Here is a 105,697-nt window from a genome sequence, read left to right as displayed (position 1 = left end):
AATGCCACGCTAAACATTTGTTTGTCTTGTGGGCACACGTCTAAGAGTTTCTCTATGGATAGACTCAGTAGTAATATTATCGCCTCATCATTTAAATATATTTTTAGCATCACCTGATAAAGCAATTTTTACACATTGTTTTGTAGACTGTACAATTTACACCCCTATCAGCGGTATATAGAAGTCCCTTTGGCGCCACATACTTCTTGATACTTAGAGTTTTTAAGACTTCCAAATTTTTACCTAACTAGTGAGTTGAAATGGTATCCTATTGTTTTTGATTTGCATTTCCCTTAAATTGGTCATCTTTCCATTGTTTATAGGTCCTTCCTGATTCCTCTTCAGTGAAATGCCTGTTCACCCCACCCAGGATCATCTCGGCAATCGCAATAGAAAAGTAAATCACCTTTGAGGTATTGAAAGTAGTTAGTTGCCCACTGATGGGTAGAAATAGGATTCCTGGAGCCACTGAAAGTTGTCACCCTTATGGGAGTGGATAGGTAGCTCCAATTTCTGGGAAAGGGGTTGTAGTCAAACCTTTTGCGCTTGTGGGTCTGAAAAAAGAAACCACTCAACTGCTAAGACAGGAAGAGATTCAGCACTCAGGATGGAAATAAAAACTCAACCCAAATAGGTTTAAATAATAAAGGGATTTATTAAAAGCTGATGTCACTGCCAAGTCCAGAGGTAAGCTACCTGTCAAGCTCAGTTTGATCTCGAGGTTTGAGAAGCCACCAGGGCTCTGAATCCATTTTCTTGCCCTCCTTGGAAGTAAGGTTTTCTCCTCGGCTAGTTTCTATCATCATCATCATCATCATCACTTGGATTTATTGAGCATTTACTATGATCAGGCATTGCTCTAAGTGCTTAGTGTCTATTAAACCATTTAATCTTCCCAATAACCCTGTGTGGTTGGCACTATAATCCCACTTTACACATGAAGAAACTAAGGAGCAGTCCTACAGGAAGTAAGTGAAGGTGCCTGCATTAGATCTTAGGATTCTGGCTCAGAGCTGGCACCTGACAACTGTTCCAAGTCACACATCTAAATTCCACCATTCAGAGAAAGAGAGTAGCTATGTCCCAACACTCCCAGGAGAAGACCTAAGATTTACTCTAACTGGACCAGCTTTGGTGACATACCTACCTGTATTAGTTAGGGTTCTCCAGAGAAACAGAACCAACAGGAGATACATATATATCACATATATAAAATAAATCTCTTCCTAATGTATACATATAAATATTATACAGGAGAGGGGCTTATTTTATATATAAATATACATAGATGTAGGATATATGGATATAGCCTACATAACTTAGGGATCTGCCACGTACACATTTACAAAAGGTTAACTCACAGTGGCAGAAAGAGTACAGCACAGCACAAGCATCATCATAAAACAGAAACTGTTGGCCATGGCTTCCCCCCAAAGTAATCACCATGCTAAACTCAACAACTTTGTGTTGTTACATCGAGAAGGGTTGTGAAGATTAGGGAGAGTGTTCAGGATGGGGTGAAGCGCATAGATGTTGGAAGGGGGTTGAAAACACAGGAGTGGAGGCAGTGGGGTCCTGCGCCCTGGAGGTACCTGGAACGAGGTGAGCAACCACAGAAGAAGCTCGGAGATACAGGAGAGCAGGTGACTGCAGGAGGCTGGAGGACATCTAGGTAGCGGGTCCTTAAGTTATGTAATAACTTAATGCTTAACTTCCATGTTTGGCAAATGGAAAAACCTCGACTGCTTTTATAGTACAAATACAGATAATAAAGAACTACAAACCATCTTAGATCCTTGGATAAACTGACTGGTTGGGCGTGGATACTTCTCTGTGAAAATATATCTTCCCTGTGGAGTGGGTTGATGTATAATTAGTTCTGTATTTCAGAATGAGAAGTTTGATGTTTAAGTGAGAATATAAACAAAAATATTATTACTCATATTTATCTTACAGTATTTTCATGAAGATAAGAGGTGAAGAATGTGGAGGCTCCTAGATTTATATGAGGGCTTATCATTTCTTATAGTGTATCTTTGCTGTTTTTCTAATGAACTTTTCCGTTGAATTTTCTGCTCAGTATGTGTCCACTAGAGGGCACATAAAGAAAGGGGCTGGCGATTTGAAAAGGTAATTGGAGACCTGAGCTACTACTCATTTGCAGACGTTGTAAATATTGGTTCAAAGTCAGTTCAAGATTAGTAAGACTAGAGACCTTAACTGACCTTGCTCAACTCATTTGTCCCCTTCTTGTGCATTATTCTCTTCCCTACTTTATCAAATCCATTCCTGTAAGTTTCCCTTAAGGCAAAGAGTATGGTTTTCTATTGTGGAAAAGAAAATAATTTATTTCTCAGATTCTCTAACCTTCTTTTTTAACTTCCTATAGCACTTACGAATTATTGGGTACATGGGAATAACCCACTACACTTGGCAGTTCTCGTCAGGAAGAAACTAAAGTTCTTATCTGTTTTAAACAGACCAACAGCTCCACATCTGTAATTATGACGCAGCAAAACAAACCTGGAAAAGTCCCAGGCGGCAAGGGTGGGGCAAGGAAGGAGGAGACCTTCACTTGGATGTTCTCTTTACGAAAAGAGGAAATAAAATTCAGAAAGGAAGTACTCATCAGTGTCTGTTGAAATTGGAGGGCAGAAAGCTTTTTCCATTGTAGCAAATGGCAGTGACATGATATCCCTTCGTGTGTCACCTGCTTTCCAACATTTCCCTGGCTCTACGCGACTACCAAACTTATTTGCTCTGTAACTAATGTTCTACTTTTTCCAGACCTAACTGGCACTGCTCCGCCCCAAGCTGAGATCACAGGGCTAAATGGGTCTGACCACCGCATCAGTGCTTGCGGCATCACGTGTCTCAGATTCCATTCCCTGCTCCCTGCAGGGTTAGGAGAGGCTGGTGCAGGAATCCTGGCAGGATCATTCTAGCAAAAGCCAGCATGGCTCTAGCCAAAGAAGAACTGACTTCCAACCTGCATAGGAAGTAATTTTATAACTCAAACTTGTAAAGGGGCCAAATGAGCAGAGACTATAAAAGGAAAGGATACCCCCAAAGAACAGTATTTCTTTAAGGAAGGAGGAAAAAAAAGTCCTGGAATAAAATCTCTAAAGTAGAGATTTGTCTCCATGATTCTCGCTCAAGCTGTGGTTGAAAAGACAATTCTGAAAAAAGTTTTCATCCTTTGAATCACCTTACTCACTCTGACAGTACTTTTGGGTGGTCTGAGAACACAGTTGTGAGGCTGACCTTGTTCAGAGTCCTGGGCAACTAGTGACCCTTTCGGCTAAGCTGAGGATTGAGTAGTGTGAGAGCCAAGGTACCATGAGCTAATGACCCTTCAGACAAGCTCAAGTCAAACAGACTTCCCCCCAGGGGAAGACACAAAAACCTTCCTAGAACCTTCTCTGGGAGGAAGGAGCTCCCCTCATTCTGTGGCTGCTGCCCTATACCTCATAGGCCCGCTCACCCACCTTTGACCTTGTAACATAGCAAAGAAAGATCATTACCACCCTACCCCTCTACCTCACTGCCAGGCCATAAACATGCTCAACACTTTGTTTCCTGGGCTTGGGCTTGGAGAATCAGAGAAGGCTTCCTAGAGGAAGTGACATCTATGATCTAACTGAAATAAAGAAGTAGGAGCCAGCCAGGCCAGGGTAAGAGAATGCTCCTGGAGAGAGCATGTGCAAAGGCCCAGTGGTAAGCAAGAGCATGAAGCATTCTGGGAGCTAGAATAAGTTCAGTGTGGCTGGAACAGAGTTGGGAGGTGGCCCAGGATGAGGCTGGGGAGACAAGCATGGATCTTCCAGCTCCTTGCAACATTGGCATTACCTGGGAGTTTATTCGAAATGCAGATTTCAGGCCTGATTCCAGAATTATTGAATCAGAACCCAAATTTTAAGATCCCCAGGAGATGCGATGCACAATAGAGTTTGAGAAGCCCTCCTCTTAATTACATTAAGCAGTTCAGACTTGGCGGCAACGGGAAACCTCTGAATAATTAAGTAGGGGAATCATGTGATAAGACTAGTGACTTAGAAAAAACAATTCTTGCAGCAGAGTTGAGGAAAAGTGAGTGAGTTCCTAGAGACCAATATAGGAGACAAGGAGGTCAATTAAGAGGCTGGTGCACCTGTCCCAGCAAGAGCTAGCCAGTGCCCTGAAAGGGCAGTAGGAATAAGCGACGGAGGGCAGTGGACAGATTTGATAGATGACAGGAGAAAGCACTGGCCAGATGTGGCAGCTGAGGCTGCCTGGGGCAGCCCTGGGATTTCTCCCAAATGTAGGGCCCGCTGACGACTCAGCTGGGCGGGGCTGACACACTGGCAGGAGTGCAGCAGGGTGGAGGAAAGCAGTATCAGGGGTGTGGGAAAGCAAGAGACTCAAAAACAAATGTCCCTCTGAGTCGACACACGTTGCCTGATGCAGAATGTGAGCAAACTGGTTTCACACACACTTCATGTGTGTCCCACGTAGTGTGTGGTGTTTAAATACCCCTGTGGCTGGGCACCGCTGGCACTCCCATGACTCACCCTCCGATGTGAACAAGCCACCTGCAAAGCAGAAGCTTGTCTGGAGTTCTTGGGAAAGGGGGAGTGGGGGTGGGGGGGCGGGGGGGGAGATGCCGTAGCCTTAGTATTGGACGATTTTTGTTTGAGAAATTGGACAGCCAACCCCCGACCCCATTAAAAATCTCAGCAAAAGAGAGCGGCTAAGAATTTACATGCAAAATATTTGGGGGGTGGGGGGGAACAAAACTTCTGTTTCCCGCCAAGAACAGAATCCCTCCGTACCTGAAGTACAGTGATGAGAAGCAGAATTCATCCAGCAAGACTTCTACCATTTTCAGCAAGTCAGCGGTGGGAAGGAGTTAAAAGTCAAAGGGAAAATCTGGATTTCTTCTTCTGACAAATAATGGATAATAAATAAGGTGGATCAATTTCCACATCACCCACGTTGAGTGAAGTGAGTTCAGTACGAACACAGATTTGGGCATCTGCTCTAGGATACCGGGTGAGAGGACAGCTGGGGTGGCAGCATAGGGTTGCCCTCATGATCTCATACCTGCAGCTGAGGCAGCTCTGCTGAGAGAAGACGTGGAGGAGCTGTCTCTGGGCTGGGACGCTCACGAGGGTCCCCTTTCAGTCAGACTCAGGACCCACTCTACTTTCCATCATAAATACAGAAGGGGCTGGAGGCTGAGGAATGGGAGGGGCGCTCCAGGCCTGCTCAGCCTAACAGACCCCGGGCCCCCACCTCTCAAGGTGTTGCCAGAGCCTTCTGCCTCTGTCCACCTGCAGCCCAGCCACTGGGGACAGACTGGCAGGCTTTTTCCTGCGTGTGCTGCCGTGAAAAGAAACAAGCACTGGAAATCTGGAGAAAACACAAAAAGGAAATTCCAGGGCCCTGAGGCATTTACCACCTGGGACATGACGAATTGCAAACAGGTTTACGTATTTGCCATGGAAAGTATGGTTGCACCTGAGGACTGGCTAATTCAGAAAATGCATCCAATACAGTGATGGGGCACTCAGAGTACTCAGGGCACTGGGCACCACACCTTGGAGAGGAAGGGACAGCAAGACAGGCGCTCCAGGCACGGAGAGGCCCTGGAGTCAGAATACCCAGGTCAGTCCCTTTCTAGGACAGGTGAGCTGATCTTGGCAGGGCTGTTTTGTCGTCCATAACCAGGAGGAGTAGTTCAATGGAGAACAAAATAGAAGTATCCAGATAGAAACTCCCTAAGTTTTCTACCTCGGTCACCACGGATCTGCCGACATCTATCCCACATTCTCTATATCCCCTAGTGCTGTGATGGAGAAAGTACCCTCTCATCCTCTCAGGACAGCAGTCTTTCTCTCTCTCTCTCTCTCTCTCTCTCTCTCTCTCTCTCTCTCTCTCTCTCTCTCTCTCTCTCCCCCTCCCCTTCCCCCCACACCATTCTCATTGGCATAATATGCTCTAGTATCTCCCATTTTAAAAACCTCCACCACCAGCAAACAAAAACAAATCTCTCAACCTCCCATCTTTCTCCAGTTACCATCCATTTGTCTAGTCTCCTTCATGATAAAACTTCAAAAAAGAGCTGTCCACCCTTCTTCCTGACTTCCCAGTTCATGCCTCCACTTGCTTCAAACAGGCTTCTGGTCTCCTTACTCTGCTGGGCCACTATTGCCAAGGTTGCCCCCACTGCTGAATCCAGCAGCCGTCTCTCCATCTCCACCTTTTTCCACCTTTCAACAGCGTATGATGTAACTGACCCCTTCCTTTCCTTCCTGAAGCACTTTCCTCTCTTGGCGTCAGGGAGATCACATTCTTGGTTTCCCACCTTCCTGCACGGCAGGTAATTCTCAATTCCTGTTGCCAGCTCCTTCTTTTAACTCCTGTTCAAATATCAAGGACCCCCAGGCCTCTGTTAGGGCCCTCGCCTACTTCCTATCCAGGTTTCCTGGTTCCCCAGGTTACCTGATCGAGTCCCTTGGTCGATCAGGGGTTTTGTGAGAGTGAAATGAGAGCATAAGCACACAGCACAGCATACTGCCCACAGCAAATCCGCAATCCCTGTAGCTATTACCACCTCCATAATCGATGACTCCTAGAACTTTGAAGGGATCTCACGAACCTACCTTATGTCTATGACCCAGCTTTATACATATTTTCCTCCTAAAATAGAGTGGCTGGTTCTACCAAACTTTTGGTCCTTAATGGAGTTGGGATTACCAACATCACAGAGAGCTACTATATTTCATTTTTGATAAGCCAGACAGCCAGAATAAAATGCTGGGAAGTGGTATTTGCCCTGCTATAATAAAGAACAATTCTTAGATAGGAGTCTAAACCCTTTGTACTGAAGCTCAGAGGCAGAACTGCTGGCACAAAGAAACAATGCAATGCAATGACACATTTTGTCAGGAAGTTCACTGCTGAAGGTACAAAAGAAGAAACCTCCACAGCATGAGGTTGAGAACATAGTGTCGAGCTAGACTGCTTGGCTCCAGTTGTGTCTGGATACATGACATTGATTAAATTATTTGTGTGCTTCCATTTCCTCGTCTGGAACATGGGGACAACAGCAGCATTTGGCTCAAAGGGTTGTAAACATAAAATGGGTCATCTGTGTAAAATGCTAAGAATAGTGTCTGGCAGGCGACAATACTCAAAACATTTCCGTTATCAGTATTATTGTAAGTAATCTAAAAGTTGGGAATGGGGCAAAAACATGTACCTACCAAATGCCAAATATACTTAAAAACAAACTGCATTTCCGAGTTTGGATACAGAGTGAGGGTGTGTGATAGCGGGGCCAGCAGGGAGCAGCGAGGTGAGCTCGGAGGGCATCAGGGCTACTACTGCTGGATTGGCACTTCCTGCCCGGGCCTCCAGGCTCAGGCTCTGCCGGGTGAGGCTTCAGGGCAGTTACTGAAAGGAACTTAGCACACAGAGGCCTGGATAGAAGAAAGGACTGCCTCATTTCTAGTCAACCAGATTTCTTCTCTTCTGTTCTGGCTGGAGAGCTGGGTTTGAGACAGAGACCACTGGGCTTTTGAGGTGAAGTTTGGATCTGTGGGATTGAGGACCATTGTGCATCTACTATTGCTGAACAGGCATTGACCGCAAACAGTGCACCAGGAAAGTTAAAACTCCAAAAGTGTGTAGGGATTAATATTCATAATACATAAAGAACTCTGATAGCTCAATAACAAACAACAACCCAATTTTTCAAAATAGGCAAAGGACTCAAATAGACCTTTCTCCAAAGAAGATACACAGTTATTAAGGAAATGCAAATCAAAACCACAATAACATACTACTGCACACCCATTAGGACGGCTATTATAAAAAACAAAACAAAACAACAACAGAAACCAAGACCAGTGAGGATGTGGAGAAATTAGAACCCTTGTGCATTGCTGATGTAAAATGGTGCAGCGATGTAGAAAACAACATGGCAGTTCCTCAAAAAATTAAACACAGAATTACTCTATGCAATTCTACTTCTGGATATATACACAAAAGAAATGAAAGCAGGGACTAAAACACGTATTTGTCCACCCATGTTCAAAGCAGCATTATTCACACTAGTTAAAAGATGGGAACAACCCAAATGTCTATCAACAGATGAGTGGATAAACAAAATGTGGCACATACATATACTGGAGTATTATTCAGCCTTCAAAAAGGAAATTCTGACATATGCTACAACATGGAAGAACCTTGAGGGCATTCTGCTAAGCGAAATAAACCAGACACTAAAGGACAAATACTGCATGATTACACTTATGTGAAATACCTAGAGGAGTCAAATTCATAGAGACAGAAAGTAGAATTTCATTATCAGGGGCTGGGGAAGAACGAATGGGAGTTAGTGTTTAACGGGTAGAGTTTTAGTTTTGTAAGATGAAAGAAGCTCTGTGGATGGGTGGTGGTGATGGGTGCATGACGGGAACGCACTTCACGCCACTGAAATGCACGCTGACAAATGATTAAGATGGTAAACTGTACGTGTATTTTGTTGTTAAGTTTTTTTAAAAAAGAAAAACCTGTGTTTATGTCAACCTCATTACAAAGAGCAGCTTTGTTCAAAATTCCAAGTATTTGTCCAAACAAGATTTATTTAATGAATAGCTACTAGTTTCTATGTGCTGTGTTCAGTGCTAAGAAAGGGAAAAAGAAAAGTGATACCTACTCTCAAGAAGCTCACACTTCAAAGGGAAGAGAGGAAGGAAAAGGTAAGCTAAAACGAGATAAAAATCTTAAGAACTAAAATTAAAGGGCAGAGGTGCTGGCCCGGTGGCTCAGGCAGCTGGAGCTCCGTGCTCCTAACTCCGAAGGCTGCCGGTTCGATTCCCTCATGGGCCAGTGGGCTCTCAACCACCAGGTTGCCAGTTTGATTCCTTGATTCCCACAAGGGATGGTGGTCAGCACCCCCTGCAACTAAGATTGAACACGGCACCTTGAGCTGAGCTGCCTCCCGGATGGCTCAGCTGGTTGGAGTGCGTCCTCTCAACCACAAGGTTGCTGGTTCGACTCCTGCAAGGGATGGTGGGCTGCGCCCCCTGCAACTAGCAACGGCAACTGGACCTGGAGCTGAGCTGTGCCCTCCACAACTAAGATTGAAAGGACAACAACTTGACTTGGAAAAAAAACGTCCCGGAAATACATACTGTTCCCCGATAAAGTCCTGTTCCCCCTCCCTAATAAAATCTTTTTTTAAAAAAAAGCTCCCCATGAATACAGCTCTTTAAAAAAAAATTTTTTTTAAATAAAAGGGCAGAATGCATTGGTAGCCTTACCAGAGATGCGTGCACAGGGCTTGAGCTTTAGAGAAAGAAACCAAACATCACACCAAACGCAAGATTTAAGGGAAGGAGGGAGGAAGAGTGATTTAAACACAACAGGCTGTATAAGGAATTGGGGGTTAATGAACACCTTTGGAAAAGAAAATCTTTAAAATGACAGTGTAGAATAGGGATAGAGGAAAAAGAAAAAGGTGGCTGCTCTTAGACCGCTTCCAAACAAGTTAGTTCCATATAAGACAATAACTAACATACACAGAATTAAATTCACCACAGAACCACCAACTACAGCCAATGTCTCCAGAAACGTCATTTTCCAGCAAAGAATGTGCATTTTCAAGAGTACCCATATTATTCACACCATAATTTTCTTCTCCACAGGACAGTGGGACTGTTGCCACACAGCCTGTCAGCTCGGCAGCATTAGAGGAAGAAGACCTGGGAAGGAGCCAACGGGGCGGCGCCGAGGGCCACGCCAGCTCTTTGCTTGTGTCATCAAAGGCTGACCTGCATAGTACAGCTGACGTGAACAGAGAGGCTTCACTCACTTGAAATGCAGAAATATTTATTTTGGTTTCCTTCATTGTTTTTGGAAATTCTGTTTTGGTTTATAAAACATAGAAATAGCCAACACTTAAAGCAAACATTCAAAACCCCAATGTGACAAATTATTGACTTTTGTGCAATTAAGGATACACACATGAAGTTAGGCTACCAGATAGTGTTACTACAATGACAATTCTTTAGTGCAAACCTGTTGTGCTTGTGTAATACATGTACTTTCACACACCCACAAACAATTGCTTTAAATGTATAAATGACAACTTAATTCAGTCACATGTGGCAAAGGCTTGCAATAAAGTGAAATGCTGCTAATTTCCCAAATTAACGTTTTAAAAAACCCCTTGAGAAGTTCATCCCAGGAAATGAGTTTTCCAGATTTCTACATCCGAGTATTTTGGCTTGTCAAACACATTTCATTAGAAATCAGGTAGCATGATGATAGAAGAGTGTTTGTTTATTACTGTCCATTGCAATAAGTACCCAAGTCTATCTACTCCCTTAATCTTTTTAAAGACATGCCTTGCCTGAGAGTTTATTATGGGGGAAAAAAGCCAGTTAATCACAAGATGAACCTTTGATATGAAAACCACATTAAAAATCCGTTGGCCATCACACACACAGAGTGACTGGTTCAGTGAAGATAAAGTGGACAGTTATTTAGGCGTCACAGTTGAGCATGGTCTTTCTAGGTAATTATTTCCTTCTTAAAATGCTTGTCTTCACTGTAGAGTAGTCTAAGGCAGATTTTTTCATAGCCCCTGGGAAGGGATGGAGGGAGGAATCAGGTCTGCAGAGAAGGGTCCGAGAGCATTCTGTTATGGGGGGGCCAGAATCCATTCGCTCTGGCAAGCGGCCATTCATCTGAGACTCAATATATCTACGCTGTTCTGGGTTGGTCTGTCCTTTGCTTCACTGGGAACCTTCTTCTGCAACAGGAACAATAGGGGACTGTGGAGAAGAGCAGGGCTTTCAGAACTCTTTAACAGAAATGGGGAAGAGAAGGTGGCAGGGATTCAAAAAAAAAAAAAAACACCTCTGGTCCACTTGTGACATTCTCCAGCCGGGATAGTTCTTAAGGGACAGTTTCCCTCCAGTGCACTGTACTCTTCAGAGCAGCAGACAACTGCAGAATTTGCAGTGAGCAGCAGACATCTCAGAAATAGCAAAGTTCTAATCTCTTGGTTAGAAAAACAGGGAGACAGAAGGTTTCACACCTGTCTTTTTAACTGAGGAAGTCACAAATAACTTAGCACATTTATAGTTTCCCCTTTACAATTTTTAAGGCTCATTTTGGAAATTGTATATCACCAGATACATGGTCTGCAACACAAGGTGACTGTAAGGCAGTGTTCCATTTCCTCTAATATTCCTATGACAAGAACCCCAAACGCACAAGTCAAACATGGACGGTCCCTTCCCTATGCTTGCTGTCGTCAAAATTACCAACGTGAAGACCATCAGAAGATTGAGGAGGTGTGTGGTTTCTTCTGAACTTTCTTCCTCCCATTAAACTTTGATAGTGGAATAAAGTTCATCTATCTGTGACCTGAAATAATTCCGAAGTTCTGGCCTTTTAGCTTTCATTGTTGGGGTCAGAAGGCCGTTGCTGACGGAGAATAATTCAGTGTGGAGAACAATGCCTTTGACCTGAAAATAAACAAGGTTATTAAAGGAAGAAAGAGGATAGATGCAACTGAAGTCTAAAAAGCACTTAAGCTGCCCAAAGGGATAAAGACCCTTATGCAAAACCATCCTCTCACCTCAGGCCCAGCTGCATTCTCTCAACAAAGGCAGTGGCTTATTAGGATAGGATTCAGGACTGTATCCTGACCTCCAGGAAAAGAGAATCCACACCCTTGGTGAAAGAAATCCCTTCCCTTGCCAAACCATTCCATTATTTATTCCTCATGGATTTCTTTAGGTCATCTCATCCTCTTCTATAATCTACTCATAAAAAAATCGAGTCAAAAACTTGTTTTGCAGGAATTCATGCACTTTCACAAAAGTCTTACCTGTTCAAATGGTTTGAGGCCAGACTCCTTCCCAAGTCTCAACATGTCTTCTAGGATACATTTTTTGACATCCTAATAAGGTAAGAGAAATAAGATGTTTCCTGAGTTGGAGGCCCCTGCACTTTGCACTTAATGCAAAGTGCAGATACAGAAGGAGACTGCACACGAGAACCTGACCTTGTTTCTGCACAGCTCTTCAAAGGAGCCTTCAAATCCTCTCTTTCGGGCCCAGTGACACAATGTCTCCACATCTGGTACCACAATTGCTATGAGAAATGCCTTTAACACAGACAAATGAGTTATTACATGGTTTGTTCCAGATGTTCTAGAACCTTTATTATTATACATCACAGACCCCCTGGGAGAAACTGATGAAAGTTATAGATTCTGTCTTCAGGACATATTACCAGGCCCAGGAGTCCACTGAGCCCAGGTTAAGAACACCGGGCTCTAAACTATAGACAGCAACAGGAATTTTGCAATAAATGTCTTACAAGAACCACTGAGAATCAAAATCTAACACAATCCTAATTTTTATTTATACTTATGTATACTTTTCCAAAAGTAAAACAGAGTCAAATAAGCAAATACGGTGACAGATATTGAATAAATAAACAAATACACAAGTAATACATTTAAAAAATTCAAAGGCATGGTAAGAGCCTAGGTCAAGAAAAACAGGCCCACTTTCTTATAAGAAAATATTCTTCTAACGTTATTTATAAATCTCAAGATTTATAAAAAGATTAACCTTCAGGAAAACCGACCCCATTCTCTCCCTTGTCACCATCTGTCCAACATTTTGGCAAATAGATATTTCACTACAATATTGTCCTGTTTCAACTTTAAGTATATGTTGGCTCGCAACCACCGTTTTCTCAAAAATGACTGAGGAGGCATATCATAAATAAGTTGGGTTTAATATGGTTGAAAATTCTAAACTTTCTTATAGTCCGTATATCAATATTATCCCCACATAATTAAATTAGAAGCATATTTTACCCATTCCCTGGTATCTTTAGCTACCCTCCCTTGGTATACCAGACGACTGTGGGTAAAATTAAAAAAATACGGAAATTAAAGAGAAAACACTTTTCTGGATAAGAAATGCCACGCAGCAAGTAACATTCCAGCATGTCAAAAATGAAAGTCAATTCACACCCATCGAAAACTTTCTATTGCATTTAAAGTCCCCGGAGAACCCCACTCCCCACGCCTGCGCATCAGATCTCACAGCTCAGAAAGCACCTACCTGCAAGCTCTCTCCGTGGACAAACACCTGAGCAACAGGTTCACTTCGCTGGTAGACATTTTCAATCTTTTCAGGTGCTATGTATTCTCCTTGTGCCAGTTTAAATATATGCTTTTTCCTGTCGATAATCTTCAAGGTACCATTCTGTTTATAAGAGGGGAGGGGACTGTGAGTGGGGCCATGGCTGCTGTCCGCCCAGGATCGATCACATACAGCACAGGGATTTTTTATGCACTATCATTTAATCCTAATAACGATGCCTGGCAGGGCCAGTTGTGATCCCATTTGACAGAGAGGGAAACCAAGGCTTAGAGAGATTAGGTAACTTGACCAAGGCCATTGAGCCAAGTAGGGAGACCGAAGGGAATCCGGAGACCAAAGGGAATCCAGAGCCCATGTCCATCCTGCTTCACCTCTTTGCTTGCTACCTTCAGTTTAGCAAGCTTCATGTAGTCTCGTATCTGAATCAGGGAAACACATACATGCCTCTCCTGCTGAGCCAAGTTCCTTGAGAGCAGAGATACAGACCTACCCTCCCACAGTGCTCTGCACAGGGTAAAGACTCGGTAAATGTTTACTACACAAAGGCAGGATTTCAGTTTCTTTATCACTGTTTCAGGGTGGGGGAGGGACAGGGCACTAGTGGCCCTTTGGGAAAGTTCTGTCAGCCACCCACACAACTGTGGGGATGCTAGAATCTCTGGACCAGACCAGCCAAATGCTACTCGTGACCACGTCTGGTAACCAAACCCCAACCCAGCTTTCAACCAATCACCACCCACGGACATACTCATGCTTCTAAAAGTCTTCTGTTGGAAAGTTTGTAGGTTCTCTCATTCTACACCAGTTCTCCTTCATTTTCAAGAGTTTCAGACTGAGATCCAGAGAGATTATGAGATGTGCTCATTAGAACCAGAGTCAGAATGAGAACTGATACTTCATCCCTCCTGAACATGGAAAAAGGAACTTAATTTATTTCTAAATAGCTTGGGTATTCTGAAATCTGAATTACTTGGGGGAGGGAGGACATTTTTCCAATCAATATAAACTTCAGAGTATTAAGCACCTTACATCAATAAGAATCGAACTACACAATAGAAATTACATTAGTGATTTTAGTGCTTGCATTTAAACATAGTAACAACTTTAAAAAGCAGTGGTTGTTACCACATCAAGCAAAATTGGCCAAACCTCTGGGTGTGGCTTCTTGCCCGAGCCTCTCGCTCCTAGGATGGCCTCTGGAATTTCTATATAGTAAATTCAAATGAGGTGGTCTAATCCATGAAGTATTTATCCTATTTTAAACCAGATGACAAACCTAGGAAACACATGTATTTACAAATTCCTGCCCATTTTACACTCCTGGCACTTTACCTTGTTTAACTAAGGTAGCAATATCAAGGCACAGCACTGATATATAAAAATCCAGTCTCTATTACCCATTCTCCTCAAACTATTGCAAAAAATCCAGAAGGAGGGAAGGCTCCCAAACCCTTTTTATGAGGCCACTATCACCCTGATCCCAAAATCAGACAAAGACATTACAAAAAAAGAAAACTACAGGTCTGTATCCCTAATGAACATAGATAAAAAATCCTCAACAAAATATTAGAAAACAGAATTCAGCAATACGTTAAAAAGATCATACACCACGATCAAGTGGGATGCCTTCCTTTTATGCAAGGTTGGTTCAATATTCACAAATCAATTAATGTGATACACTACATTAACAAAATGAAAAATAAAAATCATATGGTCATATCAATATATGCAGAAAAAGCATTTGACAAAATCCAGCCGCCATTTATGATAAAAACTCTTAAGAAAGCGGGAATAGAGGAATCATATCTCAACATAATAAAGGCCATATATGATAAACCCACAGCTAACATCATACTCAGTGGGGAAAAGCTAAAACCATTCCCCTTACGATCAGGAACAAGATGAGGTTGCCTACTTTCTCCACTTTTATTCAACATAGTTCTGGACGTTCTAGTCACAGCAATCAGAGAAGAAAAAGAAATAAAAGGCATCCAAATTGGTAAGGAGGAAGTAAAATTGTCATTATATGCAAATGACATGATACTATATATAGAGAACCTCAAAGACTCCACCAAAAAAATATTAGAAGTGAAAAATGAATTTAGTAAAGTAGCAGGACACAAAATTAATATTCAGAAATCAGTTGCATTTGTATACACCAATAATAAACTATCAGAAGGAGAAATTAAGAAAACAGTTCCATTTACAATTGCTTCAAAAACTATAAAATACTTAGGAATAAATTTAGCCAAAGAGTAAAAGACCTGTACTCAGAAAATTATAAGACACTGAAGAGAGAAATTAAAGAAGATACAAATAAATGGAAACACATACCATGCTCATGGATAGGAAGAATTAATATAGTTAAAATAGTCCACCCATAATATAGTCCATCCATACTGCCTAAGGCAATATACAGATTCAACGAAATTCCTATCAAACTACCAAGGACATTTTTCACATAAATAAAACACATAATCCTAAAATTTTTATGGAACCATAAAAGACCCTGAATAGCCATGGAAACTTGAGAAATAAGAACAAAGTGGGAGGTGTCACGATACCTGACATCAAACCATACTACAAGGCTGTAGTAATCGAAACAGCATGGTACTGGCATAAAAACAGACACATAGATCAATGGAACAGAATAGCGAGCCCAGAAATAAATCCATGCCTATATGGTCATTTAATCCGTGACAATGGAAGCAAGAATTTACATTGGGGTAAAGATAATCTATTCAATAAATGGTGCTGGGAAACCTGGACAGACACATGCAAAAAAATGAAGCTGGACCACCTCCTTACGCCATATACAAGAATAAATTCAAAATGGATTAAAGACTTAAATGTAAGATCTGAAACCATAAAACTCCTAGAAGAAAATATAGGAAGAAAATTTGCAGACGTTACCTTTAATAATATTTTTACTGATATATCCCCTTGGGCGAGGGAAGTAAGAGAAAAAATAAACATATGGGACTACATCAAACTAAAAAGTTTTTTCACAGCAAAGGAAACCATCAATAAAACAAAAAAGGCATTCCACTGAATGGGAGAAGATATTTGTCAATGATACATCTGATAAGGGGTTAACATCCAAAATTTATGAAAAATTCATTCAACTCAACACCAAAAAAACCCAAACAACCCAACTGAAAAATGGGCAGAAGACATGAAGAGACATTTTTCTAAAGAGGATATACAGATAGCAAACAGACATATGAAAAAATGCTCAACCTCACTCATCATTAGAGAAATGCAAATAAAAACCACAATGAGGTATCACCTCACCCCACTCAGAATCATCAATTAATCAGGCTATCATCAATAAATCGACAAACAAGTGCTGGTGAAGATGTGGAGAAAAGGGTTCCCTCATGCACTGCTGGTGGGATTGCAAATTGGTGCAGCCACTATGGAAAACAGTATGGAGGTATCTCAAAAAACTAGAAATGGAACTACCTTATGACCCAGCAGTTCCACTCTTTGGTATCTATCCAGAGAAATCCAAAACACTAATTTGAAAATATTTATGTACCCCTGTGTTTATTGCAGCGCTATTCACAATAGCCAAGACATGGAAACAACCGAAATGCCCATCAGTAGACGACTGAATTAAGAAACTGTGGTACATTTATACAATGGAGTATTACTCAGCCATAAAGAAGAATGAAATCTTACCATTTGCAACGATATGGATGGACCTAGAAAACATTATGCTAAGTGAAATAAGTCAGATTCAGAAAGATAAATCCCATATGATCTCACGTACATGTGGAATATAAAGAATAGAATGAACAAACTAATCAGAAACAGTCTCAGAGATATAGACAAAAAACTGAGGGTTGCTAGATGGGAGGAGGGTGGGGAATGAGGGAGAAGGTGAGGGGATTAGACAGCACAATTGGTAACCACAAAACTGCCACGGGGATACGAAAGTCAATTTGAGGAATATAATCAACAATGTTGTAAAGATTTTGTAAGGTATTTGATGCATACTTGTCTTATTAGGGAGACCACTTCATGGATGGTGTAGGTGCCTGACCCACTGCACTGTACACCTGAAGCTGAATAACAATGAATGTCAACTATAATTTTATATATATAGATAGATAGATATAGATATATACTTATATCTATATCTATATATATGATCACAGGATGTGGAGCACAGCATAAGGAACAGAGTCAGTGGAATTGTAACAGCTATATACGATGTCAGATGGGTAGTTGATTAGGGGAGGGGGTTATCACTTTGTGAGGGGTGTAGATGTCTAACTACTACATTTTCTTTTTTGTACACCTGAAACTAGTAAGAAAAAAAAAAATGCAGTCTCTCTGGATTTCAAATGGGAAGCAGCAACCAGAATTGATGTCAAACATCAAAATAAAACATACTTTTTACAGTTAAGGTGGAAATCCTACACAAATATGCTAAGAGTATAAACCTGTTCCCTACAGGAAATGGAAACGTCTCCACCACAGCACTCAACAAAGAGAAGGGGAAGAGAAAGGTCAGGGTGCCACTGCCATGTGGCAAATGTACAGCAAATGGGATATTTTCTTCCCTACAGTGGAATAAAAGTATTTGTGAACAGGGGAGGCAACCACTTACTGGTAACCATTTTCCAATGTCCCCTGTGTGTAACCAGCCATCTTTATCCAGAGCTTCTGCTGTTTTTGCTGGATCCTTCAAGTAGCCTTGAAATACATTTGGCCCTTTCACACACACCTGAAGGGAAAGAGATCAGGGCTTGAGTTAGGGTGGGAATTGGAGGAGGGGGGTCAAAAGGTACAAACTTCCACTTATAAGACAGATAAGTACCCGGGATGTAATGACTAGAGTTAACACTGCTGTATCAGACATTTGAAAGTTGTGAGAGATCCTAAGAGCTCTCATCACAACGAAAAAAACATTTTTTCTTTTTTTTTTGGTATCTTTATGAGGTGATGGTAATCATTTTGCAATTATGTGTAAGTCAACTCATTATGCTGTGTACACCTTAAACTTATACCGGGTTGTGTGTCAATTACATCTCAATGTAATTAGGAGGGGAAATCATCTGTTAACAGAGAAAACTGGTGTGTGCATGTGTGTGTCCCATCCTTTAGCAAGAAGCCCTGAATTCCATGATCCAGAGGGAGCTCCCAGAGTCCCAATGGAATCTTGGTGGCACCTCCCATGCCTGCCCCTGTTTCCCGTTCTCTTTCTTTTAAATTCACCAACCCATTTTATTTTTATTTTTTAAAATTTTGTTGGATAACAGTGTGTTTTTTCCCCAGAACCCATCAGCTCCAAGTCAAGTCGTTGTCCTTCAATCTAGTTGTGGAGGGCGCAGCTCACTGACCCATGTGGGAATTGAACTGGCAACCTTGTTGTTAAGAGCACACACACTAACCAACTGAGCTAACCAGCCACCCTCCTGCTTCCCTTTCTTAATGACCTTATCTGCAGTCAACTTGTGGGGCTAATGCTTGCTCTAGGTTCTCGAAAACTGCTGGGAAGCCCCCAAGGGGATGAAATCCCTTTGAAGTAATTAGGCTTTCCTTACACTAGGTAGCTCACTAATAGGTGTCCAGGGCAATTAGCAGACAGGAGCTCTGCCCAGGCCTCAGGCCACTGGGGCCTTTGCATGCTCTTGGGCCCAAGTCCCTGTTGCGTGTGACAGAAGTGGCCTTCCTCCTACACACTCCCTGAGAGCTAAATATAAATGTACCTTCAAAAAGAAGTGTGTTTGACTCCAGGGTCACCAATAAAATCAAGCTCGATGGCTCAAAGGCTTTATGGGACACTATGCTGGGAAATGCACTGCACTTTTCATGGCCAGATTTAGAGGCAACGGCAATGACAATGACTGACTGACGGGACCTCACTCACCTCGCCCTCGCCCTTGGCAGCCATGTAGTTCATTTCTTCCACATCAACAAGTTTTATGAAATTACAAGGCATCGGGGCACCAACATGGCCTGTATGTGAAATAAAAGAATGGTCACTCCTAATGGGACTGTAATATCCTTTGGTCAAATTATTTTTTTTTTATAACAAATAAGCCTGCTCAGAATAAGAGCAGCTGGTATAAACTTCTGGTTTCTGCAATTAGAGCCAGTCTACCCCCTGGCAAATTAATTTAGAGAGTTTATTCCTAGAATAGAGACAAAAATATGCAAAGGTCTCCTAGGGACCTAGAGATCCATATTCCAAATTCTCTCGCTGGAAAGGAATCAGAGGTTAAACATTAAACCCCATGGAAAAGGTTCCTAGACTGTTAGTATCAATCCCAGAAGAATTCCGCTATGGATCGTGCTAGGTACTTGAGTCTGTGTTACTAGATGATGCTCTTATTTATAATACACCAAATAAATCAAGGAACTGACATATCACAGAGAAGACTACACCACCAGTGTGGTACAGGGAATGCACAGAAGTTTTACAGTCAGACCTGGGTGACAACCCTGGCTCCAAAGCATAATGCTGTGTCAATTCTTATATATTATTTACATGCTTCTCCACCAACAATCAATCATTTCCTCTCAGAGGTAATAGGACTTATCTCAGGGATGTTGATGAGATGAAACGTATGTAATGTACATCTCAAGCCCCTCATGCAGAGCGTCATCCATGACAGATGCTCCACCAATTATTTTTGTGTTTGTCTCTGCTTTTGGGGAAAATGACCTGTGTTTATAGCTCTCTCTAGTTTCAACACCCAGCACAGCACACAGTACAAATTTAGTTAAAATTTACCAGCAAAGCATTAGTCCCCAGTCAATTACTGGAAAGCTCTGCTGAGCCAAACATTCCGAACCTGGTGTAAAGGGCATCGTTTCTCAGCTGTCACCTTCACAATATGGGCACATCTCTATTGCCACCTAGCTTTACAGTCAGAGCCTCAAAATCACATCCCACTCTGCCACAGGAGACATTTTCTGTGTGACTCCCTGATTTACAAGACTGTGTGCCCAAGGCCTAATCATTTGAGACATAGCACTTAAGTTGGTGAATGAACCAATTAATGATTAACTCAATTCCAATTCGAATAACAGGATCCCACAAGGATTGTCCCACCCAATGTACCTGCTGTCCAGTCTCCAGGCAAAGTCAGGGAGCAGCCGGCTGTACACTCGGTCTGTCCGTAGCCTTCATAAAACTGGGTCACCAAGAGACAAAACGTTACTAAAGAAGGGACAGTCATACCTGTGCTGGAGGTGCACAAGTGATTAAGTTCCTCTAACTCCTGAGTAATGGCTGACTGTGGTAAAAACCTCTTTTCAGATTTTCTGTTTGGTAAACTCATTCAGTACTACAGCACCCAAACACATTCACCCTCACAACAAACATCAGCCACCATCCATGTCGGTTTTCTACTTAACTTCCTGCGCACGAGCAAGGGAGAACAGCGAAATTGCACAATGGCCCCACTGCACATGACCCCACTGGGGAATGTACTTGCTGTGCCAGCTCCTGGCTCTACCCACAACATGTCCTGTGTCATTGAGGCTATCTCCCTTGCCCCATTTAAGACAGGTTCACTGCAAGGTTTGTCAGTCAGCCTATCACGTACAGCCCCTCCCATACCCTCATGCCTGACTCTAAAGGCATATTCTGTGCCTTTCCCTAGAGAAAATGACACATTTGTGGTGGACACAAATGCATCTTCCTTTACATAGGGTTAAAGATATATATATATATATATTCTTCTCCAAGCAACCTAAGAATAACATCATCTTCCAAATAAAAAAGTAAGACATACACAAGGAGAATAATAATTTTTGGAAAGAAGGCCCCGGGCAAGACAAAGCCTCTCGAGACAATCAAGTGCAGTGAAGCCAGCTCACCTGACAGCCCAGCGCCGCTCGCAGAAACGTCAGCACGGTGGCAGACACCGGCGCAGCTCCTGTGATCATCAACCTGACCTTCCCTCCCAGGCTCGACTTACAAGGCAGGAGAGGAGAGAGAATGAGGGTTAAATGGCTGGAAGTCGGTGGGCTCCTCAAAGATTCTTTCTCGGTCCCCGGGCCCTAACCCCCAGTGCCCTCAGCTCCTCTGCAGGCCACCCAGAACTCACCAGCACCTGAGAACTCACAGGCATGCCAGAGAAGGACACCTGACTAGACTTCCATCTGAAACTATACCATTTGCTCTCAACCAGCGTGGAAAGAAGCCCACGCCTCTACCTGCAGGTATCTTAAGGAATTAGAACAAGAGTGTGATGAATTTGTGGCAACAGCCACACTTTTAGCATTTTTTTTGGACATAATATTATTCTTTATTACACATGCCTAAAAACATCACCTCAACAGGGACCCACTTGTTCCAGAAACATAAGAACAAATGGGGAATGAGAAAGTCTACAATACCCTGATTCCTTCTCCGCCTTAGACAGCTACAGTATTCTTCAGCTCCTACATGTTGTTGCATACTGAGGTTTACCTAATGGCTTTAGCCTTAACTTTTAGAAATGTACCAGAATTAACAAAAATGTATCTCTCTCTTTCTCACCTTCGTACCTCTCTAAAACAGAGCCCTCATTGATATTTTGAAACCCAAGTTAGGACATGACAAATAATAGTGTGCATCTATTTGTTACCTGTATTTTGTGGAAGATTAGTTTATCCCACAGGCTGTTGTTTCTAATGATGCCGCTGCGGAGCTCAGCTTCTTTCCTGTTGGAAGCAAAGTCCAATAGCCAGCGCTTCAGTGTGGTGTTTGCTTGTGCAAAAATCTAATGAGTCGAGACAAAAGAGGGTGTCACAATCACTAGAATGACTGGAATCAGAAAGCCAATAATAACAAGTGTTGGTGAAGATGTGGAGAGACTGGAAATGCTGGTGGAAATGTAACATGGTTAGAAAACAGACTGCAGTTCCTCAAAGCGTTAAACAGTTATACGGCCCAGCAAATCAGCTCCTAGCTACCCACCCAAGAGAAATGAAAACACATGTCCACACAGAAACTTGTACATGAATGTTCACAGCAGCATTATTTGTAATAGCCAAATGCCCATCAATGAATGAATGGATAAATAAAATGTGGTCTGTCCATATAGCGGTATACTTGGCCATTAAAAGGAATGAAGTATCGGTATGTGCTACAATATGGAAGAATCTTGAAAACATGTTAACTGAAAGAAGCCAGTCACGAAAAAACACATTGAATCATTCATTCATATCAAAGTCCAGAATACGCAAATCTATAGGTTCAGAAAGTAGATTACTTTTTGCTTAGGGATAGAGGTGGGTAGCAGCATGGAGGATGACAGTTAATGGGAAGGTAAAGGGTTTATCTTTGAGGTGATAAAAATGTTCTAAAATGGACTGTAGTGATGGTTGCAGAACTCTGTGAATGTACTAAAAACCTCTGCACTGTACACTTTATTTATTTTCACAATGACATAATTTATTTATCCAATCTCCCATTGGTGAACATTTACATTTTTCTAATTTTTCACTGTGTGGACATTGAATAAACTCATAAATTCAGTGGGAAGCAAAGAGCAATCATGATGTCATGATTCTTCCACATTTAAACATCAAGTAATTTTAGCATTAGCATCTATGTGTATGATTTTATCAACTTCTAGCAAAGGAGAATTCTACAACTTTTGCCAAAATATGTAATTTTATTTCTAGCATGATTTCAAGAAGGACCTATTTATTGTCTTTGGCAATTTTAATTAGCACCAAAGCCAGAAAAACCAGCATCTAAAATCTGTGGCATGCCACTCTTAGCATGGGTCAGTGGAAGGTCAAGTTTAATGGTATTGCCTCTTGACTAAATGTGCAAATGACACGGCAATGAACACCCTTGTCTATCTGTATTTACGGCCCACAATAAAAGTTTTGTTAGGGTTTTTACCTAGAAGGAGACTAGGCAATTCTTCTCTAATATGGATTTGTCAAAATGGATGAGTTCCCATTTCCCACATCCTCACCAGCATTTGGTATTATCCAACTCCTAAATTTTTGTCACTCTGATGGGTGTAAAATGGTATCTGAATGTAGTTGTTGGGTTTTTAATTTGGAAATATTTTCAAACTTACAGAAAAGTTGGAAAAAAGAGTACAAACAACTCTCATATACCCTTTAGCCAGATTCATCAATTGTTAACATTTAGCCTCATTAGATTTATCATTCTCTACCTATACGCATATGTGTATTTTTCTGAATCACTTCAGATTAAGCTGTGTGTATTATGCCCCCTCACACCTAAACATTTCAATGTGTATTTCCTAAGAATAAGAACACCTTTTATAATGATCAACTTCAGGAAAATTAACATACAATACTTTTATCTAATCTGCCAACCATAATTTTGTCCACTAATAATGTCCTTTATAGCATTTTTCTCCCCCGTCCATGATCATGTACGGCATTTGACTGTCATGAGTCTTTAGTCTCCTTTAATCTGGATTAGTTCTGCAGGCTTTCTTTGTTTTGAAGAATATAGTCCTCATGTTTTAATAAAATGTTCTTTCTTCATTATGAGTTTTAATGTAATTTAATCTATGTTTTCTGTTAAAATCTTTTCATATGTGTATTGGTTATTTAAATTTCCTCTTCTGTGAATTAATTATGCATATTCTTTGCCCCTTTTTCGACTGAGTTGTGCTTATTGAGTTTTCTTTTTAAGATTTTTATTAAAGATATAGCTAACATACAATATTACATTAGTTTCAGGTGTACACCACAGTTATTCAACATTTATATACCTAAAGAAGTGATCGCCATGATAAGTCCAGCAACCATCTGACACTGTACCATGCTACCACAATATTATTGACTATATTCCCCATGTTGTACATTACATCCCCATGACTTATTTGTTTTACACCTGGAAATTTGGACCACTTATTCCCTTTCACTTCCCCCCACCCTTTTTTAAGTTTTCAATTACAGTTAACATTGCATATTATTTTATATTAATTTTGGGTGTACAGCACAGTAGTCATTTATATAATTTAAGAAGTGATCCCCCTGATTAGTCTGGTACCCACTTAGCACTATACATACTGGTAGTTATTATCATATCATTGACTATATTCCCTATGCTTTACTTTACGTCCCCAAGACTATTGTGTAACTACCAATTTGTACTTAATCCCTTCACCTTCATCCTGCCGCCAAACCCCCTCCCATCTATCACCCCAATAAATCTAGTACTCATCTGACACCATACGTAGTTATTACAATATTATTGACCATATTCCTTGTGCTATACCCTGCATCCCCATGATTACCATGTAACAACCAATTTGTACTTCTTAATCCTTTCCTTTTTCACTCACCCTCTCAACCTCCTTTCTATCTGGCAACCACAAAATGTTCTCTGCATCTATGAGTTTGTTTCTATTTTGTTTGTTTGTTTATTTTGTTCTAGAGTCTACATGAGTATAAGTGAAATCACATTGGATCTGTCTTTTGTTGTCTGACATACTCCACTCAGCACAACACCCTATAGTTCCATCCATGATGCCACAGATGGCAAGAACTCATTCCCTTCTATGACTGAGCAATATTCCATTGTATATATGTACCACCTCCTTTTTATCCATTCTTCCATTGACGGACACCCAGGCTGCCTCCACATCTTGGCCATTGTAAACAATGCTGAAGTGAACATATGGATGTATGCATCCCCTTGGGTTTTGGGTTTCTTTGGATAAATACCCAGAAGTGGGATTACAGGTGGGGTCCTTCTTTATCTCTTGTTACAGCCTTTGTTTTAAAGTCTATTTTGTCTGGTATAAGTACTGCTACTCCAGATTTCTTTTTTTCCATTTCCATTTTCATGAAATAACTTTTTCCATCCCTTTACTTTCAGTCTGTGTGTCTTTCAATCTGAAGTGAATCTTTTGAAGGCAGCATACATAAGGATATTGTTTTCTTATCCATTCAGCCACCCTATGTTTTTTATCAGAGCATTTAATCCATGTATATTGAAAGTAATTGCGTATAAATATATAGTTATTGCTATTTTATTATTCATATTTTTTGTCCTTTTTTTCATCTTAAAGTAGTTCCTCTAACATTCCTTGTAATACTGGCTTGGTGGTGATGAACTTCTTTAGCTTTTTCTTGTCTGGGAAGTTCTTTAAATGATAGACTTGCTGGGTAGAGTAGTCTTGGTTGTAGGTTCTTGCTTTTCATCACATTGAATATTTCCTGCCTATTCCTTCTGGCCTGCAAAGTTTCTCTTGAGAAATCAGATGACAATCTTTTGGGAGCTCCCTTATAAGTTACTAGTTGCCTTTCTCTTGCTGCTTTTAGGATTCTTTGTATTTAATCTTTACCATTCTAATTAACGAGTCTTAGTGTGGGCCTGTTTGGGTTCATTGTGTTTGGGACTCGCTGTGCTTCCCAGGCTTGTAGGTATGTCTATTTCCTTAGCCAAATTAGGAAAGTTTTCAGTCATTATTTCTTCAAATAGGTCTCAATCCCTTGCTTTCTCTCTTCTCCTTCTAGTACTCCTATGATGCGAATGTTTTTATACTTGATGTTGTCCTAGACGTCTCTTAAACTATCCTTTTTTTTTTAAAAAATTCTTTTTTCCTTTTGCTGTTCTGATTGGGTGTTTTCTGCTACCATGTCTTCCAAATCACTGATTTGATCCTCTGCTTTGTCTAGTCTGCTGGTGATTCCTTCTAGTGCATTTTTCATTTCAGTTACTGTATTCTCTACTTCTGACTGGTTCCTTTTTATGGTTTTTAATGTCCTTTTTTATGCTTGTTATCTCTCTGTTGAAGTTCTCACTAAGTTCCTTGAGCATCCTTATAACCATTGTTTTGAACTCTGTATCTGGTTGATTGCTTGCCTCCATTTTGTTTTGTTCTTTTCCTGGAGTTTTCTCCTGTTCTTTCATTTGGGATGCATTTCTTTGTTTCCTCACTTTGGTTGCTTCTCTGTTTCTATGTATTAGGCATTTCGGCTATGTAACTTAGTCTTGGCCTGATGGCCTTATGTAGTAGGTGCCCTGTGGGGCCCTGGCACAGTCTCCCTGGTCATCTGTTCTGGGTACTACAGGAGTGTCCCTTGTGTGGGTTGTGTGTTCCCTCTTGTTATAGTTGAGCTTTGATTGCTATTGGTACATTAGTGGGTGGGATTGACTCTCAAGCTGACTAGCTGTGGGTTTGGTGACATCCACAAACAGCTTTTGGACTATTTGCGTTGTACACTTAAAATGGGTGAATTGCATGGAATATGAATTATATCTTAATAGAGCTGTTTAACAAGAACCATAAAAAAATGAGTAGGTTCTTATAGATGACAGAAGCTATGCCTCAAAATAAAGAGTATGAAAATCTCCCAGTCCAAATTCATTTTGGAGACTGTTCATGCCACATGCTGATCTTGCCCTAGCTGTGTCTTCCATGCTACAGTGGCTCACACAGAAGGGCTGGCCTCTCTCGGTCCCTGGTTTGGCTTAGTCTCTTCTCTCAAAGTGGCTAAGCATGTAATATTTTACATGTGCATGGAGCTTTACAATTTATAAAACCATTTCATAGTTATTATTTTCATGTGATACAATTAGCAACTTTATGAGATAGACAGCAGGGAGAGGAGGTAACAGTCCATTGTATAGATGAGAAAACAGAGGGTCAAAGAGTTTATTGTATAAATAAAATGACCTCCCATCTTATACCTGCATTGTGCTTTCCAGTTTACAAGTGTGTTCACCTGTGTTTTCTTTTATAATTCTTAAAAACATCTCTGTGAGCTCAACGTATTCTAGTTTTACAGATGAGTAAACTGCAGTTCTGTGAGACTAAGAGGATTGTCCATGGTCACACAGAAGGTACCTGGCTGAACCTAATTCAAACCTGAGTCTTGGACTCAAGGCCAAGTGCTCTGTCTCCCAACTCTGCACTTGAAACTTACTCGGTCAAACATCCGGTTCAGCAGTCTCGGCACCACAGGAAAGATAGTGGGCTGAAGTACCTTGAGGTCATCCATAAGCAGCCTGATATCTCCTTGGAAAAATCCTATTTTAGCTCCGTGACACAGCATCACACACTAGAGGTAAACAGAAATAACCAATATTTTATCACTGCCACAGGAATTACACAACACACACACAGACACATAACGCTTCAGTTTTAGCATTTAGGAAATCTTAAAGTTCCTATTTCCAGAAATGTTAGAGTTCCTAAATGTAGGGAGCTTTTAAAAAAAATGTTCTGTATTCTTCAGTCGCTGTAAAACATAGACATGTGGTATTTCTCCTGATCATCCTGAAGATGAAAGATCTAGCAAGAAACCAGGGTATATTGGTTTTAATGATGATAATAGAGGTTCTGCTATTTTAGCTTCATGATAAATAATCTGTTGACTGAATGACATGGTATTATATAATCAAAACATTTTTAGTCTTCCACAAACTAGGTTTAATTTATTCTCAAAATAAAAACTTAGCTACTTGCTTACAGTCCAGGCTTATTAAAGTCTCATTTCATTTGAATCTAAAAATTTCTAAAAAGCCACTGCATATGTTGCTGTTGAGACACTAGGACATCTAATGGCCAGCATGGCCTGTCATTTAGCTATAGTCTATTGCATCACATTTTTCCTGTTGGATGTAAACTGTACTGGCAAGCCACATCCGCTTGGCAAATAGTTTGCCCCTTTTCAATTTTAAAAGGGAAGAGAGATTCAAAAGATGATGCAACAGAAATACAAATGTCTTCAGGTGTCAAAGCAGAAACCATGAGAAAGGCACACCATGGCTCACTGTTTAAAAGTTCAGGAGACTTTGTTCAGTGTGCCCTGCCTCGTAGGCACACTCAAAACTACAGTCAGGTCCACATGGCCCATTATCAACTCATTTGAGATCACTCGATAAAATCACAGGATCTCCTGAAGTGTTCAAGAAGCAGAAGTAACAGATGGAAGATGGAATCTAATGATCCTTGATCCTTTAGGGGTAAGTAAATCTTATAGGGCAGCAAGCAGCCACCCAAAGGGTGGACCTACTATTAGTCACCTTTCTGTCACCAACACCTAGCACATGGCCTGGCACATGGCTGATACTCAATAAATATTTGCTAAATGAATGAATGGTGTCCACTGTTTTTCTTATAAGTATATAATCCAAAATTGTCCAAGAAGAAAAAACAGGTGGTTCTTGGCCAGTTTTTAAACTAGTCACACAGCAGTGTACAGGGAGCCCAGGTGAAGGTCAGCTAAATAAAGATCATCCTGCTTTTCAAAGGTCACTTAAAATTTTGGTGAAAAAAATTAGTCTTAAGCCAACTTGTGCATTATGAACAAGCACAACCAAAAATAGAGACTCTTCATGGAGCAGAAGCCTCATTAGGCTTTACAGAATGGTATTCACAAACATTCTGCTTTCACAGTTCATCTTTCTGGAGTCATATCCACTTTCATATCCTTCAAAATTTTGAGCTTCTAAATTAAAAATGAATGATTAAAGTTCAAGTATCCAGACTCAGGAAAAAAATTATGCTCTTTGAAATAATTAGCACCATTTCTAAAATGGGGCTCAGCAAAGAATTAAATAAGGGATGACAGTGTACACATCAAACTTACCATCATGATTTGCTCATACATGTGTGCAAGTGGTAAAAACGAAATGTGTGTGTCACTGGCATTCAGGGCAAGTGCTTTCTGTAAAACACAACAACTTAGCAGAACACAAACAAACAAGCAAGGAAGAAAAACAAAAATCAATGCCTTACCTCAACAACTCTCTCAAACATATGGGCAAGAGGCAAGAAAGAGATCAAAGTATCATCTGGGCAAGGATTGACAGTATTCTGTAAGCAAAGACACCAGCAAAGCAGAAAAGCGTTTAGATTTCCAGTAATTTCCCACTTTATTTCAGAGCACATAATACCTTAACACTAAGGAGAAACAGCTTTTGCTTACGATCTGTACTTTTTCCTCACCAAAGAAGGAAATGAAAAGCAGCACTTTAATTATTCAAATAGAGTGGAGGTCATTTCTAACAACAAAGTCAATCCACTCAGGACTTTGGTCAAAATAAGGAAAATTTTGCCCAAATGGGGATATTAAGGGATCATGTGCTCTAGCCATTTAGCATTTCAGAATTATAGTACCCCACTGCCAAGCAACCTCATTTTGACCCAAAGTAAGAAATATAAGATCCAGTCCAACATAAGGTAGCATATTATGTTGTATAGGGAAAGGGGGAGAAAAGATAAGAGAAATTGGATTTCCAAGCTCTGTCTATTTATGGAGTAAGTGGATCTTGAATATTTCAGTTTGATCAACATCTTTACCGTAAGTCCCTACTTTACCCATGAAAAAAACAATTTGTTTAATGCAAGCTCTGATCTGGCACCAGCCGATTTGTTCTCCTATAAAATACTGATCATGACAGGTCTGCATCTAGATTAAATACAAATATCTGGTTTCCATTTTATGGCTCTGAACAGGCTTTACTTATGGTCAGGAACATGAGGGCTTGCAGGGACTGTTCATGTTATTAACATAAAGAATTCTGGCCGAAACAGAAGCTGTCAACAGCAGCTGCTGCCGCACCAACTAAGAAACGAAGACACTGCCAGGTTGCCTAGGCAGTGATACATTCTCTCCTTTGCCGTGCCCGCCCTCTCCCCACAGCTGGGCCATACTTCATAATAATGTGATCACAGGTGAAAGCACCAGTCCTGAGCAAACACAGCAGCCCCAGAAGCATGTGATGTAGCCTGAACCTGCCATAATCTTAGATTAATTTTATTCAAGTGTGATCTGCATGCCAACGAGTACTTCTTTGTAGGAAATTGTTACATAATGAGAATCAGACTCAGTTGTATCTATACTTTTCAACTTTCTGATTTGGTGCACTAGCATGATTAGAAGTTTAACCAATTTGAGAATGCCCGAGAATTAATTTTAAACAAACCTTTGTAATCATTTGTCTCAATGAGCCATTAATGCATTTGAAATTTTATTTGAAGGCCAATTAGAAAATTAAAATTTCACTTTGGTAAAGTACTAAATGCTGAATTCTGTTTAGACAGTATATACCAAAAAAAGTATTTGGGATTAAGAGAGTGTAAATATAAGTGTGAGATCGGCCTTCAAAGATGCCCATTCTCCAAAATCAGCACAGAATCCCGCCACAAACAGAACCCTCCCAGAGATTGCAAAAGCAAATTATGTAAAAACTCAAAGGGCCTGAGGGAAAGGTGTTACATTGTTCAATAGTAACTTTCTAAAAGGCAAATTTGAAATATACCCTTAGTGTGATAGACTGCATTGTGTTCCCCACCCCCACTCATATGCTGAAGCCCTAACCCAACGTGAATGTATTTGGAGATAGGGCCTTTGGGGAGGTAATTAAGGTTAAATGAGGTCATAAGGGTTGGGCTCTGACCCAGTTGGGCGGGTATCCTTGTAACAAGAGGAAGATATACCAAGGACATCGCTTGTTCTCATTGTGCACACAGAGCAAAGGCCATGTGAGGCACAGTGAGAAGGTGGCTGCCCACAAGCCAGGAAGAGAGCCCTCACTAGAAACCAAATTTGTCGGCACCTTGATCATGGAATTCTAGCCCCCAGAACTCTGAAAAAAATAAATGTTTAGTGTTTAAGCCACTCAGTCTGTGCTATTTTGTTATGGCAGCCCAAGCAGACTAAGACACTTGGATAGCAAACTTTAAGATTATAGGAAATCAACTCAAATTCAAGGCTTTAATCCTTCTCATAAAATGGAAGTCAAATTGACCACAGTAAATAATAATCCAAAAATTTTCAGCATCAATTAAAATTTCATTGTCAACTTAAAGAAATTATTTTTACTACACTGGAATAGTAGATAAAAAGCACAAAAGAGTCATTTCTCCCTTGGCCTTTCCTGGAAACATTTATAGGGCAGCCACCAAATAAAGTTTTACTATGTAAAAGTTGTAATAAATGCTGTCAATTCACTTAATGGTCACAAACAGAAGTTGGAGATTAGGTCCACAATGAAAACTATTTGAACAAACCACATTCAAGTTTCAGAGAGTTTTCCAAATACAGTATGGACTTGACATGGTGGGGGTGCCTTTACCACGTTCATTCTTGAGGCCTAACACCAACCAATGAATATGAAGAAAGACGACAATATGCCAAAAGCTTACCTCTGTCATTTTCACAAAAGCTGAACAATCACTCACTACATTTCGATGAGTGATCAATGCTCCTTTGGGGTTGCCTGAGGAACACATATGAGCACAATAATGTTACAGGACAGAAACTCCATCCAAGAATGACAGAAATTAAGGACACCCAGGGACCCTACATAATTAGGGCGTCAAATGCCTCTAGTATTAGGTACACCCAGGAAAGCCAAATGTTGAATAACATTAATTTCCTGAGCAATCTACAATTCTTTAAATGAAACATCATCTTAAACAATTTTTAATAATATGGACAAGTTTTAGAGGGTGTGTAGAAATAAGAGAAGAAAAACCAGGAATTTTTATATTTCTGTAAATCACTGATACAGTCTGTCTCAGGAAGATGGATGAAATATCACCTTCAATAAATGTTTGAGGAAAATACATGTCACTCTCAGATTCTAAGAATGTCTTATACAGTAACAAGAAGATAGTGCTTAATCAATTCCATCTCTTCTATGTTCTGTCCATTTATAAGTCATCCTAAAAAGGGGACAGGGAGTATATACTTCCAGATACCACTTAGAAGCAATTCCATTGCAAAGCTTACCTGTAGTTCCACTTGTGAAACAAATTACTGCAAGATCTTCAGGTGCTGGAGGCTATAGCACATTTAAAAAGGAGGCATAAATTAGAATAGAAAAGTGTAAGCTATAAGCTAACACTCAAAATTTCTACTAGTCTCCGAGATGACTAGCTATTGGAAACTACGTAGAGGGCTGCGGCAGGATGCTTACCTTGGGTTTTCGTCTGTTGGCTCTTCCCAGGTCCTTATAGGAGGGGGAAAAAAAAAACAAAAAAACTTAAATGGAGATATTTTCTAAATGTAAATAATAAGGTCACATCAAGTCACTTTAAGCTGACTTTACTGAGGGATTCACTAAAAGCTGGCTCAAACACAGCATATATTTCCAATTAAATGAACTATGGCAACTTAACCCAAACCAAAAAATTCATCCTTGGCTCTAAGAAGCTGTTTTCTAGTTGTCTTCTCTTGAATACAAAACTATATAAATGGTATTGGGACTGGCCTTTGCAACAGGATTTATTTAAAAGACAGGAATCAAAGTCTTTTACGATGTATGTCTTGTCCCTACTCCCACTTCCTGTTATGGCCTTTAACAAAGCCCAGCTCTTAACCATCATCAGACACCTGCAGATGCTCAGATCCCTCCCCAAATGAGAACCCAACATATGTGATCACCTCATTCTGCATAACTAACATCTTCAGTCTGGAAAGAAGGATCAGTCGGCCAGATTTAAATGCTAGCAGTTTTAGAGGCTCAAATATCTGTACTCCCCACATGGAGCAGCAAATTATAAAACAGGCCACAATAGAAGATCTAAGGCCACTTTTGAACGGATGTGAAAGTTAAGAATGACAGATTCATTTCTGAGGTGCATGCAGCCTTTCCCAGCAGCTGGCTCCCACATACTACCAAGGATTCATTCCGATCTTGTTCAGTTTTACTACATGAAGGTAGTCTCCATGACTGCTTTGATACCTATTAATTTTTAAATGACCTATTGACAATTCTTTTCCTATTAAAATTGAACAGTTTGAGTGAGCAATGGACTGAGCAAGCCTAGAATTAAATGGAAGTTAGATGGATGTGCTCAGGGCTCAGTGAACTTCTGCCCAGCATATAATTTTAAACAGTTTTTAATCTTAATCACATTTTAAATTATATCTATAAAAAGACCACTGGTTAAAAAAAGGAACACTGATGCCCACATTGAAGTCGACTAAGAGCTAGAGCAATGAGAGCTCCACCAATTTTTTTTTCAAAATCTTTATCAGATCTAAATTCCCACTCATCTATTCGAAATTCTTACATCTATCTCAAAATTCTTGAGATCTTGAATTCTTCCAAAATTGAAATAAAATAAAGCAATAGTGATAAGCAATTTAGCTTTCAATTTATTGGGAACAACATTATCCAAACTACTGCACTATTTGCCAAGAAAGTTTCTCTGCCTGAAATCTGTCTTAAGTCATCATTCAGGAAAAGCCCAGGAATCATAAAAAATAAATAAGTCACCATCTATAGGTTCCAAGTGCCAAAAAAAAAAAAAAAAGAACCATAAACAGAAGAAAACCTGAATTCTAGTTAATGATTAGCATGCTGCAATATTTGAGGGTGATAAAATATGCACCCTACTGAAAATGCATTAAATAAAAAGATAGACCGATGAATGAATAGAGGGATAGAATGATGGATCGATATGTGATAAATCAAATATATTAAAATGTTAGTTGTAGCCTCTTGGTGGCTATATGGCAGTGTACTATACAACTCTTTCAACTTGTTTGCATGTTTGAAAATTTTCATAATAAAATATTGAAAAAAAAGTAAAAATTCCAAATACCAGTTTCTATTTTTGATCTTGTATAAACTATACAGTAATATAAACTTGATCACATGATCAACCATAAAGGTAATTTTAAATAAGTTTGTATAGTGACAGATGATTACCATAATTAGTGGTATACCTCACATTGTAAGGTATAAAAATGTTGAACCACTTTATTGTATACCTGAAACTAATAGAATACTGCACACTAACTATACCTAAAAAAGAGTTCAGATAACAACAGTGAAATCAACAGAGATGTGAGGGGTCAACTGGAAATATATTTAACAATTTTTACAAGAAACATAGGTTGTTTTTTTTCTTTACAAGGCCAAACAATTTGTTTCTTAAAACTTAATATTTTGCTTACAAAAATTTAAAAACAAAATATGAACCATATTACATAGGTAAGTATAAAATAATGTCTTATAAATAAAGATTTTAATATAAACTTTATATTATAATCTTCAGTCACTCATCTAAACTTTTTAATCTTAAAATTACTTCTTTATCACATAGCAGTCAAAAACGACAAAAAAATTCCTGTGTGTGTGTTTGTGTTGGGGGGTTGGTAATCAGGGAGAAGAGGAAAGATAAGGGAAAAAGAACTTAAATTATGGTGAAAGAGGATTACAAGTAAAAAATAAAATTGAGGAAATACTAGGTAAAAAAGATAGTTAAAAACCCAGTTTAACAATACAGCACAGCCATTAGCTCTTATGGATCCATGTTCTGTGCTACCGCGCGTGCATGAGGAAGAAGGCTCTGTCAGAACATACGACAATATCCCTCTGACTACTCTAAGTTCCCAGGAAAGGTTATATGGATCCTTCTTTGTAGCCTCAAATTCTTTATAGAAGGAGAACTATAAATACATTTAAAAACCCTATTTATAACAGTTCCAGGAGAAAATTTATAAACATTTTCATAAAGAGAATGACTTGCTCTATCGAGCCTATTACTTCCTGTGGTGTGTACATAACAAGACCCTCCTCCTGCCAACTCCTTTGAATTCTAACCTAAGGCCAACAGGGAAAGTCAGCTTTTTCCACGAGCTGATGTCAAACAACCAATTTAAATATGGGCCACACTCATTTTCCTAGTATGATTAATTTTAAAGTTGTGATGAATGTGAATCTGAAGAAATTTAATATGAAAATAAACCAAGTCAAACATCTGTGCTGGAAATTCACCAGGACTACAAAAGCAACCTGGGAAAACGACTAAGAGGGCAGGTGTCCATACCCATACCTGGCTCTGTTTAGAGACAAATCAGTAAGTAAAAGGTATTAAATCCTAAAAAAGGACGCACAAACTTAAATCTCGTCTGCATCTGAAATTCACATTTCTGACATTTATTGGCGTGGCTTTTCAGGGCTCTAGAATAAATATGTGTGCAGCTCAATAGCTTTATGAGAAGGAGCCTGTAAGATGTGAGGCATTAACTCTGGGCATGCAAGTAGGATTCTTTCCATCAGTGAGGCAGCAGTTTCTGCTTTCTCTCTCTCATGGGCTGCGAGACAACAGGCCAGAGGTGGGACTGAATACCAGTGTGACAGAAGGTCACAGTGACTACCACGTTTGAGCTAAAGTGACCTCGGGGAAACCCTCCAGAAGTGGGCGGGGCAGAGGGACTCACCTCCATCGCCTTCATGCTGAGGATTTCCACCCCACACTTCTTGCCTCGTTCCAACAGGTCACTGCCATAGGAGTCCATGACAACGATGATTTTAAGGCCTGGTGTTAACTTATTTTCTACACCGTCTAATAACATATTGGCTTTCTCGATCTTGTCAACAAAAACCAGAGAGAGTTCAGCTGGAAATGAAGAGATACAAGTAAGGAATAAGCTCTGGGATATTAAGAGCTTGACTGTATAATATCTGACACCAGGTTATTTTAAACATTACATTAAAAACAAAGGGAGATGCACATTTAAATATAAAATCCCTATCAAATCAAATATAAGCAAATGTAAAGTCACCATATCTAATGGATAAAGAGGCCATTTCCACCCAAAGCACACAACATACCTTTGTTGACTATGTAGGTGATTGCTTCAGCTCCAAGGGTGTCATAAAGGGGAACGACCACCATTGAATAAGCAAAGCATCCCTGTTCAATGATCACCCACTAAACAAACAGGAAAGGTTGGGGAGAAAAAGGGATGTCATCATGGAATCAGTACAAGGAGACCAACACTCTAGATCTAAAGTGGAAACAGTAGGTGTAGCAAAATAAACATTTGCACATCTAGGGCTATATGCCAGGCACTGTGAGGGATTCATGAGGAGAACAAAACACTTGTCCTCTTCTTAAAAGGGAAGTGCAATTGCCCTGAACAACTGAGGCGAATATGAAAAGATAATTAACAATACAAGAGAGTGACTGACTCAAGCCCCATGGCCACCTTTGTAGGGGAGGGAACTGACTCAAAGCCAGATGGCCAACCTCTGTGGGGGAGGGAACTGAGCTTGCCCTTTACAAGAGCAGCACAATTTGAAGAGACAGAGAGAAAGGCAAGGACCCCAACAGCAGGGCTGCAGGAGCAGAAACAGGGAGGCCGTCAGTGAGCCCTGGACTGGCATGGATGTCCTGGCAGGGAGTGGAGAGCAGCAAGGCTAGGAACAAGCCTCCGGCTCTGAAGGAGTCTCTGGTCCCCAGGCAGTGCAAAGCCCCTGAGGGCGTCTAAGCCAAACGGGACCTTGGGGTCTGAGGAAGGTCATGCTGGCAGCCGTGGACAGTAGCCTAGGAACAGGGGAAGGAGGGACACACGTGTCTAACAGGAAGCGCATTCTGGCAGAATCTCCCCAGAAAAGGGGTAAAGGAAAAGCAGTGTTGCAGTCACTGGCCTCCAAACTCAGCAGCCACATAACAGCTGATCTACCTACAAGGCAAATGTGGCAAGATCCTCAGAGGGACCCATTATCTCCAGCTGCAGTTCTGAATCTGCCAACGTCTGACACAGCACAGATAAAGGCATAGCTGCCGTGGGAAGGGAGTACAACCCAGTCAACAGTTTTTTTCTCCCTCCCCCTTCTCCCTCAAAACCAATTTCAAGCCACCAGCCAGGAGGTAAGGCCCAAGCTCCTTAGGAGGATACATGTGGCACACAGGGTCCTCTCTTCCCCACCCCTGATGCTGCCACTCCAAGCTGTCCCAGGTTAAAATGCTTCATTCCCCAACACGGGCATGCTGCTTGCTGAGAGTGGAATATTCCCTTGGCTTCTCCTCTCACGTCCATCAAGATTCCACTCAGCTGCCACCTCCAGGAAGTCCTCTTTGCCTGAGCTCCCATAATTCTCTTGCCCTCTGGTCCACACTTAGCATGTTACGGGGAAAGCATCAGCTTACGAGGCTGTCTTTCTTTATGCAGTACCTCATGAAGAGGATGCAAGTCACTGTTGTACTTTGGTGCCTTGCACAGTGCCTGGCATATAGTAGGTGCTCAATAAACATGTGTTGAACTAACTGATAAATATAGGAAGGAAACTCCTCCTTGAAGGAAGGAATGTGTGTTCTAATTATAGATTCATTATAAAATTCTACCAACACAAAAATTCTGTGTGTGTTCCTTTGAATGGGTTTCACTTCAACTGAAAGAAACTAAATTCTATGAGCCTAGTCATGGTCCAGCTGTGGAAAATGCTGCTTTTCCCATACCAGGACATGAAACTCTAAGGAACTATTCTAATTTATAAAACAGTCAGTAGCACAGGGATTGAGCCAACGTGTCTTTTGGACATAAGTAGGATTAAAAATTTCTTCAAGCCCGGGGCTTGAACTTTTCCAAGCCAGCTATGCCATGAATTTATTCACTAGTACTATAATCGATACCTCCAAAAGAGTGTCTCGTTTAAATTTACTTTAATACCATGGGTTACAGCAGTACCATGCCTGGGCCTAGAGAGCTAAAGTACAGCCTGCACGTCTAAATTTAGTCCCGTTCAAGGTGACGCACTCTGCCCACTGTCTGGGGTATTTTAAACTTTGTAACCTGATCAGAGGGAAAACTCATACCTTTCAGAAAGGAAAGATGTGAGTTTGCTATTGACAAAACTGTATCCTAGTTTCTCTGTAATTAATTAATGCTATTTTTCTACTCACAAAGGTAAAGGTCACCCTTAAATAGAAGACTTTTTTTGTTAGCTATCTGTTGTAAGGATTTTGTTTGAGGACTTGGTTTAAAAAAACAAAACCAATAATTAAAAAGAAAAAAAATGTGATTTCTCTTTTTTCCCCCCCACCTAAGGCTAAGCAGGCCCTGGTTTGGGTTTTCATGAGCAACTTTCTAAAGAGTAACATAAAGCCATGTTGTCAGCAGAAAGCAGACCACAACATTTGGTCTCCAGCAGAGACAGGTATGAATCCTAACTGGCTCTTTCTGAGAACTCCCCAAGCCATGGGCAGCCGGTGCCTCATGGTTCATACCTCAGGTCTGTTCTGAGCAAAGATGCCAATGAACTGATCTGGGGCTGTCTTGAATCCCTTCTGGATCAGTGCTGAGCCCACACACTCCGCCATTTCCGCAACCTAAAGTGGGAGGAAAACCAGGAACAGCGTCAGGCCCGACTCAAGGACAAAGCGAACTGGGTGAGAGAGGAGTCTAAGGTCTCAGGCGCGAGGCAGCTCCACACAGAGAAAAAGCACAGAAGCCAACAGGTACTCCCTCACTTACACAGTTTTGTACAACACAAGGTGTGATTCACCAGAGTTCACCCTTAAGAGAACTGATCACACAATTCCTTCTGCAAAGCAACAACTGCAGGTTGCAATGACAGTTCTATTTTACACCTCAGTTTTACAGAATCTTACAAAATTATAAAAGTAATACAGGGACATAGAATTTTTATTTTTTTTTTTTTTTGTATTTATAAAGAGCAGCAAAACAGCCGAAACTGGTCAATTGGTATAAACACAGGAACAGCGAGTTTTGGGGAGACCTTTAAAGAAAATAGGAAACAAGCTCTTATCATTAGGCTCTCCAATTCCTTTCTTAAGAAGTTATTCTTCGGAAATAATTCAACCTTAGAGGGAGGTTTTAAAAACTTTTATGTACAAAGATAGCTATTTCAAAATTATCTAAAGCCACAAAACTCAATGAGACAAAAGCCCAATGGCTGGGTGGTTAAGTACATGATGGAAACCTCTGAGAAAATGCCACCTAGCTAATAAATACTGTCATTATGAAAACCATGTCAAACTTAGAATATTTGAAACAATTTTAAGTAAAATAAATACAAAAATGCATACTATTATTACAACGAAGTAAAACTAGGTAGATTTATAAAAATTAGGCAGAATTATATATTTGCCTCTATGCCCCTTCCCCATTCTTACCCCCAATTAACTGAAAAACGCTTCGTAAATCTTAAAATTTGGAATTCTTTTCTTTCTTCTCAGTTGATGGATTCTCAAGAGCACCTTTAATTCCCACCCACATGTGTAGGAGATAAAGCCACACCTATTCCTGCCCCAGAACCCTGTTGGTTCTGGCACATGGTGCCATCCTTCCCTCTGCCTATGGGAGCGACAGCTGCTGGAGAGGTGACAGCAAGAATAACATTAGGTGCTTATTACTTTCATACCCCATGGACTGTTTCACAACTCTTGCTCGCATTTAAGGGATGGGAACCTGTGAAATGCCTGCAGTGGTTTGCAGAACTTACTGGGATAATATGCATACATTTATATCTCTAGAAAGAGGGTCCATACTTTCTTCAAAACACCTCAAAGGGCATGCTAGCCCCCAAAAGGTCAGAATCATTGTGGTAGTGAAAAAAAAAAAAAGATTTAAATGTACAAATCTGAAGTTGGTTTCAGGTAAGTCCAGGTTTTGTCTTCACCAGCCTCTGACTAAAATGTAGAATTCACAGATTAACACCTTCAGAAACCCCACTGGTTTTTCAATCTGCTTTGCAAAACCCAATCTGCAATGGCCGTGTCCTCTTTTCCAGCCGACATACAACAGAAGTGATGTGGGAATATATTACTGTGGGTAACATGACAGAAGTAATCCAGAAAGCACTGAGGATTCTGTGAGGCCCTAAGATGCAATGTTATATGTCCAATACACAAACTGCTTTTGCACCACATGTGAAAATGAGGGATCTTGAAAACTACTGTTTGGACACAATTATTTGGCTCTGGTAAGGCAAAATAAATACAGTGAAATCCCTCTAGTCACCTGGGCTACAGCTCTTCACTCCTTCTACCAGCAAGGTAGGCCATGCTGTTTTGCCTCTTGCCAGAGAGAGAGGGAGGAAGGAAGGGAGGGAGGGAGGGTGGAGGTGGGGAAAGGCCCAAGAAAGCCTTTTGCATTTCGCTGATCCTGGGGGGAGGGGGGTGGGGGGGGAGGGAAGAAAATGCATGTTTCGTTCTAGGGAGGACATAAATAAAGCGGTACTCCAGAGCTGGCTGTAGGGCTCCCAATGACAACACCTTCACATACACACTCCAGAACACACCAATGACGGAAAACAGGCTCACACAAAGCCTGGAAGGAGGAAGCTCATTTCTATTCTCCAATGCCACAGGGTTACCTGCCCCTAGAGCAGGGAGCCACTTCCTGGACAGCTGTGCTGGAGACAAAAGGCAGCGAAACTGACACTCCAGCTGCTCCTGCTGGTCCTCAGGCTCTACTAGGACTCAGGAGAAGCACAGGAAGTCGATTTGTTGTGATCACGATACAAAACAAAAATACACAGCAAATGTACTGGTACCTGCCATTCACAAAGTACTATTTAACCAGCTACAGCGGTGGATAGTTGGGACTGCGGAACGACAAGAGTAAAACCACCCAGATTCCAGCTTCCTCTGAATTTACAGAGAACACAGGTGTCGTCTCTGAACATCTGTGCTGCTCTCTACGGCTGCTCTGGGGCTAAATGTCACACTGGTCCCAAGTTGGTCACGACGCACTGAAGAGCCCTGCACCAGATGGCATGGACCTCACTTCTGGTCCTGGTTCTGCCACTGACCAGCGGTGACCTTGGGCAAGTCCTGTCCCGATCTGGAGTGTGTTTTCCTCGTCTACAGAATGAGAGGATTGCTCTGTATTGGGGACTACTAAATTCTTCTAGAACCTCTCATGGCAGAGACGAGAGTTATCCTGTCCCGCCACACGGTCTGGGAGGAGAGTCACCTGCCTCAAGCTCATTTCTAGAATTTTTATCTTCAAAATTATACTCTACTTCACAGTGTATATATGTATCAGCTGCAAAATAAAACGCTTTGAACCACCAGCTAAATTACTTCACTAGTTTTCCCCAAATCTTTGTGTCAGCCTTCTCCATTCAGATGCTGCACGTTGGTCCTAAAGCTCTGAGCAAGTCCTCACGTATATGCTGTGGACACCTTCCCACCCTAACATTAATTATGGTACCAAGAACTGACAGATAAGCACTACGGCTTACATGAGGCGTCCACACAGCCAGAAAACTCACCTGGTTGTATGAAAGCCACTCGTAGGGCTGGTCTGGCTTTCGAGATCCCAAACAAGGGCCATTATCTAAAAAAAGGAAAGACAAAGAATGGTGTAACATACACAAATATCCCAATTTGTATTCTACCTCATTCTACAAAATATCTGGTCAACTCTAGCGGTTCTCAGATTAGAAATAATAAGTTCAGATTGGAAATGTTTTCTCCCTGGGTTTTGGTCTGATTTTTTACTCATTTATTTGCTCCTATTTTGTTTCTTAAAAGCAACAGGACAGAAGGAAAATGAGAGGAGAGAAAGCAAATACAAATTTTAAGGACACTAAATTTGTGAATTCTTCTTTAACCTCCTATCGGGTTAGGAAGGAGTCAGTAGCTGAGTAGTCGAGATCTTGATATGGGTTTTCAGAAGTGTCCCTAAAAATTTCTAGAGAAGCATAAAGCATTTTAACTCAGAATGCAAAAAAGGAAATATAATTTTTAAGTGCCCAAATCCTGATGGCTAAAGGTATCAGGAATCACCTGGAATTCTGATTACCTGGATGCAATCTTGATTGCAGAGAAACAAACATGATGAAAAGATGCAAAATGAGGGAAAATAAGGGGGCAGTTGTGAAAGCAAAAGTTAAGAAATATAAGAATGTGTCCTGATTCCAATTTAGGTACCACTAATGAGAAAGAAAGACAATCCATATTAATTATTTATACTAAGTGCCACCACAGTAATATATATATATATAAGCCCAAATCATTTATATTTGGAATCACGCAAGTTTCTTTCTACAGATTACTCCCATGCTAACTTCATGCTCAGTTTGTAGTTGTTGAAGGGAAAAGCTATGTCCACCTTTAAAAAAAAAGAGAAAAAAGCTGCCATGTTTAGACGATCAGAGTTGACCACACACAAGAATGTTTCCTAACCAGAAACGCGGGCTCTGTGTCATACTGAGCCTACCCAGCCCCTTCTATGGGACATCTGAAGTTGGATGTTTTGACGTCTCCCATCTGACGGGGCATCTACATTTCTGTTTTGAGACCATCACACATCTGGCTTCACCATTCTTGGTTTGAGTGTCAGCTGACGTGTTCAGATTTGGGTTGGGGACCTGGAGGATGCAGGAGGGAAAGCACAGCAGGTCCCTTCTGGGGCCCTGACAAGCTTGGGCCTATTACACAGAATTACACCCAGGAGGAGAGAAATGGGATGTGCTTGTGCATTCGAGAATGAGTCCCGAGGATGGGGAGGACCCAGGCTGTACAAACCCCCTCTTTCACACTGACTCCTTGACCCTCTCTAAGGCCGTCCTGACGAAAACAGAAAAGTGTGCCAAGAGGGCCTGATTCTCACACCCTCTTCAATTCACAGGGCCTATAATAAAGACCAGGCTGCCAGTTAAAAAATAAGTAAGTCGTGGTAGTCAATATAGTACAGCATGGTGACTATAGTTAACGATACTGTATTGTATATTCGAAAGTTGCTAAGAGGGTAGGTCTTAAAACTTCTCATCACAAGAAAACAAAATTTGTAACTATGTGAGGTGATGGATGTTAACTAGACTCATCGTGGTGATCATTTTACAATATATACAAATATGAAATCATTATGTTGTACACCTGAAACTAATATAATGTTATACATCACTTATAGCTTAAAAAAAAAAAAAAAAAAAAAACACAAAAAACCAGGCCAAACATGACAAGTTCTAGCAGATGTTGTTTTCAGATGGAAAACATATGTTTGCTATATGAAATAATACCATTTTATTCTTCGCCAAAAGGAATTGGCAATCTATAGGCAGAGGCCAGTCAGGCTTGCCGCCTGGTTTTGTAAATACAGTTTTCATTGGAAACAGCCCACTCATTCATTTACATATTACCCAAGGCTGCAGTTGGACAGTTGTAACAGAGACCACAGGGCCCAAAAAAGCCTAAAATATTTACAATCGGGCCCTTTACAGAAAAAGTTTGTAGATTCCAGCTCTAGAACAGTGTAGTAAACTCCCATGCTCACCTGGGGAACTTAAAAAACATACCCTATACCCAGGCCCTACTAGCAACACTTTTGATGTAATTGGACAGGGATGGGCCTGGGCCTTAGTATTTTTCAAAAGCTCCCCAGGTGACATTAAAGCGAAGCTGGGGATGAGAACCACTGACAAACAGGGAACTCAAACTTTATAAACGGCTTCCTGCGTATACTTTTAAAATACTAGGTTTAAAAACTCTAAACTGGCTTTTCCTGCCATTCAACAGACTCCTAACTGCCTAGGTGCTGGTTTTTGCTCTCCTGTGAAAGTTCAATCTTATGGTAGCCTAGGTAGATTAAAACTTAGAATAAAAGTCTCCTGTGCGGGGAGGTGGGAGGGAGGGGGCGGAGAAAGAAGAAAAAAAATAACCTGCAAAGCAGCTCCCTTCAATCCGTATAGGTTAAGAAGACTGAACTTATTTTTCTTCAACTTCTCTGAAACATTCATATAAGTCTTTCATTTTCAAAGTAGAGAAAGTGACCAAAAAAAAAAAAAGTTACAAGACCTGTCTTAACATCAGGGGAGAGTCAAGTATAATGCAAGTCACCTACTCCTAAACGAATCCTATCCACTGCTAACAATGTAGAAATGTATGTGCACTGCTACACACACATAGGATATACTTGTTCATGTGGCCATATGTTAGGATGATCTGTACCTTCTATTTACCCTCACAGACAAACACCGACCCTGACACCAACTCAGAAGACTCGGAAGTTCACAAATTACATTATATAGCAGAGTGAGTCTGCTCTCCCTTCAGAGTGAGGCTTCATGAATATGCTACAGAGATATCGGGGCAAACGCGCTGAACTGAGAATCCCATTTTATCAGAAGCAAGTGAAAAACAGTGGGCACCTCTTGAGTACATACCACATGCAACATATTGTGGGGCACAGAGCAACAGCACAGTCCTTCGCCTGGAAGGAGATTACAATCTCGCTAGCAGTGGCAAAATAAAAGCTAACCATCAGAAGATTTAAATAACGGACGCATGGCCCCCAAGGACCATGTTTAGAGGGGAAACTGAAACTAAAGCAAAACTAAAGAGGCTAAAACCAAAAGAGGAGTAGTGGGAAACAGAGGGCATTCTCTCCTTCATTGAGGGCACATTAACGGAGCATCTTCTGTGTGCCAGGCTCTATGTTGGTGCTGAGAGAAGAGATGGCCTCCCTGTTGAAAGAGCAGCTGCTGGAGGGACAGATGGCCAGGGAAACACCTGTCCCCTGAAAGGGGTATTACAGAAATAGGTACAGGATGCTGGGAAAGGGAAATGTCTCACTTGGAGGTAGGGGGGTGAAACGGGGCGACCAGGAAGCTTTCACAGAAAAGGTGAAAGGCGATCTGAGTGTTACAAGATTAGGAAGAATATATGCAGCGCCGTGGGCTGGGGGTAGGACAGAAGAGGCGTTACGACGGGGAGAGCACACAAAGTCATGAGAGAGAACAGGGCTTGTGGCTTGGCAAGCTCAGTGACTTGAGTGCACCTGAAGCCTGAAGGGAGGGGGCTGGGAAGGAAGACAGTGCCTGAATCACAGGGTCTCTGATGCCACCACTGCTGATTCAGGGCAGTCCCACGAGCCACCATTTCCAGTATCACTGATGGAACACTGCTTCCTGGGATGTCAGTGTCAGTTTCTCAAGATATGAGAGTCCTGGTCACTAAGTTTGAAAAATGTTGGCTTGGGCCCAATTAAACAAGTCTCTTGACTACAGGAAAAGTGAGAGCCCATAATGAGCTAATGTACGTGTGATTCTCCATGAAATAAATAACACGCTGAACACATATTTGACTATGGAACCCCCTTTGCCATGGGGAACATCTATCTAGAGGGGCCAGTGAGCTTTGGGACTCACCCTGGAGAACTTATGGCCCGAGACGGGGAGACATGATTGAGACTAAGGAGGCAAAAGTCGTGAGCAAATGTGCCTTTGTAAAGAAATACCACTCCTGAATGGAAACCATTAAGTGCCAGCCATACAAACTCAGTACGATGCTTACTTGACACGTGTCTGCCCCTTTGGAAACCTTCGTATAAGGTTTTGACGTCATCGTAGAAATATGCCAAGGGCTCATCACTGTCAAGCAGCGTGGATCTGCGAGCACCGTCGCTGCCCTGGGGAAAAAGACAGACAGACAGATGAGCATGTTAGAAGACAGCATCACAAATAAAATGCCTAATGTGCAGGCCTACGATCCCCCAGGAGCCCCTGCGGAATAGCTGCTCGGTGAGTATTGGTTGAATAAACTGAAGTGGAGGACGGGGCACAGAGGCCAGTTTTGTGTCAGCTCTGGTGGAAATGACACACCGTTCAGTTTCACTTCCATAGTGTTATCCATATCCATATTCTTTCTTTTCTTGTTAAAGTATAGCCAACTATATTATTTTTTAGATTAATTCCACTCACTTATCTCTTTGCCAACTGCACTGTTAGGAACGTCACACAGCATCTACCAGTTACAGGCATCAGCGACCCGACGCGTGGGGGGTAGACATGCCTGTCCGTGGGTGTTGTGTGGCACTTACACGTATGCAGATGTGACACCGCTGTGCGCCCTGCTCTACGCTGTCCTCCAACATAGTAAGCACACCTTGCCGTGACCAGAGCTCCTAACCAGTAGCGGGAGTCATCTTAAGGGGTGGTCGTTCTCCACCTGTGAGCTGCTGCACCCTCTGGGGCCACAGAGACACTGTAAGGGGTCCAGATAGCCTTAGGAATGCCAAGTACTCTTTAGAGACTGATGAATGAAAGCTCAACTACTATGATGCCAGAGCCTACAATTTTTATTTTTTTTTAAAGATCAGACAGGGTCCTTCACATTTGCAATGGTCAGGAAACACTTTCTTGGGGGAAATTAGACAATGATACAAGGACTTCTAGTACCACAAAAAGGTCTGTTCAAGAGTGAGAGAGATCGTTTCTGGCTTGAGGTCTGAAGAAAGGAGACAGGAAGAGGCAAAAGGCTGATGGGGAAACGGGATGTAGTGCAGGAGAAGAACCACCCTGGAGACCCTGAAGGTAATGACTGCCAGGTATGTTTTGACGGATCCCTTTTCTTCTTCTGTCTTTCTTTTTTTGACTTCTTCACTCCTCTTTCCACATGCTCTTTTTCCTCCCTTCCAAGTTATCATTTATAGTTTAAATGTTTTTAATAACATAGAAGTATATCAAGGAAAAAAATGACTAGCCCCTATTATCAGTTTGGTGAGTCCCTTCCAGACATTTTTCTACGCTTACACATTTATATACATTATTTCAGTATCTACTATGTGTTACATATGTGTGTTTAACTCTTGATCTAAAACTGCTAATCATTTTCTGAAGTAAATATCACCCAGTCATATATTATAATCCTCACACAGCCTTCTCTACCTTGGCAGAAACTTTCTAATACTGACGCGTATAAGCCATGATTCCAAACATAGTTATTAATTACAACATGCTACTTTATAAAATAAAGAAGTTATTCTTCATATGAATAAACATGGAAATAGTGTATTATTATTACTTAATCTCTGAATCTGCTTTCTTTTCTGCAAAATGGGGATACCATGTATCCCTGTCTAGCCTTATTTTTAAATAAGAACTTTCCTGTAAAATATGAATATATAAACTATCACTCAGACACCATATAACATGACCTAACCATAATACCAGTCCTTCTTATCCTATATCTTTACTCCAAAAAATAGATTAAGATTCAGAATCAACATTTCTGGGTAATTATCCAAAGAAACCCAAAACACTACTTCGAGGGACATGTGCATCCATATGTTTATTGCAACACTGTTTACAATGGCCAAGATGTGGAGGCAGCCTGGGTATATGTCGATGGAAGAATGGATAAAGAGGAGGTGGTACATATATACACAGTAAAATATTGCTCAGCCATGGAAGGGAATGTTCTTGCCATCTGGGGTGGCATGGATGGACGTGGCGGGTACTGTGCTGAGTGCAGTATGTCAGACAGAGAAAGACAGATGCAAGGTGATTTCACTTATATGTGGAAGCTAAAGAACAAAATACATGAACAAACAATACAGAAACAAACTCATAGATACAGAGAACACTTTGATGGTTGCCAGATGGGAGGGGGATTGAGAATGAGTAAAAAAGGGGGAGGGATTAAGAAGTACAAATTGGTTGTTACAAAGTAATCATGGGGATGTAGGGTATAGCATAAGGAATATAGTCAGTAATATTGTAATAACTGTGTATGGTGTCAGATGGGTACTAAATTTTTTTGGGTGATAGATGGGCGGGGGGTTGGGAGACAGGGCGAAAAAGGTGAAGGCGTTAAGAAATACAAATTAATAGTTATAAAATAGTCATGGGGATGTAAAATAAAGCACAGGGAATATAGTCAATAATATGGTAATAACTGTGCCAGATGAATACTAGACTAGTCAGGGGGATCATTTCTTAAATTATATAAGTGTCTAACCACTATGCTGTACACTTGAAATTAATAAAAAATAATATTCAATGTCAACTGTAATTGAAAACTTAAAAAAAGGGGGGAAAAGATGAAGGGGAATAAGAGGTCCAAATTTCCAGGTATAAAACAAATCAGTCACGGGATGTGATGTACAGCATGGGGAATATAGTCAGCAACATTGTGATAACGTGATATGGTATCAGATGGTTGGTGGACTCACGGTGATCACTTCTTTAGGTACATAAATGTTAAACACCTATGGTATACATCTGAACCTAATATAATGTTGTATATTAGCTATAATTTAATCAAAATTTAAAAAAAATAAAAGATTCAGAATCAATTGTGTGGCTTTATGGTAACATTCAGAAGCCTCTTCAGTCCAGAAAGGCACCAAAAGAACCAAGGCATCATGGCTAAGGTAGGAAGAGAAAGGGGCAGGGGAGGAAATGACAGAAAATGGGAAGGGGAAAAAAGCTAAGAAAAGCAAGAGGTGTACCTGGTGAAGAAGAGCCAGCTGCCATAAATAACTGCCTCCTGGCCCTGGCCCAACCCACTCTGCCTGCAACACGTGGCCTGGACGCACCGGCAGCCTGGCCGTCCACAGGGATGGCCTCGTGACACGGCTTAGGATGCTGCCTTCTCTGCCTCTCCTCCGGCATTCACTCATTCACGGTATTACTCAGTGGTTTCTCTGCAAAAGTAGTACCGCCCTCCCCACACACAGCTGTCAGCAGGGCAGATGGAAATCAGGTAAGGGAGACACAGAGCTTGTTCTGAAGGAGCCTGAGGCTTGTCCTTATGGGACCAGAGGGGCTCCAAGGAGCCCTGGTGAGCAGAAGCGTGTGGAGGACATCAGCATGAACAGACAGGAGCAGCCTAGCATTTACAGAACACGGCTCACCGTGGAGCCAAGGTCCTCAAAGGATGGTCGGGGGAATACCCACCCTTGTCGGAAAGCAAATTAGCTAGACCTTTGCTAGATCTACTGAACCAAAAGCTTTGGGGTGTGATCCAACAGTCTGTGTTGTAGCAAGCCCTACGGGGGATTCTGATGCACGCTAAAGTGGGAAACCACCAACCCGAGGGCACTGAGGTCCCCAGCAGCAAGTGGTGAACATGGGATGATGTATTAGAAATAAATCTACATGGAGTGTAAGGCACTGTGCAGAATAGGATGGAGGGGAAAGCAATTACAGAGAAGCCAACTTATATGGGCCTGAACTAGGGCAGTGGAAACTGGGAATGGGGGCAACGTGGATGCTGGAAGCAGGAAGCCCGGAGGAATGGGATTGGGCAAGCAACTGGGTGTAGGAGAAAAGGAGGGAGAGCATTAGGGGTTTGAGGAGATGCGGCTCCATTTTATTAAAAACAGAAGACTGGGGCTTGGGGGTAGGTTTGAGGAAAGAGAGTAAGCTTAGCTTCGAATCTATGGCGATCACATCCCTTTCAGATAGTGCATCAACTTCCCAGTTCTCATTTTGGGAATCATTGCTCTACAGTATAATTTGATAACAAATTTTTGGTAAAGAATTCTTTGGTTAGGTTAATTTTTTGGTGGTTTTTAATCTTCAGGACTTTGAGAAACATGGAGGTCAAACAGCTAACTCAAAGTTAGAGAGGTTAATTACATCCCAAATAAAGCCATTCTCTTGACAAAGTGACCTGAGGACAAGCTATTCAGTCTCCCAATTAGCAATGAGCATAACCAGCAGCAGTTGGAAGGCAAAGCACTGAAGGAGTGAGGTCTAGGCCAGTTTAAGGCACAGGCGGAAGAGGGTAAGGGGTCACACTGTCGTTGGACGATAAGGCATACTCAGTAATTTCAAGAGAGGAGGTTAAATGAAATGGGGCTGGTGGAGACTGAACAACAGGGCTTTGAAGTTTGTTTCTCTATGAAATGATCACATGTTCCCATAAAGAATCATCCTTTTTCTTTCCTCCAAGAACCATCATTTTGATGTGCGTGCATGTTCCCATTCCTCCTGAATGAAAACGCTGTAGGTAAACACTGAGGGTGGGTCAGCAACCTGAGTTACCCGTACACGGGCCAGGCCTTGCTTCGGAGTGTTGTGGGGAAGCACAGCTGTAACACAGGGACTCGAAAGGTCTGCATGTGCTACAAAAACCGAGTCGTTTCAAAAGCCAGGGATTTAATTCTTCAGTTATTCAAGTACCTGTGGCTATTTCTAGGAATATCGACTTAAATGAAAAAAATACTTTATATTCTGCCTTCTGGACTTCTAATATGACCTACAGATTGCGGGTATGGGTGGGGGGATCAGTTTTGCTCAAGGAACAGGGTGAGCTAAGCAGACAACCCCAATCAAATGTGCAGGAAATCAGTGAATAAGATTGCGAGTCAGGGAGGGTTATGGGACTTCATCCTTTCTGCTAAGCACTTCTTCAATGTGGTCATATGGTTCCCCAGTTTACAAAAATAAAATGATGGTGAGTCAGACCCCCTGCAGTCAATTCACTGGCACGAGTAATTCTGCAATGTCTATACAAGCTAGAGTTCCCCTTGAGGTCAGTCTCCCCATGTGGGCAGAATTAGGAAATAAAAGTTCAAATTCCCCTTGAGAGCAGCAAGGGCAGGACACAGTGAACATCTGCGTATCTGATCATCTAGCTGTGGTTCCCACAACTAGAATTCTAGCCAACATTTGACAGAAAGGGACACTTGATGGTGAGTCATTTTGTGCCACTACCATGTTGAAATGCAAAAGTAAATCCTTGAAGATTTTGGGGAAATAGAAAGTAAATCCTTGAAGATTTTGGGGAAATAGAAAGGCCCAAGCTTTATAAGTTGTGGTCTCATTTATTTCAACCTAGAAAATGGACATCTACAGGCCATAACAGCCAACTAACTATCCATCACGTTGCTATTGTTGATTCTCTCTAAGGAGGGGTCTCGGGGAGGGGCAGGAAGAGGAAAGAACACAGGGATAGAGCGAGGAGGGGAAGGAAGAAAGATCAGAGAGGAAGAAAGAGGAAAACCAAGTAACTTCTTAAGAGACTGTTGAAGACTTGGCTGGATTTTAATGTTAAATCCAACTCCAGGGGGAAAAACAGAAGGTAGAACCACAGTCCTAGGAGGTAAAACAACTTTTTTCGCTGCTTCCAGTATCCTCTATGTGAAATATAGATTCCTCCCAGCACTTACAAGTTACATGCACCTTACCCTGCACACACCACTATCATCTGCTTCTTTTTACAAAACAGGCACAAAACCACTTTTCCACCCAGTGGAAAAGCCTCTTAGAGAGGCTCTCGTGCCATATCTAGCAACACCAGATCTTTGATAGATCAAAATAGGGCCTTTAGAGGGCAGCCCGTAGGTGACCCTCCTGACCATATTTTTTGAATGAGAATGGACAGGATATTTAAAAGAATACTTAGACTCCCCCATTATGCTGACCTGTAAATGTCACAGGGTAGCAATGAACCCTCAGGTTCACTGTTCATGCTTTAATAGCTAACTTCCCGAGATCCTTTGCACCCAAATGAGTAAAGAAAGAGCAGAACCATCACAGTGACAATCAGGCCTGGTGTTGCCATCTGAGCACTGATTGTCACTGAAAGAGGGAAGTGAGTATTTACTGAGCACCTGCTACCGGCCAGCCACTTTGCAGATGAGAAAACAGACTAAGAGCGAGGCTTTGTGCCTTAGTCCCACACCCGAATGTGGGGGAGCTGAGCGTCAAACCCAGCTCCATGGAACATCTGGTCAGTTACGAGGTTTGCTCTGTGGTTCAGAGGCAGCTTCATACTTGCCCACACCTGTCGTCTTCATCTTTGAGGAGTCAGGCCAAGATCACCAGTGTCTGACTGGGTGTTTTGGTTCTTCAAGGCTTTCCCGAATCCTCAGAACCGTTTTCCTTTTGCTCCCTGGTTCATTCTCCAGTTTCCAGTTTCCTGTGCCCCCACTGTCCCAATCAGAGGATTTGCTCCAGGGGTGGGGGAAGCGGACACAGTACAGAGGGAACTCTGGTTCTGTGCTGCCAGACCCATTTCCGTTTCAGCACCAGACAAAGTCAGCCAAGCACAGAAGCGAAAAACAGCACCCTCTCACCTCCATGAAAGGGGAGAAAGTTTAGAGTCTCAAAATCCAAATTCCCACAAACACACATTGACCTAGTAAAACAAACAAGGGTGGCTGGAGCATTCCCACACGCCTGCCGTGTAGAATATGTGCGGCATCCTGCTTCACTTTTGAAGGGAAGTCGGAAGGGAACCAGCGTCTATTTTTGACTCTTTGTCGGACTTTCAGATTTCAGTGTGAAATAGGGATTTTCATTGAGAGGCTTAGAAAGCTTATAGTTGTCATTTCTCATCTGGCATAAGTTGACCCTGCTTTGGGGAGGCTATTTTTAAATGTAAATAATCATTACAGCACACATTTCTGTCACTTATATATACACACGTTCCCTGATTAACGAAGCCTGGGAGAAGTGGCATCATTTGTAGAAAATCATAACTCCAAGGCTAACTTCAAATTCAATATTTTAAGTTCTTTTTTTGAGAAATGCAAAGCAAATTTTGTGTCTATTCCTAAAACCTACAATTTCTGAAAATCAGAAATAAATCTTTCTCTAAGGCAAAGAGAAAAATCAGGAAGCCTATATACTAGGTAGTGAAATTACAGATTTTAATTTTCCTTTTGCTTATTTGTTGTTTTAAACTGTTCTACAGAGAACATGTATGCTTATTTTAATAAGGCTCCATGACTTCATACGAAGCTGCAACTTTAAAACCACGTCATAAATGCCGCCACAATTTCTCATACAAGAAATAAGAATTAGGCATTTTTCACAGTTACTGCTAAATGACAACTGTCTTAAATCTGCACTTGCCAATGACTCATTTCATTGTGATGGCAATGCCACTATGAGACACTAGGTCCTCTGCCACAAGAGAAGGAATGCCAGAAACCTCACACATCCCTATTAGAAACAATCCAATTCTAATATTTCTCACTTCCCCTTAGTGCTCACCTGCTGCCTCTCACCTCATTCAAATGCGTAAGCCTAACTGTCCACATCCTACAGACGGCTTTGCCCTCCTCCTACAGACCCACAGCAGAAGGAGTGATCCCACCCTCCGCCTGCACTGCCCTTCACACACAGCTTTTTTCCTGCTCTGCCGGGCAGCTGCCACTCAGACTTGTCCCTGGATCCCTGCCCCACAGTGGTGTTTGATCCTGTCCAACGCACAACTGCAGCCCTGCTCAGAGCCAGCCCCAGACATTCAAATGTAAAAGGGCAACGTCATTCCATGTCTTTCTTTTTTTCAGCTTTATTGATGTATAATGGACAACCTGCAATCTATGTAAAATGTACAACATGATTTGATATGCACATACATTGTGAAAGGATTCCCCCCCACACACCATTGAGTTAATTAACACATCCATCACCTCACATACTTAACTTTTTTTTTTTCCTTTTTGGGTAAGAATACCCAAGTTCTACTCTCTTAGCAGATTTCAATTACACAATACAATGTTGCCAACTATTGTCGTATACATCAGATCTTCAGACCTTATCCTCTTTTTGCTGAAAGTTTTTACCAGCCTTTCCCTATTTCCCCCAGCCCCGAGGACCTGGCAACCGCTTTTCTACCCTCTGTTTCTATGAGTTCAACTTTTTTCTTTTTTGGCATCACCGTCTTTGTTTCTCCACCATCATTACCCCCATAGGCTGGTACTTGGTCTGCACAACTCCAGTGTGAGTCTTCATAAAAACTTACGAATCAATGACCTGCTCTCTTCTCTTACAGAAATTGCTTATGCCCGTTTGCAGGTAGGTCTTTACACACACATGTGTGTGTAAAATGAGTGATTCTGCCAACCCCATGGGAAAATCCTACTCATAAGCGTCTCCATACACACCCTGTAAACGTGGACTAAGAATGCTAGCCCTCGTTGCAGTGTGCACGTGAGCGGGAGGTCTGAGGTTTGTCGAGGCAAGCCGCGCACGGAGAAGGCCTCCAGATTGTGACTTTTGTATTTTAAAATCATGCTGTCTATTGAGCACTGCTTCCACAGGCTAGATGTGGTATTGTGTTTGCTTCTTTTAAGTTCTTACATGAAAATGAACCACAGCTCTAGCTTTATGGCATAAAAATAAGTCACTCGTATTACTCTTAGTTTAAGGACGGTCCTCGTCCTCTGCCAGGGCTGGACGGGGTCCCCAGCAGAACTTCTGTGGCCTGTCAGCTCCCTGCGGGCAGCAGCCCCTTTGTCCCAGGTATTGTACACAGCACAGAGCACACGCTTAAGTACTTGTGGGATGAACGCCTGTGTGACGACTCTGGGACTCACGGATGATTGCATCCCGAGTGTCACGTCCTCCATGGGAGGCTTTCTGGAGCACAGAATGACAATGCTAAGGCAAGTTGCTCATCATGTATATCCCAACAGATGAAGGGTGAAATCTCAACCTTGCATGCAAAAGGGTCATCCAGCCAACATGTAACCTGAGTGTCATGAGATCATTTGGGGGTGGAAATAAGTCATTTAACTTGGAGACAAGATGAATTATACCCAAGGAATTGGTTCTGCATAATAAAAGATATGAACCCACTCTAGAACCAAAGTCCAGTAACACATCTAAACAGTGCATGTGATATAGACTAACCCGTTTAGCCACCAGAGGTAAATTTTAGTCTTAAGCTCTGATCATCTTACAATGAAGTCTTAGAAAGGCTAAGAAATAGAAGGTATACAAAAGTTTTTACTTGCTAGAATTTATTGCCTTCTCTAATATTTAAAAACAAAACAGACAACTTGAGTTTTAAGTGCTTTATAGTCTCGCAGTAGTTGTCAAATCTTTCCAATCTAATTTGACAAGTAAGCCATCTCAATGCCCGTGTGACATCTCTCATCAGGTAGAGGAGTTCACATATTCTTTCTACTACCTCCTACCATTACAATGGTTCTCACCTATACTTTGCAATGGTTTGTGGCCTAAATTCCCTGAACTCTGGCAGGCGCCCTACACCCCCACCAGCACCAAATTCTGCTCTGACCCTGTCTATGTCTGACCCAGCTCAGGGGTAAAGGGTGAGAAAAGGGCACAAGTTCACTAGAAATCAGCTCTGGCTGCTGCTGCCCAGGTTTGCACGCTGCTGTCTCCCTTCCCGCTCCCCACTCCCACACTTGACACTTTCTGATCCGATGTCTAACCCCTGCACAACCTCAGACTCTGTTTCTTATCTTACCTGTCCCCTTTCCTTCTTCCATTTCCATCACTACCTTCAGATTCACTGGACTGCATACCCATTTTCAGAAGATTGTGCTTCTGGGTTCAGAAGCTCTACCCACCAACTCTTCAAATTTATCTAGATAGAACCAAATTTTCCTTAATGTCCTTTTTCATTCTCCCCCCACCCCACAGAGCCCTAGTTATAATACGTATCTTTCAACTACCATAATGAAGGCGGTACAGCCTTCTAAATCGTCCACTAACTATATGATATAATTTCACTTCTTTGGCCTCAGTAGTTTTCTCATGCATAAAACGTGAGGGTTGACAGAGGAGACCCTTACAAAAGAGGAAAATTGACACCGACTGAACACTTGTAGCGGCCAGACGCTGCACATACCCTTCCGTCCTCTGCCCGGCACTGAGGGAGGCAGGGTTCCGGCACTTCTGTTTTCCAGTCAAGGAATGTGAAGGTCAGCAGTGAGGTGTGCTTGCCCACGGCAGCCTGGTCTAAGCAGAGCGGCCTGGTTCAGCCTCCCATGTCACCCTGCCTCTCTGCTCCCTGCTGGCGCCGACACGCTCTCCTGTGTCCCTTAACCACAACCACCACAGTCCCTGCCCAGCGTTTTTAGTCACTTGTGAAGGTGATCTTCATGAGTGGCCATGGGGACTGCAACCCCAAAGGACAGGAGGAGACAAGTAAAAAACTTACCTGTCATTTATGAAAATGACCGGAAAGAAACAAAACAAAGACAGACACACGCACAGATCCACTGTTCACCGTTATGGAGCAGCAGCAGAAAACACTGTTGGACGACGGAAGTTATTCCCTGACTTACAAGGAAAGGCCAGCCTTCAGATCCCTGTTGCAGGTTGGTGAGATGTAAGTGCAGACGGAGGGACACAGCTCTCTATTTAAATAAGGTGTTGATTAAACTATTCTCAAAAATTTAAGAAAGAACTTTCGGATGCTGTTGCTAACTGTCTCATCCTGTAACTTATGTCTTTGTCGCCTTTCCTGCACACGTGTGTGGCAGGAGTGTGAATATCCTCATGACAACCCTGGTTTGGAAAAGGACATTTTACTTACAAGCTGTAACTTACAAAGAATCTCTGTGCTACCGCTTTTAAAAAGTGCAGCTGGGAAATAGCCAGCGTGGGTAGTGATGAGATGCAGCCAAACCAAACAGGGCAGATTCGTCTCATTTTAATATCTGTGTGATGATTATGGGAAGAGGAGGGTGAAAAAAAACCACACATGTGAAACGGGAGGTGGGGGTGCGGGTGGGGGACTGGCAAATGGTACTTATTGTCTTCAAAGTGGGAATAAGACAACAATATTTTATTCTGGCGACAGCCCCTATGACAGTGCCGGATATACAAGCTCCTGATTAATACTTAATGAAATGAATTAAGCGCTTCTTTCTGCCACAGAAGTCTATCTGACAAGGCTGGCTGTATAAAATATCTGCAATTACCACGGATCATAACTCCAAGGCTAACTGCAAATTCAGTATTTTAAGTTCTTTTTTGAGGAATGTAAAGCAACTTTTGTGTCTATTCCTAAGACCTACAATTTCTGAAAATCAGAAATAAATCTCTTTCTTTAAGGCACAGAGAAAAATCAGGAAGCCTATATACTAGGTAGTGAAATTACAGATTTCAATTTTCCTTTTGCTTTAATTTTCCTTTTCCTTTAATTTTCCTTTGGTTGTTTTAAACTGTTCTACAGAGAACATGTATGCTTATTTTAATAAGGCTCCATGACTTCATGCAAAGCTGCAACTTTAAAACCACGTCATAAATGCCTCCACAATTTCTCATACAAGAAATAAGAATTAGGCATTTTTTACAGTTACTGCTAAATAACAACTGTCTTAAATCTGCACTTGCCAATGACTCATTTCATTGTGATGGCAACGCCACTATGAGACACTAGGTCCTCTGCCACAAGAGAAGGAATGCCAGAAACCTCACACATCCCTATTAGGGACAATTAAATTCTACTCATTATTGGTATATGACTAGCTGAAATGAAATATTAAATTTACCTTCTAAATAGAAATAAAGTATAAAGCCATCTTTCCTCAGCAGTAGTTCAGTCTTTCTATTTTTATATTTTAGCATGAGTAAGACTGACATATCTTTTATATATTTTAAGAGTTTCACAGTAATGAATCCAAGAAATTGTCTTAAAGAACTAAAACCCTATAAATAACAAAAAGCCATTAATCAGGCTTTGGATTTATTCAGAAGGGCACATTCTCCTCCAAATGGCCACCAGCTCCAGGCCGGAGAGGTCTTTCACCTACATTTAAAAGCATCAAAGGCATTTAAAACATTCATCTACATTACAGTAAATGAGGGGATTCTATATTTCACAACATTCTTCTTTGTATATGCCAAAAGTAATAAATACTGAAAATTAATTCTGACTTAGGTAGGAGAGCAAGAAATGACAAAGCAGAATAAATCAAGAGTCAAAGCACCAGTGAGAATGTGACTTCATCTTTTCAACCCCTCACATTTTTTTATTAACCTTGAAAAGAGACTCAGAAGGGAAGGAAAGTAGAGTAAGAGCACTAAGAAAGAATTTTCCTGGAAGGGTCTTTAGATTTCCCTCTGCCCTCTCACCCATTCAGTCCTAATTATGGAACACACGCTCTGGTTTAATTTTCATAATGATGACAGCATGACCTTTAGTTTGCCCAACTCATACACAACCACAGCATTCAACAGCTCAACCTCAGACGCCTCCTAAATGTCCTTGTTTCTTCACGTTCTATCCTCAATTCTGCAGTCATATTATTCTGGCAAGTTCCCAGTCTACCCTCATCCTATTTGAAATCCCAAAGTCCCTTTCAACAGCTGGGGGAGGTGTTTTAAGTATCAAATATAGCACAAGCAAAATCCTTCTTTCTGTGACGTTTGTTTGACAGCTCTCTTCTCTGGTAGAACATAAGCTCTGCAACAGCAGGGGACTCTGTGCCTGTCCTTCCCCTCGTGGAATCTTCTGGGCCTAGTACAGGATTTCCGCAATGAGCCTGTGTCACTACAGGCAGACACCCAACCAACACCACCTCATCTGTCCCTCTGCCCAAGATTTTGGCCTTCGCCTCCATTTAGTATCGCTGACGAACTTCCGCTAGTTGAGTATATTCTGCCTTACAAAGTCCCTTCACAAGCAATACTTGATTGTGATCTCGATCAATATTGCATTTGATGCAGAGAAACCACAGGGCAGGCTGCCCCTCCACTTACCGCCACTTCCACCGACTGCATGGAGAGGTCACATGGTGGCTTCAGGGCTTTGGGTCTCGTGGCGTACCAGAACGTGGTGAGTGCTGCAAACGCTCCGAAGCCCATGAGCGTGTTAGTTGGAAGAGTGCGGACGTACTGACGGAAGTCAGCCAGCTCTGGCATTCGAAAATACCGGAACAACTCGTGGGCTTGCATGGTCCTGTGATGGAGGTGCCCTAAGCTGACTTCTGTTGGAAGAAAAAAACATCATGCTCATTCCAGGGTGGCAGAAGTCTTCTCCAGAATTCCCAAAGGCCAACCATCTTACTCAATGACTGGCTAACCAACCAAGGCATTAAGCCCACAGTCTAATGGCCCAGATCTTTTCCTGGCTGTCAAATTTCATTTTTCTAAAATCACTTTAGGAATTCACTTTACATCTATTATCTTGTGTAAAGTTTTCATTAACCACATTAAAAAATTTTTACTCACAGAGAATTGCTGTCATAAAATGCTCAAATAAGTGGCGTAAGTTACCATTTTCTTCCCTCATATTATATCTCTGTTCTCTTCCACCTAATCAAACACACTCAACTCTTATCATCACAGCTAACAGGGAGAAGAGCGAAGTGGCACAAACAAGCCCAAATCACCTAAAGAACAATCGTTTTCATTTCTTTCCACAAATCTCAGAATAAACTCCCCAATTGGTAAAACAGACCTATCCAATGTCTCTCCCCTTCCCCGTACTTTTTGTACCATAAAAGTAACAATATAAATACAGAAGAAACTGTATTTGGCTATTCTAATAAAATCATTTCTTTTATAGTCCTCAAGATATACCTAAAATATAATAATAAATTGGTGTGCATAAACTGTAAACCGACTACCACATAGCCAGAGAGAGATTATAGCATAGTATTTGAAAGAAAATATAGAACAGTATTTAAGATTCCAGATTCTAGAGCCAAATCCTGCCTCTCCAGCTTATTAGCTGTATGATTAGGGACCAATTACTTCCCTTCTGTATGCCTCCGTTTCCTCATGGATAAATGGAGATGGAAATAGTACTTATCTCGTACGGCTTTTAGAATGCCTAAATAATTCACACGGAGCTTAGAACAGTGTGGCACTAGAAAGTACTATTATTGTGAAGCACTATTATTTCCTCTACCAACATTCTGTGATTAGTCCTGCGTGCAGAAGAGTAAGGTACAGCGCTAACAAAAAACAATGCTTGACTACAAGGAGTTTACAAACAAAATTAAGAAGCCAAAACATCCAGAAGAAAATGAGATGCACAATTCAACGTATATTAAAGTCTCAAATTGCCAAGTCACAGACAATTTACATATATATCAGTATAAAAAAATGTACAATACATATAACAAGTAAAAATACTTCTCATTAGAAAATTATTGATGAATAATTGCTCTAAAGTGTGTTTGGCAGTAAAGGGAAGGAAATAATAGTAGATGATCTGAAAGACTTTTCTCAAAAACTTCCTGGAAATCCACCAGGCTGTTAACGTTTTTGGTATAAGTTCAGATGGCATTTGGGAGCTACTTATTATATGTTCTTTTAAATAGCAAGGTCACAAGATTGAAAATAATTTTTCAAATAGAGAAATCCTCTTTATATTTCGATCTATTTTATAGTATTTTATGTTTGTTTTTACAGAGCAGCAAAATATCAAGTGTTTTCACTTCCCTATGCCATCTTGTGCTACAACAGCTCTGGGCAGGTATATGTACGCGCACAGACGCACACACGCGCGCGCGCGCACACACACACACACACACATACACACACACATACACACAGGAAATTTCGATGTTTGACATGACAACAGAGAAGAAACAGATAAGCAAATATCTTCAGGTCATAATTCTGGAAAGAAAGCACCAGCAGTTACAAAACCACTCACCATCAGTGTCACCAACAGCTGACTGCTAGGTGACACACCACTGCAGAAACGAAAAAGGCAGCAAGGGTGGGGGTGGGGCAGGGGTTAAAGGAACTCAGCCAGCGCTCACCCGCCTGCCAAGGTCTCTCAGGGCATTCGTCACATGCCCAGTCCTGTGTGGCTGCCCACTGGGCTAAAGGTAACTAGCAGACAAAACCCATACTTGACTTCCCAGGAGAACAGAGGGTGAAGGATGGGCCAATGAGAAGCTGGGAGTAGAGTCACCCCACTGCTCCACCCATGGGCAGGGACAGGCATCAGTTAGTGTCACTGCCAGTGTCAGTTCTGAAAACAAACATTGTGTTCTTTCTGCTCAACTTCCCCATAAGAAGAGACAATGGGCATAGTTTTAAAAGGCATTGAAATGATCAGATGTTGGGTGGTGTGTCGAACGGACATAAGACAGACCAAGAAAGAAACAGATTGTCAATCGTACACTCACAGCAGATTCTAGATGAATTCATAGGACTTGAGCTAGTCCAGGCATTTAACATATCTGAGCACCTAGTGTGTGCCAGTCATGTGCCAGGAGCTGGGCAGATGGGGCTAAAGACATGCCCAGGCTCTCACGCCACTAGAGCAGAACATACAAAATTAAACAGGCACTGTCCACAAGCTGTGACGAGTGCTGCCACCACAGAGACCCCGCGGTCAGGGAAGGCCTCTCTGAGGACGAGATGCCTACGTGAGACTTGGAGGCTAAGCAGACAAAGCGAGTCTGGTCCTACCGGCACTGAGCGGTCAGATTCCACACGGTCGAGCAACTCTAGGAAGGAAAAGCAACCTTACATGCAAACCTGCCTTCCCCTCAAAGCGTTCCATCTTCTGGTTGTCTTCATTACCCCTCCAGCACCCCAAGCCTGAATGGGAGTTACCCCCCCCGCCCCCGCTTACCCAACACTCCTGCCCTTCCCTCTTCTCTCCCTGAAGTAATTTCCATAAAACCTAGACCATGTGAATGTACAGCGGTTGTTCAACAGAATCACATCCCTGTGTGAGAATATTAAATAATTCCCTCACAAACAAATATCGTCATAACCAGGTGACTTATTTTTTCTATTTTAAGCATCAGCTGTAGCCAAGCTGTGGATAGCATTATACTAAGAAAGAAAGAAGTCTATTTCTAGAAATAAGTCTAGGAAAGAAAAATTTTAAAAACTTCAGGAAGTTACAGGAGCACCCATGCAAAACCATTTTATTAGACACTAACCTGTAATGCTAAGTGCTTGAATTCAGCTAAATTCTTATCTTTAGTGGGTGATGATGAAAAGCTATAGCAGTTTAATTCATGCCTCTCAGCTGGCAGCCAGTAACCAGCTTCAAACCAACTTCACAATGCTGTACATAGGGAAACGAGAGTCTGTGCAATAAAGAACTAAGACAATGCCTCATTTAGATCTGTGGAAAGAACAATTCTTAAATGTGAAATGGGCAGCATTATAAATCTTTGCCTTTCTAGTTATCAGGTATAAGGAAAAGACACTTGGGGTAGTTAGAAATGGAGGCCGACGGACGTTCAAAGAAAATGAGCCACAACCAACAGCCTTGCAGTGTGGCAGGTGAACACGCACAACTGCTCTAATACAGCCCAGTCCACAGGTCTCTAAGACGCATCAAGACACACGTGCTTGCCAACAAATGGTTAAGACTCAGATTTTATTCTTATTCCAATGCTGTTCTAGTTGCAATCGTTTTAAAAATTCTTTCAAAAGCAAATTTCTACATCACCACCTCAGGAAGTTTACAGCGCGGGTATATACTTTACTGCTTGCCAAGAATACGGTTCGATCGGCTTAAGGGATTGGATTACACAGACGGTATTTCTCGGTCCAAATACTCAAGGCTGTTGGCAGCTAGCTTCTCCTTCCCCTCAGCTACCCCTGCACACCTTCCTCTCCGCACCTATGAAAAGTAGGTTGGCTCAGATGGGTCTTTTGAATTTCCTATAAAGCTGGAGTCTAAAGCCACAGAATGATAGGGAATGTAACACAAGCCCAGTGCAAAGAACCAGAGAACAGGGGCCTTTCAATCCACCCGGGCAGAAACAGATGCACAGGGCAGGGTAATAGAAACAGGACTGATTACTGTCACAAAGCAGAAATTCTGGTTCCCATTTGCCCAAACTTTGGGAAGAACAGCTAGTGACACAATTCACATTGATTTGGTGTTTGGGAAAGGCTCTCATACCCAGTGTCTTATCTGAACATCACAATACAACGCGATGATGAGAAAACCAAAGCTGGAGACTTAAAAGACTTCCCCAGGGGTCTTCCAAGGCCAGGACCACAATGTGAGGAAATTCACGGGTTTTCCTCTACACGAACAAATCTTAACCTCTGCTGGGCTGTTGACCCTCTCCCCTAAAAACATCCACATACTTCTTTGCACATGAGGCTCACAAGTCCCCTTCGGTCCATCCCAGGTTAGGAACCGTGAAAGCAAGTGGCTTCCAACGGTCCCTCCAGCACTCACGCTCCCTGGCATTGTGAGAACTTGGCATCAGAAATCCATCTAAACTCTCCTTGTCTTATAAAACCACAAGCATTTATCCCACCACCCTGGCTTCTGAACATGTGGGTTCCAGGTCCGCTGTGCACAGAATTTCACTTTTTACCATTTTGTTTGCATCAGCAAAAAAGTGGTCCAGCACCACAGGTCATTCATAAAGGCATCATTCTCTAAGGACACGGGCGGGGACAGTCTCACACACACACACACACATACACACACACACACACACACAGCTCCCCTAATTCTGCAAAATTATACTTACATTCGCATTTTATTTTCTCCATGTCATTTACAAACCAAAAACCAGGTGCCCTGGATTTCTCTCCTTTTGAAGTTCCTCAAGGTTTCATCCAGCTGAATAATAGCGGTTTGATGGAATACTTCACTAGGAATGCAGCCCTCAATCAAACAAACCCACAGAAATAGCACCCTTGCCCCGGCAGTAGCAAATGAAAAAATCCTGACATCGTTCCTTAAAGCAGTAAGCCAGGCTGGCGAGACGCTGCCATTCCTTGCTCCACCTCCTCCCCTGGTACAATAGGCCATTTACAGAGGCTGAAAGCTCCCCCTTTGTCCTGCACTCGCTGGGCAGAGCTCAGCCTCCAGGACGAACAAGAGAGCGGCAGCCAGACCATGTGCTGTTCTTTCAATGTGCCACTCACTCCAAACCGTCGGATTCGTGCTCCTTAACCTTGGTTGGCAAATTCCCTAAAGCTAGATTTGCTTAAGCCATCCCCTCTTGAACCAAAAGAGCAGTCAGGCTCTCCCTGGAGCGAAGGGGGTACAGACGCTCAGATGCCACAGGCCACCAGTTGGAAAGGAAAGCCGAGGTCATTGGCCCAACCCCATCCCATACAGGAATCCCTAACCATCTCTTCATCCTGAGCCTAAGAAGGAGCAGGACCACTTGGGTACCCTGGGATCCCACGCACAAGGAGCAAGTGTTCCTCAGGGAATTAGGGATCCCCATCCACTGCCTCGGAGCTTCTCTTCCCAAGAATGGATAGCAAACCTTCAACCCACTTAATTTCCATTAAAGTGATTCTATGGATCAACCAATTCAATTTCCAAGAAGACGTTAAAAGGAGACATGAAGCAGAGATGCTCCATTTTTAGAAACCTGACTTATTGAACTGGTCAAGTGGAATAATTCTACACTAAACCACTTCCTGTCCATATTCCCCAAAGTTATCAGAGAAAGAATGGGACACAAAGTTTTTAAAGGCAAGTATACGGCCAGACTAATGTTTAACCAGTAAGATTAGGGCTCTGGTTCTCTGCCCTGAGCTTGTGCCAGTTTTCCCCGACCATTGTTATGTTCCCTGTAACCTCACACATTCATAATGACCACAGGCCACAACTACCGTATGTGCCTCCAAACTAAAGGGATTCCAAATATAAGGCGTCCAACTTAAACAGATAGACTCTTAGGGATGAGACGAAATGGTCTAATCTACTTAAAAAAGAAATTGTTTCTGTATTCATTAAACTACATATATATTTAAGTCACATGACAATATAAATTACTTAAGAAATGTTTGCCTTTATTCTATTTTTCTATTATTCACATTTCGTTAATATTTTATTCAAATTCTTTGAACATGCTTCTTTCAACAGAGTCTTAGGCAGCTCTAAAACTACTTTTGGAGGATTAACAGTTTTCTGAAGCGTACCATCACACTTTTCTCTTCTATTTAAATGGTCTAAGTTGAAACATTTTTTTGAAGTCATATATGTAGCTACCACTGAAAAAGGTTCTCCCAAGTCACAGGAACACAGCTGTATAATGTTAGGACAATTTTTTAAAAATGTGTCCTATGGGTCCATATTCATATAACTAAACCACATACTTTCTTTTTTAACTGACTTTCAAAGTTTTTTTACAATACTATCCAACACTTGCCTTTGTAAAGTCAAACCCCCGGAAATAATTACTCAGCTAGTGTGAAACTCCTTTGCCGTAGGAAAAGTCAGACTCAGTCAGTTAACCTTTACAGGACCCACGGCTAGGACTGGCAGAGGTGCTTTCGGGACAAGGTGCCCTGCTGTCGTTCCAAATACTGCGACCGTGAGCTCACCCCATAAAATGAAAGCCTCTAATATGAGGACTGAAAGAGGGTTTTGGGGAGACCCTCACCTTCTATTGGGTATCTACATTATTTAATATTCCTATGGGGCGCCAAGTGTGGAAAACTTACAGACCCCATGAATGAGGCTTGGAGGTAAAATACATAACACAAATACATACACAAAATAGTGACTAACAAGGTGGCAACAAGTGCAAAAGAAATTATGAACATGGCCGCACACTCAGGGAGAGCTGCATGTAGCAGGCACACACTGAACTGTCCCAAAGAATGAGGGGATGAGGTAAGACCATGAGTGCTGCTTCGGGCTACGGGGACAGAAACAGACGCCTAGAAGCAGCTCCCCACCTCAGCTCCAGGATTTTGGGCGAGTTAATCCAGAACAAATGACAGGCTTAAACTGGATAGGACAGGGGAAGGAAGACTTCAGGGAAATCAGTTTCAGACGGTGACTTCTTTACGAGCCACTGCTTGTTAGGACTTCCTATGTGTGAGGTGCTGTGCCGAGCGATCTTCCACACGATTAAACGTAACCCTCATAACAGTCCTCCCTGCGTGGAGCTGTCACTACCTTCTATTCAAAGACAGGGAAACTGTGCCGAGAAGTTCAAGGTCCAGCCCAGCTCCACACAGAACAGGACTGACGCCCGGGTCTGAAACCAAAGCCTAAGGACGTTGACGGGCAAGCGCTGTGACCCAGGCCCGTGGTGATTCCAAGCGACACAAAGGCGGGAGGCGATGCGGAGGGTGCCACAGGCATGATACAAAGTGCCTTTAAAACGCCAGGATGAATCCCAGTGTCCATCAACAGATAAAGGGTAGATACGATGTACACACAATGAAATACCATTCAGCCTTTAAGAAAGAAGGAAATTCTGACACACGCTACAACATGGATTAATCTTGAAAACGTTATGCTAAGTGAAAGAAGCCAGGCACAAAAGGACAAATATTGTATGATTCTGCTTATGTGACAGACCTAGAATAGGCGAATTCATAGACAGGGATACGGGCCATAAGGGGTGGGGTGGGGGATGGGGAGTTATTGTTTCACCGGTAGGGTTTCTGTTTGGGATGATGAAAAATTCTGGAACTACTGGTAGAGAGTGGAAATGGTTCTATAACATTGCAGTGTATAAAATGGCAAATTTTATGTTATGCATATTTTACAATAAACAAAATTTTTAAAAAATCACTTAAAAACACACACACACCAGGATCTGGTAACTAAATGCACATAAATGGAAAAGAAGAGAAGAAATTGGAGGACCAAACTTCTGAGCCTGGGAGAATGACAGTGGAACAGTGAAGAGAAGCGGGGAGAGTGAGAGAAGCGGGGAGGGGAAAGAAGTTGGTTTGTGAGCTCCCGGGCCGCTTTCCCAGGATCCTGAAAGCCCTCCACTGTGCTCCATCCTCTCCCCATGCTTCTCTGGGTAAGAAACCCCACCGCTCCCTGCCTCACCCTCACCAGGGCGATGGGGGCAGGTGTCAGCCACATGCTGCCTCGGCTCCTCCTGTGAGCACCTGCCCCCCGCCCCGCACACAGCCCCTCCTCACACACACCACAAAGTGTTCCCAGTGCCTCCGTGCTGCTCTGCATTCCCCTCCCTTCCATCTTCTTCACTGCAGCTCTCTTCCCTGGCCCGGCTTTAAGGTGCCCAGACTGTATCCAAGTAGGCCCGAGGCCAGTTTCTCTAATAAATTCTTCCATGTCCCCTGAGTCAGAAGCAGCGAGTCCTTCCTCTGAACTCCAGAATACTTTAGCCCCTGTGTGGCCCTCGGCACCTCCCATTTTATACTCACGGCGAGTGTATGGTTCTCTTGTGGACGCCTCTCTTTAGTCCTGGGCCAGGGCCCCTTCCCATCCATCTCCTCAGGCCCTTGGTGCTTAACACAGTGCCCTGCCCAGAACAGGGGCTTCATAAACAGTTACTGAGTCATGAATGACCCTCTGTGATTGTGACCAATCTCTACTGTAGGCTGTATGTATGTTACTGTATGATGTATTTATATTAGGTTGGTGCAAAAGTCATCACGGTTTTTGCAATTAACCTTTTAAATCACAATTACTTTCGCACAAACCTAATGGAACAGCCACTCTCCCAAGATAAAGGGGTATTCAAAGCATTTCCCAACTTCAGCATTCTCCTCTACGTCCCACGGAGCTGCTGTGGGTCAGTGTGCTGTGGGGAGGAAGAGGCATTTCCCAGGTGATGTGTAGGAAACAAAAAGAGGTTGCAAGCTACTGCTGTAATGGTACATAAAAATATTCTCTTCCCCTCTTCCCATGATGTTTTCTGTTTCTCTCAAACTGTTTCACTTATGTATAATGTCACCCAAAGTCATCTAAAAGACGAGGGTCCTCTCTTCTCCTTAGCAGACATTTAGACCTATGGCTGTGGATTCACTTAAAACAAATCAGGTTTTGGGGCTGGCCGGGTGGCTCAGGCAGTTAGAGCTCCATGCTCCTAACTCCGAAGGCTGCTGGTTTGATTCCCACATGGGCCAGTGTGCTCTCAACCACAAGGTTGCCAGTTCAACTCCTCGAGTCCCGCAAGGGATGGTGGGCTCTGCCCCCTGCAACTAAGGTTGAACATGGCACCTTGAGCTGAGCTGCCGCTGAGCTCCCGGATGACTCAGTTGGTTGGAATGCATCCTCTCAACCACAAGGTTGCCCGTTCAACTCCCGCAAGGGATGGTGGGCTGTGCCCCCTGCAACTAGCAACGGCAATTGGACCTGGAGCTGAGCTGTGCCCTCCACAACTAAGACTGAAAGAACAACAACTTGAAGCTGAACAGCACCCTCCACAACTGAGATTGAAAGGACAACAACTTGACTTGGAAAAAAAGGCCTGGAAGTACACAGTGTTCCCCAATAAAGTTCTGTTCTCCTTCCCCCCCCCGCCAAAAAAAAAAAAAAGAAACACACAGAAAAAAAAACACAAATCAGGTTTGCCCACAGGGAAGGGAACAGAGGAAACAAATACTTTTTTAAGTAGAGCAGCAAATGCCAGGACAATTCCTGACACCAGAGCCTGACACCAGGGCTGGCCACCAACTTCTATCTGTAAGTTTTCTATGTCAGAAAAGAGAATTCTCCAAACCAGAGAAACAGCCCAGGAGCTGGAGTACAAGTGAGGAGAACCCTCAGAAACATCGAGAGAGCTGGTGTGTGCTCATCTGAGATGTAAGGAATGCTACAAACAGGACCTGCCTGACTTTCTCCAGAGCAAAAACAACCCAACCATATAGTTCTCCTCCCTTCACTTTGCAATGTAGATACAACGACCTGTCATGTACAACCACTTGGGAAGGTGCTTATACTTCGGACGTGCCTAATGAATATATCCAGGTCATGTTAAAATCTCTGTGTGAGACAGCAAGGTTAAGTTTCACTGGTGTGGATTTAAGAGGAAAAATCACCATTCAAAACATTACCTAGGAGAAGCAAGATCCTTTCCCTTGGTCCTTAAACACTGATTTCATACTACTAAGCAATTTCTGTATATGTGTCATGATCAGGCAGGGACGTAGGCTGATAAGAACGAGACAGAGAGAAGCAGCCTTGGACAAAACAGACGGCCTCAGTCAGTTGGCTGCGCTTCAGCTGCTGGAGACGGGAAGACCTGTTTGTTAGGCTGACCCAACCCTTCGGCAAGAACTAAGACAGACGAGGTTTCTGTAGGTTAAGCTGCCCACTCATCACCTGGATCTAATAAAGTATGTTATTTCAGTTGACATTCGGCGCAGGAAGAGTCCTAATTACATCTGTAGGACTGCATGTTGAAGAACATGACATCATGGCCTGACGACGTTGGGCAACACAAGCAGAGCTTGTTATGGTAATGACTAGAGGAGGAAAGAAAATCCCTGCTGCCACTAAAACAATACAGAACAGACTGTGCACCTTCCAGGACAGGGTTGACCACCGTCAGTCTGGAAGTAAGAGGCTTCCCCGAGAGAAAGAACTTACTAGGAAAGGGGACAGGTGTCCCTTCACAAGAGCCAGAGCTGGACCCAGCTACACAGGACTCTTCTCCCCTGAGGATGGGAATAGGTCCATTTGTTTGACAAACTGCACATAGAGAAGGTACCTAAGTCCTAGGGTGCCCTCAGATGCTTTGTCCAAAGCTAGTAACGTCCAATAGTAAATACAGGAGACAGAGCAGAAGGGTGGAAAGAATACTAGATTCAAATGCAGAAAGCTCATGTTCTACGTACTGGCTATGACCCCGATAAATCTTGAGCCAGCTTCTCCGCTGCTGCCTGTGTGGGCCTCGGGGGGATGCAGAAAGGAGTAGGAACTGAGGAAAGCTATGTCCTCCTCCTTCCCCAACACCATGGAGCATCTCCATGGTGATGCTAGAGAAGGCAAAAGATGGCCACGCAATCCTGGCATCCAGGACTAAATAGCAGGATCCCACCTTCGCCTAGAACCTCCAGGTGACAGCAGGACATATAAAGAAAACAATGTTAAAAACGACCAATTCTACGTGATGGGCACATAGCATTTGTTTGATGATTTTATTACTCTTTGTACTTTGCTGTATTTCTTTTTTAATTTCTGAAAATAGAGATGATATAACTAGGTCAGCCCATTTCCTGTGGTATGTACATATTTCCCAACCCAAAAAGGGCTTAGGGTGGCACCCTGTTCTAGCAGAACGACAGATGAGGACTCAGGCCCTCCCAGAAAGTACGTATCTAAGCTCTCACTGTCTGCCCTATGTTGGGTCCTGGCACAGCCACTGACCAGCTCTGTGGGCCCCACTGCACTTAAGGGCCCCACTGCAAAGAAACAGAAATACTCTGAAAATGGCAGGAGGCAAAAAAAAACCTCTCCCTAGTCTCTTGTAAGCAGAAAGCCATCAGCATGAGGACACAGCACTTGCTTCAATGACTTTAGGGTATCAATAAGGACAAAGACCCCTGCAAGGGCTAACTGTACAGACAAAACGTGCGGCTGTGAGGAGGTAAACAGAGGACCTGGAGCTCCGGGCACGGAGGACTGAGAAAGCTCTGCATGGGCTGCAGTGCAGAGGGAGGCTCCCCAGAGAGCCGGGGGACGGAGGCCTCGTGGGAACAGGCAGGGGCAGGTGGGGGTTCAGGGAGCAAGAAGGAAGCCTCAGGGCAGGCAGGTTAGGAACAACAGAGTCCTAAGCCAGAGGCCATGGACACCCTGCCTGTCTCCCAGGAGAGCAGCCTGCCAAACAGGCTGAGAAGCGGCTGGCGGCGGGAGGCTAGCCCCACACACGGCCATGTGTAGTTTAGGGAGCGCCGGGGCGCTGCCAGGGGAGGCCTGCTGTGAGAAACGGACAGAGACCCAGTCCTTAGACTCTCAGAGGTCGCGAAGATCAAATATCAGTGACCTGGGTAAGAAGGCTGAAGGGACGCAAGGTTGGGTAGAGTTACTTACACCTCTTAAAATAGATCAAGGTTTCAGAGGGCCTGATAAACTGGAGAAATGGCTTTGCAGAACAGGGTAAGTAGGAGACAGACCTGTACCCAGAGAGAGGACGCCAGCTACACACAAGTGTGTGAGAAAGCCGCGTTAGTGTTTACAGGTTTCAGCAGGGAACGGCTGTGACCCTCAAGAGCAGAGACGGATGGAACCTACAAAGTATTCTTCGTTTCTCAGGACCTAACAGAACCTTTAAACAGCAGGGACCCTGTTCTGACCTCTACGTTTCATCAGCTCCACCCAGGTCCTCGGTGGTGTTGGAGGAAGCAACACGAGAAATAGAGGAAAGGTTAACCAGGATTTAGCTCATTGTATAAGGAGGGAGAAGGGAGGTGTGGGTGACAACCACGGGACAGGAGCTAGAATTACACCGAGAGAGTTCAGGTAACTATAAGGCGAGGTGACTCACCCTGGGGAATCTAAAAACAAAACAAATCTAACAAGTTGCAGAGAATTATAGACTAATGAGCCGATGTTTGAAAACATGGAAAGAAAAAGAGATTGTCTGGTCTGGCTGTTACCCGCTTGGGTGACACCAGTTTTGGATCTCTATTTTTCTTGACGTTTTGTTAAAATTTTTATTATGAAAATTTTCAAATCTATTCAAAAGTAGAGCAGTATCGTAAGCCGCCATGTACCCATATCCCCAGCTTCAGCGTCAATAATGATCAACATTTTGCTAATATTGTTTCATTTTATATCCATTTTTTAAAAAATGATTTAAAGCAAATCCTAAATATCCTGTCATTCAGGTGACGTGTCTGGCCCATTCTACTCTGTGATCCAACAGCTCTGAGAATTCATGTGCGGGGGAGTAAAACTGTCAGCTACTTATTCTGCATCCTGCCACCTGACAGCAGGTTTAACTTGACAAAGAAAGGCAAGTTAAATATTGATTTAAAGTGACCACCCAGCATGATATTTAATTGTCATGCAAAACAAAGATCTATATATTTAAATTGTAAATATTTGAGTACTCACTCTATGTCAAGTATGGTTCTAGCTTCAGGGGAAAAAACAGTGAATAACACAGAAAATAAATAAATAAATAAATCAAATCCTTGTCCTAAAGAAATTTCTATATTGTCAAGTTTTGGGTCCAAAAGCAAAACACACTGTGGATTTAACCAGACTCTCCTGAAGTCAGAGACCAATGTGACGTGAAATCACAGCCTAGTTTCACAAAACAGTTTCTATCCCCTTAACTGAAATTGAGTTCTCTCCTTTTTAAAATGGCATTCAAAGGTTTCTTGTCACACTGCTGGTAGAGAAGGAGGTAAATTTCAGATTCTCTAAACTTTTGACAATACATGAAAAATAATAAATAAAGGCATCCTTAATATGTAAGTGCATTCATATATAAACTATGTACATATTGTGTTATCTGGACATTATACAACACACAAATGTGTATTTTTAAAAAAATAAAAAAAAGCTAAAAAATTAGTTCTAGATATATCTAGAGAAGTTCCAATATATCCACCCTGTACCCTAATGGAAGGTCTACCCCCACCTACCGTGGGACACGCATACCCCACTCTGGAGACCACCCCTCAGTCTCCTGAGCAGGACCTGCAACTTCTCTGGTCACCTGCCCAGCTAGACTCCAGCAATTCCCAACTGTGGGCAGCGATAAGTCACAATGCTAAATGGGAGACCCTGAAAAGCTTGCCACACCTAGGAGGCAAAGTAGCAGTGCCTCCAAAGCCTGCAGACACTTTCCATATGGGAGGGAGACACAGACATTCAATGTCGCCCTGTGATGAAGAGAAGTGTGCTGGAGAGGGCAGGACACGGCGGGGACTGTTACCTGGCCGAGTATGAGAAGCCAGGCAGATGCGCCGGCTGTTCTGAAAGGAGAATCAAGGCCCTGGGACCACAGCAGTCTAAGGGGGTGGCCTCATCTCAGGAGGTCTGTCCTGGGGACCCACAGCTCCAGGCCCTGCCTCAAGGGCGTAGGATCTTCAGTGTGCCTGAATTCTAGGGAGGTCTGGGCTCCCCTGGCCTTTATCTCTGACTTATATCAGGAGAGAAAAACACAGACGGGCAATGTCTTCAGTCCAGCCTGTTTCTGGGCTGCTCAGCTACACCCCTCTGGATCTTGGTTCCATCCTCTGTGAGGTGGTTGATTGGTCCCTGCCAGTTCACCTGGGTCACCTCAGAAGCTCGCCTGAGGCACAATGGGGGTAATTGTCCTACAGAATGAACCAACAGCTGTTTGACCATTTCACAGAAACCAGGTACAACTTTAAGTAGGAATAAGGTAAATGACGGCTATCGTACAGTTATGTGAGGTTATCAAGAACTCAACACTGATCTCCTTCCCTCCCACATCCTGCAAAGCCCACAGCACCTGCGGCTCAAATATAATTGACACAGATACCTCAGACGTATTCCAAACACAAAGAGGGGCCCGATGAAAGCAAGGGCAGCTGTGGTGAGGAGATTTCAGCTTTGCACAGCACCATAATATACAGACCTGGAACATTTAAAAGTATATGTTTGTCAGTGATGCTTCTATGGGACCCACCGTGTGAATGTCTCCTAGTCTCAGTCAAGCATCAGATAAACATTCAGTGCTCACTAGCATTAGCGCCCTACGTCAAATGCTGCTGCCAACACAGAAGTGACCGTGCCTAGGACTAGCCCAGAGCTGAGAGTGCGGCTGGGGTATTTCAGTGGGGAAGCAAGATAGGCACGCGGAAAAGGCAGATGAAGGGCAGAGGGAGGAGTGCTATTCAAAATACTGAATAACCCGTACAGCCAGGCATCAACCAATGGGAAAAGAAGCAGGCAAACGCCCCACACAGGGTTCAGGAGGTACCCCCCAACATTAACCCTTCGGATTCTGAAGTAGGGCTGAGGCCTATTTTCTAACCGGTATGGGAGTACTGTACCATTTCAGCCCTCAGTGTGGCTGCGTGTGCATCCCAGCTGAATGTCAGCCTCGAGCTCCAGTGATGATTTGGAATCTGAGGAGGTGAGTAGCTCCAGGAAAGTGCTCCGAGGAGCTGGGCCATGAGAAACGAAGACAGGATGACGAACGGCATTGCAGAAGGGTCACGGCAGGCACACAGGGCCCAGGGGGTAGGGGGGTGGGGGCCTTTCTAGGACACAGGGAGGCTGGGGGGCAGGAGGGAAAGCTCACGTAGTATTGGGGTGCAGAGACCTTGGTTGAACCCCGCACCACCAGAGTCTGTGTTCCCAATGCCCCAGAATGTGGTGGTTTGGGAGGCATGCGAAATAGCAGGTTGGGAGCAGACTCCAGAAGCCCCAACAGCCAAGCTAAATAAAGACTTGGGGCCTTACGGGGGGAGCCCTGGACAGCTTCTGAGCAGAGGAGGGATTCAATCGGAGCTCTGTGTTTGGAAAAGTCATCATCCTCTTCCGCTTTTTTTAATTAAGGGCCTTTGCCGTCTAAGCTAGAGGCACAGACTCTGGATTAGGGTGGTGATACTAAGAAATGAGTGTGTTGGGCAATTTGGTACAGACAGTACACTAGAATAAGCAGAACCTGCTGACTGACTAGTTTAGGGTACAAATCAATAGTAACACCGAGGTCAAGCCATTCCTCAAACAGGCACAGGGCTCAGGAACAAATGCCACTGTGTGTCCTGGCCAGAGGGGAACACAGGTTGTATAACCTGCAGCTAAGGTACCCTGTCTCATACCACAGATACTGCACCAGTCAAGTGAGTGAGTTACGTGCTTTCAATGTTTGGGGAGCCTGGGGCTGAAGTGCGTCAGAGGCTGAGAAAGCAACTGTGTCTGCCCCCTTCAACCACGGCAGCCCTGCTGTTATTTATTTTATATATCGGGGTTCTGCCTAAAATTGTACTGGGAAAAAGAGGCCATATAACCACTAGGCAACAACACTGTGCCTCCAACCTCTGGAAACTCACAATTCTATTCTCTTGTCTATTAAGAGTTTTCAGCATGATCTACGAGTAGGACATGTCGAGAAGGTCTGTTTCTGGTAAAAAATACCCCAAGACAGGCAGCAGGAAGCAAACCTATGTGCCCTGGTGAGGCCAGTCTTCTATTTAAGCGAGTGATGCTCGGCATCCCTGCTAAGCCTGGGTCCCTGTCCCCATCCCACTCTCTTCTTTCTGAACATGAGGCATTCATCATGTGTCTCGACTGTTCTCCAGTCTTACAAGACCAACTTCCAGGGCAGACAAAGCCTTTTACTCTTTAATTCTCTAGAAGGTCATAGCTGTGCAGCGGGGTCATCACATCACTCACTGAACCAAGCTGCATCAAAATTTGTTGTCGTTTTCAGCACTCTGGTGGTCCGAGACAGAATGTAAATCAGACAGGGAAAACTCAAGGGGCAACCACATCGAAGAAAAACCGGCTCTGTCCGCAGCCTTGCCACCGCTGGAAAACCTGACAGAGCCAAGAAATTACCAGCTCTGGCCCTGAAGCCAGGCTGCCGAGGTTCAAATCCTGGTTTGGGCGACAGTCTCTGCGTCTGTTCTTTTCTCTTTTATAAACTATGGGTTATAACAGGGACTACCTTACAGGGTTGCTTAGAAGATGCCCTGAGTGAACATATCTGAAGCACTGAGAACAGTGCCTTGCCCTGTTAGCTGTCATCACCTCTTATGTCCTCAGCCTGCCATGCTCAGCCTGTGGCCACCACGTCAGCTGACACCGCCGGCTTCACAGTTGACAGCTGAGCCTTGAGAGAGAAACTAGTTCCTATAGCAACTTCCAATTTCTGGTTAATAAAAGAACGAACGGCATTCAGGGCATTTTGGCCTTATGTATTAGAAACACGTCTCCCTCAATAAACCTGAGGGGAAAGTGCCAACTTCCAGAGCAGCCAAATTGTGCAAATGGACAGATAACACATTTACCAGAAATCCCTCCCTGAATAAGGAAATGGTGTAAAAGGCAATCCACATTTCCTCTTCTGATGGCTTAACTTGTTTCCACTTATCTTTCCAAACCATGAAATCCTTATTTTAACAGCTTTTGACAGGAACACATGAGACCAAAAAGTCTACTAAATTAATATTCATTAATAAAAATAATTTTCAAATCATTGTCAATTTCAACAGCTTTAAAGCAGATTATGCCCTAATTTCTAAAAAAAAATATTAACAACATGGAAAAAATATTCACGATATAATTTAGGTAATTAAAGTTAAATTATCAAAAATTTTATCTTCAATTAAAATATATGCTTAAATTAAAAAAGTTTAGAGAAACAAAAAGGAAATATATAAAATGTAAATAGTATTAATCTCTTGAAGACCTTTATTTGTATAGTTCCCAAATTTTCTGTAAGCATAGATACCTATCATTAGGTTGGTGCAAAAGCAATTGTGGTTTAAAAGGTTAAAAATAATTGCAAAAACCGCAATTACTTTTGCAACAATCTAATATATCAAAAGTATATCACATGAAATTATAAATTCTATAGAGCTTTTCTGAGGCAAATGGTTTTGATTTAGATAGTAGGGAGGATTGGCAACTAATTCATGAAGAGAACTGGCCGAGGTACCTACAGGTGCACTGAGCCACCAATTTTTAAATCTTAGATTTCAGAGAGACAACATTTGCCTCCAGTGTTCTTCTGAGGCAGGAGCACAGGGGAGCGGAGTCCTCACCTCCGCCTAAGGTTTTGTCCCCAGAATGTGCCATCCGTCCAAGCCAGCCACGTTTCAAGGAGGGTTCTAGGATACGTCATCCTCCCTTCTTGACTTTACAAAGGTTACGATTAACTGAATACTCTGCTGTCTCCAACACACTCAAGAACTTCTAAATGTCAGGATGTAAAAACTCAGAAAAATGACCTTACTTCCGACGATGTGTTAGTCTTCTCTTGTCACTGTGGTATGGGCAATTGTTTCAAATTATGTGTCACCTTGGGCTTACACAAACTGGAATTTCTTATGCGTTGGCATTCAGCATTTTAAGTAAGGAGCTGCAGATACACTGACACCTTCAGAGTTGCAGCCACAAACATTGGTAAAATTGCCTCTACTTTCTAGTTCATAAAATCTAGCTACAACTTCAGGGCTTGTATTTCTTTAAAAGTGCTCAGAAGCCCCTTTAAGTCCCAGAATGTTGAAACTCACACTCAACTACGGGCAGCTACAGGTCAGTTCTGTTCACTGAAATGTAGTCTCCAGGCATGAGTGTCAAAGTGACTCTTATGTGTTTGTCTGACCAGCAGCTGGACTACAACATTCAATAGAAACTCTGGCACCTGACTGACCACGGCCTGAAAATAAGGCTTGAAGTGGCCTTAGGATACCAACAGTTGAGCTGCCATAAAGGAAGTTCTTTTGTATTTTGTAACACAGGAGTCTAACCCGTGGCATCATCCAAACAAGATTGTTCATAAAACACTATTAATGGACTCTTAACAGAATTTGGTTACAAGAGACAGTACATGCAAAAGAATAATGGGCATGTTTTAAGTGGCAAACTTGCATAATAAATTTAACAACTGACCTTAAAAATGATCTATTTCTCTAAGGCTATTAGCAACATCTAGAAATTACTACCATTCCTACAGTCTTGCTGTTCCAGGAAAGTAAAACTTGAAGGGTGAGAGGAGAAATCCCCAGCTGTAAGGACAAGACCACCTGATCTTTTCCCAGCCTCTCCCCAAACACACAACCATTTTCCACAAGACAACTACATCAAAACGAAAACTGTGGCAAGACCGGGGCCTTAAGCATAACACGGTGGCAGGCTGGGAGACTTTCAGTTATTCCAAACTTCATCCTAAAGCAGACATAGTTATGAAAACTCTACCTGTATTATATAAATAGATACCTGTTCCTACCTGCATTTGTCACAACTATCTATCTCTTAAATGCTCCAAATTAAAAACTCCAGAGGTTTCTCTGTAGGCTGCCAGTAATAATAATAAATAATAATAAAAATACTGTCAAAATATGCATAAGAGAGACAGGAAGGAAATATATCAAAATACTTATAATTGTGGGGGGAGGGTAATTTTTTTATTTTAAAGTCTTCTCTATTTACAGGAAATGCAGGAAACAGAGTTCTATAATATATGGTCTACAATATGTCTGTATTATTTTAAGAGAGGGAGGGAGGTGTGAGGTGTGCTGCTTTTAAAGATTTTCTTTTTCTAGTCTAGAATTTTAGCCCCTGAAAGACTTTAGGCTAATGCAGTCTTTTCACAAATGAGGAGTCACATTTCAGGCTGGGAAGGGATTCTCCCAATTGAGTCAGGACAAGAAAGACCCACCATGATGGGAAGCAAAGGTTCCTTTTAAAGTTCCACCTTCTCAAACCCACCCATCGCAGACAGGCTGTCAACTCAAACCTGAAGTTTTAAGTCAATCTAACCTTCCACCTCCACCTGCAAATGCAGAATCAACCAGAAGTTTTTGACTGACTTTTTGTTTGTTTGTGTCAAGCAATAGTTGTTTACATTGGGATAATCACTGGCGAAATCTGGGTCAGAAACTGTGAGATTTAACCAGTTTCTCTTATACTAAGCAAAAGTCAATAAATAAAAGGAAAGGTATTGACAGTGGGGGCACTTTGGATACTCATGCACCCACAAAAAAGCTTAAAAGTCTTAACTTTAAAAGGACAAAGGGCACTTTTATAATGGTCTTAATTAAGCGCCATAACCTGGAAAGTGGCTGGGGGGGCTTGCGATTATAACGTACACACTGATTATCCTGAGCATCTGTCTCTAGGTTCTAGTCCACGTGTTCGCTCAAGTCATCCACCACCACTCTCCGTCTAGGCTGTCAGGTGATAGGTATCATCTTTGCTTGTTAATTTCCACACACACACACACACACACACACACAAAAGCCAGACTCCTTAAATCAATGACCATCCACGGCTCTGTGCAGCGGCTATGGGCATTCTTCTGGAGACACCGCCAGGATTTCTACATATGGCAACCGGTTTGATGCTGCATTTGACCCTCCTGCAAGCGCTCCACGCAGGGGCCACTATCAAACCGAGGCAGGACGCCAGTCCAGCTCCGATGCGTCCAAGCGCGGTCCGAGCGCACCTCAAAATCCCAGCCACGGGGGCAGAAGGGATGCCCGTGGCCGAGACAACCGTCACTGGCCTCGCGGGATCATCCCCTCACATCTGAAGCTCTGGATCCTCCCCACCGGGACGGTCCCCGCCGCTGCACAAACAAGGGGCCGGACCCGCGGCGCGCGTCACCCGGTGCTCGCCGGGCACCAGCCCCGCGCCCGCGCCGCCCGCGGGAAGCGGCAGGCGGGCACCCCCGGCTCAGGCATAGGAAGCGGCGGCGGCTCCGGCGGCCGGGAGGCCTCCACTGCGGCGGGAAGGGCAGCCGCAGAGCAGAGGCCTGAAAAGCGGAACCTCCCCGCGAGTCGAGGGGAGGCTCACGCGCCTCCGCTGCGGCCGCCGCCTCCTGGGGCTCCGGCCGGCGGGGCACCGCGTCTCCGCCGAGACCACCGGCGCCGCAGGGGGAACGCACGCGGCTCCGTGTGGCAGGAGCACTCACCTCCTGGGCTAGCCGGGCCGCTCCGCCGCCGGCTGTCACCGCAGACCACTGCCTGCCCCGCGCCTGCTCCGGATGCTATTTAAAGGCACCGCCGTCACCTCTGCGCGTTGGCTGCGCCCCAACCTCTGTTAACGCGGAGCCGAGGGGATGCCAGTGCGCGAGCTGCGCCCGCCCCGCCCAGGGCCCCGCCCCCAAACACGCCCCGCCGCAGGCCACACCCCGCCGCAGGCCCCGCCCCAGCCGCGTGCCCGCCTTTCCAGCTGGGCGCGCGCGTGCCAGACTGACGTCCTGCGGACCGCCAGCGGGTGGTTTCAGGGAGGCGGTGAGCGAACGCAGCTCGAGTCTCCAGAAAAATCTCTGAGCAGAAGAGAAAGGATAAACTGTACTGCCTCAAACCAGGAGCCCAGCCAACCCTGGGGTCTGCGGGGCCGCGAGATGCCCTTTCGCATCTTCCCCCCTCACAGGCGTGCCCTACTGAGTTCTTGGCGGGCAGAGGGTTCTGCAGGGAGGGACCCTGGGGGCCGAACGGCTCTCCTTTCCTATTTTATTTGGCACCGACGTGCGCGACCCCTTTTAACCTAATTTCACCACTGTCCCCACATGGGGTTTCGCTACAGCTCAAGACTGGAAAGACTGGTCTGGACTTCTGCAATGCCCTGGACATGAAGCAACCCTGGACAGATCAGTCCGCGTATAGTGAGAGCAGGAGGCAGGCTGGACATTTCTCAAGGGCAGTATTCACCGGCCACGTTCTTGGGGCCCCTTCATCCTGCTCAGCCCTGGCTGTATGGTTCTCAGGAGTTCTGCGTCCATGTGATGCCCATTTGGGGGCTTTCAGAGGCCAATGCAATGTTTCTTCAGGCTTGTATCCCAAATGTTATTTTTCCTCTTGGCACCTGAGGCTCGCCAGTTTCCTTCACCTCTAATAATGGCCGTCTCAGTTACAGTGGTTCTTGTGCCCAGCTTTGAGTGGAGGGCTGTTATTCAGTACTGCTTTGAATTTGAGGCATGATAAGAATTATTGTTATAATAAACACCTCTGATGACAGATACGATTTATTGAAACCCGTCACACACATTATCTTATTGACTCTTCCTCATAACCCTATGAGGTGGGTGCTGTCAGGAGTTCCCTTCTACAGATGAGGAAACTGAGGCACAGACAGGTTGAATGCTAGTGAGGGCAAAACTACATTTGGAACTCAGGCAACCTGCCTCCAGCGCATGCACAGGATAGCCATGAAAATATATTTGCAAAGTGGGCCTTCTGTATCTGCGGTCCAGCTGATTCAACCAGCTGTGGATTGAAAATATTCACAAAAGAAACGTTATGTTGTTGCTGATGTGTACTGTGTAATTAGGCCCAAGCTGTGTGCATCTGTACTGAACATGTGCAGACTTTTTTTCTTGTCATTATTCCCTAAATAATACAGCATCACTATTTACATAGCATTTACATTGTACCGTGTTTCCCTGAAAATAAGATCTAGCCGGACAATCAGCTCTAATGCATCTTTTGGAGCAAAAATTAATATAAGACCCAGTCTTATTTTACTTAAGACCAGGTATAATATAATATAATATAATATAATATAATATAATATATATAATATAATACCAGGTCTTATATTGATTTTTGCTCCAAAAGACGCATTAGAGCTGATTGTCTGGCTAGGTCTTATTTTTGGGGAAACATAGTATTAGGTATTATCAGTAATCTAGAGATGATTCAAAGTACATGAAAGGATATGCATTGGTTATATGCAAATACTATGCTGTTTTATGGAAGGGACTTTGCAGATTTTGGTATCCTTGGGGGTACTGAAACCAATCCCCCACAGATACTGAGGCCTCAAGCATACTCAAGTTGACTCCACCAAATAATCTCCTAAGGATTTTCCCTGGGCTTTTCTCACTTTTCCAGAATGTCTGAACATGGCAGCAATAATTGTTCCCTCCATCATGTGCCAACACCACAGTACAGTGATGGTGAGGGCAGCCCTCACTCCAATGGCCTCTGTTAACGCTCACTTCTCCTAGATCCCCTTCTAGATCTAGACTCTCAATTTAAAGAATAAATGGACTCTACTTTCATTTTTATTGGTTTCCACTTGGCTAATCCTTGGTTTCTCTGCCCAGGTCTCTTTCTCCCCACCCATGATTTCATCATTTTAGCCTCTCCTTTTTCCTCTGACTTCTCCAACCAGTCCTTCAGCCCTGGTGCCTCCTCAGGTACTTCCCAAGTTCTGTGGTTCAGTAGCTCGCTAGGGTTGCCATAACAAAGTACCACAAACTGGGTAGCTTAAACAACAGAAATTTATTGTCTCACAGTTCCAGAGGCTTGGAAGTTCAAAATCAAGGTATGAGCAGACCTGGTTCCTTCTGAAGGCTGTGTGGGAAGAATCTGTTCCAAACCTCTTTCTTTGGCTTGGAGATGGCCATCTTCTCCCTGTGTCTCCTCACACGGTTTTCCCTCTATACATGTTTGTCCAAATTTCTCCTTCTAAGGACACAGTCTTATTGGATTAAGATTCACCCCGATGACCTTATTTTAACTTAATTACCTCTGTAAAGACTATCTCTAAATAACATCACGTTCTGAGCGACTGGGGGTTATGACTTCAACATAAATGCTTGGAGGGGGAGGGGGACACAATTCAACCCATAAGATATGACAGTTGTCACTGGCCGTCTCCCACTCCAAGGCGCTTTTCTCCTAATCGCAGGCCTCTCCCTGGGTTCTAGCCACGAATGCAGATGATTTCCAGCTCTAGAGTGGGAAAGGCGCAGAAGCAGGGGTTACGTCTGGATTCCTATCCACTCTGGCAGGAGCTGCTGTGAGACACTGGGAAGCAACTTCATTGCTCAGACTATTTCCATCTGGAAATAAGGGGGCTAGACTAAATGATTTCTCAGTCCCTTTCAGTGCTAACACTTAAACACACACACACACACACACACACCTTTTCTCCCTAATCATTTCACAAAGTCTCACAATTTATAGGGTTGTCTTGTGACCACCAGGCAGACAGTGTGATGGGGAGCAGTGTGTGTAGTGGTTAAGAACAAAGGTTTGGGAGCTGGGCAAATCTGCATTAAGCCCCATTTCATCCTCTGCAAGACAGGAATAATAGTCTTGTTATAATAATAATGGTCCTATTATTATTTATTATTATAATTTTATTCTTATAATAACAACCTACCATAGAAAGGTGTTACAAGGACTGACAGCCCACGGCCTCGGTTTTCTCATTAAATGAAGGTTCCAGACTTCATGGTTGGGGGTTCCATTTTGTGACTCAGGAATATGTCGGAGTCTTTTATCCTTGCTTTTCCCTAACACTCTTTAGCTAAGCAAACAAGAGCCAATCAGAGGTTGCAGTGAAGCAAATTTCCTAACGGAAGTTTGAGTTTCTTTTCAACTCAATGTCTCACTCCCATGACATTTTGGCTTCATGTGGCTAATGCTGGCTAGACCCAAATCTACATCTGCCTAAAACTGATTGATCAATCTTCCCAAGACACTAAAGAGAGTCAAAGTGCTTTTTGGAACAAGCTGAGGGGCAGGTTGCTAATGGCCTTGTCTCAGAAGCTCCCACGTGTCATTGCCAACTACAAAGTTGTGATTAATGTTGATCAACATCTATCGCTTTTGAGCGTGGTCATCCGAAGTAGAGCCACATCAGTTAATAGTGGCCAGTGTGCTTTTCATTACAGATCTTGGTAAGTGGATGATTAAAGCTGGGGTTGGCATCAGTGGCTGGGTGTTTGTCACTCAATCTGTTTTGAGGCTACACATACATTAGGCATATATCCACCTCCCCCGTGAAACTGTAAGTGCCTGAAGAGCAGGCACTGTATCTCATGAATCTTCACAGAGCAGTGCCTCCCACTCCATGCTCCTCTGCAAGTCCTGGCGCAGTATTCATACACAGTAGGCACTCGATTTTTCTAACTATTCAGGTGTGACCAATGCCAACCAAGGATGGATCCAAGTATTACAGAGTCTGAAGTTCACACAATTTAGGGGACCTGTTTAAGGAAGTTACAAATACAAAGTTGGATAAAAAACTGAATGTTCCTTTAGAATGAAGACAGAAATACAGTAAAACGCAAATTTTAAAAGCTTGTGACACTAAAAAAAAAGTTTATAACACCATAAATTTCACAAAATACAGAAAAATAACCTAAAAATTTTATTAATCCGTTTTTCTACCTCTATTAGTAAGTTTTCCCTCCACCTTTTTGGCTGCTCACTCATTAATTGTTTCTTTATATGACATTCTAAATAAACTGTATTTGTAGAATAGTTTTAGATTTACAGAAAAATGGCAGTTTTCATAAACCCCACACTCAATTTCCGTTATTATTAACATCTAACATTTGTTACAATGAATGAGCCAGTACTGATACATTTTTATAACTAAAGTTTATGCCTTGTTTAGATTTCCTTAGCTTTTACTTAATGTCCTTTCTCTGTTCCCAACCAGGGCACTACATTACATTTTGTTGTTCTGTCTCCTTAGGCTCCTCTTGGCTGTGACAGTTTTTCAGATTATCTTTCTTTTAGAGGACCCTGACAGTTTTGAGGAGTCCTGGTCATTTTATTTTGTACAATGTCCTTCTATTGGAATGTGATGGATGTTCTTCTTACGATAAGCCTGGGGTATGGATTATGGGGAGGGAGACACTTTCATAATACAATTTCCTACAGAGAGAAGGGAAGGAAAATGCCTTCTTTCCTTCAGCATGGTTGAAGGAATTTTGTTTTAATTGATAGTTTTGATTAGGTGTTGATAAGAACCAAATCCATTGCTTTCCATTTTAAACAAGTGCGAATCAGAAGAATTTGCAATAGTACAGCTTCTGTCTATGTACCTGTGACATCGGGTGTCTCTTTCGCTGCCCACACACTTCCAGATGACTTAGGACAGGTTAATAAGAAGATAGACTGCTGGCCCTGAGGGCCCAGGATGCTAGGGAGTTGAGAGAGAGTGGAGAGGGGTCCAGAAGGCATTCATACACTGGGAAGGTTAGAAATATACATGCAAATGACTGGAAATCCCATAAGTATATATATCCCCAAACCCAAAGTCATATATTCCCAGCTCCAGCTCTCCTTTGCTGGGTTCCAAGAATGATCTGGTCACTTCAGCACTACCAAGGGAGGGGTGGTCACAAAAGGGACTTGGAGTAGAGTGGCAACAGTATTAACAGATGCAGCTAAATGATCTTACTTCCAAAAATTTTGCAGAGACATTTAACTACGTGAACATATTGCTAGAGCCCCTTCCAAGGTCTTCCAAGGGGCTTCTGTAAGTGAGGGGCCCTTGAAATGAAGCTGTGTTAGCTTCCACAGTCGGCAGGGCTGTTTGCAGCGTTATTCTGCTACCGCTCAGGTTTGCCAGGACAGTACAGCTCTTTGTGCTTCCAGCAATAGGAAGAAGGATATTTCCACCAAACTGGCACTGATCTGTAACTACTGGTGATTATCACGTAGTCTTCAGTGGCCCTAATTAAGCCACAGTCCCCCCTTCTCCCACACCCTTTTCTTTTTTAAGTGCACTTGATCCACTGACTTCATTAACTTTATGAAGGAAGAGTTGGTCCACAGCTGTGGAGGCGGTAACGTCCGTGAGTGGGTACCCCTCTTCCTACTGGGTGAGAGTGCATTGCTCTCCAAGTCTTACTGTTCAGGCCGTCTCCTGGCACTTCATTGCTGCTCCAACACAGACTTGCCGGGTGAGGCCAGGGCTTCCAGACTCCATCCTGCACCCCGGCAACACGCGACTTTCTGTTTCCAGAGGCAATATGCCTTTTTCAGTCAATGGAAAATATAAATTATAAGTACCCCAATCTTCCAATTCAGCTAGCTTCTCATTGTCAACCAGTAAAACCCAAACTCTTTACAAGAACTTCTGAGATGCCCTTCATAACCTGTCCCTGCTCTCCTCACCAGCCAGCTCTCCAGCCATTCCCCTCTCCAGCCAGATGGAACTACTTGCAGGTTAAGAGAGAAGGCTCTGGAGTCAGACTGCTGAGATTCAAATTCCACACCTTACTGGTTACAGACCTAAGGCAAGAAACGCTGTCATCCCTAGCTTTCATATCTGCCAGGTGAGTGTAATACGGTGTGGCATCCAATCTACATCACAATCAGTTATAAGACACACCATTATTTTATGTATCTCTGAGAAAGAAAATAAGACATCATCAATTGGAAGATGCACTCTATATCGAGTAACTTTCACTGCATAGCAAATCACCTGAAAATTTAATGGCTTAAAAATAACCATCGTTTATTAGTTCATGATTCTGTGGGTTGGCCCTTGATCTGGGTTCAGCTGGATCACTCCTCTGCTCATCTCTCCTATAGCTGGTCAGCTGGTGAATAAACTGGGGCTGGGTGGTCCAGGGATGCCCTCACATGTTTGATGACTGTCAAGCTATTTGCTGGGGTCCCTTAATTCCCTTCTAATGGCCACTCCAATAAGCTAGTTCAAGTATGTTCAAACGGTGAATCTCACAGCTCCAAGCTCAGCAAAGGGACAAGCCCCAATGGTACAACTGCTTTTCAAACTTCTGCTTGCATCGTATTTGATGTTCCACTGGCCAAAGCAAGCCACGTGACCAAGTCAAGAATTTGTGTGGGAAAGGGATACCCAAGAATATGGATACAAGGAGGGGAAATATGAAGGTCAAATTACAATCTACCACACATCCTAATTCCAGAGATGTTAAGATCTAAAAAAATATATATCTGAGAATACACAAAATATAGTAATAATGATGGATAACTACTAGACTTACTGTAGTGATCATTTCACAATATATGCATATATCAAATTACATTGTACACCTGAAACTAATATAATGTTATACATCACTTATATCTAAATCTTTAAGAAGCAAAGGAGAAAAGAAAAATATTAGCTAAAGAGAACACAGAGTTTAAGAATATTTACTTTGTAGCTTTACCTTATAAAGACAGAAGAGATTGAGCATGCATAAACCTGTAAACTTTGAGTTAGGAAGCAGCAAAATAGAAGGGATTGAAAATAAAAGAGGAACAGGGATTGTTGGTGGAGGGAGACCCAATGATGGAAAGGATGGAAGGCAAACATTTCTGAAAACAGGTTAAGCCATTATCTTGTAGCAGAAGATAAGCCCTTTTTCTAGAGCTGGAGGGAAAAGGTACATGTGCATACAGATAAAGTGTAACAATATTAGAGTTGAAAGAAGAAAGAACCCTGCCCTCCACTCTCATGATGAAAGTAAATCAAATATTCTCCATTTTAAAGATTATATACTCACCATGCCTTTCTCTCTCCCCGTTTCCTTCAGAGATTACAGTCCTGCAATCCTTCTGTTTTCACAGAAGAAATAATATTTTCAAAGGAAGAATAATGCTTCTGTGAATTTCAGCCAATGAAATAGCTTCTTGGTCAATCGGAAAACATGTAAGACTGTCCAGTTCAGTGGACAACAATGGATATTGCTCTCCTGATGGAGTTTCGACTCTTGAGCATTCCCGGCAGGTCCCCCATTTGAGCCCTCTAGCCTTACACGCACTTGCTTAAGTCGACAGCATTGATAGAACAGAAGCTCCAATTCAGAACCACTACCGCTCCAACAAGCCATGATTGTCTACCTTAAAACCTGGAATATCACTTTAAAAAGTTTAGGATGACAAGACAAAAACCTCACCACAAAAGTTCCTTTCAAGGTATTGAAATATTAATCACACTCGTCTTCCAAACATGTTCTCTTTTCGTTCAATAATCACTCAGCTGACCTAATAGAGGAATACATAAGCCAATACTTTTGAAAGTATATTTTCTGCTTATTAGAAGGAAACCAGAATTTTTCAAGAAAATAAAATCCTGTACCCGATTCCTTAATAAGCACCAGGATAGATAGGTAGATGATGGTAGATAATTAGATAACAGATAGATAGATGGATGGATGGATGGATGGATGGATGGATGGATGGATGGATGGATGATTGTCGGAGCCTGCCGATGAGACGAACAGTTCCTGAAGTGGGGAGTGAGGATTGAGAAAAAAATAGACAAGAGACAAAGATGGGATCGGGAGGGCGAGCAGTTCTAATTAGACTGCTGCACCTGTTTTATTTTTCAGCTTTCTTTTATACACACAGAAACAAGGTTACATAGAGCAGCTGAGGCAGCAAGTACAGATTAGTTATGTTTTTTCAAAGTTTGACCCTGACTGTCTTTACCTTTTTGATATTTTCTCATTCCCAGGACAGCAGGTTTCTGTTTGTTCTTTATGCTTATCAGAGTTCCCCTTAGCGATCCTCCCAACCTCTGCTTGAAGTTACATTTTCTTAACCCTTAATGCTCCAGCTCCCTACAGATGATAGATAGATAGATAGATAGATAGATAGATAGATAGATAGATAGATAGATAGATAGATGCATAGATGGATGGATGGATGAATGGATGGACGGACAGACAGACAGATAGATACTCTTGGAGTATGGTAGGCCCTTTTGGAATCAAGTGCCATCTTCTCAGAGAAAGGCCTATTACATACAAAAAAAAAAAAAAAAAGAAAGAAAGAAAAAAAAATAAGGGTCACCCTGTGACATAATGTCTGCAAAGCACTTAGTATACTCTTTGGCCCCGAGTGAATGCTCTGTAAATATTATCATTATTTCTTCTCTTTGGAAAGCCTTTGTATCTATGCTTCTCACTACCTGCATCCCCTTAGGTTCTTGTTCATTCTCCAGAACCTAACTCAGGCATCCCTTTCTCCAGGACACACACACTATTTGTTGCTCTCAGAGCTGTGCTGGCCTGCACTTCAGACGCAGTGCCTTTGTTGTAACAGGCTGTCATTTCCGTGCTTCTAGGCCTGTGGGCTGGCGTTGAGCTCCTGACAGCAGATACTCTGCATCTAGACATCTTCCACCCCATGCCAATTCCGTGCTTGGCACTTGACACATTTATTTAATTGAACTGACATGTCACCTCCAATAGAAGTACTTCTCATTCCCCTAGGTATAATCATTCTTTCCTCTGGAGGTGCTCCTACAGCTCTTTATAATGTTTCTGGCATAGGACTTGTCACATTAGATTGTGATTCCTTGCTTGTGGAAATGCACACGTACAGAATGTGCCTTATTCACATTTATGTTACACAGAGCCCCCTAGCACCATGCGTAGTGAATACTCCACAAATACCTGTTTAATGAATAAGAAGAGTGGGTCAAATCTCCATTCCTTTTATATTTGGGAAGGCCCGTGGCCTAGAAGTCCAGAGTAAAATTAGATTTAGTATTTAATTCATCCATAGTTCTTTCCACTGCATTCCTGGAGTGTGAGCTCCCCCGGGCTCCTCCCTTTCAGATCATGACACAACTACGTCACCACGTGCTGGAGACAGTCACTGCAGGCCTGGTCCTCATCCCGGTGGCTTCTCTGACATCCTCGACCCCACCAAGGACCCTGCTGTGTGGCAGCCCCACAGCACCCGCCACTATTCTTCCTCTCAATGACTACAATGTGTCTACAAATACCACAGGGAGTATGTGAGACTTGGACCCGGTCATTTGTCACCTCAAGCCCCTGGGGATGAAATACCGGCAATCCCCCTGGAGTCGGTAATCAGTTCAGAGTGATATGGAAACTGGGCGAGTGGAGTAACACACAGCCTCCTTCCCCTTCAGCTCTTACCTCATCCTCCTTCTCCATTGCAGCAGGCGAACAACAGACCAAGACTGCCTGTGGCCGCCTCAAGCTCACATCTCAGCGCTCTGGAGGCCATGGGCCACCTTGAAAATCTGAGGAAAGACTTGCCTCTCCCCCTCATAAACATTTCTCATATATTTTCTATGGGTTTCCTAGGGTCCCTAGGTGAAGAGCCTCTGATAGGATAGAAAAAGTATTAGATTTAGTTATAAAGATCTAAGTTCAAGGCCTGATTCTACCTCTTACTAGTGTTTTAGTTCTCAATGATTCCAACTCAAAGGATAGGAGAGAAAGTGGAAACATGAGTTTGGAAAGTCACAGCCAGATAGTGGAGGAAATTAGAAGAATTCAGGATCCAGACCAGTTTACAGGCAGGAACAAAACCAGGCTGATACAGCCAAAGGTTTTATTGGTTTCCATAAATTAACCTTAATTCCTTAAATTTGTCTGCTTATATCTAAGTCTATGCATTTTTCTCAAATATGACATTGTAATCAAAGCCTTGATAATACAACCAGTTTCAATTGCCCTGTTATAAGGAAAACAGATTCTTATTGAACTTATGCAAACAACAATATTGCCATGAAAATAAGAATACTCACGGATAGTTTCTGAATTCTAGAGGGATCAAGTAGGAAGAGAGCTTCCAAAGCTTCATTTCTGCTCAAAAAGCTGTAATTTGCCAAACCGCTCAAGTCATAGACCGCTTAAGAGAAAAGGTTTCCTTATATCTGGGAAAAAAAAAATTAAAGAACCATCAATATTTCAAATAAAAGGTCATAAAAATTACAATCATCCTCATCTGTTCATTGAGGTCCATGTTCTTAATTTCTGTTGATCCTGGTCTTTTTGTTAGGAATTTTATGAATCAATTTTTTCCTTGGAATTCTGCAAATTCTCACCCAGTTCAATGGAATGACCTGAAAATTTATCAGAAACCTGTATGAGTATTTAGAATGTCAGCATCCTCTTCATGACTCTGAAGACAAAATGTTTTTGTAAAAAGTCTGAGTAAAACAATGACTCTCTATAAATAACAAAGACTTAAACTGACATGATTAAAGATCTTATCACAATGCAATTGACAAAGAAAGTTGTTTTTCTCTGCAACACACAACATTTTAAGATAACAACTAGAATTGCAAATGAAAACTATATCAGGACAATGTAGATTCTTAAGTATTTTATATAACTTCTATAAATGTATTTTAATAACAATATATGCATACAAATATAACATAATTGTTATCTTTTTAAAAAATGTATTAAAAATATAGCTAACCTACAATATTATATTAGTTTCAGGTGTACACCATAGTTATTCAACATTTATATACCTAAAGAAGTGATCACCATGGTAAGTCCAGCAACCATCTGACACTGTACCACGCTGTCACAATATTATTGACTATATTCCCCATGCTGCACATTCACAATTGTTCGGGGGTTTTTTTGACAATGTTTTCCATGTAATTTTAGTATATCAAATAGGCCTAATTAGTTTAAATTCCCCCTTTTATAAACAGAGAGAGAATGAAAGAGAGAGAGAGAGAGAGAGAGAGAGAGAGAGAGAGAGAGAGAGAGAGAGAGAGAGAGAATCCTTTGAAATGTTTTAGGGATCCTTATAAATATTCTCAAAGTTATTTTCAGGTTAAGATTTTATTTAATTTTTGAATTTTGGGAAGTTTGTCAAACATATTAAAGGTTTTAAAACATTTGGTCCAACAGGATCATAGGTCACTGTGCAAGAATACTTAGGTATCCATTTAGTCATGGTGACAATTAAAGCCTGGACCTGCCTGTCTCGGGATCCCACACTTGTGGAGAGCTTTATAGATAGAGCAGATTCTGTGTGGACAAACTCAAGACTGGCCTGAAGGCTGGTGTGTATTTGGATGACTGCCCCCACCTGTTTCCATCCTGCAGTTTGTGTGCTCTATTGAAGCACATTTGTTAAATACCGAGGGGGCAGCCGGATGGCTCAGTTGGATAGAGTGCAAGCTCTGAACAACAGGTTGCTGGTTGGATTCCTCCATGGGCCAGTGAGCTGTGTCCTTCACAATTAGACTAAAGGACAGCGACTTGGAGCTGATGGGCCCAGGAGAAGCACACTGTTCCCCAATAAAAAATAAATAAATAAAAATACCGATCAAAATCATGGTAAAGTTTATTGGGCATTTTTTCTTTTTCCGTTTTGTTGGTCTTTGTCAGAAGGACAATAACGGTTCACAGAACTTCTGCAGGCAGTGGCAGCAACACATGGACCAAATAGGAACAGTAGTATCAGTGAGAGACAAAGATGGTTTGTACCAAGATGGCTGCAGTGATGATGGAGAAAGTGGATATATCTGGAATCGATTTTGCAGTAGAACCAGTAAGGCTTGTTTCTTGATTGGATGGGTTTGGGTGGTGGTGTTCATGGGGGTAAATAGGGTACTTACTCAAGAATGACTATGTCTTGGCCTTGAAAAACTGGTGCGTCGTGGTGCCATTTATTGAGATGAGAAAGTCTTGGGCAGGAACTAGTTTGGGGGAAAATAAAGAATCCTGCTTTGGAGATGTTAAGTCTGAGGTGCCTTTTACCCATCTGAGTATATCTGACTGCCAGCTCAGAAACTCCACTCAGATGGGTAAAGTGGAGGAGAGTTCAGGGCTGGAGATTCCAAATTGAGAGATAGAGTTTTGCTCATCTCTAACCTCCTTCTCAGATGTTAGGTTAAAGTAAGGAGGGGACAGAAATGCTTCTTGGCTTCAGAGACATGAATAACTGATGTCCATTTGTTCATTGACCTTTTTATTAATTCCTCAAATATTTACTGAGTGCTTCTCCGTGCTAGAAACTGTGTTGAATTCTATGAGTACAATGGTGATTCAGTGAGCAAAAACAGATATAATCACTGCCCTCTTTAAACTTGGCATCTCGCACTGTATAATATAATCTGAGCTTCCTATGGAAGTCTTGATTTCCTAGTAGCCACATTCAAAAAGTAAGAAGAAACAGACAAAGTTACTTTTAATGTGTTATTTAACCCAATATGTCCAAAAATAGGATTTCAACATGGAATCAGTCTCAACCATTTTAGTGAGATATTCTGCATTCTTTTTATCATGCGGTCTTCCAACTCCATTGTGTGTTTTATATGTACAGCGCACCTCAATTCAGATGAACCGTATCTCAAGTACTGAGCAGCCACATATGGCTACGGGACAGCACAGAGCCAGAGGCTGCTGTACAACTTTGCCTCTTGATGTGTAAATTCCTCCCTTCTGCCCACTGGTCGTCTCAAGACATTGAGGCCTGCCGGGAGCTCCAGGATGCTGTGACATAGCGAAGTGGAAACTGAGGGTCACAGCCCCGGAGTAAACCTCTCAGTTCACACTGCCTAAAGGGCCAGCAAAGGCAGCCCAACGATACAGGCGCCATCGGTACACAGATCGGTATCCAGTTGTGCCCAGCCACACCTGGATTAATTAGTGATCCACTAGAGGATAATTGCTGTGTGTTTTTAAAATGGGAACATTGCCACCACGGTAAATATGTTTATTGGCAAGATTTTTCAAGGCTGGTTTTCAGTAAATCAAGGTGTCTCAATCTCAGCCTCCCTAGACACCCCACCCCCCAAACACATTTGCCTGACACAAGGCAGTGACCCCATTAAATGGCATTTTTTTCTCTGAATCCCAGCACCTGGCCATGGCCGCACTCAATATGTGTTTAGTGAGTGAACACAGGAATGGTACAATTGCTCCATGACTCAGGGGAGGAGAGTGTGTGGGTTACGTTTTCAAAATTGGTTCCTTCTTCAAATGACAGATCTAGACAAAGACTAATGTCTTCTCTGACATCTTCCTCTCAGGGGAACTCAAGATAGATGTTCCTCCCTTTAACAAGTATTCATCATAGCTGGTTGCCTCTTCCCATCACATATAGTTTAAAAGTCAACAAAAACACGTCTTGAGGATAGCAGCTTTCGAAACAAGAGGGATGAAGAAGGTCAAACAGAAACAACTTGTCTTCTGCAGGGAGAAGGGGCTTTGTTGGGGGCATCCCTGCTGGGAAACAACCACTTCTCCCCGACCACTTCCAGAAGGCTGCTCATACAACATGCCCATGGCAGCACTTTCTCCCAAAGTCTCCGTATCTCAGGACAGATTGGGCCCGGTGCTGGCATGTGTGTTGAAATTTGCCCAATTTTGCCTTCTTAGTTTACCTGCTACTTCGCTAGAGAATCTGGACATTAGGTTCTCCTCGGGGTTCCTACGCCGGGAAACAGGCCTGACAGGGGCATCAGCAACCAAGAATGAGACGGCCTGTGATAACCTGGGCCTCCGAGAAGCAGCGGCCAAGGATTTGATCATGGAGCTGGAGAAAGGTGGGATTGCCATCAGACTTTAGTATGCCTGAAGAAAAGGAAGGACGGTGGCATGGACTTCCTTTGCTCCTGTGCAGTCTAGGGAAAGTTTAGCAAGGCCAAAGGAAGTCCTGAGACAACGTTACCATGTCTCCCAGGAAGGGGCCTGCTCCTAGCGCCCCTGCTACACGCAGTCATTGGCAGGGAGCAGCTTGTGGAAACGCTGACCTCAGCAAAGGCAGAGATGGATTTTAGAACAGAGCACAGTGGCTGGTGCTCTGGTGCAATTATGCTCCCGGTAGTTGGAGGTCTGCTACGTGCATTCTCATGGCCGCTCTCAGGTTCTCTCATCAACAAGCTGTGTGGGCTCTGCTTGGCCCATACACATAGCAAACACCACATGACATGGTGGAATGTGCCCTGGAATTGGCATCGAGGACCTGGGTCAACTCCCTGATCGTCACTTACCAGCTCTGTAACCTTAGATGACTCACAGAACCTCTTGAAGGCTTGCTTTTTGAATGCACAAGAACTGGGGAAGATGAAGAGTATTTCAAAAAGGCCTACAATTTTACAAAATATGGATGTTCCACAGCTCATCAATAATTCAGTTGAAAATAATGCATGATGAGTCAGTGGTAGCTGCTTACTGCTTCCCTGACTTCTTTTCCTGCCCCGTAAGATGAGGAAGACGCCGGTGAGGAAAAGCTGTTTTAGTTAAAGAACATCCCTCAGGTTTTATTCTTGGAAAATGCTGAGATTTGAAAGGCTGGGGAGCCACCTCTTAGAGACCACAGGGTGAGACCACAGGCATGAACAGAAGCTCTGAGGCCTCATCCAGATTCCGGGGCAGATTCGCTCATTTTGTGCAGGATTCTAGAAAATGAGGAGATTCAAGCAAGAACAACAAAGCTGGAAAGACTCCATGGTTTTTTTCTAAGTAGTTGAAGGACCAGCACTGTGTAGGCTTTATTCTGAAGAGAAAAAAAAGTTGAAGTAGATCATTTGATATTAGAATCTGGGGTTTTAATGTTAGCTCTGGGGCTCTGAGTAAATGAAATCAGATGTTGGACTGGTAGGAACCGGGTAGCCAAGGGTGGAGGCTGAGCGACACTGAGTGATTCACACCATTAACAATCTACTCGACTATGAAGAAACAGATCACCCCACCTGAGGACACTCCAGACAGAAGACTCCTCAACCAACCAGGCGACTTGTCTCTCTGCTGATCTCCATGCAGTGTTTGTTTCACTCTGCCACCACCCAAAGATTGCAGTCAGTGACTCTCCTTCAAAGACAGCCCTAAAGTTCTGGCTTTCCCAACTTCTCTGTCCTTCTGGTCATGCTGCCTCTTCTGCTCAGCCGTCCAGCATCCAGGGCTACTTCAAAGGACAAGAGGGAATTGACAGTGATGGAGGGGGTCTGACTACACAGGGTTTCTGAGAGTGCGGTAGCAGGCCACCTGCATCAGGGCCACCTGGCGTGCTCATTAAGAAGGAGATTTCATCAACCCCACCCAGACCTACTTATGCAGAATGTCTGAAGGCGGGACCCAGAATCCACATTCTCTCCCCTCACTCCCACCCACACTCCTTTTCCCCAAGTGATTCTTTTGCACACGAAAATGTGAGAACCAATGAGATGATCTGTTAGTTCTAGGATCAAATATCCCTGGACTTCATGATCCTTGTTTGAGAAAATTTATCTTATTTCTCAGTTATTTGTAAATTTAAAATTTTAAGCTGCTTTTCCCCCTGGGTATTCTCTCTGGACATTTCCTTTTATAAGTTAGAGATCTATTTTTTAAGTCTTAAGAAATTATTCATATAATAACGTAGACATGAGGTTGATGAAAAAGTAATTGCGGTTTAAAAGGTTAAAAATAATTGCAAAAATCGCAATTACTTTTGCACCAACTTAATAGCATATTACATGCAAGACCTCATGTTTTGCATAGGGGATGGGGACACTTACAAAAATAGATGAAGGTGTTACAGGCTAAAAGAGGAGCTAAAACTATGGGGGACCAACTTGGCTGCAAGGCGAGGACAATTACAGGACTGAGCATTCAGGAGCCCTCCCTTCTGATTGGTTGGTACTTGGCCTTGCCAGCTGATAAATATGTTGGCTATCAATCCTGGCAGTAAGTACTACACAAGTGGTAGAAACAAAGTTTGCCAAGATTTCTGAGGCGGAAGGGATCACCCAACGGGGACGATGAGGAGAGCTTCACAGAGGAAGTAGCTTAAGGAGAAGTAAGATCACAACAGGAAGATGACATTCCGATGGAAGAAATGAATGGTATGAGCAAAGGCATCAAGGCAGAGAATCATGAGGTGTGCTCATGGAATGGGGAGAAGTTCAGTTTGGAGTGAGTGGAAAGATGGACAGTGTATCACGTATCTGTTGTTGCACAACAAACTACTCCAAAAACTAAAGGCTTAACACAACAAACATTGATCTTGTTCATGGATCTACAGCTTGTCTTTGTTCCATTCGGTGCCAACTGGGGCTGGGGGAGCCACTTTCAAGATGGTTCTCTCACACAGCCGGATACGTGGAGCTGCATTGCCATCTGTTCTCTATGTGGGCTTCTCTATAACTTGGGCTTCCTCACGGCTGTTGGGATACAAGAGGAATTATACCAAGAGAGCCAAATGGGAGATGCATCACCTTTTATAACCCAGCTTTGGGAGTCATAGTATCACTTCTGCTGTGGTCACCAGCCCCCCCAAATTCAAAGGAAGGGAACGGAGACTCCACATCTTGTGGGAGGAGTATCAGTATTTTATAAGAAGAGAATGTGGGAAGGGAGACACCGTTTGCCCAATTTGGGGAAATATATGTGAGAACAAGCTCTAATGATGCATTAAATAGTAATAAAGAATGTTTTTATTGATGATTTCATTATATATATATCACAACAACCTTTCAAATAGGCAAAGCAAATATTGCTCTCCTTTTGCAGATGAGGAAACTAGACTTAGAGAGATGGGGTAGAAAGGTGGATTTACCATGAATTTAGTAAAGCTTTAGTTTCAAAGGCCCTCACTAGCACTGACACCTTCTTCCAAGGCACTAGGAATGGCCCAAAATAGTGTTCACAAGAGCATGTGTTTTGTACATTTTCAGAGGTATGATAACTTAACTGCAACTGGTTAAGTCTACTGTACTTTTCCACTTCAACACATTTTTCCTTGTGTCAGGTGTCACTGGAATGGTTATGGGCATTTCAGAGATCTAGGTAAGGAGAAATTGAATCATGGGATACACTTGGTGTTGGTGGAGGGGGATATATTCATGTGGTTTTCAGTAACTTCAGCATACAGTTATTACTGGGCACCCCAAGGTAGAAATGACTTCCAGGAATAATCCTAAGGCTTCCTGGCTGACTCACTCAGTGCTGTGATGCTAAAGTCTCGGGCCAGAGGTCACACTGTGCTATGACTGTGTCCTGTGGTATCTGGAATTACAGTAAAAACATATGGGTAGTGGAGGAGAAACAAAATTTGCAACGTACATAAACCAGAAGCTAGTCTGTGGAGAATTCTTCCAATCAGGAAACAATTATTGTACCTGCCCAAAGGCAGAACAAAATGCAAGGAAAACAGAAAAACAAAACAAACAAAAAAAACACATTATGATACAAGTATTAAGAAAGGTTCTTTCCTGTAACTCTCTGAAAGGAAGACTGGGACTCTGAACTGCTGACAACTAAGAAAGTTAATGATGCTTGCAGTGGGTTTACAGGAAATGAAAAAGAAAATAAGGCTGTCTAGTTGTCACCATAAAAGAGGAACTTGCAGAGAATAGGAATGGGGTCACCGTCATTATCAGCTCATCAACAAAAAGCATTCGTAAAGTACCGTATTGTACCTGTGTGGGGATGCCGGAGCATAGAGGGTGACCTCTAGTTAGAAACACTGAATTAGACATGGCTTCTGAGCTGTATGACATAAGGTGATGAAAAATGACGCTAACTCAGGCTAGCTTATCAGGTAAAACCAACAATAGAAGGAAAACAAGGCAGTTCTTACACAATACAGTAACTGTAGCTACACGGCTCATTGGCACACAATATTTGTTACTTGAGATGAAATGCAGGTAGCATGTCTGGGAAGGTAATAGATGGGAAATAATTGTGGAAGTCCTATGCTTCACCAGGGAAGAAGTGAGAAAAATGCAACTGGAGAGGCTTTGTGAGGAAACGTAATTCTAAGAATCACTTACAAAGTGGGCTGAGGCAGGGAGTTTATTCCTGGTGTCTGCTCCAAATAACAGTTGGGTACAGCACATGATGAAATTATGGTGTAAGAGATGAAGGAACGTAGAGTGTTTGAGGGGAGTGATCTGAAACCCACAATGATAATAACTGCTCTCATCTCTTAGATACCTGTGTCAAACAAGAGGAAAATTAATTAAGTACAATCATCTTCATTCTTGATGGTGCCTTTGAAAGAGAAACAGACACTCTTCGATGTGTTTGTTAAAGGTCACAAGATCCATGACATCATCAGAAATGGTGCGGTTGGGGTTAAATGGGTCAGGTTGATGAATGTGGTAATCATAGTGAAAGCGAAAGGAGAAGACGAGTTAATAGAGGTCAGACTAAGAGTGTGACAGTAGCGATGGGAAAAAGGGCATGTCCACGAAGAGCTGGGCGGTGGTAAGAAGGGGGGCGTGAACTGAAGCTCACGCTGGTTTGTTAGTGGGATAGGCCTCTCCAAGAGCAAAACATAACTTCCCGTGTTTGTCTTGCTACAACGTCTCCCTGCATCCTGGTTCTCCCTGTGCACGTACATCTTGAATGATTGGGCAGCGCCTGCTGACTGCTACTCCACCTGGCTCCTCCCAGTCTGGGTTCCATGCCGTCTCTGCCCCAACTGCAGAAGTCGTTCCCTAGTCCTCGATCTTTTCTCCCCTCAGCAGCCCTGGGTACAGCAGACCTCTCTCCTTTTGGAAAAATCCCGTTCCTGTTTTGTGACTTCTGTGATCTACGTTACTGTCTTATCTCTCCCTCTCCTCCTTTCTTATGTCCGTCAGTGACTCCCCGCCCATTTCACACTCCCCAACTGTGGGCACCCCCAGGTGTCAATCTGGTCCTTGGGTCTTCTCTCTTTATACTGGACTCTAGTTCATTTTTATCTTTCAAATAAATACACTTATTATCATAATATCCAAATCTACATTTCCAGAGTCAACTTTTTGGCCAAAACTTCTAGTATATACTCCTTAATGTATTATCATCACTTCAAACTCAAAATATCCAAAGCTTAACTCATCATCTATCTCCCAAAGCTAACTCCCTCCCTCAATTCCTATTTTCTAGTCATGTTATCACACCTCAAATTCTCCTAAATCTGTGTCTTTGGGCTTTCCTTTCTCTTTGTCCCTTATATCAGTCACCAAGTCTTGTGGACTTACCTTTGCCATGTTTGTAAATTCATTCCTACCTGTTTCTCCTAACCCAAGAATCCCAAGCCATCGCATTCCATCTCTCTAGGGAAATAATCTTTTAGCTGTTCAGTAGAAACTTTAAATACATTACTTCATTTAGGCCCTTTCAACCCTATGAATTGATACTACTGCTAAACACATTTTACAAATGAAAACAACTGAATCTCGGCAAGTTTTACTACGTATCCCAGAGTCATACAACTAACATGAACTAGGGCCTTGAACTCACGTCTTGTCTAACTCCAAAGTTTGTCGCGCTGCATGCGTATGTGCTAAACAATCTGCAACAGTCTCCTGTTTCTCATCAAGTCCAGCACCCTTGGGCAACACCCCGTGTCTCCATCATCTAGCTTCACCAATCTGTATACTTTACCGTCTTCTGTGGTCCCGAGTGGTACCCTTCTTACCTGCCCCACCTCCCTATCCAGTGGGTGTTACGTAGACATTGAATCATGATTCTGACATTTAGCACTTCTCTAAATCTGAGTTCTCTTATTTGTAAAACACCCACCTCATAAGCCCAGGATTGTTGTGATGATTGGATAGAATGCCTTTGCAAGGCCTGGCATGGTACATGGCACATAATAGGTGTGTAATACATAGGACCCACTATGACTGTTACCATTATTTCTGCTCTGGGCCTTTGTTCATGATATTCCCCACAAAGGAAATGCTTATCCTGCCTATTGCTCTAGCCTAACAGACCTTACAGGTCAACCCCCTACTTTATTAAACCTTCCCTTTACTCCAGCACACATTGGTCTCTCCTCTCTACACTCTGAATGCACTTTTTATACACACTAGATGGCTAGCATTATACACTGTCTTATTCTCCAATGGTTTCACAGGAGTCCCACAGGTCACTGGTGAACCTGCTTGTATTTCCTCTGTTCTCATTGCAAAGTATATCAAAGTGATTTGGTAATTGATTGAGAAATTTAAACATTAGAAGAACTATGAGAGAAAAAAGGGAATGAACTGCATATTATCTTGTTTGATTTGGTTTAGCAATCCATGGTCTGTGATTATATAATCCTGTAAGAGGCCTAGACCAGGAGGGGAGGTTCAGGAAAATAATTGCTGCCAACTGTGGTAAAGGGAAAGAGAAACAGCAGATATCTGTATCATTGAGCTCTTATTTTAAAATTCTTTCTCGTAAAGAAGAGGTAGACCCAAGAGGAAATGATTTGAGATACATTTTCAGGGGACCTCAGTGACAGAGGCACAGATGGGTGTGAAGAAATAATGAAGAAGGGGGTCCAAGGCATTCAAGTTTGTAAGTAACAGAAATACCAGGAAGCACATTTTAACAGAAAAAAAACAGAGGGTGCATTAAAGAAGTGAGACTGTGACTGACACAAGAGTAAGAGGAAAAGCCTCAAATGAGCTCAGGGACCCAGTAAATTGGGTCACGGAAAGCCAGAAGCATTGCTTAACTAGCTACGTACTAATGAAGAAACTTAGGTAACCACATTATTTTGAAAGAAACCAGATTGTGTTTACTGAATAATCTAAAAGCAGTGAAAAGGGCTAGATCTGGATGCTTTGTTTTGGTTTCTGAGATCATGTCACATCAGAGAGCCCATTTTGCTGTATTCACGAAATGCCAAAATAGGGAGAGTTCTCGACAGGCTTTTGAACTCTGACAGGTGGGACTGGCCACCAGGGGTGAGCACCAAAGTAAACTGAGAGTATGTATTCATGGCTTTGAACCCCCTTCTTATTCTGCTGAGGGGATATAAATTATAAGACTTAAAGTGAAGGCAGAGTAAGTAGTAGAAGTTTTGTAAATCTTGCAAAGCACCATCTTTGAGCTCCCCATGTAGCCAGCCTACTTATTCTAAAGACTCTGCAGTCTCCAATTTGTTCAACTGAAAGAATAGGAGGAATGTATTAGCGAGAGTTACTAACTCCTGTATCAGACAATCCAGGAACTCTAATGACTCCCCTCACAGTCCAATCAGGTGTCAGCCAGGTGGCCTTCAACATAATAATTCAGTGACACAGCTCCTTTCCTGTAGTTCTGCCATCTCAACATGAGGCTTCAAAATCACCGTTTACTATCCAGTCAGCAAATGAGGGAAGTGGGAAGAGAACTTCCTCAGCCCCTACATGGTAGTATCACTTCTACAATATTCCATTCACGAGAACTAGTTGTGTGGCCCAACCTAGACGCAATGGTGAGTGGGAAATTAATGATTGTGTTCCTAGGAGGATGTAATAGGCTTGGTGAGTGGATCGCTGTAGAAGAAAATATAGTATTGGGTTGTATAAAAAAATCTAAGTGCTCATTCACATTTTTCTACCAATCCACATGCCTATAAACGTAGAATGATTTAATTTTCCATTTCAGACAGATGTTTTGGGTTGTGAAGACCCAAAAAGTATGTGGGTCTCATTTTTTGGTAAATTTTTTGGCTCATTTTGGTAAAAGCATTGGGTAAAGGAGGATTCCAGAAGTTTATTTGTTGAATTGATGAGTTACTAAATTAATGAAGCTTCTGTACTGACATGGTGGGAGCTAATGCTGACCCACCAAGAAACAAACAAACAAACAAAAAATAAAATGATGTGTAAGAAGCAGAAATGAGAGAGGAACTATGAAAATTAATCATGTCACCAACAATTACAGAATATATTGGGAGAGAAAAATACAGAACATCGAAATAGTTGAAATCCTATGACTTCAGTGTTCCATAATAGCATCAAGGTGACATTTCCTTTTAGAGGTCATTTTCATTGTTTTAGGCTCCAAACCAATTTCCTTTCCCATTGAAGGAAATTATACTTTCCATGCAAGCAGCTTAATGTATGACGTTGAGGGTGTTTCACAGTAGTGTCAAAGGTAGATAGGAAAGTAAAAAAGTGGCCCACCCATATGATGTAGCTTACATAGAGAGAAAAGGTCATTCTCAAGCAATAGCATGAGGGATAGGAATTGGAAATGAAGACTAGAGCTCTTTATTTATGGTGGAGCAAGTTTTCAGAGCCTCCTCCTGAAAGACAGACAGGCTTACTTTACTTACAGATGTTAACCCGATAAGCATGCTGAGGGATAACTCCCTCAGAGTCCTCAGGTGACAGAAAAGATGTCTCAGCTCTAAATTCACAGAGTTTTATGGCAGAAAGATGTCATATAACTTTACATCACTAACAAGTAACATTTATTTTAACTGAAAGAAAGTGAAGCCTCAGATTAGTGTAATGCTTTTCTCAGTGTCACAATGGGAATGGAGAGTCTAATTCTATTCCATGAAGAGACATTAGCAACGCCGTGACTGTGTTGAAATCAAGGCGACTTGGATGCAAAATATCACAGGTCCTTTGACGCAATGGGAAATCAGAAAAAAGGCAGGCTCTGGCGTCTGAAGCAGTGGGTAAAAGAGAATCTGTGATCATACAGTCAAGGCCTGGGGCTGGGGGACGCAGGCAGCCTTCAAATAAATGCTCAGGAGCTAAGAGAATGAAGCACCATTCCCTGAAAGCTGTCTGTTTATGGCAGGAAACGACACGAGGGGTCAGTTAAAGCCCCAGAGATGGGGCCAGGCTGGTGCCAAGGCCACCGAGAACTGGGAGTGAGACTAAGCCCAGCCTCCCCACAGCCTGGATACTAGACAGGGCAACAGATCAGACTGAAGGAGGGAGCGCCCAGCTAGAGATGAGCGCAGGGAGAGAGAGGCCTGGGGACCACGCAAGCATGGTCATCAGTTCTTTAGGTCTGACAGACAGCAGGGTCCCTCAGGGAGCAACCTGAGCCGAGCAGTTGTGGCCAGACCTGGTCTGGGCTGTTGTCTTATTCTCAAGCCCCACCAGATATGTGAGGATGGGTGGAGACACTCGTGCTTTGCATCTGTGGTGCCCAGGACTGGCTCCGGGGCTGGGGGTGAGAGGATGTGGCTGGGAGTTGATGAGGAAGGCAAGGCCCAGGAGGCAGGGTAGGTTAAATGGAAATAAACAACAGATCCAGCAGCTTTGTGTCTCTGAAAGGTCCCATCTGACCCTCCAGCATCTGGAATCTCAACTCAGTTTTGTCACTTACTGGTTTTTGACCCCAGACAAATTGTTTATATATCTAGGGTGCAACTTCTTCTTTTTAATGGGGGAAATAATATAGCTGATAAGTAGGAACACTGAATCTCCATGATTTGCCGAAGTTCACTCCGAACAGATGGTCCGGCTGCTGTAGGATGAAAGGGGCTGAGACGTGCGGAAGTGCTCACAGACCTGGAAGATGCGAGGCCAGTGGAAGCTGTTACCCTTTTCAGACACCTCCTCTCTGGAGCAAACAAGCCATTCTTCCAGATTTCCCCTCATAGGCCAATTATCCATTTTTCTCCTCATATAATCAAGTCTAGATCTGGACAAAGACCATAAAGAAAGGACTGCCTCCTTCAATAGTGTTTCGACCTGTACCCATTTAGGTTCACATCACTAACAAGTAACATGTATTGAATCTTTCTTCAATTGTCAGGTTCTATACTAGATACGTTACATTCACTGCCCCTCCCCCAATAACCCTATCATGTAGTTTCTATTATTAGCCCCAATTGATAGATGAAGACACTGACCGAGGCACACAGAGGTTACAAACAAGCGGTGCGATCAGAATTTGAACTCAGGCAGCCTGTGCTTTATAACCACCAAACCACAGACTTCCCTAGATAAAGCTGCTAGATCATGAACAAGTAGGAACAGAGAGTAGAAAAGGAATTTTCAATGGGACAAACTGATACCTGGAGATTCTCTGGAGAGGGAGATGAAAAGAATTGAAATGAAGAAAAAAAAAAAAGTCAGGGCTTGTGGGGAAAATAGAGAGTAAAATTTGTCTTGGGAATAAGACTAAAATAAAGCCATCAAAGCTGGTTTTTATTCATGCATCATAGAAATTAAACATTCATTGAATAGCTAGAATAAACATGTTATCAGCCTTTTGGGGTCTCACAGTCCAAAAACCAGATGTTTGTACACCTCTAAAATCTAGTTCAATGGCAGAAGAGGTTTCTGAAAGAGTGTGGAAGTCACTACCTGAAATAGATACCTAGGCCAAAGGTTACAGAGGAATTGCAGCAAGGCTTCACGTGTAGCTCCCTCTCATGTCACAGAAGGAAGCACAGACAGGGGATCGAGAAAGTCAAATTCCACTCACCCCTGTCAGGCTCCCTCCTCTAATCCCAGACAAGATCAGATAAAAATGAAAAAAACTTAGGTTCAATTATTTAGGGGTAGAGGGGGGATGTAGAAATGAAGCTACTGGGGACTCGTTACATTGCAAGACCGTGAAATTAGCCTCTGTTTGGCTCTGTTGTAAGAGGAGCCAAAAATAGCAACCATTTCTTGGCAGAGAGGTGCTGAGTCAGTGCATCTCCTAACCTCTGCCTCATATTTTCAGATCAGCTTTGTGAGTCTCTAGAAGACATTTAATGGCCTATTGGAGGTAGAGAGAGGGCCAAAATAATTATTCAAATTATTGCACAGCTATTTTTAAAGGAATAAAATCCTGACACCAGAAAAGCAAAGCTCTTCATCTTTTGAACACTGATGTAAACGACCGTTAGAATGGGATACAGTGAGCAGGATGGACAGAGACTCTACTCCAGACGCTTCTAGAAGCCAAAAAGTCCAAAACGTAACAGGGAGAAGGGCAGGATGGCAGGCTGAACGCACTCCACAGGTCTCTTTTGTTCCTTAAGTTCTGGTCCCCCCACCCCCTCACCCATCATCATCAGACCTATTCTCTGTATTGATGGGGTATGAGTTTACACCAAGGAAGAAAGTTCATCTCAAGCCAATATTGTTTTTCATAATTGCTTCCTTTCTTCCACTTACGTTTTTTCCCCAAATATAAAAATAGCATACTCGTTAGAAGGATTTAGAAAATAGAGAAAGGGTTAAAAAAAATTTCTTACCATCTCAGTATCTGTTACCCGCTGCACTAGAGTAAGGGGCCATCACTTCACTTGTCATTTAGCAAGATCTATTCCCAGGCCCTAGAACTGGCACATAGTAGGTTTTCAATACAAACCTTTTTTGTATGAATCAATCCATATTTTTAAAAAATCAATCAATCAGTATCCAGAGATTACATCTTAATATCTATTTATACATTACCATATATTTCAAAGTATACATTTTTTTGTGAACTTCTGTATATAATTTTTTCTATGTGTTTTTTTTGTTGTGGTAAAACACACCTAACGTAAAATGTATCATTTTAACCATTTTTAAGTGTACAATTCAGCAGCATTAAGTACATTCACAATGTTGTACAACCATCACCACTACTCATTTTCAGAACTTTTTCATCTTTCCAAACTGAAACTCTTACCCAGTAAACAATAATTCCCAATTTCTTCCCCCCCAACCCCTGATAACCTCTACTCTACTATCTGTCTCAATGAATTTACATATTCTAAGTACCTCTTATAAATGGAATCATATAGTATTTGTCCTTTTGCGTCTGGCTTATTTCACTTAGTATGATATTTTCAATGTTAATCTATGTTTTAGCATGTATCAGGATTTTGTTCCTTTTTAAGGCTGAATACTATTCCATTGTATATATACCACATTTTGTTTATCCATTCATCTATTTATTGATGGACATCTGGGTTTTTCCACCATGTAGTTTTGCATCTCCTTTTTTTCACCTTATAATATCTCTGAGCAGTCTCCATTTTATTACATATTAATTATTATACACTTCATATATGATATATATTTACCTACTTTATGTATATTATAAATATATACTTATAAATATATAATAAACATAGTAATAATTACTATATATATTTATCCATTTTATTTTATTTTGGGGGACACATTTTATTTGATCGAGTGGCAGTTTCTCTATACAAGAGATTACCTAATCATTCTCCTATATTTGTACATACAGGTTATTTCAGACTTTTGCATGGTAAATAAGTTTGTAACACCTTGACAGAAGCTTTTGTCCAAGTGTGTGATTGATATTATTGTTTTCTAAGGATGGATTCCTAGAAGATAAATTACGGTGACATTTACATTACCTAAACTACTCCTGAAGTTTTCTTTTTCAACTTGCTTGTCAAATGGCTCCCCAGAAAGGTGCATGGCTCTTCCAGTTGTACATGAGAAAGTTTATTGTACTCTTTCCAACACTGATTGATATAATTTGAAATGTCTTTGCTAATTCAATTGGTAAAAAATGTCTTGTTGACTTAATTTACATTTGATGGGTCACTCGACCTCACTCAGACATATTCTCTAATATTTTCGTATTTTTTCATAGCAGCTCTCATAACACCAGCAGAAGAGGAATCAACAGCAGTGTTGGTAAATAGGAACTACGGAAAGTTCTTAAACAGAAAACTCCTTTAAATATAAATTTAAAAATATAAATATAAAAAACAAGTTTTGCATAAAATTAATCTATTATTCCCTGCCTCAATAGTTACAATGAATATCATAGATTTCAAGAATTTTAACTCTAGGACTTCATAATAATCAGTTCTGTAGGATCACCACTTTGAACCATAATCTTTATTGAATAGATGAAAATATAAAATGTGTATGGGAATAGGATGAATCTATATAGACCCACTTTATCCTGGACCATGTTTTTGGAATAAATCC

At 42.4% G+C, this 105,697-nt stretch overlaps 1 protein-coding gene across 10 annotated transcripts; it reads right to left on the bottom strand.

The window, feature by feature from the left end:
* Positions 1–9,862: 9,862 nt before the first annotated feature.
* ACSL1 (acyl-CoA synthetase long chain family member 1) lies at positions 9,863–78,696 on the bottom strand. Of its 10 annotated transcripts, none has more exons than XM_074329839.1 (21): positions 78,558–78,696; positions 58,063–58,289; positions 45,155–45,269; positions 41,131–41,195; positions 38,117–38,218; positions 35,719–35,818; positions 35,325–35,503; positions 32,068–32,100; positions 31,881–31,932; positions 31,292–31,365; positions 28,880–28,957; positions 27,063–27,197; positions 21,776–21,910; positions 21,024–21,119; positions 20,263–20,335; positions 19,066–19,154; positions 17,803–17,919; positions 13,143–13,286; positions 12,068–12,169; positions 11,891–11,962; positions 9,863–11,525 (listed from the first exon to the last, which is right to left on the bottom strand). In XM_074329839.1, the coding sequence occupies exons 2-21, from the start codon at positions 58,255–58,257 to the stop codon at positions 11,385–11,387; spliced, it is 2,097 nt and encodes a 698-aa protein (XP_074185940.1). In that variant the 5' UTR covers positions 58,258–58,289; positions 78,558–78,696; the 3' UTR covers positions 9,863–11,384. The 10 variants fall into 10 exon arrangements, with proteins under 10 accessions (XP_074185940.1, XP_074185938.1, XP_074185943.1 ...); XM_074329837.1 differs by lacking the exon at positions 28,880–28,957 and adding an exon at positions 28,731–28,808; XM_074329842.1 differs by lacking the exon at positions 78,558–78,696 and adding an exon at positions 72,450–72,540.
* Positions 78,697–105,697: the final 27,001 nt, after the last annotated feature.

The sequence above is a fragment of the Rhinolophus sinicus genome, linkage group LG04, assembly GCF_036562045.2.
Source record: "Rhinolophus sinicus isolate RSC01 linkage group LG04, ASM3656204v1, whole genome shotgun sequence".
In the NCBI taxonomy this organism is placed as follows: Eukaryota; Metazoa; Chordata; class Mammalia; order Chiroptera; family Rhinolophidae; genus Rhinolophus; species Rhinolophus sinicus.
Note: the sequence above shows the minus strand (reverse complement) of the source record. Positions and strands in the feature narration are given on the sequence as shown.

What these genes read in the sequence shown, in the direction of transcription:
- ACSL1 (XM_074329836.1), bottom strand. Translation starts at nt 60,947, where the DNA reads ATGGAAATTACTTCAGGGAGAGAAGAGGGAAGGGCAGGAGTGTTGG. An exon ending in CTGCCAAGGGCGAGGGCGAG is followed by an intron (nt 17,920 to 19,065) that starts GTGAGTGAGGTC and finishes CTTTCCCTTCAG; the next exon opens with GTGTGTGTGAAAGGGCCAAA. An exon ending in ACATTGGAAAATGGTTACCA is followed by an intron (nt 13,287 to 17,802) that starts GTAAGTGGTTGC and finishes TCTTATAAACAG; the next exon opens with AATGGTACCTTGAAGATTAT.